The sequence below is a fragment of the Benincasa hispida genome, chromosome 12 (genome assembly GCF_009727055.1).
Source record: "Benincasa hispida cultivar B227 chromosome 12, ASM972705v1, whole genome shotgun sequence".
Classification (NCBI taxonomy): domain Eukaryota; kingdom Viridiplantae; phylum Streptophyta; class Magnoliopsida; order Cucurbitales; family Cucurbitaceae; genus Benincasa; species Benincasa hispida.
The window spans coordinates 28,027,699-28,171,877 of NC_052360.1; the positions used below are offsets into that span (position 1 = coordinate 28,027,699).

At 35.2% G+C, this 144,179-nt stretch overlaps 4 protein-coding genes, 1 long non-coding RNA gene and 2 other non-coding genes across 7 annotated transcripts in view; 2 read left to right on the top strand and 5 right to left on the bottom strand.

The window, feature by feature from the left end:
- The first annotated feature begins 19,570 nt into the window (after positions 1–19,570).
- On the top strand, positions 19,571–74,599 carry LOC120068006 (mediator of RNA polymerase II transcription subunit 23). The gene is made up of 21 exons (XM_039019666.1): positions 19,571–19,835; positions 19,969–20,012; positions 22,174–22,273; positions 22,399–23,382; positions 24,073–24,307; positions 26,331–26,548; positions 26,951–27,158; positions 35,090–35,370; positions 42,597–42,680; positions 47,613–47,707; positions 48,000–48,162; positions 48,262–48,507; positions 54,997–55,167; positions 55,514–55,627; positions 55,956–56,081; positions 66,735–66,883; positions 70,696–70,936; positions 71,037–71,814; positions 71,901–72,082; positions 73,924–74,027; positions 74,115–74,599. Exons 1-21 carry the CDS (start codon positions 19,725–19,727, stop codon positions 74,314–74,316), a joined length of 4,836 nt encoding a protein of 1,611 aa, XP_038875594.1. The 5' UTR covers positions 19,571–19,724; the 3' UTR covers positions 74,317–74,599.
- Positions 74,600–78,764: 4,165 nt separating this feature from the next.
- TRNAF-AAA lies at positions 78,765–78,847 on the bottom strand. Its single transcript has one exon. It is a non-coding gene; the product is annotated as a tRNA-Phe (tRNA).
- Positions 78,848–105,114: 26,267 nt separating this feature from the next.
- LOC120068513 (putative B3 domain-containing protein At3g24850) lies at positions 105,115–106,191 on the bottom strand. The gene has a single exon (XM_039020309.1). It carries the CDS (start codon positions 106,055–106,057, stop codon positions 105,314–105,316), a length of 744 nt encoding a protein of 247 aa, XP_038876237.1. The 5' UTR covers positions 106,058–106,191; the 3' UTR covers positions 105,115–105,313.
- Positions 106,192–111,473: 5,282 nt separating this feature from the next.
- Positions 111,474–113,045, bottom strand: LOC120068057 (B3 domain-containing protein At1g05920-like). The gene has a single exon (XM_039019725.1). It carries the CDS (start codon positions 112,585–112,587, stop codon positions 111,841–111,843), a length of 747 nt encoding a protein of 248 aa, XP_038875653.1. The 5' UTR covers positions 112,588–113,045; the 3' UTR covers positions 111,474–111,840.
- Positions 113,046–124,701: 11,656 nt separating this feature from the next.
- On the top strand, positions 124,702–126,487 carry LOC120068029. The gene is made up of 4 exons (XR_005479073.1): positions 124,702–125,146; positions 125,236–125,307; positions 125,387–125,461; positions 126,240–126,487. It is a non-coding gene; the product is annotated as an uncharacterized LOC120068029 (long non-coding RNA).
- Positions 126,488–131,279: 4,792 nt separating this feature from the next.
- Positions 131,280–131,361, bottom strand: TRNAS-AGA. Its single transcript has one exon. It is a non-coding gene; the product is annotated as a tRNA-Ser (tRNA).
- A 12,418-nt stretch (positions 131,362–143,779) lies between these two features.
- LOC120068229 (plant UBX domain-containing protein 2) overlaps positions 143,780–144,179 on the bottom strand; it is a 4,119-nt gene continuing 3,719 nt past the window's right edge. Inside the window, exon 3 of the mRNA XM_039019943.1 lies at positions 143,780–144,179. This exon is cut by the window's right edge and continues 88 nt beyond it. Coding sequence (XP_038875871.1) covers positions 144,001–144,179 — 179 coding nt within the window. The 3' untranslated portion in view covers positions 143,780–144,000.

The window sequence follows — 144,179 nt, forward strand, 5'->3', positions numbered from 1 at the left end:
GACTTCAAAGCATGGGTTGATAGTTTAAAATATAAAAGGGATTCAGTTAAAAAAGACATGCAATTTGTTGAATTGCTGAGTTTTTGAAAGTTGAAGAAGTTATTCTTCAACAAGCTGAAAAATCAGAAAACCTCTCCTCCAATTTTCCTAAGTTCAAGCTTGTTTTGAGTTCCACACCTTAATCTAAGGTTCCTATAGAATAGTATGGAAGCTTTAGTGGTGGTTCACGACCTGAATTGAAGAAGATTGCAGCTGTATTTTGTCGAAGAAGATGATCTTCAAAGGTATGTAATGAAACCCTTTTGATACCCCATAAAAATGCTTAATTTGATGTCAAAATTGAGGCATTAAAATGCTTAATGATCCTGTTTTCTTCCCGTGCATGTTTCTGTTAACTAACAACTTTATCTTCCTAGATTGGATATCTTTCATGAATTTAACATACGTTGGCATTTGCTCTAATGTCTCTGCAAAAGGTATGTTACTATGCAACTTTTTTAATATCTTTAAAAATTTAGAAACTTGAGCATCTACCTTCTTTTTCTGAAATCTTTGAGGAAAAGGCAAAGTCTTAAGGACAAAAGGTAAAGAGTTAGAAGTACTCCCTGTTTTTATCTCGGATTTTCCACCTTTTCTTGAGATGCAAGCTTCTCCTTTTCAAGTTCATAATTCATGATATATTCTATTTGCTCTTGTGTTAGCTCATCCCCATTAATCACTAGAGGCTTGTTCAACTCCTTGTCGCTCCTAAGTGTGATTTCTTTGCATTCTTCTCTAGGATTTTTCTTAGGGCAACTAGGAGATGTACCTTTTTGTATAGTATGCACCGTAGAGGCCACTTAACTCGTTTGCATCTCCAAGTTTTGAATGGACTTGTCATGGCTTTGTATGGTGCCCAATACGGTATGGACTGAGCTCTCCAAAGTAAATGTTTTCTCCTTGTTTACCTTGGTAACCATCGTTAACTTCTTTAAGAATGGTTTTTTTTCATCTTGGGAAAAACCTGGAGAAGCCATAACATTCTTGTTATTTACATAAGAAAAAATTTCATGATTTCTCAAACTTGGGTGATAATGTATTGGAATTTGTTATTGGCCTTTATATTGTCCTCTATCCACATATTTAGTAGTCTTAATATCTTGTGAGTCCCAAAGTTCTTGAGTTTCAGCTGCTTTAGCTGCTAGAGAGGCCATGGATAATGAATTATGTACTTGACCACATGCATTCAATTTATTCAAAGAATTAGTAATTGTGGTCAAAATTGAGCCTTGATAGCACTTACCTCATTAACTTCACATAGTCTTGCTATTTTATTGGTTGAGGCTCTCTCACTTGGCCAATTACAGCTTATAGTGGCCATGTCCTCTAGAATAGCATAGGCCTCTATAGCAATCTTCGAAAAAATAGACCCCCTAGAAGTAGCATCCAAGATTGCCTTAGTGTTGCCATTCAATCTATCATAGAAGAGTTGAGTTTGCAACCAACTAGGATATCCATGTTATGTACATTTTTTAAACAGATCTTTGTGAAGGAACTCTAATTATAGAGAACCTTTGAGCAGAAGTGGATCGTCCAAACCCATTGTGAATGACGCATAAATTTACAGTCATACAAAATAGATTATGTATTAAATCATAAATTACAGCATGTTTTGAAATAAAAACAAAGGATTAAGAGACTATACCTTTGAAGAACCATTCTTCAAGTATATCCCTCGATCAAACTTGCTCGCGAACGCAATGAACAACTCGATCTTCCTCGAACAAGTAGCAACTCAATCCTTGAACAAACTGGACACTACCACTAGATTGCATTGGTATTCTCGGTGTGAGAATCAAGGAGTGGTGGGCTCTGGCTTATTTCGATTTGAGGGAAGGTTTAGAGTTTAGGAGGAAGATGATCGAGTAAAGAAAAAACATGGTCGTGTAAAAGATGAAGTCTATCGCATAGACAATATACTTGACCGTGTAGGCTCTCAACTGATCGTATAGTAAGACTCTCTTACCCGATTGCTAAAAAATGCCAGTCGTTCACTTTTCAAGTGGAATAGTTAAAACCATTTCATTTATCCCACTTTTGCCATAAAACCGTATAACTACCCATTATGGAGAAAAAGAAATTTAATTATCAAATAACTAATAAATATAAATAAATATGATAACTAACTTATCATATTATATTTATAACCTATAGTTTTAATATTGCATCATATACAATATATAAATCATAGTTATTTTTCTTTATTTATGGCATTTAATATAAATCATATTTATATTAAATTTAATAACTATGAATATTATTCATAGAAAATATATTTGAATCATATTCAAATATTAGTTATTCCAATCAAACAATAATGTATAAAATACATTATATCAATTATATCATATATAATTTAATTAATTTAATTATATCATATATATTCAAATTCCCTCTTATTAATTTGAACATTTCAGATTAACCCAAAAATTGATTCTCAACTTAAATCCATTGAGCTACCAAGGGGACCTTATGGACCTGTAGCTTAAAGCTTCAATGGTACGTGAATAACTGATTAAACTCTTTAATCACATTATCCACCATCCATTAACTGTCGAACATTCTATTAAAGACCGACAGCTGCACTCTTCACAATATAGATAGCTTTCTGTGTCCATTGGATATAACCAATCAATAGTACGATGACCCTTCACAAATCGTTCGTAAGTACAGCTAGGCCAAATTACCGTTTTTCCCCTGTAGTCAGATCTAACTCCTTTAAGTACCACTGATCTCTATAATGAACAATAGATCATAGTTCCATTATGACTAAACCCCTCTCGGGCAAAAAGAGAGTATGGCGCCACATTGTTCAAGACTCGGAATCAGCCTTTAAGGGAGCAATTTATCTACTTACCCCTACTTCGGGGAAGGAGTGAATTCCATCTTGTATAGCTGAGTTCCCAACTCCCCAATAAGATGAATCCCCAAAATGGTAGGCTTGTTGAGTCGGTGATCTAACCACTCTTACCCATGCAAATCAAAGAACCGCTACCATAGGCAGGAGTTCACAACTCACTCAGGATTAATGTCATACTACCTATGGTTATCCTAGTGAAATGAAAGTCTCAATTATAAATGGCGTTATATAACGAGACTAAACATTTCGTGATCCGGTCTTATAAAACTCCTTTGTATAGAATATCCCCACTCACATGTCTAATACATGAATGATCAGGATCAAATCATTTATAGCACTTTACAACATTTGTAATATCTACAAAATGGGTCATACTCGTAGTGTCAACAGGATAAGGTACCTAGTCTTATCCATGTACTATAGATCATTTAGGTTATCACTTAAAGTACGATCCACTTGTATGTCTCTATATACATGTTTAAGTTACAACGATAACCATGGATCTTAGTCTATTGGTTTGTGGTTGATACAACTAAAATATCAAATATTTCATAGGCTGAAGTGAATAAAATATCATATGTTATAAATCACATAATGTTTATTCATACAAGTGTTTACAAACTACGGGGCCCTACGAGATTTAAGGCATCAACCCCAACACTTTGTACCTTTCCCAACATTCAAATAATTATTCATCCGATTGTTGAGAAAAATAAACCATTTCAAACCTCAATTTAGAAGACTTGTTAGGAGGGAAGTATTAATTCAAGAATAATTGAGCTAGCTCCTCTGAAGTGGTGGTACTCTTTGATGGTAAGGTTTCTAACCGATCCTTATCCTTGTTCTATAAAGAAAAAGGAAATATAATCTTAGTCTAATTGCATTATTTGTAACTCCACTAATCTTAACTGATCCACAAATCTCAAGGAAAGATCTAAAGTGCTTATGAGGATTTTCAGTAGAGTGTCCTCTAAAAGTAATCTCCCTCTCCATTTGAATCAACACTGGTTTTAGCTCAACGTTATTTGCACTAAGAGGTGCCTCCACAATTTCGGGTTGAGCAATAGGGAGAAATATTTGGAAATAATCCCTAATTTCCTTTTCCCGTATCTTCATTCCATCTCTTATTCTACTCTTTGCATATTCCTAAAATTTTTCCTCAAGGTAGTTTAATCTCAGGGTTAAGAGGCAAAAGATGGGTGTTTTTGTTACGGGGTATGCATAAGAGGAAACACCAAGCCATATTAGAACAAAAATAACTTTTAGTCTAGAATGTTTCCAATTCTTAAAATATTAAACAAAAACCATTATTATTGATCCCCCGACAATGACACAAAAAACTTGATGTGTGAATCACGTGCACGCAAGTGTACTTGGTCAAGTTATAGTAATTAAAAGGGCTTAAGAGGTCGAGTATCATCCTCGGGGATCAATTTAATAGTTATTATTTAGCTATCTCATAATTGTGTCAATTTTAGCTAAGGAATCGAAATCGAGTTTGAGTTTGTGATTAAAACAAGAAAGGAAAGATATAAAAGTGTTTTGAAAATTCAATAGCAAAAGTGTTCTAGGGTATTGAATACATTAATTACTTCATTAGGCTACTTTAGTCAATTTATGGAATCATGTATAAACATAATGCCTAAGTTTAGAAACTTAATTCAATATTACTTTCTCTAAAATATAACATATTCTCATGCAACTTGAATGAAAGTAATTTCTTGAAATCAAATTAAGAAGCAAGGCATTAAGAATTGTCATTAACAACTTTCACTATTAGCCTAACTATTTGTATGAAAGATTAATAATGATTTAGTGATATTGATTCGGTTAAATATTCAATCTCTCAATTAAACCTTCAACCTAAAATTCATTGAAGGCCAATCAACAAGAATAAAGCACGACATCATTAAAAAGCAAAGAGTTCAATAAGCATCCATGAGAAGACTAAACTTAACCTAAATTCATAACAACTTCATCAATACCCTAAAACTAGCAAGTTTAGCCATCCATAGCTTGCACAAATATACTTTCATACATAAATCCAAACATAAAATATTAATGAAAGAAAGGCAACCAAAGAAGAACTATTTTGAAGACTTATTTGATATTTTTTCTTGATCTCTTGAATCCTTCAAGTTTGTCTTGATCGTCACCTTGGGAACTCGAATGGTTTCTTAAATAAACCCTAAAATTCTCTATGTAGCATAAATCCTCTTTTAGGTCTGAATTTTCTCTTTTTTTCGTGCTTTGAGTGTTGAAGAGCATCCAAATATATAGAGGAAGAAAACTTGGAACCCAAGAACTTGCCACATTTAACATTTTTTAAAAAAATTTTTGGAAAGATTGGCGTCGCGACACTTTCTTGCTTTTGGCCCTCCCACAAAGGCCTTTGCTGCAGCGCAGTGACGCTAGCCTAGCACTACGACGCTCTGCTAAATGTCAAAATTTTTTGCTCTCGAGTCTATAGCAACGTTACGCTACGCGTTGCGCTATCCTGCCCTTTGATATTTTGGTCTTTTTCATCTCTTTTCTTCACTCTCTTTGATTTATTGCTCGATGTTTTATCTTGTTAGGCATATTAGATCATTTTTGGCTCATTTTGACTATGAATTCGATTCTCGAACATAAACCCCGAAAATCACTAACAAACACATCAATTCTCATAAAATCACAATAAAAACTATCCTGAATAAAAGGCAAATAATGCACATTTTGTGTGCATTTCACCTAACATGCTCTTTGACAACGCCTTTTTCTGGTGTCTTTTAATTTCTAAAAAGAGCCACACATAAAAGAATTGTATAATACCAAACTACTCTTATCACTTCAAAGAAGTAGCAATAGTGGTAAGTTTAAGGCAATCCCTAGGGAAGCACAATTTGTTACGTTAAGTTAATTCTTTAGTTATAGCTGTAGATAGGGAAAGGGGTTATGTGTGGAAAAGATAATTATGCAAGAAATTAAAGTAAAGTGGGTAAATGTATTCAAGGAATGAAGATTCTAGCTTTTGGGAGTAATTGGCTCCTACGTAATTTCTTATCATCGAACTATTTTTATTAACTCATATTAATTATGCTTTGCACAATGACATGTTCGACTCGACCTAACTAGCCTCTACAGAGGCAGACAACTAGCAAGGACCGAATCACGGAAGCGACCCAAGTATAATTAAAACCTCTACGACACTCAAATTAACTAAATGCCATCAATCCTATCGGACTTTTAGTGGTTATGAAGAATCAATTACATTTGCATTAAATCCTAAGTTTCTATTATGTGGTTACTTAACTGGAAAGCCCAATCTAATTAACCTAAGTTCTTCGGACCAAATCAAATCAAGCATTTTAAGATTTATGGTTAGACTATAAACCCTAGCATGTGAGATTTAAAATTTGCTGCTCGGTGACTTTGAAGGGATCGAATCCTGTAGCGGAAGCGTTGTGAACGTCTTGCATTCCACAATTTGATTTTTACATAAACAAATTTAATATACTAAACAGAATATAAACATGTAATATAGAATGCTTTAGGAAAAAAAATAGAGCCATTATTACCTTTGTAGATTCCCAAGTTTCATGAACAATCCTCTTTAAGTTCCAATGAACGACTCCTCCAACGATCTTGATCACAAATAATTTCTTGAACATTCTCAAACACTACCACGAGAGTAACCTCGTTCTTCTCTAGGATTCCAATAGAGGGATAGATGGTATCCAACTATTGGAAAAGGGAGAGGGAGGGGAGGAAAAGTTTTTGGAGAGTAGAGAGGATTCTCTTTGTGACTTAGGAAAAAATTTACACGGTAACACTTGTGTGTTGTGTATTGTCAGTATCTGTGACTCCCAAAAGGTCTATAGGGAGGTCTTTATATAAAGAAGGGTCAAACTTTTTTCCTAATCCTTTTCCTATTCCCCTTTTCCATAATTAATTAATTAAATAACACTTATTTAATTTATTAGCACAATTAAATGACACTTATTTAATTTAATTTTCACATTAATTAAATAACTATTTATCTATTAAATTAAATTTAATGTATATATATATATTTAATTATCATAAACAACGCATGTATATGTGTAATATTTCTCTATTAATTAATTATTTGTGAATCTAATTAACTTGAATTAATTTTCAAATACTACTTTCTAATTTAATTTGAATTATAGATTATATCCATAATCAATTATATATTAATCACATTAATATATGATTTCCTCGAATTAATTTGAACAATTCAAATCATCCTTCTTAAGTATCCTCTCATGAGCTAACAAAGGGACCTGGTGGACCTGTAGATTAAAAGCTCCAACGATATGAGATTAATTTGCTAAACTCATTAATTAAGTTAATCAATATTCGTTAATTGTGGGTACACTCCACTAAAGACCCACAATTGTACTCTTCTCACTACAGTTATATTTCTGTTTCTACAGATATAGACCAATAACAGCAAGTTAATTTTTCATGAATGTCCGTAACTCCAATTGGGTCAAATTATCATTTTACCCTTGGGTTACCTTTGAATCCTTAAGTACTCGTGCTCTTCTAATGAACAATATGTTTATGGTCCAACCAATAAACAGAAACCCTCTTCAGGCCAATGAGAGGGTAGGACCCTTTGTTCAAGTCATGAAGATACCACTTAACGGAACACTCATCTACTTATCCTTAAGGCAGGAATGAGTGAATTCCATCTTGTATTGTTATGTTTCCAACTCCCCACCCGGCCTTATCTCCAAAATGGCAAGCATATCGAGTCAATGAACTAGCCATCTTTACCTATACAAATCAAATGACGATCTCTCATGAACAGAAGTTCATAATATACTCAAACTTAAGACTAAGTTGCCTAGGTCATCCTATTGAAACGGGAACCCTAATAGTTAATGGTGTTACATCCAATGGTTACCATTTCGCTGTCCAATCTTATGAAAACTCATTACATATGATACCCCTACTTGCATGTTCATAACGGGTAGAAATGCACGTTATTACAGCGCAAATAAGTAAAACAATGAGGGAATATGACAGTAAAAATATACAATATCATGTCCAAAAGCGTTAAACTGAGAAAATTGCGATCACATGCGCCTATCGCATAAAAGCAGCTAATTTACTTATTTTGTGCAGGAAAAATGCATTGGCGCAAGTAAAATTGTGATTCAAAGAATTAGGCGTCCGCGCTCATTGAAAGATTGCTATCGCAAAGTCATGTGATCATATGCGATCGTGAGAAGTTGCTCAAAAAGGTGGCCGCATAAAGACCTGTCTCTTATACACATCTAGATGTGTATAAGAGACAGCTTCAAGGATGGCCGCATAAAGACTGCGCATCAAGGTGACAACATAATAAAACATGATGGGACGGAAAGTTGATGACGGTTGAATTCGAATTTAGTTGACAATCCGTTAAAGCCACACTGTAGCAAGTACACTAAACTTTTGGTGACCATTAATCGGCGTATCAGAGGAGGAGATTTATGACCGCCCATCAATGCAATCATTAGAGAGAAAATCTTCTTCACCTCGAGCTCTATAAATATCGAAGGTCACCATGGTTAACAAGTTAGATCATATACAAGATAGAGAGTCGTTAGCCTGTTCATAGTCATACTTATACTTAGAAGAAGAGACGAGCCAAGAGAAGAAGATGTCGAGATATCATTCTTGGACAGCCCGAAAGACTGCTGGGAAGCGCTACAAAAGGAAAAAGGGCCAACACTTGCGAAAGTAAGGATATTCATCTGGGCAGAGTTGGAGTGAAAAGACAGTGTAAAAGGCCATGGGAAGCAAGACATTGCTACCGAGCTTCTTATCTCTACATTCTATTGCTATTCTATATTTTACATCTAATTTATAGACAATGGAAATCTCATTTCAACTTATGTTCAATCTCTCTATACTTCGCATGAGTAGCTAAATTTCTGAATGGGTTGAGAAGTACTTAGCTAGCATGACTTAATATTTTCATTTTATGTGATCATCTTGTATTATATATGCGTCATTCACCCTTTAGAGATACTTGAAAGAGTAGTCTAAAGAAAGAATCTAGACTTGAGAGAGTCAGATTAGAATCTAGGCTTGAGAAATTTAGATTAGAATCTAGGCTTGAGAGAGTCAGATTAGAACCGCATAAGCAGGAGATAGAAACTTAGACATAAGTTCTATTTGCTATTACGCATCGCATGCACCCTAAGGATACGATAGTATGCGGTCACCTTGTATATTTGTGCATCATTCATCATCACATAGACAAGAATAGAGGCTCAGACATCAGTCCTACCGACATTTTCGTAGACATCGCATACATCCTAAAAATAAGAACTATGGCATTTGCATTGAGAGATGTCGTGTTGTGTTTGTGTGTAGCATGATCGCATAACTTGAACGCAATCTTAGAAAGTGTTAGCTAAACCCCTTCTCAACCTGTTCATCGCATACTCATTGTAATTCTCGATTTCATCAACTCTTTATTCGCACTCCGTCGCATAAGAAATATACTTAAACAAAACAACATCCAACTCATTTGCATTCACCACCGCAAAGGAATCAAATTTACTGTCGCATATTAACTCAGTAATCCCTATGTTCGACCCTAGACTTATCAAGAAACCTAGTGAGAGTTATACTTGGGTCTTATTAGGAAAACTTGCATGTGCAACGCATAACACGTCACCGCAACTTCACATCATAATTGCATCACATTTACAACGCATCAAGTTTTTGGCGCTGTTGCCGAGGATTACGGCAGTACATATTACGCTAACAGTAAATTCTTTTGATTTTCTTTGCAGCATTTGACCTATCTGTACTGCCATTCCTTACACGGGAAGAAAGCAGGTGTTGTATGAGTGAATGACACATTCCTAAGCCCAACTAAGACCTAGAGATCAAAAGAACGTTCTGAAGAAGACAAAGAGACAACCGCTGACAACAATAAGAGAGAGATCCCAGAATGGCGGAACAACCAAAAGAAAGAGCCGCTAACGAAAACAACATCATGGCAAACCCCATTCTCCTGGTGAACGACCGCAATAGGCCCATCTGGGACTATGCGTCACCTTACCTCTATGATTTCTCCCCATGAATCATGAGGCCAGCTTTGGACGGATCGAGGTTTGAGATGAAGCCGGTTATATTGCAGATGATTCAGATAGCCAGACAGTTTGGTGGAAGGCGTGGCGAGGACCCGCATGCCCATCTTCAGAGTTTCATCGAAATCTATAACACTTTTGTGTTCCCAAGCATCTCAACTGAAGAAATTCGACTAACGTTGTTCCCATTTTCGTTATACGATCAAGCAAGGAAATTGGCATATTCTCTTAAACCAGGGGAGATAACCTCGTGGGAACAAGTTGTAGAGAAGTTCATGAAGAAATACTTTCTTTCTACCAAGAATGCAAGAAGGAAGAAGTTGATCACGAATTTTGAACAAGAAATTGACCGATCGCTCGGCGACGCCTAGGCGAGGTTTAAAAGATTAGTGCGAGACTATTCGCACAACGGATTAACTGACAGTCTCCAGATGGAGATATTTTATCACGATTTGAACCCTGCATCGCAGAAGCTGCTAATACTGCAGCAGCTAGTGGTCTGCTTGATAAAACTTATGATGAGGCGAAGAATATCCTTGATTGCATTTCGAAGAATCACGAAGATTGGCGAGAAAACGATAAACGACTAAAAATTCGAGAAGGTGACGTAAACAATAGGGTCATCGCATCACTACAGAATCAAATGAATGCGATGGTTAATCTGTTATAGGGCATCGCAATCAACAGCCTTGGAACGCATAGAGGGCAAGTCAACGCAATTGAACAAACGAACACGAGTTGTGCTACTTGTGGAGAACCGCATTCGATTAAAGAATGCCCAAGGAACCCGCAGTCAGTCTATTTTGTAAAAGACAACCCTTTCTCTAATACATACAACTCCGGGTGGAGAAACCACCCCAATTTCGCTGTGAAAAATCAACAACAGAGTTATCAACCTATGGCGCAAAAAGAAGGACCGAAGGATTTTTCCAGCAAACGAACAGTCAACCGCAACATCAAGCCAGCAGCTCGCAAGCACCGCCATCATCCTCTTTGGAGAGCCTATTAAAGCAGTACATTGAAAAGAACGAAGATGGTCCTCTAGAGCCAGGCGACTTCCATCCGCAATCTCGAAATCCAATTAGGATGGATTGCGGGAGAGCTTCCTCGTTCAAGGTAAACATTGATCCTAATGTGGATTTCCTAGAATTCTCATTAGTTTGAAAATCAGAGTCGGCGTATCTTGTAAGGATCAAATCATTTGCTCCATACACCAGCTTATAGTCTCTCGTTCTCCTAAGATACCTGATGATATTCTTAATTGCGATCCAGTGGTCTAACCCTGGATTAGACTAGTACCTACTGACTATTCCCACTACATAATAAATGTATGGCCCAATGCAAAGCATAACATACATTAAGCTGCCAACAACTAAGACATAGGGAATATGTCTCATATCCTTATTTCCTTGAGGGTCATAGAACAGGCCACCTCTTGTTTCCTTAGGGTAACCAACAAATTGGCATAATCTTGAACGAGGTTTCAACTTCTTAAGATTTACTAACACATGTGCAAAAAAAAAAAAAAAAAACCCTAGATTCTGAAGTAACATATGAAGGATCTCTTACCAAAGAGTTCCATGAGCGCGTTCGGATCACTCCGATCTCACAGTGACCGAAATACAACAATATACATTCAAACGTATAGTTATGCAAACAAATAGTAATTATCAGCATGCTATGAACAAGAAATAAACGAGAGAGAGTTACTATACCAGTTGAAAACGTTCTTCAAACTTCGGAATTCAACGCAGCAGAAACCTCCACGCGATCTACCAATGCCCAACAGAATCGTCAACTACAGCAGCACAAACACAAACGCCCCGGGGATGACACCATTAGAAAATAGCCCCAGGTATTCTCGGAGTGAGAACCCAAAGCGTGGTCTTTGGTGAATTTGGTAGAGGAAGAAGAAAGCACGGATCGTGTAGGCGAAAAGCAAGTGGGAGGGAAAAATACGCTATCGCATAGCAAAATACTTATCGTTTAGGAGAAGTTACACGATCATGTAAGTTTTACTGAACGATCGTTTAGAAAATGGTATACGATCATTTAAGAAAGCTATCTGATCGTGTAGGAACTAACGTGCGATCATTTAGGCGTGAGGTGGACAATCGTTTACACGAAGAGTGACTATCACATAGGCTCTCGAAATTCTGAAGCGATCGTTTACAATTCACCAGCGCACGCTCTCTTTCTTTTTTTTAGACGGGCGATTCAAAATGAAAACTATTTTCATTTTAATTCATTGGTTACAATAACTGATGTTGCCCCACTAACCCACGTCCAGACGTGATTTTTGGGTTAATTATCATATAATTAACCAACTAAAATATTAATAAATATAATCATATTATATTTTTAACCTATAGTTTGATATCACATATCTATTATCTTATTTTCTCCTCTACTTGATATAAATCATATTTATATCTAATTTTCTAAAAAATAATGTATCTCATACATTTAGCCAATTATATTATATATAATTAACCAGTCTAGTTATACCATATATAATCGAATTTCCTCTTGTCAATTTGAACATTTCAAATTAACCCAAACACTGGTTCTCGACTTTATCCAAGCTACCTAGGGGACCTAATGGACCTGTGGCTCGATACTTCAATGGTCCGTGGATAGCTGACTAAACTTTTTAGCCACAAGATCCACTATTCGTTGACTGTCAGATATTCCACTAAAGACCAATAGTTGAACTCTTCTTACCACAGATATATTTTTGTGTCCATCGAATATAACCAATCATGAGTACGATGACCCTTCTCAGATGCTCGTAAGTACAGCTGGGCCAAAATAGCCTTTTACCCCTATACTTACATCTCACTCCTTAAGTACCATTGATTCCTCTAATGAACAATACAACATAGTCCAACTATGTGTGAACACCTCTCAGGCCAAGAGAAGGTATGTGTCGCCACATCGTTCAAACCTTGGAATCAACCCTTAAGGGAGCTATCTATCTACTTACCCCTGCCTCGAGGAAGGAGTGAATTCCATCTTGTGTAGCTGAGTTCCCAGCTCCTAAATCAGATGAATCCCCAAAATGGTAGGTTTGAATCGGTGAGCTGGCCACTCACACCCATATAAATCAAAGGATTGCCCTCAATGGCAAGAGTTCCCAACTCACTCAGGATTGAGGTCATGTTACCTATGGTCATCTTAGTGAACTGAAGTCTCTGTCATGAATGATGTTATATAATGAGACGTTAACACTTCGTGGTCAGGTCTTATACAAACTCTTTGTATAGGACGCCCCCCTCACATGTTCTTAACTTGAATGATTAGGATTAGACCATATGTGACAAGTCACAACACTTGTGACCATTTCACAAAGTAGGTCGCGTCCGTAACGTTACCAGGATAAGGTTTCCCTCCTATATCCATATACTACAGACCATTTTTGTTATCACTCAAAACATGATCCTTTTGTATGTCAACACATACATGCTTGAGTCACATACAGATAACCAGGGATTTTATGTTTATTGGTTTGTGGTAAAGCAAATAAAACAAGCAACTGAGCAAAATACAAGATATGAAGTAAATATTATATATTATACAACACAAGTGTTCGTACAAATTGTTTACAAACTACAAGACACGAGACTTTAGACATCAACCCCAACAACATAAACTTGGTTTATGCCTCCTCCATAACTCGAAAGGTATTTCAGAAACACTATTTGAAGGAACATTGTTCAAGATGTAAACTGTAGTCTATACTGCATACCCCCAAAACGAGTTAGACAATCGAACATAGCTCATCATAGAACAAATCATATCTAATATCTTCTTTCTGATACACCGTTCTGCTGAGGTGTACCAGGTGCTGAGAGTTGGGATTGAATTCCATATTCTATCATATAGTCTTGGAATTCTAAATCCATGTACTCTTCACCTCGATTAGATCGAAATTTTTTAATTGTTTTACCTAATAAGTTTTCAACTTCAACCTTATACTCTTTGAACTTTTCAAAGGCTTCAGACTTATGTTTCATTAGGTATAAGTAACCATACCTTGAATAATCATCTATGAAAAAAATGAAGTATTTGTACTCTTCTCTAGCATTTACATTCATTGGACCACAAAGATCCAAATGTATGAGCTTTAAGGGCTCTTTGGCTCTATAACCTTTTCCACTAAAAGATCTTTTAATAATTTTTCCTTCGAGACAAGATTCACATAAAGGTAATGAATCATCTTCTAACTTGCTTAGAAGTCCGTTCTTTACCAATCTCCCAATCCTATCATGATTTATATGGCCTAATCTCAAATGCCAAAGATACATATCATGTTACTTAGAGAAAATCTTCGCCTTTTTGTTTGAGTATTAGCAGTTTTAAACATCTCATGATTTAAAAGTGCTTTTGATTCAATTGATCTCAACACATATAAGTTGTCTTCTAGTTTAGCTGAACAAATAGTCACACCATTTTTCATAATGAACACTTCATTAGAATTAAAAGAAACAGAGTACAATTATTCAATTAAACAGGAAATAGAAACAAGGTTCCTCCTCATTTTTGGAAAAATGTATATTTTTTTAAAAAAATAAATCTACTTCCAAAACACAACTTAGCAACTCGCACTGCACGATCTAAAACGGCATCTCTCGTTCCAACCTTGAGCGTCATTTCACCATCTATGAGTTGCTGCAAGCAACTAAGTCCCTGTAAAGAAGAACAAACGTGATTAGTGACTCCTAAATCAAGTATCCAGGCATCATGATCATTTTCAACTAAACAAGTTTCCAGAACAAGTAAATCATATTTACCTTTTTTTCTCTTTCTTCTTCTCATCAAGGTACTTGGGGCAATTGCATTTCTAATGATCATCCACGTTACAGTGGAAGCATTTGTCCTTGTCAGCCTTAGCTTTGCCTTTGCCTTTTCCAGCAACGAGAGCCTTTTCCTTCACTCTTTTCTTTTTCTGGATCTTTTTAGACCTAGAGGTCGAAGAAATAGACTTAGTTCCAGAGGATAGAAGTGCAGATGTAGGCCTTACAACTGAACTATTGAAACCCTTATGGAACTTTTTGGAATGGTTAACATTTGAATCTTCTTCTACCGGTCACTTACCTTTCATAAGGGGCTTAAGAGTCTATAACTCGTTTAGAAGGATAGTCAGATTGTACTATATTTTGTTCATAATCGCATTTCTGCGAAATTGAAGAAAACTCTTTGGAAGAGATTCTAAAATAAATAACATTTGACTCCGCTCGTCGATGACCGCACCATTCATTTCAAAGGCATTGAACTAGACCACTAGGTCAAAAACATGTTCTCTCATTGATTGGATTTCTTTCACACATACATTGTAAATGTACTTGAGGGCCTCGTGCCGGATCTGAATGGACAACTATCCAAACATTTCCTGGAGGGACTCAATGATCTAACGTGCAGACATCATGGCCTTATCCTCCTTGGTAAGAATGTTAGACAGACTTCCCAAGATGTAGACTCGAGCCTTATCATTGGCCTTCGTCCAACGATCATAAGCATCCTTCAACGCTTGGGATGCATTTCGACTAGGGACTGGAGGACATTCCTTCATCAAGACAAACTTCAGATCATCAATAACCAGAATCCTATTTAGGTTAGATTTTTATGTCGCATAGTTTTCACCGATTAATTTCTCATTTTTAAGCAAAGATATGATTGTGGAAGACATGTTGAAACATACATCAATTAATTGACCATATTAGTTATATTTTTCATAACCCATTACTTAATAATTCAATCAATTTAGCAAAGACGTATGTAATTATAAAACCCTAATTAAATTACTAATTTTCGTTTTTGCAACGATACTTCAAACGTTTAGAGCAACAACCACCGAAAGGTGATCAACTCCTCCTCCCCTAAATTGAGACAATCTCAGTCAATCACTAACACCATAATAACTTTTATTCCTATAGTTTTTAGCTACCGTTGTTTCAGTCAATGATTCATTAACTAACTTAATTCATCCCGTAAGTATGACCATCCCATTTCCGAATCTCAGAGGTACACTTCAATAGTACTGAAAGGAAAGACAACTGTTAAAGATTAACCTAAGAAACCCTATCCATTGCTGGAGTTTGCGTTGATCCGGCCCTCCGAAAGAATGGTCACTCTAGGACGACATGCAAGCAGACCATAGGAATCTCACGGTGCAACCTAATGGAAGAGACCGTAGGATACTTTGACACGTGTCTCTATCCCACTTACTACAAATACTTTCCCTATTCACCTTGTTATTGTCCCATGCAAACATTTTTCGAAGGGAGGCCGCGCTCAGGACGACATGAAGCCGAGCATGAATCTCACGGTTTGAACTCTTAGAGACGTGAGAGCTAAAATTTGATACATCACACATATCAATATCCTCCCACTAAAGTATTCTAATATTTTAAAGATTTGATTATACTTAATTAAAACCTAGCTAATGAATTTATCTAAGTTTTTTTAAATTTACCCAATATAATATTTATATTGAATAAGTTAACAATACTTTATTTTATTTATCAAACTCTTTTAATAAAATCAATCATTTATTGCATGCTTATAAAATATTTATCCAACTCACCTTCCAAGTCGGTTCTAGGTGGAGGTGTTCCGTTTCCGTCAGCTTAAATACCCCCTCCTAGACAGAACATTCCTTAGACAAAGGTCCCTTATGGGCAATTATTTTATAATTTTAATCTTTTAATCAAATTCATTTTAATCCTATTAAAACAAATTAAAAAGATTAACCTATTCCTAATCCCATTAGAAAAAACGTAAGTCCAACTTGATTGATTTTAAACTATTTAAAATTAATTTGGATCTATATTTGCATGCAACTCTTGATTATAGATTTTAAATCATCTCATTAAAACTACAACACTTATATTTTAATGTTTTAATAAAACCTATAAATTTGCATCTAAAGACATCGATTAAATACAAAAATTATATTTATCGAAGTAATGTCATGCTCAATGCAAATTCCATTTTCATTTGATAAATATAACACTTATATAAATCATACATGAAAAACAAGCACTCACATACAGTATTCCACTATTTATTATAACAATTTTAATATATAGTATGATGCATGGACATACTTGGATTAATCATACATCACTAACATAACACTTATATCATGATGCATGAGCATGCTAATTTAATCATGCATCTATAAAATATAATGCTTTATATTTATTTATGATGCATGTACATGTGTTATCCTAATGTGAGTATTTTTTAATTTATATGACATACAATATGTAATATGAATTCAAAGATTAATTTAAACATCCATCCAATGCATAATTAAATTATTTTACACAACAAAAATTGGACTGATTTTGGCACCCTAATGCAAAATTAATCAGTTAAATCAATATAACTATTATATTAATTTAATTAAATAATACAAAGGGAATTAGGTTAAAATAGCTGCAGCCGAACTGTCCTCGTGCGCGCCTCTAGCACTCCGTCGAAACTTGGAGCGTTGCAATGCCGAGGGCAGCGTTGCAACACTATGACTACTTTGCGTTGCGTCTGCCTTTCAGCGTGGCAACGCTACAATAGTAGCATTGCGACGCTTAACGGAAAAATATTGATGTTCACATCGTTTTTGGCTCCAAACTTGCCCCGATCAATTTCATTTCTTCTCGATCTTTTCCGCAATCGTTACTCTTTTGATCGACACGGACTTACAGACTCGAAGCAAGAATTAAATTTCTCGAAAAAAATACAATGGACTCTTACAATTAATCAAATTAAAAGTAATCTAGTACCAAAATCGAAAATATCCAATTTTGCAAACCAACATTCAAACATTCCAAATACAAAATATTAAACCCACTTCTAAACTTATTTTGTTTCAAAAAATACAAAGAACATGGATGCAAAAAATTGGCTCTGATACTAATTGAAGGGATCAAATTCCAAAGTGGAAGCGTTGTGAACATCTTGCATCTCGCAATTCGATTTTTACATAAACAAATTTAGTATACTAAAACATAATATAAACATGTAATATAACATGCTTCAGGGAAAAAGATTAGACCATTCTTACCTTTGTAGATTCCTAAGCTTCACGAACAATCCTCTTTAAGTTCCAACGAACGACTTCGCCAACGATCTTGATCACGAATAATTTCTTGAACAATCTTGAACATTACGACGAGAGTAACCTCGTTGTTCTCTAGGATTCCAATAGAGTGATAGGTGGTATCAAACTATTGGGAGAGGGAGAGGAGAACAGAGTTTTGGAGAGTAAAGATGATTCTCTTTGTGGCTTAGGAAAAATTTTACACAGTAACACTTGCATGTTGTGTATTGTCAGTGTCTATGTGTCCCAAATGGTCCATAAGGAGGTCTTTATATAAAGAAGGGTTAAACCCTTTTCCTAATTATTTTTCTATTTCCCTTTTCCAAAATTAAGTAATTGATTAACACTTATTTAATTAATTAGCACAGTTAAATAATACTTATTTAATTTAATTTATACATTAATTAAGTGACTATTTATACATTAAATTTAATGTGTAAATATTTAATTATCATAAACATCGTATGTATATATGTAATATCTCTCTATTAATTAATTATTTATGAATCTAATTAACTTGAATTAATTAATTGGATCTTATTCAAATATTACTTTCCAATTTAATTTGAATAATAGATCATATCCATAATCAATTATATATTAATCACATTAATATATGATTTCCTCTAATTAATTTGAACAATTCAAATCATCTCTGAAGTATCCTCTAATGAGCTAACAAGGGGACTTGGTGGACTTGTAGATCAAAAGCTTTAATGATATGAGATTAATTTGCTAAACACGTTAACCAAATTAATCAATATTCGTTAATTGTGGGTACATTCACTAGAGACCCATAACTGCACTCTTCTTGCTACATATATATTTATGTGTCCACGGATATAGACCAATGCTAGTAAGTTAGTCATTCACAAGTGTTCGTAACTCCAATTGTATCATTTTACGGATTATCTCTTAAGTACCAATGCTCCTCTAATGAATAACTTGTTCATGGTCCAATCAATAAACAGAAACCCCTCTTGGCCAATAAGAGGGTAGGGCTCTTTGTTTAAGTCCTAGAGACACCACTTAAGAAACACTCATCTACTTACACTTAAGAGGGAATGAGTGAATTCCATCTTGTATTATTATATTTCCAACTCCCACTCGATCTTGTCCCCAAAATGGTAGACATATTGGGTCGGCGAATTGACCACCATCACCTATACAAATCGAAGGACAATCATTCGTGAGGAGGAGTTCATAATATACCAGGATTAAGCCTATTGAAATAAAAACCTAACTAGTTAACGGTGTTACATCTAGTGGTTACTATTTCGTGGTTCAAGTGCATGATACCCTCTTGCATGTCAACTATTTCAAGTTCCCTTAATTTTAGCCGTTCATCCTCCTCTTCCGTGGAACTATTTGTTGTGCCAGGCCCTATTTGACCAATAGAAACTGCTCGGCCCATTACTCTCTCATGAATACGATCCTCTTGAAATCCGAACCCGATTACCCGAAACAATTCAGAAAGTTGAAACGAAGTGTAAAGCCCACGTACGACTCAGAAACACAACACTGCAATCCGAGCTCTACAGTTCGTTGATTCTGGTTTCAGGTCCTTTTGATTTTTCCTGAAATTCCAAGGGCTTCAGCTGTTGAAACTGGAAATGAGAAGATGGATCAATCACAGCGATCCTCATCACTAACAGCAGTCTCGACTTCCCGCGCTTACCAGTTCCACCCAGCTCGAGCTGCCATTGTCAATCTCTTCGACCTCTACTTAGGAGTAATAACTTAATTGCCCTTCTCACCTCTTCTTTGCTTTCACCTTTTCTCTTTGATTTTAAGTTTCTATCTTCATTTTACAACGGAACAGCATCCACTGTGTTTATTTGTTTGCAATTTATTTTTTTGGGCAGAGGAGTAATCGTCTAAAGCCTGAAGATTCAGCTCGAGAACCTCCGTGAGTGTTTTTGTTTATTTTCTTGTTTATGTTCTTTGTTGTTTTATTGGTTTATGTTTGTTCAAAAAGCGTGTATATGTTATTGTTGGTGTCTTCTCTTGGTTAGTTTGCAATCTTTCTTATTATATGATTCAGACACTAACTAGTTCCTTCAACCTGCATCTGGATAGTTTAAAAACTAGGTGAATCACATTGTTCTGTTTGAGCAGGTAAACATTTTATTTTTATTTTTTATTTTTTATAAGTCAATGAAATATCCAAAGTGTTACAAAATGAGCCCACGATGGGATTACAAAAGATTCCTCCAAAAAAGATACAAGGAAATTTAAATTGTAACTTGGGAATGGTTGTATATTTTTGCATCAAAAGAGAGCATTGGATAAAGATGATTCCAGAACTTCCCCGGGGTTTCTCTCTTTTCCTTGGAAAATCCTTGAATTTCTTTCATCCCAAATTTTCCATAATATGGCTTTGATGATGCTAACTCATAAATGCTCTCTAGTATCCTTGAAAGGGTAATCCAGGAACTATAATCTGATCCATGGAATGTTTGAGCTGGTAAACATTTGTCTCGCAAAATTTCAATCGATGCCACATTCCTCTTTTGGTATGGTCCATGGTCTAACTACCTCTTTGAAGAATTTTTAGGGTATTATTTGGTGTTTCTGCAATTATGAATCAGAATTCATACCATAACATATCATAGTGGTCATCTATCTGGGATTTAATAGCATATGAGTTTTCTTGAAAATCAAATATAGTAGAGTGAGATGGTTGTCTTGTGAGAAATTTCAGGTGCATGCAAGTGGACCCTAACACTCACAAATATCCATTTCTTTTCTTTTCATCATAACATAACCTACCCTTTTTAAGAGCTTAGAAGCAGATACTATATAGCCTGTTTTCAAGACTAACCAGCTTAAACAAGGACTATGAAACGAGCTAGCTACATCTAGTTATTACATCACTAACCAATTTCCATTTTTGTTTCAATTTCATTCAATAAGACATGGATTTGTGCTGTAAGTTGTACAATTGTGTTTTTTAGCCAATGTACAGCTGTGTCCTTGAGTTCTAAAGTTATCTGGAGATCCTTTCTATTATTCATTTTTATGTACATGTCTCTTCCAAAGTAAATTATGGTACGGTACAACAATGTCTATTCCTGTTCTTCTGTGGCTAAATCTGTACAAAAATATGGTTCAGTGTGTTATTTGATAATGAAAAATGATTTACATACTCTATTCATTTTGCATGATTTAATCCTTAATCCATTGACTGGAAACTCAACAATGGCTTTACCTTTGCCTGCCGCCTACCATGGTCTCTCTCTCTTTAGGAATATATTTCTCTTGATTTCTTGTAAATAAAAGGCTTTACCTTTCTGTTTTTTGTTCAATATGAAAGAGGCTTCACCTTTTACCAGGAAAAACAAAGTGTTATTGGCATTTGAGTGATTTTATGTTCACGCTGAGCTGCAGGTTTCTCATCTTTGATTTCTTCAACATGTTTTATTTGTTTTATTTTATTCTTAATTGATGTCGTGCCTTCCAGCATTGAGTTTCTTGAATTGAGTTGTGATCGGTGATTTTATTTTCATTTTCCCGTTAGGTGGATTTCCAATCTAATTTTTCAATGCTCACCAAAGTCCCTGAAAGTGAATTTCTCGATAATTGTCTCGCCATTATTCTTCTATTAAATTTTCTTTTGAGAATGAGAGCCATATGCTTTTATAGGAGGATCATTAGATTTGCACAAGGTGTTCCAATAAGTTGTGTAATTGCTCCAATCGATAATTTGAGGATATGATGGTAACAACTCTTATACTTCATGGGCTTTTAAATTTTTCCTAAAGTGAATTGACTGATAGAAGATACAATACTGGGTGCTGTTAAGTTGCAGATGCAGGCTTAAAGTACAAAGTTATTGTGTGACTCTGGAGATTTGACTGTTACATTCATAAATTCTTTTGAATAACCTAATTTTTATGATAGTGAAATGACGTTTTATTTCTCCAGATAAACAATAATTGAAGTAAATACATAAAAATAAAATGCTAAATCAATTAGAAGAAAGAAACCAAATATTGTTTGGACAAATTTTCTGGATCAATCATTTATGTGTAACTTCTCTAATCTTAATTTTCATTACATGTTTTCAGGAACAAGGCCCAAAAGCGTGTACTAGCTATTAACAGAGAGCTTCCTCCTCGAAATGAGCAGTTCCTTTTAGATTTTGAGCAAATTCAGAATCAATTTGCAGTGAGTTGCAGAACCTAATTCAGAATTTCATATCATGATGCGTTTGAACAGTTTTATTTTCTTCTATTTTGCCCAACAATATTGAACACCATGTTTAACAAATGGGGAAACCTTTTGGCTTTCAGGACCATGATCAATTGCGTGCTGTGACTGAGTCAGTTCTCATCTCCCTAGTTGTGCAGTGCAGTGGGCATGTACCAAGAGCAGAATTTCTTCTATTTGCTTTGCGGAGTTTATGCAGTATAGGTTACATCAATTGGGACACTTTTCTGCCATCCCTTCTTTCTTCAGTCTCATCTGCAGAAGTTTCCGTGGGTCAGGGAAGTCAAGCTGCCTCTACTGTCTCAACAACCAATTTATCGCAGTCTGGGGTGCTTCCATCCTCAAACCCAGTGCCCAATAGTTCTACTTTTCAGTCTTCCAATCCTGCTTCTCCGTCACCATCAGTTCATGGAATCAGTTCACCTGCTCAATCTAGTATCGATCCATCTTCTTGCACAGCATTATCACCAATCAAATCCTCTGATCTTTCTGGGACTGGATTACCATCTGCAGTTAGGGTCAATTCATTTTTGAGAAATAATGCAATAAGCAGTCTACGTCAACTTTGTTGCAAGATTATCTTAAGTGGTCTTAAATTTGATTTGAAACCAGTGACACATGCTGATATTTTTTCCCACATGCTCAATTGGATGGTTAATTGGGACCAACGGCAACAAGGGATGGAGGAATCTGAGAATATGAAATCCTGGAGGCCTGACAAGGCTCTCATTGAATGGCTACATAGCTGTTTGGATGTGGTCTGGCTTTTAGTTGAGGAGAATAAATGTCGGGTGCCCTTCTATGAATTACTACGCAGTGGTTTGCAATTCATAGATAACATTCCTGATGACGAAGCCTTATTCACACTCATCTTGGAGATCCATAGGAGGCGAGATATGATGGCAATGCACATGCAGATGTTGGATCAACACCTTCACAGCCCTACATTTGGGACTCAACGGATTTTTTCTCAAACAATGCAGAACATATCTGGTGAAGCAGTAGCAAGCTTGCGCTATTCACCAATCACATATCCAAGTGTACTTGGTGAACCTCTTCATGGAGAGGTGAAAAACTTAATCTAGAGCTTAAAGAGGGTTTCTATTCAATGTTAGAGTCGATGAGTAAAATAGAGGAAAACCAAAAATGTATCTTGTCTAGCTATTTGAGAGACGTAGAAATAAAATAAAATGAAAGGAAAACATGCAATCATATCTCTCCAGGCCAACTGACTATTTCTTTCCCCGTAGATGAGGTTAAATTTAGAAACATTTTAGGTGTATGTTATAAGTTGCAAAGATATTGCAATTGTCTGTGTGTAATAGAGTCTGCTACTCTTTAGCTTCGTTATGGAAAAATGGAACCAATGGGGACCTATTATGAAGTCTCTTTTATGAATTGCCAAATATCTGCATGTTAAAACATTCATCAATTGTGATTTCAGATCTTTTATGATCTGTTATATAATCTCTAATACTCCCTGTCCCTATATCATTGTGTCTTTATATATTGCCATATGAGCACCTTTCTAATTCTATCAATTTGGTTGAGTTTTTATTTAGCATGTTATGTGATTTCAATTATAGAAATCCGACTTGAATTCTATACCAAGTTTTTCTCCTCTCAAATATACTGTAGACCTTCTAAATACTTGTTGTAGTCTTCATACAGTAACTGATACAATGCCCTTTTCTAATTTATTCATTTGATTGACATTCTGTAACTGTTGTTAAATTGGTTTTGTTTATCTGGTTTAGGATATTGCATCTGCTATTCAGAGAGGAACTCGAGATTGGGAAAGAGCTATGCGTTGTATAAGGCATGCTCTTCGCACAACTCCATCACCAGACTGGTGGAAGCGTGTGCTTCTAGTGGCTCCTGGATATAGGTCTCCTGCACAAGGACTCAGTCCTGGTGCTGTTTTTACATCTGAGATGATATGTGAGGCGACAATTGATAGAATATTTGAGCTATTGAAGTTGACAAATTCAGGCAACTACAGTTTCTTTGTTATTCTTCTTTTTATTCTGCCACTTAGGCATGATATTCTTTATGAAAGTTGGTTTCTTGTAAAGAAAAATGTTAATCATTATTAATCTTAAATCACTAATTGACCTAAAAGCTTAAGCTGATGGGTGAAGGTAAATTTAATCTTATATCATCTAACACTTTCCTTCACTCGTGGGCTTGAAATATGAAGAAAACCCAACAAGTGGAAATGAATATTAATTGGGGAGAAGACAACAATACTGGGGCTTGAACAATAGACTTCCCTAGAGCACCTACTTTGGTACCATCTTAAATCACCGATTGACCCAAAAACTTAAGTCGATGGATGAAGATAAATTTAATCTTGTATCATCTAACAATTAAATTTACCTTCACCCATAAGCTTGAACTTTTGGGTCGATCGGTGATTTAACATGGTATCAGAGTTGGTGCTTCAGAAGGTCCTGTGTGTTATTTCCTCAATTAATATTGATTTCTATTTGTTGGGTTTTCTACATATTTCAAGCCCACAAACGAGGGAGAGTGTGAGATGATATAATATTAAATTTACCTTTACTCGTAAGCTTAAGCTTTTGGTCAATAGTTGATTTAACGAAAAGGAAAGGAGTTAAACTTTTTCTTTTACTCTTCTCCTGAGAAATAGGTAAGATTATAGTTCTGTTCTGTCTACATATTCCTTTGTTGATGTGTGCGTTACTCATTCCAATAGTTCTGTTTGAGCCAACAACTAATAATGATAGGAAAGATACTTTATGAAATATGTCATAATACCAAGGCATCTGAAAGTGAGCACTAGTTTAAGTTACTAAACATTAGCATCATTGAAGCTTCAGAGCTTGGAATATGGTGCAACCTCAACTGTCTTTTTTAAATGAACATATTTTTAATTGATTATTATTATTACTTTTTTTGAAATATTACAACTAAAATCTATATATTCCCTATAGTAGTTTCCTAAAAATCACTCCAATTTGAGTTAATTATTGGACTAATAGTTGCAGGAGGAACTGGGAAGCATATACATAGAAGAGCCATGGTTCTTGGTCAAGTCCAAAGCGTCTTCCCTATACATGCACTTTTGTTGTAAGATCCCCATTTTTTCCCTAACTGTAGCCTCAAACAAATGCTTTCTCATCCTGATCCACATGGTCTTAGTGCTTCCTTTTCTGGCATCTATGACCTCACAACTAATCAGTCATATCATATCGAACTAGGTCAACAAGTACTCAAGATTGTTGGAACAACAAAAACATGACGTTTCATAGTTTCCTTATATATGGTGCTGGAAGAACAAATGTGCTTAGTTTTATTCTGCCGGACAAAGCAAACAGCTGGAGCCCGGGACTTAAGAGAGCCATTTTGGACATCTCCTTTGTAATCTATCTTTTGAGTCAACACACTTTGAAACGGGTCGAGTTTAGAAATCTAACCTTGTTTGGAAAGGAAGTGGCTCAACCTCACTTCCTTATTTCCTTCCCAAGGGTGTCCACCTTTGTCTCTTGAATCAAAGGCAACCTTTGTAGGAAGTAGGAATAGGAAAAAGAGGCAAAGCATGTGGGAGCAAGCTAGATAATACAGTTTAAATGGTGTTAGTTGGGGTACAAGTTGAAATTTCTTCACTTGCCCAATTTCCTTAAGATTCTTTCTCAGGTAGGATTTCTCAATTCTACCTGTTTAGGATCACTCTCGAGGAATATGCTGCAACTGATCTTTAATTTTCTAATTTCCACGTTAATTTATTTTTAAATTAATATTTGTCTGCATCATGAATTTCTGTTTATCTGTGATCTATATTTCTAATTGTATCTAGAGATATATAATTGACTCTTTCTAGAGTTTAATAGTGGATTTATTATCCTTTAACATGTGTCATATTGTAAGTATACAGTTTAAATAAAATGACTCAAAGTAGCATCGTTATGGTTGTTTTTTAGTTACCGACACTAGAAATCTTCAAATTTTTATTAGCATGTGATAACCAACTTATTGTAACTTTTGTTTGCAGAGATACATTGCTGGCAAGAGTGGCTTGTTTTCTCAGATATATTCTTTTTTCTTATGAAAAGTGGATGTATTGATTTTGCGGACTTTGTGGCTAAGCTGTTCTCTCGTGTAACAGAGGGAGGTCACCATGTTTTAAGGACAAATCATGTCACTTGGCTGTTTGCACAAATCATTCGGGTTGAACTTGTGATGAGTGCTTTGAATTCAGATGCAAGGAAGGTTGATTTTGAATGACGAATTCATTGCACTTGATAGTACCCATGTACTCTTGCATTTTCTCCTAATTGCTTCTGTCTAAGATGTACTAACTGAAGACTGAACGTAATTGACACTCCTAAATATGTTGAGAAATTTTACAGTTTATAACAAGACGTTGCAGCTGAAAACTTTGGCTTTATAAAATTATCTTAGTATTTGTCAATCCACTAGCATATTGTTAATCTGCATTAGCAATGTTGTGGAATCGAAGTCTGATTTTCTCAAAATTGGAAAAGTTAATTTTCATGTTAAATGTGCCGCATGAAAACGTTAATTATGTATGGAAATTTGATTAATTCATATGTAATACGGTTGTGGAGGATTCTTTTCATTGATGCACTAACGTTTCAAATATGTTTCCAGGTGGAGACGACAAGAAAAATAATATCATTTCATAGAGAAGATAAAAGTGCTGATCCAAATAATCCTCAAAGCATCTTGCTTGATTTTATTAGTAGTTGTCAGAACTTGCGTCTTTGGTCACTAAACACAACAACAAGAGAATATTTAAATAGTGAGCAGCTACAGAAAGGAAAACAAATTGATGAATGGTGGAGGCTAGCAAGTAAAGGTACATGTTGCATAATACATGTAAAATTGTTGAGTCATGCTACACATTGTAGGTCTTTTTTGTTTTATTTTGTTGAGTTCACACATCGTAGCACTAATATACGCTGAAAAACTAGAATAGTTCTTATTTATTTTCCATCTATTTAGAGAAGTCAACTGATGCGCCACATACATATTTTTGTCATCCCTTACTAACTTATAGGATAGGCTTACCCAGAAACAATTCTGCCTCTGTTGAATTCTATCATTCCCATAAATTCCAAATGAATACTTCATATCTTAGGATATTTTGACCTTTCAAATTAACTTGCTCAAATCAAGTGGGCTAGAAATCTTGGCAACAGAAATCGCTGAAGTATAAAATAAGTAGATTAAGAATTAGATATAGCCGGGGATTGAAACCTTAGTTTTCTGCAGGGAAAGGGAACCTTATCAACCCACAAATAATGAGTAAAAATTCACTCTTGGTTTTCCTCATCCTTGAGTTTTCTCCTGAAGTTAAAGATCCAACTCCCATTCATATTTGCAGCATTGATTAACAAAAAAAAAAAAGATGAATTTCTTTTCTCCTGGAAGAATGACTAAAGGAATCCGCAGATTTAATAATTTGATTGAAGTTGCAGGGCTTTCGGAAATTCTTTTATCTAATGGCATGTTCATTTGGTCTTGGGAAGTGGATGGGGCTGGATTTGTGATTAGCTCTAAACTATAGAAGGCCAAGGAAGTCCTTAATCTTGGTTCTCGGATTTTGAAGCTCGAAAGAAAAATCATGAGGCGAGTCCTCTTTTGGAACTTGCCCTATATTCAGCTCGCCTTTGTGCTTCTTCTTGGTGTTCTCTTTCTAAGACTTATTCTAATTATTCTATTCCGGATATTAGTTTAAATTGAAATGCTTTTATTCTCTCTATTTAATCCAACTTTATCCTTTGATGTATTTTCTTTCAATTATTATTTCTTGTATTTTTGAACATTAGACTCTTCTCATTATATCAATGATATGTCCTGTTTTCTTTTCAAAAAGCAAAAAAAAAAAAAAAAGAAAGAAAAAGATTGGACTTCACTCAACAACCCACTCACGGCTTATAGTTCCAGAATCTCACTTTGACGCAGTTGCCCCTCTTTGAATTGAGATGTCTCCTGGAAAGGCTTCAACAAGGGATTTTAGTACGTTTCACCCCCACAGGATTCCAAATCAAGAATCCTACAAACTATTCTTTTCATCTTTAGGAACTCGTGGCTTCAACCCCAGAATACTCAAAATTGTTTGCCAGTGGGACTTTTTGCTCCAAACATGGAAGCTAAAATAGTCGATTGGGTCAGCAGATCTTTCATGCCTCTTGGTAAAACCTGCAAACTTCTGTTATGCGGACCTGGTTTAGTGAAAGGGTACTTGAATATTCCGGAGGCAACAATTTCCACAATAGACTAAGAAACTTGGCTACATACTGGAGACTTAGTCTACTTCGATGAAGAAGGATACTTATATGTTGTTGATTGTTTGAAGGAGGTTATGAAGTATAAAGGCTTTCAGATTACTCCTACTGATTTAGACGCCATGCTGATCTAGAAATTCTTGATACTGGAGTAGCAATGGCTGGTGATGAAGAATGTTGGGAGATTCCAGTGGCATGTGTTGGTCAAGAAGCCAAGGAGTACACACTCACGAAAAATGTTATAGATTATGTTTTCAACAGATTACACCATATAAAAAGGTTCGGAAAGTGATTTTTACAGAATCGATTCTGAAGTCTGCTGCTGGAAGATCAATTATTTACTAAGCTGCCTGTTGTACTTACTACTAAGTATTGGGAAAAAAAAACTTAGTTGTTGATGAAAAAGAGATAAGAAAAGAACACAGAGTTTTACGTGGAAAACCTTAGAACAGGGAGAAAAAACTACGATAGAAGACTGATTTTTATTATTATTTTGATATACTGATTACAAGAAAACTGCTCAAATAAATAGACAAGTAGGAAACTCTAGGTGCATGATAAATTAGAAAAACACCCCTAGGTTAAATATTTATTTTGAATACCCCTCAAGTTGGTGCGTAGATGTCAATAAGACCCAACTTGCTAACACAATGATCAAAGCTGTGTTTGAGCAACCCTTTTGTAAAGACATTTGCGAATTGCTGATTTGAAGGAATATAAGGAATGTATATGCTTCCATTGTCCAATCTCTCTTTGTGAAATGTTTATCAATCTCCACATGTTTGGTCCTGTCATGCTAAACAGGATTATTTGCAATACTCATTGCTGCCTTATTATCACAAAAAAGTTTCATTGGGAGTTCACTGTCTTGATGGAGATCCGTCATAACTTTCTTCAACTAGATCTCTTCATATATCCCTAGGCTCATGGTCCTGTATTCAACTTCAATGCTACTTCTGGCTACAACCCCTTGTTTTTTACTCCCTCAAGTAACCAGATTCCCCCACACAAAGGTGCAATACCCAGACATTGACTTTTTGTCAACAACAGAACCTGCCCAGTCAAAATCGGTGTAAGCTTCAATGCAACGTTTATCAGACTTCCTGAACATCAAGCCCTTACCAGGAGTTGTCTTCAGATATCTTAAAATGCGCTCAACAACCGTCATATGTTCCTCGTAGGGAGCTTGCATGAATTGACTGATAACACTCACCACGTAAGATATATCAGGTCTAGTATGGGATAAGTAAATTACTTTCCCAATTGGTCGCTGATATCTATCTTTGTTGACGGGAACTCTGTTATCCATATTACTAAGCTTTGCATTATACTCCACAGGGGTGTCAACAGGTTTACACCCAGTCATACCTGTCTTTTTAAGTAAGTCAAGAGTGTACTTTCGTTGGGAGATTGAAATACCCTCTTTTGATCGAGCAACTTCCATCCCGAAAAAGTACCTCAACTTTCCAAGGTCTTTAATCTCGAACTCCTCGACCATTTTCTTTTTTAGTCTCATAATCTCAGTAGCATTGTCACTACATAAAACTATGTCATCAACATAAACAATGAGGACTGCAATCCTCCCGGAGACCAACTTCTTTGTAAACAACGTGTGGTCTGAGTACCCTTGATTATACCCTTGGGATTTTACAAAAGTAGTGAATCTGTCAAACCAACCCTCGGGGACTGTTTTAACTCATACAACGACTTTCTTAGTCTGCAGACCTGGTGCTTAAACTGACTCTTGAATCCTGAGGGAGGACTCATCTAGACTTCCTTTTCCAATTCCTCATTAAGAAACACATTTTTTACATCTAGTTGATGAAAAGGCCAATATTTGTTCACTGCTACCGATAACAACACTTGGATAGCATTAAGCTTGGCCACAGGAGAGAAGGTTTCAGAATAGTCTATTCCAAAGGTCTGAGTAAACCCTTTGGCAACTAGTCTAGCCTTGTATTTGTCAATCATCCCATCAGACTTGTATTTTATGATAAAGACCCATTTGTATCCAACCGTCTTGTGCCCCTCGGGGAGAACAACCTGATCCCACGTCTCGTTTTTCTCAAGAGCCCTCATTTCTTCCATAACTGCAGCCTTCCATTCAGGAGTCTCTATTGCTACATGTATGCTACTTGGTATCATCACTGTATCTAGACTGGTAGTAAGTGTCTTGAACTCAGGTGACAGGTTACTATATGTCATGTAACTGTGCATAGGATACTTTATAGAGGATCTAGTGCCTTTCCTCAGGGCAATGGGAAGATCGAGAGAAACGTCATGGATCTCCACCTTGTCTAGTTCTTCACCATATTTGGTTGTTTGCTCTAGGGGTTCATCTTCTGAAGGACCTTTCACAATTCATCTTTACTAGTACCACTTTCATTCTCTGGAGTCGTTTCCTCAACATGAGGTGTCATATGTGTTCCAGCAGTTCTACATCACTGTAGAAATGCAGTTCAACGCGAAAATCGCGATTCTGCGAATCGATAATGGGGAAGACCAACAACACCTATTTTTTAACTGCGTTTATGCACAAAGTTGCTGGTTCTCGCTCTTCAATATCTTCAATTTGAGTTGGTCCTTTGGAGCAGAATTTAGCCTAAATGTGCAGCAGATGTTGATAGGGCTAGCTGTCAAGAAATCACACCAGATTCTGTGGGTCAATGCTGTCAAGGCTGTTCTATCTGAATTATGGTTTGAACGGAACCAAAAGTCTTCCAAGACAAGGAAACCCCGTGGTTCTCAAGATTTGAAGCTGCCAAGTTGAAAGCATCACTATGGTGCTCCCTCTCAAAAGCCTATGCAGCATATTCTAGCCAGGAAATCAGTCAAAATTGGCACACCTTCCTTTCTCCAGCTTTCTGAAGTTATCATTGTTTTGTTTTTAGTCGTCTTTGGCTGTCTTTTGTAATGACTTTCCAGTTTTTCTTTTTATCAGTTCATGTATTGTTTCCCATTGTATTGCTTAATTTTAAGGCTTTCTAGAGTTAGGATGTGATGAGGGGTGCTAAGGGGGTGTCAACCTAGTTGGGATGCACGGGTGCACCTGCCGATCCTTATGAATTCCTTGTAAATTGAGCATTAGTCTCGCTTCATTTTCTTAATGAATAAAGAGACTTGTTTCCTTTTCAAAAAAAGATAATGGGCATGAGTTCTTTAACAATTCGTTCCGAGATTTCCTCGCATCTTAGGAAATTGTCCACCAAAGTTCGTGTGCCTACACTTAGGAAAATGGAGTGTCCGAACGAAAGAATCGTCATTTGGTGGAAGTCGCTTGTTCCCTCATGTTGTCCACTTCCTTTCCGTCCTATTTCTGGGAGGATGCTATACTTATTGCCGCCCACCTAATCAATCGCATGCCTTCTTGTGTATTAAACTTCCACAATCCTCTTGACTACTTCAAAGAGTCGTACTCAACCACCCGCCTTATCCCTGATGTATCCCTCCGGGTCTTCGGATGTGTTGTCTTTGTTCATGCCCATGGTCCTAATCGCACAAAGTTCACTCCTCGTACTCAGAAATGTGTGTGTTGGGTATCCTTTCCATCAACGTGGGTATAAATGTTATCACCCATCTTCTCGAAAATACTTCATTTTCATGGATGTAACCTTTCTCGAGGATCAACCATTTTTCTCTATTAGTCATCTTCAGGGTGAGAGTTCTAGTGAAGAGACTAATTGGTCCACATTTTCAATACCCTTAGAGTTGTCATCTGAACCTGAGCCTGTCATAAGAAGTCACAACACGGTCCTTCCTACCAATCAAGTCCCGTGGATAACATACTATAGGAAGAATCTCAGGAAGGAAATAGTGCCACCTGTTGCTACTCTGGCTCCGGTCCATAAGTCTGATCCAACATCAGCTCTAGGTATTTGTATTTCTGTCTCTAATAATATTGGTACTTGTGCTGAGAATGATGCTTGCAGTGTGGGTAAATATGAAGAGATTGCCGACGGTTCTGCCAAGAACACCATAGGCGATGTAGAAACAGTTGAAAACAACAATGCCGAGGAAACGATTCCAGAAGGTGAAAGTGTTACAAGGGAGGATGAATGTGTGAAAGACCCCTCAGAAGATAAAACTCTGGGGCAGGCTATCGAATGTGGTGAAAAGACAAACGAGGTGAAGAGTCATGATGTTTCTCTCGACCTTCCCATTGTCCTGAGGAAAGGCACTAGGTCTTGTACAAAGTATCCTATGCACAGTTACATGACCTACAGTAACCTGTCACCCGAGTTCAAGGCTCTCACTACAAGCCTAGATACAACAATGATACCGTGTAGCATACATGTGGCAATGGAGGTTCCTGAGTGGAAAGCTGCAATGATGGAGGAAATGAGAGCTCTTGAGAAGAACGGAACATGGAATTAGGTCGCCCTTCCCGAAGGACACAAGACGGTTGGATGCAAATGGGTTTTTACCATCAAATACAAGCTGATGGGATGATTGACATACAAGGCAAGACTGATTGCCATAGGTTTTACTCAGACCTTTGGAATAGACTGCTCAGAAACCTTCTCCCCATTGGCCAAGCTTAATATCGTCCGGGTGTTATTATCAGTAGCCGTGAACAAAGATTGGCCTCTTCATCAACTTGATGTAAAAAACGCGTTTCTTAGTGGCCAAGCTTAATACTTGTCTATTTATTTGAGCAGTCTTCTTGTATTCATTGTATCAAAAAAATAATAAAATCAGTCTACTATCGTGGTTTTTTCTCCCTGACGTAGGGCTTTCCAAGTAAAACTTTTGTGTTCTTTCTTCTTCCTTTTTCATCAAAGTGCTTGATTGAAATTTTCAAACCATGCTCTTGGACAGAAATGGAAAAACTTCTGATTCATATCTTTTACCAATAATCTTCTTGTCATACGATTATAAAATAAGCAATAGTCATGGGAAAAAAAAAAAAAAGAAGACAAAATAGTCAAGGTCATGAGTGAGTTTACATACAAAAAATCAAGTGTAAAGAAGGTTGAGGCAACTGTAAAACAGAACAAAGAAAGAGATAATGTGAGGTTAGTGGTGTTAGATCCTAGAATAGAAGATGTTGATCGTATGTTGAAGGGATAGATGGAGAAGGTGCAAGGGACAAAGATGTAGAAAATAAGTTAGAATCACCTATCATATGGGTTTATGGTGTCAGAGTTTATGACCCATTTGGTAGATGAGTTAAGAAGACATTGATTCGTATTATTTGGCTGAACAATAGTTTCAATAGGATTAGATTTGCAATGATTCCTAATACAACTAGAATTGAGCAAAATCGCCCACAGAAATGGTAATTGGAATTCAACCATATAGAAGGCTAAAGGCCGAAGAGAATAGACATTCTTTTATGAATTTTAATTAGTGGCAACCGTAATACATCAGATGTTTTGCAGAAGAAATTGCCATCTAAGTTATGCCATCGATTTGGTCTTCATGTCTAAAGAATGAGATACTCTTGATTATGTTTTCTTTGATTGCTCTTATGCCAATCTGATGTCAATTTTTTTCGCGGTCCAGTGGGTCTTCTCCAATATCTTCAGAAGCAATACTTTTCAACTTCTTAATGGCTCTCATTAATTCCAAAGCAAAGTTGTTTTGGATTCTCACCCTTGGGATGCTTGATTTGGTTCAATTCGTATATAGGCCTCTTCTTGGTGTTCTCGTTCTAAATGCTTTGTGAGATTCTCTATTCAGGATATTTTCATTATTTGGAATGTTTTTATGTTTCCCTTGTAATTCACTTATGTTAAGATGTTCTAGTTTAACATTTGGCTATTACTTTATTATTCTCGTTTCTCATATAGGGTTCTTGTATTTTTGAACATTAATCTCTTTTCATTTTATCAATGAAAAGTGTTTGTTCCTTTTAAAAAAAGTAATAATAGAGTTAAAAGCTATATAACCATAAATGTAGTTGGAAAGAAATTAGAGTATTTTTCATGGCAAGTTTTTTCCTTGATTGATCAATTTGAATTAGATCGTTGGAAGGCTTCATTATGGTGTTCTTTATCTAAATCGTTCAAGGGTTTTTCTCAACATGATATTTGTCTTAAGTGGAGAGTTTTCATTCATCCTTCATAGAGTTCTTATTTTCACCTATTATTGTATCGTCTTTTATTGTTTGTTTTGTTTTTTTATCGTTCTTGATCATCCATTGTGGATTTTGCATCTTTTTCAAGACTACTCTCTTTTCATTACATTAATGAGAAGTTTTGTTTTTTTTAAAAAAAAAAGTTGGATCCAACAATTACATATCATAAAGTCATTAGTTTGCACCAACACTTCCAACTTTTTAGAAATCTTTCTTTGCAATATTGGGGGATTTTGTCCTTATTTTTTGTTAGATGATATATAATTAAATTTACCTTCACCCATAAGTTTAAGTTTTTGGGTCAATTGGTGATTTAATTGTATATCATCTAACATTTTTGTATACTATATTCTTAATGTGCAATCTTGTTTATGTAACAAAATTTTCCATTTTCTGACACATTTTACGTTTTATCTCCAGGTGATGGAATGGTGGATTATATGAATATGGATGACAGATCAATTGGGATGTTTTGGGTTGTCTCATACACCATGGCGCAACCAGCATGTGAAACTGTGATGAATTGGTTAACTTCTGCAGGAGTTCCAGAACTATCATCAGCACAAAATTTACAGACAAATGAGAGGATAATGGTTATGCGAGAAGTGAGCCCATTACCAATGTCTTTGTTATCAGGTTTTTCAATGAACTTGTGCTCGAAGCTGGCATATCAAATGGAAGAATCTTTATTTTCTGGACAGGTATATATACTTTTTCTTGAAAAAGTTAGGGAAGAAAAGAAAACACCAGAGTTACGTAAAAAACCCTAGACTAGGGAGAAAAAACCACGATAAGAGTTTTCATTTTAATTCAGATACATAGTACACATTACAGGGACAGGTATAAATAACCAAACAGTAAGAAACCCTAGACTGATAAAAGACCAAAACGCCCTTAGGACTAAAATATAATTTCAGCACTCCCCCTCAAGTTGGGGCGTAGATATCAATAAGACCTAACTTGCTAATACAGGTGTCAAAAATTTATCTAGGTAACTCTTTGGTGAGAACATCCGCAACTTGTTGGTTGGACGGAACATAAGGAATGCAAATGCTACCGTTATCCAGTTTTTCTTTGATGGAGTGTCGGTCAATCTCAACGTGTTTGGTTTTGTCATGTTGAACCAGATTGTTTGCAATATTAATGGCAGCCTTGTTATCGCAGTAAAGTCTCATCGGGTAATGACTTTCTTGATGTAGATCTACTAGAACCTTCTTCAACCAAATCTCTTCACATATACTCAAGCTCATAGCCCTGTATTCGGCTTCGGCACTACTTCTAGCCACGACACCTTGCATCTTACTTCTCCAGGTAACTAAGTTTCCCCACACGAAAGTATAGTATCCTGAGGTGGATTTCCTATTTGTAACAGAACCGACCCAGTCTGAATTTGTGTAGGCCTCGATACACCTTTTATCATGCTTTTTGAAAACCAAGCCCTTTCCAGGAGAAGACTTCAGATACCTCAGGATCCATGTAACTGCTTCCATGTGTCTTTCATACGGAGCCTGCATAAACTGGCTGACCAAGCTAATTGCATATGATATATCAGGTTTGGTATGCGAAAGATATATCAGTTTCCCCACAAGCCGTTGATATCTCTCTTTGTTCACAGGAACATCATCTACTGACTCTATCAGATTGAGGTTGGCTTCTACAGGTGTATCTGCAGGTTTACGCCCTATCATTCCAGTCTCTCTCAACAAATTGAGAGTGTATTTCCTCTGAGACACTGTGATCCCTTCCGTTGATCTTACTACCTCCATTCCTAGGAAATATCTCAAGACACCGAGATCTTTTATCTCAAACTCATCTGCCATTCGTCGTTTCAACCTGTCAATTTCTGCTGAATCATCCCCTGACAGTATAATATCGTCAACATAGACAATCAAGATCGCTATTTTCCATGGTGCTGACTTTTTAGTGAACAAGGTGTGATCTGAATGCCCTTGAACAAATCTCTAGATTTAACAAAGGTGGTGAATCGATCGAACCAGGCTCTAGGGGACTGCTTCAGGCCATACAAGGATTTTTTTTAATTTGCAAACCTGATTGCTGAACTGTGCTTCAAAACCTAGAGGTGGGTTCATATATACCTCTTCTTCTAGCTCACCATTCAGAAAAGCATTTTTCACATCCAACTGATGGAGGGGCCAGTCTTGATTAACAACCACGGAGAGGAGAACACGAATAGTGTTAAGTTTTGCCACAGGTGAGAAGGTTTTTGAGCAATCCACTACATGTCTGAGTGAATCCTTTTGCAACCAATCTGGCCTTATATTTGTCGAGAGTTCCATCTGACTTGTATTTGACAGTAAAAACCCACTTACACCCTATTGTTTTGTGACCTCTTGGAAGACTAACCAGATCCCATGTTTTGTTAGTCTCAAGAGCCCGCATTTCCTCCATAATTGCAACTCGCCATTCAGGAATTTCCAGAGCTTTGTGCACATTGCCTGGAATTATCACAGTATCTAGGGTGGTGGTGAAAGCTCTAAATCTTGTAGATAGGTTACTGTAAGACAGGAAGCTTGTCATAGAGTGTTTGGTGCACTACCTAGTACCTTCTCGCCATAGCTATTGGCAAATCCAAGGTAGCATCAATCTCAATCTCACTGATCTTGTCAGCCTGTTGATCTGTACCCAACTATTTGTTCATTTTCAGTCCCCTGAGCACCACTTGGCGCTTCATACTGCCATCATCCCTGACTTCGCCCGAGTCCCCTATATCACCTTCAACATACTCATTGTCATTATGACTAGGGGTACCTTGAGCCTGAGCCGGTTCAGGTTCTGACTCTTGAATACCTTCCGGCAAAGCAACAGGGGAAACAATTTCGGGAACTATTTCCTTTCGGAGATGCTTCCTATAGTAGGTTATCCAAGACACTTGTTTTGTAGGGAGGACAGGCTCATTTGTTTCAGGGATAGGTTCAGGAAACAAGTCTAACGGAACAGAGTAGGTGGAAGTGTTTGCCTCTTCACTCGAAGTCTCCCCCTGAAGAGGACTAACGGGAAAGAAGGGCTTGTCCTCTAGAAATGTGGCATCCATGGTGACAAAATACTTACGAGAGGAAGGCTGAAAGCACTTGTAGCCCTGTTGATGGAGCGGATACCCAACAAAGACACATTTTTGGGCCCTAGGAGCAAATTTACTCTGGTGAGGACCGTGATTATGGATGAAAACGGTGCACCCAAAAACCCTAAGAGGAACATTAGGGAAAAGGCGAGTGGACGAGATGGATTCTTTAAAATGCTCTAAGGGGGTTTGGAATTGGAGCACACGGGAGGGCATTCGATTTATGAGATGAGCTGCAGTAAGAACAACATCCCCCCATAGATACGAGGGTAAGGATGCAAGTATCATGAGGGATCAGACTACTTCAATGAGGTGACAATTTTTCCGTTCGGCCACCCCATTCTGCTGAGGTGTATAGGCATAGGAATTTTGGTGGACGATACCTTTAGAGTTTTAAAACTCACGAAGGGACTGATTAACAAATTCACGCCCATTGTCACTTCGAAGAATGACGATTTTGGTATTGAACTGGGTTTCGACGGTGGTGTAAAACTGTTGAAAGACCGTCGACACTCCAAACGTGTCTGTAAGAAGAAACACCCATGTAAGACGGGTGTGATCATCTATGAAGGTAACAAACCACCATTTACCTGACACCATTGTGACATTCGAAGGGCCCCAAACGTCACTATGTATCAAGTGGAAGGGTCGGGAAGGTTTGTAGGGTTGTAAGGTAAAAGACGTCTTGGCTGTTTAGCACGAATACAAACATCACACGACAAAGATGACACATTCACATTTCGAAATAAATGGGGAAATAGATATTTCATATAATGAAAGTTTGGATGTCCAAGTCGAAAATGCCATAATAAGAAATCAGTTTCAGAAATAGTAAGAGAAGACAATAAACAAGTGCTAGATAAACTCCTAGAAGAAGCATCCTTGGAAAGGAAATAGAGTCCCCTATTGTGTCGGGCAGTGCCAATCATCTTCCCCGAGCTCAGGTCCTGAAATGAAACATTATCTGGTGAGAACACGACTTTGCAGTTCAAATCTCTGGTCAACTTACTGATTGATAGCAAATTATACGATATTTTTGGTACATGTAAGACATTATACAAAATCAGTCCTTGAAGTGGGGATAAGTGGCCCTTTCCTGCAACGGGGGCAAATGACCCATCTGCAATTCTTATTCTCTTATTTCTAGCACTTGGATAATAGGAGAGGAATTGGTCAGATGATCCAGTTAGATGGTCCGTTTCTCCGAAATCAAGGATCCAGGATTCATCTCCCTCAGCAAAGAAACTAAAGGAATGGGGAGTATCTGACTGTGCAATATTGCCGATTCCGACCGTACCTGGATCCACCTGGCTCGTCCCTGGAGGGGCACCATCAACAGCTTCACTAACGAAGGCGCGACCGGTCTTAGATTTGTCGTTCGAAGGACGCCGCTTGCCATTTGGAGGTCGGCCATGTAATTTCCAGCATTGATCTTTTGTATGCCATGGTTTCTTGCAATGCTCACAAATTGGAGGATTCTTTCCATTCTGTTTGTCATTCTCTGAACCCGATGACTTGACTCCAAACGCAGTAGAGTTCAGGGTATTAGGTGTTGTACCATTCATAGCGCTGGTTCGATCTTTTTCCAATCTGACCTCTGAGCAAACTTCCATCTGGGACGATATTGGTCTTTGTCCCAAAATTCGGCTCCGAACACCATCAAACTTCGAGTTTAAGCCAGCCAGAAAATCATATATGCGGTCAGCCTCCTTAATCTTCGAATACTGAACCCCGTCAACTGGGCAATTCCAAAATATTTCCCGACACAGATCCATCTCTTGCCACAATAGTGATAATTTATTGAAATAGGATGTTACGTCGAGTGTCCCCTGCTTGCACTCATTCACCTATTTTCTCAATGTATAAAGGCGTGAAGCATTCTGCCTCTTCGAATAAAGTTTCTGGATAGCTTCCCAGATATCCCGAGCCGAAGCTGAGTAAAGAAGAGGCTTCCCGATCTGGGGTTCCATATTGTTTATTAAAATTGAGCGAGGGAGAGAATCCTCCCCCCTNTTTCCAGCATTGATCTTTCGTATGCCATGGTTTCTTGCAATGTTCACAAATTGGAGGGGTCTTTCCATTATGTTTGTCATTCTCTGAACTCGTTCACCTGTTTTCTCAATGTATAAAGGCGTGAAGCATTCTGCCTCTTCGAATAAAGTTTCTGGACAGCTTCCCAGATATCCCGTGTCGAAGCTGAGTAAAGAAGAGGCTTCCTGATCTGAGGCTCCATACTGTTTATTAAAATTGAGCGGAGGAGGGAATCCTCCCTCTTCCATATACGTTACTGAGGATCCCTAGGATTTGGTCTGGGTATCTCCCCTGTTAGATACCCGAACTTGTGCCGTCCCTCGAGAACCATCCTCATAGATTGTGACCAAGAAAAGTAGTTCTGGCCATTAAGTTTTTCGCCAATAGAAATTCCTGCAGAATTGCCTATAGAACCAGACATAATGTTTGTGAAAGGTAGAGTAGGATAAGCAGTTACCGGAGTTTCTGACATAACGGAACCCCCGGGTATGTATTTGGTAGAAAATCTGTTGAGGATTGGCCGAAGATCTAACGGCTGCCCTAAGTGCAGAAATTTGCTGCTACAGATTTGCCAGTTGTTGAACGCTAACGGTCCCACTAAGAATCGTTGTAGGTTGTTTCTGCCCATAGACCCCTGAAGATATCGTTTCTGCCGGTGTGGGAAGACCAACTGGAGGAGCCGGTTGACCAGAGGGTAAATAGCGGGAGAAAACATTTGCTGTAAAGGGTTGGGCTGGACCAGGTCTAGTTGGACCGAGTGGTTCGAGTGGTTTGGTGGGTTCTGGTAGACCGACAGATCAGGCACGTTCAGAGGGCTCGGTAACGAGGACGGAAGGTAGGCGATTTGGTTCAGATTCATCGGGGAATGGAAGGTAGAGGAGCTGGGTAACGACAGAGGGGGAAAAACGAAGGATGAGAGGACGACTGACCTGAAAACGCTCCGCTGACGGGGTCTGGGTTGTGATTGATAACGATCGGCGGCTGGAATGATGGAATCGTCTACGGCAGGCGCTTGTGTCGGGCTGGACCAGTGGAGGATGTTCGAGTCTCGACGGCAGTGTGGTTGAAGTCGTCGACGGCAGCGGCGGAGGTCCTCCGATGGCAGTGACGGCTGGATCGATTAGGGCAGGTTGGATCTGAATCGGTCCAAGTAATGACCGTAGATATTGGTCGACGGTAGCCCTAATTTTAGCACTGTTAGAATTTTCCCTTGGAGTTCCATTCCCTACTAGAGTCGATGACTGAATCTCTTCTATTCCAGCGACATTCTCATCACCATGCTCTGATACCATCTTGAAAAAATTAGGGAAGAAAAGAAAACACTAGAGTTACGTGGAAAGCCCTAGACCAGGAAGAAAAAACCACGATAAGAGTTTTTATTTTAATTCAGATACACAGTACACATTACAGGGACATTCTCATCACCATGCTCCCATATATGATTTTGTTCCATTCTTAAATAACAATTTTAAGGCCCTTGAGTTTTTGTATAAATCCATTTCCCACGCCAACCCCTCCTTAAGGGAGTGTTGAGCCACCGATATTTAATCATAGGAACAAAGTTGGGATGTTGTAGCCAAGGAATCTGAATGGTACGGGACCTCATTTGTTCACTCCAATGCTGAGTTGGATGAGGTAATGATCAGAAGTTATGCATTCGGGGTGCTTGACTAGAGCATTTGGAAAATTTGTAAGGAAAGTCTTCCGTTGCTAGAAATCTATCAATGAGAGTGTGCATGGGAGAATCTCTGTAATCGGACCAAGTGTAGAGCCCATTGGACAAAGGCCTTTTCTTCTGTAATCCGTTTTTTCTTTAGTCTACTGAATGACATTGAAATCACCTCCTAAAAGCCATGCTACAGAACAAAGACGAGATAAGCCTCTGAGTTAATCTTGGGCCACTTCTTGATAGGTTGTTTCTCGTAGCATCATTTATAGAAGTTGATCCCACCAAGCCAATGCTCCAGTTTTAGCTTGAAGGCTACATGCCTAACTTTCTTATCTTTTGCGTTTTCCAAGAAAACTTTCTACATTTTTTACCCAATTCAAGAATGTTTCCATATCCAAATTTTGGAAATATATTCACTGTGCCTTTTCTTGCAAGAAATTTATTATTGTTATTTGACCAATTTTGATTAAAAAAAAAATCATTTTAAGATTCATTTTAAGTTAAGGAACTAAATTTCGACATTTGAAAGTACAAAGACTAAACTGGAATGAGAGTCAAAACATCGAGACTCAAAAAATATTTTTCTACGTATATATATATATCTGTGTGTATATATATATATATATATTTATTTTGAGGTCATCAAGAGAGTTGCTGGGTTTGGATTCGGCTGAAGAAGAAAAGGAAGGGAAAGGAAGGATGAAAGAGGAAAGAAAAAGCAAAAGAGAGAAAATGTATTGAAAATATTAAATAACTTTAAATTTAAAAGATATACAAATTATTAAAAAATAAAAGGTAACCTATGAGGCTGAACAGTGTTTGTTATTCAATCCATAGGTTTGGTTAACCAAAGCCAAGCCCGCCCATAACCCGACCAAGCCCAGAAAGTAGTAGAAACTGGGTCCATGATCCGTATGGCCTACATAATTCTCTTACTTTTTTGTTCAATATTTGAGAGTGATTTATTTTAATTTTGAGAAAATACTAATTATTTTAAGAAGCTCATGATGCTGTAAATATTATGCCTGCTACTTGAGTTTTTTTGCACCCCTGTCTCTAACGGGTGAAGTAATGCAATTAGGGTTCATTGTCTAGATGAATATTCAAACTTTATCTCTAACGTTTACTTCTATTATTTTTCTGTGAAGGCTGTTCCCAGTATTGCATTGGCTGAAACATATACTAGGTTGCTTCTCCTTGCACCACACTCATTGTTTCGTTCACATTTTAATGTAATTTTCTCGATCTATTACAACCTTATTACTTTATTCTTATCTTTCACTTTGAGCACTGATTAAGTGTTATTTATTTATTTATTTTTTAAATGATGAAAATAACGTCTTTCATTGAGAATAAAATGAAAGAATACATGAGTATTCAAAAAAACAAGTCCACTAAAAGGGGAGGCACTTTCTACCAAAAGGTGCTCCGACTATAAGAGATCATTCCTATAGAATAATTACAAAAGGTCTTCAAAATTGAAGTCCACAAAGAGACATGGATGCGGACGAGGGCCCAAATCTCCCTAGGGTCCCTATCCACCCCCTTAAATATCCTGTTGTTCCGCTCACCCCAGAAGACCCATAAAGTCACACACAGCCTTGCGATCCATAAAAAGCAACCCTTCTCCTCAAAAGGCGGATCGAGGAGGACCTCCTCGATTGTAACACTGGCATCTCTATGACGAACGTACGACATACCAAACGTTTGAAGGAATAAATCCCAAATAGTACTCGCAAAATGACATCGCCAGAGAATATGGTCTAGGTCTTCCTCCGCCTTCGACAAAGAATACAACTAAACAACCCAATAAGCGAAGGCATCTTCCTCGCAAGCCAATCCAACGCGTTAGCGCGACCATGAAGGACTTGTCAGGTAAAGAACCTCACATTTCTAGGAATCTTAATCCTTCGAAAAACTGACCGACCTAAGGGAGAAGGATCGACCAAACACTGAAAAAATGACTTGTAAGAAAACCCTTTGGAAGAATTAGGGCTCCAGACACGAACATTCTTTCTCCCTAATCTAAAGGAGTGACCTTCGAGTAAAGAAAGAAGAGCGGCCACCTCAATTGCCTCCCTATCGTAAAGAGCATGACGAGAAAGTGATTTTTGAGGGACGACAAATGAAACAAATGAGGGAATAGAGCAACGAGAGGTCTCTCCCCCACCTTGTGAGAAGTACATTTCCTCTTCCCTCCCCCACCACACAACGAACCAAAGGGACGAAAGAAGGGAGTTCTTTCGAGATATTTTTCCATGCGTTATGGTAAGTGCCCTTAACCCCTTTAGACAGCCACTCAAAAAGGGTGGGGACTGTGTTTACTAGCAATAATCCTATGCCATAAAGAGTTGGGCTCAGAGGAAAAACGCCACAACCATTTGGCTAGCAAGGCTTTTTTTCGCACCCTAAGATTCCCAATTCCAAGCCCCCCTGGGGAGACTGATCTCTCAACATCTCAATTGATTGAATTGGATCCCTTGCCTTTAGCTTCGTCAATCCCTTCCCAATGAAAATCATGCATAAGCCTCTCAAGTTTCTTACACACTTTGCACAACATCAATTAAGATTATTGTTGATATATAGAAAATTCAACAATACAGGAGAGGAAACGACTCTCAAGGATTGTTTGAGGTATGGGTAAACTCCTTAATCCAAAGGTGCAAAACCCAGCAGGTACGGATGATGAAAAGAAACAAAGCTTTTTGTTAATAAAAATGAAAAGAGACAAACACTCAAAGTACAAGGAAACCAAACTAAAATACAGAAAATACCAAAACAAATACAAAGAGAAAAAAGACCAAGCAGGAGAAATAAAATCAATCCAAATCAAACCTAAGGAAGCTTGAATCTGAGCTGAATCAAGGCATGCAATCCAAGGAAGAGACTTATCTTGCATAAACCGTTGAACTCTTTAAACAAAAGCTATAACAGAAGAACTTAAATGCCAACTAAGCTTAAGAACATGCACACAAAACAAAGATGCTGCAAGACTATGTAATCAACCTAAACAAGAGGGTAGGAAGCTGGAGAATGAAGAACCCAAAGCATACGACAACAACCTTCAACTATCTTCGAAAAGAGATTGATTTTCCTTGAAAATATAGCTTCAACCCAAAGGACTACAACTGAAACAATGAGCAAAGGAGCATTCTGAAAGACCATAATCCACTTTACACAATTGAAGACCACACGCTTGCAAAATTGAAGAAAATTTGGCATCTGAGAAGTAGATAAAAGAGAAGCACTTAAATTTATATCTTGAACACACTGCTTTTCCTCAACCCTTTGAGACAAAATATCAAAAGCTTCTTCGGTATGGTCTACTGAAATGGATCCTTAGGAATTATGTCCAAATGATGAAATCAGATTCATTACTCACACTAACAACTAAGTCCTCATCAGAATCATAGGGGCGAGAGATCATTGGAGGAAGGACATGCAACACCTCTAATAAATTGAATGATATCAAAACCCTAGCAATTTGAGGATTAGGAACCCCGTTGGTCATTTCAACCTCTCATTGACAAACACTAAAACCCCCAAATTAGTAAGTACAACTCTAGGGAGAGTCAGATAAGGTTATTGTTAGCTAATATAATATTAAATTTACCTTCACCTATCAGTTTAAGCTTTCGGGTTAATCGATGACTTAAGATGGTATCAGAGCAGGTGGTTCAAGAGTTCTTGTATTCAAACCCCTATAATGTTATTTCCTTCCCAATAAATATTAATTATTGTACATATTTCAAGCTCACAAGTGAGGGGGAGTGTTATCTAATATAATATTAAATTTATCTTTACCCATTAGCTTAAGATTTTGGGTCAGTCATTGATTTAAGAGTTACCTTGTAACTGAAAACCATGAGGCAAAGAGAACTAATTCTCTACCCAAGGTCTGAACACTCCACGAGCAAGTTGATCAATCTTACTGAATGCCCAAACATGCAACTCTAGATTAAGAAATACAAAGGATGGCGGTGAAGCTCCATCATCAAGACTGGAAAAATCCTCATTTCCAAAATTCAGAATCCAAAAAATGTTATGTACAACCTAGTGAGCAGGCTTTAGATTAGAGTTGTTGAAAAACCGATCCAAATCAAGGGATTGAACCGAACCGAAATAAATCAAACCGACTGGTTTGGTTCGGTTTCTATGAAGATTTTGGTTTTCTTGGTTTATCCTTTTTAAAAACTGAGGGGTTTAGTTCAGTTGCGGATTCAACATTTTATAATTCTAATATAACTGAACCAAACCAAACCTAGTAAGAAAATAGTTAAAGTACCTTACCCTCTCAGCCCAAGTCTTTTTAAATAGCCTAGCTACCAGCCCATAAAACCCATTTGTTTAAGGAAGTCTTAGCCCACATAGAATTTAAAAAAGAAAAAGAAGGAAAAAAGGAAGAAGAAAAGAATACTAAGAAGATAGAAAAGACATAAACCCTAGCTATCAATTATCTCTCATCTCTTTCACCTCAATCAATGTGCGTCGCCTACTTCCTCCCCTTTCCCCCATTTTTTTTTTCTTTTTCCCTCACATACAACTACATCACTCTTAATTCTCTCTCAATCATGTATGTTGTTGTCGATTTCTTTCTTTTTGAAGCACCATCTTACACCTTATTTTAAGATATTATCATCCATATAATGTTTCCAACAATTCACTTCTTTCTTCATCATTTATGCACTACCATCTTTGCTGCCGTCTGGCTGCTTTTTTTTGCTGTTTTGATACTTTTGCGACCACCATCTTCATCATTCTTTCTTCTTCGTCCCACCTCTGTCTCAAACAACAATTGGTGAAGTTCGGTTAAGACTGAAACCAAACCATTTTGAACTAAAGTTGTACTTGTTTGTTTGAATTGAAACCGATGGAGAGATCCATTTTCTTGGTTCAGCTGTAAGACAAACTGAAGGGTTCGGTTTGGTTGTCTTCGATTTTAGTCAAAATCAGACAACTTGAAGCGTCAACATCCCTACTTTAGCTGGCCTCCAAAACCATAATGGGCGCCACATCATATATCTTAGTAAAATGACAAAAATATCCTTATTTAACCTATTTTTGAAATTTTGTTTTCAAATATAGAAAATGAGCAAACTTTTTTACAAATATAGAAAAATGTCACTATCTAGTAGTGATATTCAATGACAGTCATTGATAGACATCTATCAGTGTCCATAAATATTTCCAACATTTTTGTCATTTAAAACCATTACCCTTTAGAAAGGATAAATTTGGAAACAACAAAACTACGTCTAAATTAGAAAATATAAATAATAACTTTCAACCTTTGGTGGTTCATATCACCGAATCTTCGAACTTGGAAGGGAAAGAGTCGAATGACTGAAAGCCTTTGAAGAACGAGGACTCCTTAAAGAGTTGTAAAGACATTTTCTTCAGACACTATAGGAACTTGAACTCGTACATACGTCTCCTCTAACGAGTCATAATTATCTACTAAAAACTTGAAAGAAGATTGATTAATAATTCTCCGGGTATAATGCAAAAGAAAAATCGGAACAAACCTCCCAGATGATCTAAAATCTGTTCATTTGCCTCGAGAGAGAGGTCCAAAGACTGTTGCGTTTCCATAGACTTGTATTTAGAATTCTCATTAGACTGAGGAGAGAGTATGATCTACCCTAGCTTCTTGAGCTTCTTCAAAATCAAAATGATTATTCACTTTAACTCCAACAACCAATGAAGAGTTATCATTATGCAACAAAAGATCGTTAGAGATTGGTCCTTGATTTTCAAACATATCATTTAAAGAGAAAAACCCTGTCGCATTTTCCTTGAAAATAAACCATGATAGAAAAGGTGATCATCACAGAGTAAAATGAATTATGTGAATATTTATTTGACAGATTTGTTGTTGAAAACTATTTTTGAATAATGTGATCTAAATAATATTCTCATCCAGGTTTGCATTCAAATCTTTACTGATGTATTTAAATGAATGAAGTTGCCAATTTATGAGCTGTCTGATTTTTATTGCTTTCTTATGTTTGATATTTGTTATTATTTGTTGCACATCTCTTGCTCATAATTTAAGAGCTCAGCACTATTTATGCTTCAATTAACTTTCTTTCTTTTACGCTCATGAAGTTCAGATCTCATTTTCTGTATGTTTTTACTTACAATGAACTCACTCTTTATTGCAGCATTTAGCACAAAGAAACCCATCCCTATTGAGCAAACCAGGAGTTACGCTTCTAGTGCTTGAAATTCTGAACTATCGGTTGCTTCCCCTTTACAGGTATAATTTCTCAACCCTTGCTTCACCACCACCACCCATCCCGCCCCACAAAAAAAAAAAAAAAAAAAAAAGAAAAAAAAAAGACGGAATTCCGTTGAAACAGCTCAAGTAAAAATATAATCAAGAGAAAGGGTGGTATGCCCCTAAATCACAATTTACACTGAATTACGTTGGTAGAGCCTTAAATATTATGATATATACAAGATATTTGATATCTTATATGCAACATGATAATGATGTGACTATTTTTTTTTTTTTTTTTAAAAAAACTTATATTCCTCATCTCTTCTAGGTACCAAGGCAAGAGTAAGGCTTTGATGTATGATGTGACAAAAATAATTTCTGCACTTAAAGGAAAGCGTGGAGACCATCGAGTATTTAGATTGGCTGAAAACTTGTGCATGAATCTCATTTTTTCATTGAGAGATTTTTTCTTTGTAAAAAGGGAAGGGAAGGTGGGTGAGCAAAATAATCCCAAAGCAGAATTATAAGTTATATATTGTGTGTTTCATTCACATTTTTTTGCTGAAATTGAACTATCTCTGTTTTGAAAGGGTCCGACTGAATTTACAGAGACACTAAATCGATTAGCTGTGGTCACTCTTGCTATCCTCATTAAAACACGGGGAATAGCTGATGCCGATCACTTGCTTTATCTTCAAACAATGCTAGAGCAGACAATGGCCACCAGCCAACATACTTGGTCAGAAAAAACTCTGCGATACTTCCCACCTGTTCTTCGTGAAGTGTTGATTGGAAGAATAGATAAAAGAGGTGTAGCTATTCAAGCATGGCAACAGGTTTGTTATCTCAATCAAAATTTTCAATAATTAAAAATTTGATTCCAAATTTTCTTACATTATTTGTTGTACCTTTTAATTTCCAATTTCACTCAAATTTGATATGGGACTAAACATAAATGTAACAAATCTTCTTAATGAGATCAACTCTAGATGATCTAGAATTTGGATTTTAATTTTTTTTTAAAAAAATATTTGAAATAAAGTTTGGAATATGTCCAAATTTAATCCTAGGTAAATATTAAGGTCTATCTAAAATCTGGTTTAGATTTGAAATGGAATTCTAAGATAGAATTTCTAGAATCCGAACAGTCAGCCTGAAAGTCCTGATAGTGATCTAACTCCTGCCAAAGACTTTGCAATAGAATTTCTTGAAAAGTTAGGGAAGAAAAGAAAACACTAGAGTTACGTGGAAAACCCTAGATCAGGGAGAAAAAACCACGATAAGAGTTTTTTATTCTTTTAATTCAGATACACAGTACATAATACAGGAACAGGTATAAATAACCAAACAATGAGAAACCCTAGACTGATAAAAGACAAAAACGCCCTTAGGGCTAAAACGTAATTTCAACACTCCCCCTCAAGTTGGGGCGTATATGTCAATGAGACCCAACTTGCTAACACAGGTGTCAAATGTCTGTCTGGATAACCCTTTGGTGAGAACATCCGCAACTTTGTTGGCTTGGACGGAACATAAGGAATGCAAATGCTACCATTATCCAGTTTTTCTTTGATGAAGTGTCGGTCAATCTCAACGTGTTTGGTTCTGTCATGTTGAACTGGATTGTGTGCAATATTAATGGCAGCCTTGTTATCGCAGTAAAGTCTCATCGGGTCATGACTTTCTTGATGTAGATCTACCTGAACCTTCTTTAACCAAATCTCTTTTGCATATATCTAAGCTCATAGCCCTGTATTTGGCTTCGGCACTGCTTCTAGCCACGACACCTTGCTTCTTACTTCTCCAGGTAACTAAGTTTCCCCACATAAAGGTACAGTATCCTGAGGTAGATTTCCTATCTGTAACAGAACCGGCCCAGTCAGAATCTGTGTAGGCCTCTCGATACACCTTTTATCATGCTTTCTTGAAAACCAAGCCCTTTCCAGGAGAAAACTTCAGATACCTCAGGATCCGTGTGACTGCCTCCATGTGTCTTTCACACGGAGCCTGCGTGAACTGACTGACCAAGCTAAACTGCATATGATATATCAGGTATGGTATGTGACAGATATATCAGTTTCCTCACAAGCTGTCGATATCTCTCTTTGTTTATAGGAACATTATCTGCTGACTCTATCAGTTTGAGGTTGGCTTCTACAGGTGTATCTGCAGGTTTACACCTCATCATTCCAGTCTCTTTCAACGAATCGAGTGCGTATTTCCTTTGAGACACTGAGATCCCTTCTACTGATCTTGCTACTTCCATTCCTAGAAAATATCTCAAGGTACCGAGATCTTTATCTCAAACTCATCAGCCATTCTTCGTTTCAACCTGTCAATTTCTGCTGAAGCATCTCCTGATAGTATAATATCATCAACATAGACAATTAATACTGCTATTTTCCTTGTGCTGACTTCTTAGTGAACAAGGTGTGATCTGAATGCCCTTGAACAAACCCCTGAGATTTAACAAAGGTGGTGAATCGATCGAACCAAGTTCTAGGGGACTACTTCAGTCCATACAACGATTTTTTTAATTTGCGCACCTGATTGCCAAACTGTGCTTCAAAACCTGGAGGTGGGTTCATATAAACCTCTTCTTTCAGTTCACCATTCAGGAACACATTTTTCACATCCAACTGATGGAGAGGCCAGTCTCGATTAACAACCACAGAAAGGAGGACACGAATAGTGTTAAGTTTTGCCACAGGTGAGAAGGTTTCTGAGTAATCCACTCCATACGTCTGAGTGAATCCTTTTGCAACCAATCTGGCTTTATATCTGTCAAGAGTTCTATCTGACTTGTGTTTGACAGTAAACGCCCAATTGCACCCTATGGTTTTGTGACCTCTCGGAAGACTAACCAGATTCCATGTTTTGTTAGTCTCAAGGGCCCACATTTCCTCCATAATTGCACCTCGCCATTCAGGAATTTCCAGAGCCTTGTGCACATTGCCGGAATTATCACATTATCCAGGCTGGTGGTGAAAGTTCTAAATCTCGTAGACAAGTTACTATAAGACAAGAAACTTGTCATAGAGTGTTTGGTGCACGACCTAGTACCTTTTCGTAGAGCTATCGGCAAATTCAAGGTAGCATCAACCTCATTCTCATTGGTCTTGTCAACCTGTTGGTCTGTACCCAACTGTTGTTCATTTTTAGTCCCCTGAGCACCACTGGGCGCTTCATTACTGCCATCATCCCTGACTTCACTGTCATCATCTCTGACTTCGCCTGAGTCCCCTATATCACCTTCAACATACTCATTGTCATTATGACTAGGGGTACCTTGAACCTGAGCCGATTTCGGTTCTGACTCTTGAACACCTTCCGACGGAGCAACAGGGGAAACAATTTCGGGAACTATTTCCTTTCGGAGATGCTTCCTATAGTACGTTATCCAAGGCACTTGTTTTGTAGGAAGGATAGGTTCATTTGTTTCTGTTTCAGGGATAGGTTCGGGAAACAAGTCTAAGGGAACAGAGTAGGTGGAAGTGTTAGCCTTTTCACTCGAAGTCTCCCCCTGAAGAGGACTTACGGGAAAGAAGGGCTTGTCCTCCAGAAATGTGACATCCATGGTGACAAAATACTTTCGAGAGGAAGGCTGAAAGCATTTGTAGCCCCGTTGATGGAGCGGATACCCAACAAAGACGCATTTTTGGGCCCTAGAAGCAAATTTACTTTGGTGAGGACCATGATTATGGACGAACACGGTGCACCCAAAAACTCTAAGAGGAACATCAGGGAAAAGGCGAGTGGATGAGATGGATTCTTTAAAATGTTCTAAAGGGGTTTGGAATTTGACCACACGAGAGGGCATCCGATTTATGAGATGAGCTGCAGTAAGAACAACATCCCCCATAATTATGAGGGTAAGGATGCAGGTATCATGAGGGATCGAGCTACTTCAATGAGGTGGCGATTTTTCTTTTCGGCCACCCTATTCTGCTGAGGTGTATAGGCACAGGAATTTTGGTGGACAATTCCCTTTGAGTTTAAGAACTCATGAAGGGTCTGATTAACAAATTCACGCCCATTGTCACTTCGAAGAATGGCGATTTGGTATTGAACTGGGTTTCAACAGTAGTGTAAAACTGTTGAAAGACCGTCTTCACTTCAGACTTTTCTGTAAGAAGAAACACCCATGTAAGACGAGTGTGATCATCGATGAAGGTAACGAACCACCGTTTACTTGATACATTTGTGACATTCGAAGGGCCCCAAAAGTTGAAAATGCCATAATAAGAAATTAGTTTTAGAAATAGTAAGAGAAGACAGTAAACAAGTGCTAGATAAACTCCTAAACGAAGCATCGTCAGAAAAAAAATAGAACCCCCTATTGTGCCGGGCAGTGCCAATCATCTTCCCGAGCTCAGGTCCTGAAACAAAACATTATCTGGTGAGAACACAATTTTGCAGTTCAAATCTCTGGTTAACTTACTGATTGATAGCAAATTATACGATATTTTTGGCACATGTAAGACATTATGCAAAATCAGTCCTTGAAGTGGGGATAAGTGGCCCTTTCCTGCAACGGGGGCAAATGACCCATCTGCAATTCTTATTCTCTCATTTCCAGCACTTGGATAATAGAGAGGAATTGGTCAGATGATCCAGTTAGATGGTCCGTTTCTCTGAAATCAAGGATCCAGGATTCATCTCCCTCAGCAAAGAACTAAAGGAACAAGGAGTACCTGACTGTGCAATATTGCCGATTCCGACCGTACCTGGATCCACCTGGCTCGCCCTTGAGGGGCACCATCAACAGCTTCACTAACGAAGGCGCGACCGGTCTTAGATTTGTCGTTTGGAGGACGCCGCTTGCCATTTGGAGGTCGGCCATGTATTTCCAGCATTGATCTTTCGTATGCCATGGTTTCTTGCAATGCTCACAAATTGGAGGGTTCTTTCCATTCTGTTTGTCATTCTCTGAACCCGATGACTTGACTCCAAACGCAGTAGAGTTCAGGGTATTAGGCGTTGTACCATTCATAGCGCTGGTTCGATCTTCTTCCAATCTGACCTCTGAGCAAACTTCCATCTGGGACGGCATTGGTCTTTGTCCCAAAATTCGGCTCCGAACACCATCAAACTTCGAGTTTAAGCCAGCCAGGAAGTCATAAACATGGTCAGCCTCCTCAATTTTCGAATACTGAACCCTGTCAACTGGACAATTCTAAACTATTTCTCGACATAGATCCATCTCTTGCCACAACAGTGATAGTTTATTGAAATAGGATGTTACGTCAAGTGTCCCCTGCTTGTATTCATGCACTTGTTTTCTCAAGGTATAAAGACGTGAAGCATTCTGCCTCTTCGAATAAAGTTTCTGGACAGCTTCCCAGATATCCCGAGCAAAAGCTGAGTAAAGAAGTGGCTTCTCGATCTGAGGCTCCATACTATATTAAAATTGAGCGAAGGAGAGAATCCTCCCCCTTCCATATCCGTTCCTGAGGATCCCCAGGGTTTGGTCTGGGTATTTCCCCTGTTAGGTACCCGAACCTGTGCCGCCCCTCGAGAACTATCCTCAAGAAAAGTAATTCTGTCCATTTAGTTTTTCACCAATAGAAATTCCTGTAGAATTGCCTACAGACCCAAACATAATGTTTGTGAAAGGTAGAGTAGGGTAAGTAGTTACCGGAGTTTCTGAACACAACGGAATCCCTGGGTATGTATCTGGTAAAAAATCTGTTGATGGATTGGCCGAAGATCTAATAGCTGCCCCAAGTGCAGAAATTTGCTGCTGAAGGTTGGCCAGTTGCTGTTGAACACTAACAGTCCCACCATGAATCGTTGTAGGTTGTTTCTGTCCATAGACCCCTGAAGATATCGTTTTTGTCGGTGTGGGAAAACCAATGGGAGGAGCTGGCTGACTAGAGGGCAAATAATGGGAGACAAGAACTTGCTGTAAGGGGTTCAGTTGGACTGGGTTCAACAGGACCGGGTTCGAGCGGTGTTGTGGGTTCTGGTAGACCGACAGATTGGGCGTAGTCTGAAGGTTTGGAAGACACGAAGGGTTCTGGTTCTGGACCGGGTGAAGACCACTGAGATCGGGAAGGTAGGAAGGGCTGGGTACCGTTGGAAGAGAAAAAATCAAAGGAAGGGAAGACGACTGACCTAGAAGGTTTACGCCGGCGGGATCTGAAGCGGAATTGGGGCAGCGATCTAGAAAAAACGGCGACTGGAACACAGAGGACGTCGAAGCCTCGGCGGATCTGAGCTGGACTTGTGGCGGAAGGTCGATTCTCGATAGCAGTGGCAGCAGTGTGGGCGAAGTCGTCGACGGCAGGGGCAGGGATCCTCCGACGGCAGTGACGGTAGTTTCGGCTGTATCTATTAGGGCTGGTTGGATCTGAATTGGTCAAAGTAACGACCGTAGATATTGATCGACGGTAGCCCTAATTTCAACACTGTTAGAATTTTCTCTTAGAGTTCCATCCCTTACTAGAGTCGATGACTGAATCTCTTCTATTCTAGTGACGTTCTCATCACCATGCTCTGATACCATCTTGAAAAGTTAGGGAAGAAAAGAAAACACCAGAGTTACGTGAAAACCCTAGATCAGGGAGAAAAAACCACGATAAGAGTTTTTTATTCTTTTAATTCAGATACACAGTGCACAATACAGGAACAGGTATAAATAACCAAACAGTGAGAAACCCTAGACTGATAAAAGACAAAAACACCCTTAGGGCTAAAACATAATTTCAACAGAATTTCTAGAATCTGATTCGGGATGAAAATTTGATTATATGCCCTGTTATAATTCTATAGTTAGGGTTTTCCATTCTTGTAAATATTTTGTGATATTTTCCTTTTCTATGCTTTGTACACTTGTATATATTCATATCTTTGGTGAATGAACAGTGTATTCTGATTCTTTCTCAAACCTAAGAGTTTTACATGCCCAAATTCAATTTGATTCATATTGAATCAAATTTGAAATTTATCTTATCTTTTGATTTAAATTCACTAATTTGTAGATTATAATTTGGATCAAAATCCCTAATTTGATAAGGATTTCAAATTCGTAAGTTTGTTTAGAATAATTTTTGCTATTTTTTATAAAAAAATCCTTTTTTAATAATAATAATAATAGTTCAATAATAAACACTGTTGAAGTTGGTGAAATGGTATTATTTAACATTGTGTTGTGAAATATGTGGGGCAAACAAGGAACCAACTCTACCTAACTCAAGTTGGTGGGCCAAACACCTCTATATGTTTTGGTTGGGTTACTTCTAATATGCTGGGACTTTATGTAATCATTGCCTAAGACAAAAAATGAAAAATAGTGAGTTGATATTTTTACCCATCATTTGCAGGCAGAAACCACTGTGATCAACCAATGCAACCAACTTCTTTCCACATCAGCTGATCCGACGTATGTGATGACCTACATCAGTCATAGTTTTCCGCAGCATAAACAATATCTATGTGCTGGTGCATGGATACTTATGCAAGGGCACCCTGAAAATATTAACTGCACAACCTTGGTATGAATTTCCTTCTCATTTTTAACCATCATGGGTTGGCCTAGTAGTAGTGGAAACAACAAAAGGCCAAGGGGCTAAGGGTCATGGGTTCAATCCGTGGTGGCCACCTACCTAGAATTTAAATATCCTACGGGTTTCCTTGACACCCAAATGTTGTAAAGTCAAGAAGGTTGTCATGTGAGATTAGTCGAGGTGCACATAAACTGGTCTTGAACACTCACGGATATTAAAAAAAAAAAAAATTCCCTTCTCATTCTTTATGTACATCAGTACCTTTGTCTATTAAGATGATTTTAATTTTTTGACAATGCAACCATGTTATGATTTTTTCCATCTTCCAATTTAGGCTCGGGTATTGAGAGAATTTTCACCGGAAGAAGTAACAGCTAATATTTACACAATGGTAGATGTGCTGCTTCATCACATTCAGATTGAACCTCAGCATGGACATTCCACACAGGTTTATACATACTAGCCTATAGCTTATATGCTCTTTCTACAAATTGGATGGAGGACTATCTCCTAACTCTTCAGTATTTACGGTTAGGAACTTCTGAGACTCTAATTGCATTAATAGATAGTCACTGGAACATACACCAATGACCTTAAAAGCATATCCAGTTCTATTTAATAGATGAGAGAAACTGGGAGGAAGTGGAGTTCTACATTATTCTGCCAAAAAATGTAAAGAAAAGAATAAAAAAAAGAATATAATAAATAATTAAGAAGGAAAAAGAATGACAAGACGCTACTTATGTCTTATAAAGGGCTTATCATTTCGTTTTCAGGATATTTTGCCTAAAGTTTGTGCCAATCTTTCATTTTTTGTATGGAATCAAGAATTACTTCCTCTTGATATTCTGCTCCTAGCTTTCATTGACCGTGATGATGATCCCAATGCTCTACGCATAGTGGTATGCCCTTCAAGCTCCTTTTTCTTTTTCCTCTTCTTCTTCCCTTTTTCATTCTACTTTTTTACCTTATAAAATGATGTGCTGCTATATTTGGGAAATATTGTTCTGTATGGTGCATCACTGATTTTGAGCCGGTTGTATCCTGATTTGGAAACTGGTCTTGAATATGTATGTTTCTGCTTAAACTCTAATAAATTTTATTCCCATTACCGATCTTAGGCCTAATGGACATGGACATGACGTCATTTTATAAAAGCAATGGAAACACATCAAAACACGTTTATTAAGTACATATTTAATTGAAGACTTGTTCATATTAGAATTACCTCTCACTTTATAGTTTTTTATATTATTATTTTGTTATTTTTGATATTTAGCTTTAACAGAAAATGGGATTGTTTTCCCATCTCTTTTGGAGGCAAGGAAGGCCAATGAGAAGTTGAAACCTTCTCATTTACCGAGGTGATGACTGATGCAATTCTTTTCGGCAGGAGACTCATTAATGCTTGTCATGAATGGGCAATTCATTACATAAAATATTCATTACTTCTAGAACGATCTAACTTTATAATATCATTAATATGATGGCGATTACATGCAGATGCATGAATAAACCTTAAAACAAACCTTTTCACGCATTTAACCAAAATCAAACCAATTTTATAAAATCAGTATTTTCAAAGTGCAAGGCGCAATTTAAGGCGACAAGCTTTTTAATCGCCTCAAGACGAGAGACGGTCAAAAAGCGTTGTCCGACTGAAGCAAGGTGTACTTAAAAAAAATAATAAGAAATAAATATTATTTTTATAATTATTGACAAAAGAAAATACATTGATCTTTAAAATGTTAAAATATTAAAATATTAACAAAATTATTAAGAATTAAAATAAAAATTAACCAAACAATATGAGAAAGAAATATATATTTGGAAAAAGAAAGAGAAATAGAAATGATTTTAAATAGGTAAAAATCAGTTCTTTGAGTAATGGGGTAGAAATTTTGCCATTGGGCAGTTTGGCTGGCATGCAGCCAACATTACTTTAATGCTGGCAGCCAACCCTTCATTTCTCTTCAAGGAAATGTAAAAAATAAAAGAACATTTCTCCTTCCCTTCTGATTTTCGACCCCTTATCTTCCTTTTCTTCATTTTTGAAAAGCAATCGATGGATGGCCTGATTGATGGGTAAATAAAAAGATGACTTTTTCAACTTTTTTCTACTACTTGTGCTATTCTTTTTCTTCATTTCTTCTTCCTTCCTTTGGTTTATCTTGACTTGTTTAAATCTTGATTCTTGATATTAAAGAAGAAAGTTTGAAAAGCAGAAAACTAGAAAATTTGAAGAATCATTAAAAAAAAAAAAAAAAAGAAAGGCGAGCGCTTGTGTCGCCTTGAACATATGATCAAGGCGACAGAAAGGCGCAAAAGGCAAGGGCCCCATTGAAGGTGCTCGCCTGAGGTACTTGCAAGGCGGTATGGCCTCCCATCACCTCGCCTCTCGCCTAAAGCAAGCACTTGGTTGTGCCTCAACAACACTGATAAAATAAATACTCGAATGACTTAAAACCTTTACTGGGCCCCGTAGCAATAATAGTTAAAGACAAGAAAATATTTAAAAATCAGAATGCAACACATGTTCAAGGCGACAGAAAGGCGCAAAAGGCGAGGGCCCCATTGAAGGTGCTCGCCCGAGGTACTTGCAAGGCGGTATGGCCTCCCATCGCCTCGCCTCTTGCCTAAAGTGAGCACCTGACGACGCCTCAAAAATACTGATAAAATAAATACTCTCCCTCCCCCCAAGCAATAATAGTTAAGACAAGAAAATATTTAAAAATCAGAATGCAACACTAAAGATTCTAAAATTCGAACATCAAAAGACTTCTAAAGAAAATGAAAACTGAGCAGATGCTTCTAACTGGTCCCATGGTACTAACATATATTCTTCTTGTCAAGCGTCGATACGCTCTTCCCTTACTTGAAAAACATCAAATATGAAAGAGTGTGTATAAAATACCCAATAAATAACCTCACTACTAGGGTCAGGCAATGCATATATACAATAAATACATTCATACTAGTGAGACATGCATATTTTAACTTATCATGGATGGTCATTTGAGTGAACAATTAAATCCATCCCATTGTAAGTGAGATTTACTCACAAAATCTGGTGAACCAGAAGGAACATGAAGGAATACGAACTTCTAGTGAGCCTGAAGGATCACACCCTCTAGTGAACTTGAAGGAACATAACCATCTGGTGAACCCAAAGGATCACAACCTTTAGTGAACCCAAAGGAACACAAACCACTAATGGTGTACATAGTTATGGTAGGAGGGTAATTGCCACTACGGAACTAACTTGCAACATACATGAGGGTCCCACAATCATAAAAATGTATTATACTTCATGAAAATAATATCATGCTCATACATCTTCTTTCATCATGTAAAACATATAAAGCTTTTCTAAATCTACTTGGAAAAGCCATAGCCAACAGTAACATTCTATGGTATGTCACCTGACACAAAAGGCATTCCTATAATAAGATTACGTACCTCGAATTTATGCTCAAACAATTAGCATTACTTACCTCGAATTTATGCTCAAACAATTAACAAATCAAACTCCTCTTTATCTTGATTGAAAATAATCTTGAAGCAACCGTAAACGTAAATTGAAATTAACTTAGATACTTAGGCTTAAACTAAACATATATTCCTAACAGCCTCTAATACTTACCCAAATAGTGGCTTGCTCTAGAACCACCTCACACTCCCTTCGAACAACACAATCCTAAGTCAACACCAATATTTGAGGATTAGACCATAAAATTACATCGTAAATGAGTCCAAAAAGGTTTGAAACCTTTAATTATCCCAAATTTAGCTCCAAATTCCAAAATAAAACCCTAACTCAAAATAAATAATTAAAAATTACCTGAAATTCGAGATGTCATAGCTTTAGATTTAACTTTCCAGCCACGAAGAGTCATTAGTATTCCTTTCTTCATGGACGATGAACTCTGAACCACTTCTCGTTTCGACATTAATGTTATTAACATTTACTTCATCTTTTATATCTAAGGGAGGTTCATAAAAGTAGTCTTTCCGTCTTCCAACACTTTAAGATCCCCCCGATACACCATGGACCTTACATAGGTTTTTAAACAAACCCTTCTTTGGATAATGGTAATTGGTAAGATTTCTTGAACCTCCAAACCACAATCATTAAGAAAGAAATCTAATTTCCTCGTACTTGAGGAGGGCGAAGGAGGATACTTCCTTAAATGTTGAATGAAGGGGATGAAAATACTTCCTTCTTCCACATATAGACGACAACAATGAAAAATAATGTTCATTTCACTCTATGGGAGGATTAGAGGAGGAGATTGAAGAAGTCGTAGGCTTTTTTAAAGAGCTTTACACAGACGATAGAGGCCCCCGATTTTTAATTGATGGGATTGATTGGGTCCCATTGATGGCCATATGAGTTCAAAGCTTGAGAGGCCTTTCAGGGATAAGGAAAATCACAAAGCTGTTCGAAGTGTAGGAAGCCTCAAATCCTCAGGTCTTATGGTATGACTGGGGAGTTATATAAAAACGACTATAACACTTTGAAGCTTGAACTAGTTTAGGTGTGCTAGGCGTTCTTTGAAAACGACATTGTTAAAACACCAAGTGACCCAAAAGTTTATGTAATGACCCAAGTTTAGGAGGGGTACACGAATTAATCGAGATCACATCCGAATAAGAGGGATCCAAAGGACATGAAAGTATGGTTAAGAAATGCTTAAAAGAATTGAAAGTTACTACTTATATCAACAAGGTGCACATTCCTTTTCAGTAGCTCAATCGTAGGAACTTCATAGTTAAGCGTGCTTAGCTTGGAGCAATTCTATGTTCAGTGATCTGAAAATTATTAACCCCAGTTTTAGTATTTTTATTACTGTTCGTGTCAGCCTCAATATTGATCCAGGTTGCGGGGGAATGCATGGGAATGCTGGGGCCATTAGATGCCGAATTTAGATTCCAAATCTTGGGCTTGGTGTGTTACAGAGTTTAAGCTAATGGATGAAAGTAAATTTAATATTAAATCAATATTCTGACATTCTCCACCACTTGTGGACTTGAAAGTGGTAGAAGACCCAATAAATAGAAATTAATATTAATTGGGGAGGACATGATATTCCAGAGGTATTTATGCAGGACCTCTTGGTACTCTTGTTCTGATGCCATCTTAAATTATCAATTATCCAAAAGTTTAAGCTGGTGAGTGAAGGTAAATTTAATATTATATTAATACTCTAACAAACATAGTCAACAAGCACACAAAGAAAACCTATATATGTTTGGTTCCACGAAAGAAGAAAACCTTCAAAGTGAAAGACTTTAGGCCTATTAGCTTGGTTTCCTTGCTGGACAAAATTATAGAAAAAGTACTTGGTGAATGATTGAAGGAAGTGCCTCCCCTTACTATGTGTCATTGCAGGTAGCCTTTGTCCAAGGAAGGCAGATTTTGGATGGCATTCTTATGGCCTTGAAAAAGGTGGAAGAGTGGAGAGCATCTAAGAAAGAAGGCCTCTTTGTGGTTTGCTGGGGTGTGCGCTTTATTGTGGGATATTTGGGAGGAGGAGAACAATAGAGCATTTAGCTCGAGCGAGGTTTGGAAGCTTTTTTGTAATTATTCCTTAGATAACATCTTGCTTAGTTGGAAGGTAGGCAGATTTTGGATGCCATTCTTATGGCCTTGAAGAAGGTGGAAGAATGAAGAGCATCTAAGAAAGAAGGCCTCTTTGTGGTTTGCTTGGGTGTGCGCTTTATTGTGGGATATTTGGGAGGAGGAGAACAATAGAGCATTTAGCTCGAGCGAGGTTTGGTCCCTGGTGAGGTTTCATGTTTCGCTTTGGGCTTCGGTTTGGAAGCTTTTTTGTAATTATTCCTTAGGTAACATCTTGCTTAGTTGGAAGCCCTTTCTTTAGAAGGGGTGCTTCTTAGGCTTTTTTTTTTTTTTATACCTTTGTATTCTTTCATTTTTTTTCTCAATGAAAGTTGTTTCCATAAAATTTCAAAAGAAAAAAAAGGCTTCTTGCTAAATGCAAGCTATACTATTTCAATTGAAGGCTTAATGCAAGCTGCTAAACATTATTTTTTCTCTTATTAATATTAGGAGGAAAGGGTTTCTTAAATAGAAGAAATACCCAATTACAAATAAAGAAAGAATAAAATAATTACAAATAAGGAAAGAATAAAATACAACAAATATAATACAATAAGTACAATATAAAATTTCACAATAAAGGAAATAATCAACACTCCCCCTCAAGCTGGTTTGAAGATATCATTCATAGCCAGCTTGTCAATCAACTTGTTGAATTGCCACTTTGGAAGACCTTTGGTTAACACATGTGCGATTTGCTCTGTTGTCGGGAGAAAGGGAATGCATATTATTCCTACATCAATATTTTCCTTTATGAAGTGTTTATCAACTTCAATATGTTTGGTCCTATCATGAAGGACTGGATTGTGGGCAATGGAAATTGCTGACTTGTTATCACAATAGATGCATATGGGCATTATCTGAGAGAAATTCAATTCTTCCAGTAGTCTTCTTATCTATATGCCCTCACAAATACCATGGGCTAATGCCCTAAATTTTGTTTCAGCACTACTTGCAACCACACTTTGTTTTTTACTTCACCAAGTAACTAGATTTCCTCCAACAAAAGAGCAATACCCTGAAGTAGATCTTCTATCAGTCGTGCTTCCTGCCCAATTAGCATCAGCGTAAACCTCAATGTTTAGGTGGTCATGCTTCATGAATAATATACCTTTTCCTGGAGTACCTTTCAAATATCTCAAAGTTCTATAAATTGCTTCAAAGTGAACTGACCCGGGAGCGTGCATGAACTGACTTACTACACTAACTGCGAAAGCAATGTTAGGATGTGTGTGAGAGAGGTATATGAGGCTCCCTACAAGCCTATGGTACTTTTCCTTTTCTTTTACTTCTTTTTCAGTTGCAGCAATCAATTTTAAATTTTGCTCAATAGGAGTTTCTGCTATCTTGCAACCAAGTAAACCTTTCTCATTCAGTAGGTTAAGAATATACTTCCTCTGGTTGACAAGAATGCCATTTTTAGATCTGGCAAACTCCATTCCTAGGAAATACTTTAAGGTTTCTAGGTCCTTGATTTGAAAATCATTAGCAAGGTTTTTCTTCAAGATATTCAGTCTTGTCTCATCATTACCTATAAGAATGATATCATCAACATACACTATCAAAACGACCAAGTTACCACTTCCAGTATGTTTATAGAACATAATATGATCAGCTTGACTTTGACTGAATCCATAGCTTGTGGTTGCCTTTCCAAACCGTTCAAACCATGCTCTGGGAGATTGTTTAAGCCCATATAATGATTTCTTTAACTTGCACACTTTGTTAATCCCGAGATCCCCTCAAAACCAGGTGGCAAGTCCATAAAAATCTCTTCTTCAAGATCCCCATTGAGAAAGGCATTCTTCACATCAAGTTGATAAAGAGGCTAATCAAAATTAACTGCCACAAACAACAAGATTCTAATAGAATCAATTTTAGCTACGGGAGCAAATGTTTCTTGATAATCAATGCCATAGGTCTGAGTGAACCCCTTGGCAACCAATCTGGCCTTGTACCTTTCAATACTACCATCAACATTACATTTTACAGTGAACACCCATTTGCATCCCACTGTCTTCTTATCTTTTGGTAGTTCGAATATGTCCCATGTGCAATTTTGTTTCAGTGCATTGAACTCTTCCATCACTGCTAATTTCCAATTCAAATCATATAGGGCTTCCTGTATATTCCTTGGAACAAATAGGTTGGTTATTTTGGATGTGAAAGCTTTATGACAGTCGGACAATCTATGATAAGAAAGATAGTTTTCAATGGGATATTTAGTGTATTTACGAGTACCTTTCCTATGAGCAATTGGAATATCAAGATCAGAGACATTAGGTAAAGGATTAAAAGGAGATGAAGAACTAGGAGAAATAGGAGTAGAGTGTCTAATACCTGGATCTTCAGGATCATTCATCAAAGTATTTGATTGGTCCTTTGATAAGTCAATTGTCTGATCTCGGACTCTTTGAGTCAAATTTCTTCTAGTATAAACCTAAAGTTCAGGATTTCGACTTGTAGAGTCATTTTGTAGTCTTTCTCCCCCTGAAGAAGAACTCTCTGTACTTGGTATCGAAGGACTAGAGCTCATAATTGCAGGACCACTGATGTTTGGGAGAGATAAAGTATCCCAAAAATTATCTTCAAGGTTAGATATCTCCCCTGAAGAAAATTTGGGCCAAAAAAAGGTTGATTTTCCAAAACAAACACATCCATACTCTCAAAATACTTGTGGGTCAAAGGATCAAAACATTTGTAAGCTTTCTTATGGGAAACATAGCCTACAAAAATGCATTTAGTGGCTCGAGGATCAAGCTTAGTTCGGGAAATATGAGAAGTATGGACATAAGTAGTACACCCAAACAATTTAATTGGTAAATCAGAAGACAGCCGATTATTAGGAAAAAAACTCATTGAATGAAGTGATTAAGAGGAGTTTTAAAATTCAAAACCTTAGACGGCATTCGATTGATCAGATATGCAGCTGTAAGAACACCATCACCCAACAAATATTTTGGAACATTTATAGAGAACATAAAGGCACGAGCAACTTCAAGTAAGTGTCTATTCTTTCGCTCAACAATGCCATTTTGCTGAGACGTGTCATGACACGTAGCTTGATGAAAAATGCCCTTTTCTTGCAAAACATTGGTTAATTGTTCATTGAAATATTCAGTGTCGTTATCAGAGTGAAGAATTTGAATTTTTGTTTGAAATTGAGTCTCTATCATATTATAAAACCGAACAAAAACCTCTTTTACCTTTGACTTTTTTGTTAACAAATAAAGCCAAGTTAAACGAGTGTGGTCATCTATAAAGGTAACAAACCAACACTTACCACTATGAGTTAAGACTTTAGACGGACCCCAAACATCAGTATGAATTAAGGAAAAAGGTGATGAAGCCTTGTACGGTTTAGGCAAATAGGTGGATCAATGATGTTTGGCAAAAATACAACTTTCACATTGAAAAACTGAACAATCAAATCCTTTAAATAAATCGGGAAACAGATACTTCAAATAAAAGAAATTTGGATGCCCTAATCTACAATGCCAAAGCCTGATAGTTTCTTTAATAGAAGGAGAACAAACACTACTCAAGCCGTGAACTTTTTTATGACTAGCAGAAACTTCATCAAAGTAATAGAGACCATCAATCATCTTAGCATGTCCAATCGTCCCCCTCGATTCTTGATCCTGAAAGATACAATGAGTTTCACAAAAGATAACACGACAGTTAGCATCCTTAGAGAGTTTACTAATAGACAAAAAGTTACAAGCTAATTTTGGAACATGAAGGACAAAACGTAATATAAGTTTTGTAGTCAAAGGAATAGTTCCTTTTCCTGCAATAGAGGTGAAGCTGCCATTGGCAATGCGAATTTTTTCATTGCAATACACAGGAGAATATGGTTCAAATAAACAAGAGAAACTGGTCATATGATCAGAAGCTCCAAAGTCTATAATCCATGGAGATGAATTAAGGCAAGAGAGAGCTTGAGGACAAGTAACTGATTGTGCCAAGGAAACACTAGGATTACCAGATGATGAATTGGTCTGTAGCAGCTTTAGAATTTGATCAATTTGCTCTTTATTAAATGGGTTGGAGTCAACAACATTAGCATTAGAGGTATGTTGCTTAGAACTTTTCCAATTCGCAAGTTTTCCATGAAGTTTCCAACAAGTTTCACGTGTATGTCGAGGTTTATGGCAATGGTCACACTAGACACGAGGCTTTTCATGTGGCTTATTGGATTGATTAGAAGCCTTCATTGTAGTATTTTCAGTCACCAACACAGAGCATTCAACTGAGTCAATAGGTTTTTTGCAAATCATAACATTCCTGCGGCTTTCTTCCCAGCAACTAGAAAAATTATAGCTGTTGGACAGTGGCAACCGGTCGGCAGTGGACACAGTTGGATGGCAAACTGCGAAATCGCAATAATAGAAGACTGGGTTTTTTTTCTAGGGTTTCAAAAAGAAAAAAAAATAGGGTTTTTTTATTTTTTTATTTTTAGGGTTTCAAAAGTTTTGTTGCTCTGATACCATGCTAAAAAAAACATTATTTTTTCTCTTATTAATCTTAGGAGGAAAGGGTCTCTTAAATAGAAGAAATACCCAATTACAAATAAGGAAAGAATAAAATACAGCAAATATAATACAATAAGTACAATATAAAATTTCACAATAAAGGAAATAATCAACACAAGCTCAAGATATAATAAACATTATTGCAATCTAACTTCCAGTACTTCATGAAGGTAGTTGTTGCTAAACTATTTGGCTTTTAAACAAGAAACAAAACTTTTTATTGATGTAATGAAAAGAGGCTAATTTTCAAAGGATATAAATTCCACGAGGGAGTGAACAAAAACAATGAAAGCAAAAGGACAAAACTAAAATAAAGATATAAAGCACTATAAAGGAAATATAAAGGCATTCCAATTGAAACAAATATCCTGTTGTGAAAACCTCAAAAAACGACTTTGATAGGGAACACCAAATAAAGCCATTGATCCAAGGAAGTTGCTTGTCTTGAAAATTCTTTGATTTCTTTCTAGCTACAACTGAAATAGTATAGCTTTCACTGCATCATCTAAAGCATATTTGCCTCAAGACTCAGAATAGGACCAATGAGTAATCGAGATACATTGCTTCTGAAAATGTTGGAAATGTCCCAATGAAGGTTGAAAACCTCAAATGATTTTGACCAAAACAGACTGGTTGAGAGAATTCAAAAAAGACGTGTTTGTGAGAATCTACGGACGAAAGACATATATACCAAACTGATGGCATGATGCACTTATAAGGAAGTTTCTTTTGAAAAACTTCTCATGCCAATGATGATCTACAAAAGAATATATATTATCTTGGGACTTTTAGACTTCCATATTGCTGAAAAACCCCATCTCCTAAGGCGATGAAGGCACCAAATATCGAGTTAATGATTGAAGTTTTTTGAAAAATGAAGTTCTGATTTTACAGAAAAACACCTGCATTTGTTAAGGTTAATTTCAACCAGTCATTCTTTCGAAAAAAATAAAGAATCTTTTATTGTGTCGAACAATCTTATTCCCATTTTAACAGGAAGGAAAAGAAAAAAAGAAAGAGATTGACGACTTCTCCCTAAAATTAACTACAGATGTGCTATATGGGTATGGCTTCTCCCTAAAATTAACCTGCAATGATAGTTAGCATTCATTGCCCAAGTAGGGACTGGAACAAAATTGGGGACTTCACTCTACATCATTTTTTGTATATTTGTTGTAACTTGACGACTTCACTGTATAGCTCAAATTTTCTTATTGCTTGTCTTTCCTTGTACATTTTGTTCAAAATGACATTCACAAAATTGATCACTGTATATCACTATTTGAAGAAACAATTACTTCAAGGTTTTATCATTAGACATCAGATTCGTACCTTCATGCACGGCCAACAGAACTGCAATTTGATTAGCTGATAGTCTTCTCGCATGTTATGCATTGCAGATTAGTCTACTTGATAGGCAAGAGCTTCAACAACGAGTCAAACTATATTGTATCAGCCGGGGTTCTCCTGAGCACTGGCTTCACTCTGTAGTGTTCAAAAGAAATGATTTACAAAAGGCTCTTGGGAATCATCTTTCATGGAAGGACAGGTGACTAAGCTCGCTGGGACTTTCATAATTGACCTTTTTTCAAAATTTCTTTTTCTATAGAAATTTTAATGAAGAGAATTTATATATCTATGAAATCTTAATCAAGATATGATCCTGAGCATCCAGTGTAATAAAGTCATAATTAAACTAGTAAGATGGTAGTCTTTTTGCACTAAATTAGTTAAGACAGCCTTTCTTTCGATGTCTGGTAGTAGGGGGTGTTGAGAGAGATTCTAGGGTGTTACGGTTTCTTGTCCGCTTTCAAAGTTTCCTAGTGGGCTTCGATTTCAAAGGCCTTTTGTAATTATTATGTAGGCATGATTTTCTGTAGTTGGAGTCCTTTCTTGTAAAGGGACTCTCCCCTTCTTTTTGTGGGTTTGGTTTTTGGGATGCCGTATATTCTTTCGTTTTTCCTCAACGAAAGTGGTTGTTTTTCATTTAAAAAAATCAAAATTCTCTGATTGATGATTTAAGTCTTTTGGAGCAACCCTTGTCTAATGGTAAATTCATGTGATCATATCGTGTGACGGTTCTTTTCTATCTTAGATTCTTTCTGCCCAACAAAGGATAACACCTCGTTAATTGTGAAGAAGTGTTTCAACCTATAAATGAAGGCTAAGAAGCACAAACATCGACATGCGATACATCAATTTCCAATAAAATAGGACATGACACGTTGGAGACACGTTATTATTATTACTATTATTATTATTTACAAAAATAAATATATCTGTGTATACTTTCACATATTGTGAAATTTACCTTTAAACGTCAAAATAACAACCATACAATTCATGAAAAAGGCAATAGATAAGATGACCAACGTGATAACAATATTCAGGTCCCAATAAGTTAGTAATTAGTTTAACACAACAAAACTAGAAAGTAGAATCAAACAAGCCTTCTACATATTTCCTCATGCTGTGAGTAAGAATCGTTTAGCTGCTGATCGTGGGTTTGGTAGTTAGTGTACTGTGCAATTATGTGAAGATGTGGTCATAACCCTAGAATTTTTAAAAATATTAGCTGAACCGTGAACCTTAATGGGCTTAAATGGGGGCTTGAATGGGCCGCCAATTGTAGGTCAAGGTAGTGTGTTGTGCATTTTTTTTTTAATAATTTAGCAGATCACATGACCTTCGTCTGTCTTAATGTGTTGGAAAATAAATAATAATAATAAAATAATGGACACGCCAACTGGCATATCGTGTTGGAGTGTGTCAATGTTCGACATGTGTCCGACACCGACACTTGGCCATTTTAGAAGTGTGGGTGCTTTATAGGATAGCGGTCTCGACTTGACCTTTTTTCCTCCTAAAAAAAGCCATTCTTCTCTCCTGCTCGATGGAAAACCCCTAGATCTAACATCCTTCAATGTTGTTGTTGCTGTCCGATGCCGAGGTCGTTATTGTTAATTGTCTTTTAGTTGTCAGCCGTAGTCATGGTCGTCATTGCTTTCAAGTGTCATTATTATCCTTCATGGGTTCTTGTTTCGTTTTGTTCGTGCATTTTTGTTAGAGTTCTAGCTTTCAAAACTAGTTTCTTGTCGGCCTTCATTCTCTGTCGTCATCGCTCTTCTTTTTTTTGAAAGGTTACATTTTTTTTTGAAAGGTAATGGGTAGGAACGATGCCGAATGTTGCAACCTAGCAAGAGACAAAGGAATTTGATTGTTGGCAAAAGAAAATAGAACTGCTCCAACGGAACCATGGCTGGAGGTTGAAAATGATCTTCCAATTATGAATGTTGACACTCAAAATTCTTTAGTTGAGAAAGATGTCAATGAATTAGAGGTTAGAATGTTTAACACAAATATGCACCACTAGAACCATTAAAAAAAAAAAAAAAAAAGACCGTGTCCCGTTGTATTTTCAGGATCCAATGCCTCCCTACTTAATGATGATATCATTGAAGAGCTTGTACAACTTTGTTGATTCATGCAGTCAACCCAAAGAAAGTTCTTCCTAAAGATTTTTCACATAACTTGAGTGGGAAATTTTGTAATTTTGGCTCAATGCTATTCTTGGCTTTTGTAAGGTTTTGATATCTTCTAAAACAAACTCACTCACCACACAACAATTACTTTCTCCCCATATTGAGGTCTCAGATTGTAAATCTGATGTTAGTGTAAGTAGTGTGGAGATTGACTTTCAGCATCGTGGTCGCCTTTGTGATGAAGATATAGCCGAAGATTTTGTTTTAGATTACTTAAAAACTCTTTTCCAGATACCATCAAGTCTGATTGCACTTTTATGATTTTGGATAGAATTTTATCATCAAGCGGTTTTATTTTGATATACCGAAAAAGTTTGCCTTTAATAAAGGCCTGTGGTTTGTAGTTTAAAGAGATTCCCTCTTTTGTTTCTAAGGGGAATAGAGAGAAAGGTTTAGGTCCCGTTTGGTCACTATTTGGTTTGGTTTTTAGTTTTTGAGAATCAAGGCTATGAACACTCATTCCACCTCTAAATTTCTTGCTTTGTTATCTGTTTTTTACCAATGTTTTCAAAAAAACCTCGTCAAATTTTAAAAATGGAAAAAAAAAATTAAAAACTTGTTTTTGTTTTTAGAATTTGGCTACGAATATAACTCTTGTACTTAAGAAAGATGCAAATAATTGTAAGAAAATGAGAGGAAATAAGCTTAATTTTCAAAATCCAAACAACCAAACAGGCCCTTAATTATTATTATTATTTTTTTGTTGGTTTTTATATTTCAATGTAGAAAATGTCTTGGCATACGATACAAGAAGATTGGGCTGATTCATGAGTCCAAGTTTTGTTGATTGAGTTCTATTTTGTTTAGGTTGATTTTGGTGATAGGTTGGTTTTGGTGATTTTCTCTGGCTTCTTCTGTCAGCATTACCTGTTTGACATTTGTGGCATTCTTGATTGATGCTTAAGGAGATTTAGATGTTCCTAGCTTGGTTTTGTTCCGCCTCTTACTTTGAGCTTGATTAAAGTTATCCTTTTGGTTTAGCTTTTGATATGAAGTTCATGGAGGATTCTTCTCAATATGGCTTGCATGGTGAGTGTTATGATTTTTTTTAGCTTCTGCAAAGGCTTGCGTCAGTGGGGTTTGTTTTCAATTCTTCATTTGTTGATGGTTTATGTTGGTCACACAGCTTTTCAAGCCAAGGATTTTGATTCCTAACCTTGAATTGGATGTGTATGTGTATCTAGAGGATGTGAATGCATTATTTTACGGACAACTTCTCCCCCGTTCTCTGGAAGATAATCACAAGATTTCAAACAATATTGGTATCTCTCAAGTAGATGAGAGATACCAATATTGGTACCTACATTGGGACTTTATTCCAATCTTAGAGAACCCTCTCCCTCCTCCATCCTCAATACCTGCCAATTCTCAGCTTTTATAAATTATAGATGCATGTTATTTGCAGTTTCATGAAATTCTCAATTCCAGAGAAAAATTGTGCATGAATAGGGTTGTCATTCTTGGAAGACTTGTGATCTTATTATGTGATCTTGGCATTTGGAGTTCTTGGATTAGCGCTGATGCTGTAGTTGGTCCACTTGGCTTGTGTTACAAGAAAGTTGTCTTTATGTTATTTGCAGCAGTTCTCATCTTTAGTTAAGAAGAATTCAGTTGGTCAAGTTGGGTTGGTCAGTGTATCTAATTTCATTTTTTGAGTTGCTTTATTCGTTAGTTTTGTTATTGTTAGAGAAGGTTGCTTATGAGAAATTTGATAATTTGATTTTGCGTACATTGTTTTATATCTATCAGAAAATTCTCCACCTATTCTTCCACAAGCACTATTAGGATTTTAATCAGAAAAGTTATCTTGATGTCACAGGTACCCGGTATTTTTTGATGATATTGCAGCTCGATTACTTCCAGTCATTCCATTGATTGTTTATAGGCTCATTGAAAATGATATTGTAGATCAAGCTGATAGAATGCTGGCCTTGTATTCTCCATTTTTGGCCTACCACCCTCTTAGATTTACATTTGTTCGTGATATACTCGCATACTTCTATAGTCATCTACCTAACAAGCTCATTGTTCGGATTTTGAATGTACTTGATATCAGCAAGGTAACTTTCTTTTGGTTTCTTTTTCACTTTTGATGTGCTTTTGCACGTGTATTTGTTTATATGTTATTTCTGTTACTTACGGACACCAAATTTGTTTCAGATTCCATTTTCTGAGTCATTCCCACAACACATTAGTTCTGTTGGTTCTGTCGGTTCTGTCATGTGCCCACCAATGGATTACTTTGCTACCCTCTTGTTGGGGCTAGTCAATAATGTTATACCTTCCTTACAGACATCAAAATCTGGAACGGCAAGTGATACTTCGAATAATTCAATGCGTCCATCGCATAACAAAGCCCCTGGGACAACCCCACCGGGGGCAACCAGTGCTCCCGAGAGCCAAAAAGCATTTTATCAAATTCAGGACCCTGGCACATATACTCAACTCGTTCTTGAAACAGCAGTCATAGAATTACTCTCTCTCCCTGTCTCAGCTGGTCAGATTGTGTCATCGCTGGTTCAAATTGTTGTCAACATACAACCTACTCTAATTCAATCGAGCAACAATTTGCATGGAACTCCGAGCAGTATGGGTCAGGGATCAGCATTACCGACATCTCCATCTGGAGGAAGCACAGACTCCTTGAATGGAAGATCAAATACCTCAGTATCTGGAATAAATACTCCAAACTTTGTTTCACGAAGTGGGTATACGTGCCAACAACTTTCTAGCCTAATGATCCAAGCATGTGGCCTACTACTAGCGCAGCTTCCTCAAGAATTTCATGGACAACTGTATCTAGAGGCATCACGCATTATAAAAGAAACTTGGTGGTTGTCTGATGCAACGAGATCCTTAGGAGAACTAAATTCTGCTGTTGGTTATTCATTGATGGATCCAACATGGGCAGCACAAGACAATACCTCAATGGCTATTGGTATGCTATATGTTATTTACTAATTTACCTTATTCCCTTTGACAACATAAACCTTCAGTTCTGCTCACAAGTTATGCATTTTTTAGGTAACACGGTTGCACTTCTTCACTCTTTATTCAGTAACCTCCCACAGGAATGGCTAGAAGGGGCCCATGTGATTATCAAACATCTCAGACCCGTCACGTCAGTAGCAATGCTGAGAATAGTTTTCCGTATTATGGGTCCACTGCTCCCCAAACTTGCCAATGCTCATAGCTTATTTTGTAAGGTAGGTTAATAATCATTGGTTTTCAGAAAAAGGAAATTATCGTTTTAGTTCATCATAAAGTTATTTCTGAGTTATTTTACTAAACTTTCTTTGTGCACATGCTGAAAAGAACATATTCTATATGATGCAAGTTTTCAAACTGCAAGTCATTATTAGATGAAAGTTGTGAGACTCGATTCTCAAATACAAACTATTTATAGGCTGTTGTAAACTGTTAAGTACTGTAACTTGTTATAGTATGTATGTAACTATAGGAGCTTATTAGTCTTTTATCCTTCATTGTAATTTTACTATTCTTACTTTAGGGATTCTATGTATACCTATATATGTTGAACTCTAATATTTAGAATGAGTAAGGAGTTCTCTCATATTCTAGTATAACATTATCATAATTAACCAAAAACCAAACGGAACCAATCTAAACCAACTAATATAGGTTATTAATTAACTAACAAGGACCTGTCCAATTGGTTTGGAAAAAACGTTGTCTATTACTATTCTAACTAACAACCTATCCAAATGGATAAAGGAAAATACAAATAACTAGCTTTTAAATGCCCAGTAGTACCAGAATAGGATAAGACTAATAAGCCTCTATATTAGATGTCTCCCACTCCAAAAATAACTCTACCTCAAGTATTCAAATATATCACCACAATCAAGGAGCACTAATCAGAAGGGATGCTGGGAGATCCATTTGATATGCATTATCTCCGATCTTGTCAAGGATCTTAAAAGGGCTCATCTTCTTGTTGGTGAGTTGGTCATGAGTGCCCAATGCTTAGAAGCTCTTTGAGCAATGGCGTGTATCAACCAAGGTTTGCTTTCATTGCCCTTCTCCAAGTGATCCTTTGACTTCTTGATGAAGTTGGAAACGGTCAGCCATTCCTTGTCTTCAAGCTTGAATCAACATTAGAAGACAAAGTTATTAGAAAAGGAGACTTTCCTGTGGATTGGGTTTCAATATGGTTGTACGTGAATTCTCCAGTTGTGCAAGGGATAAGTCCCAGTGTTTAGAACATATCCACTTATACACCGAATGATGTTGCCTAAAGTTCGATTTGTCACCTCTATCCACCCATCAGTTTGAGGATGGCTAGTTCTACTAACGCATAGGCTTGTTCTGAATCTCTTCCACAGGCTTTTCCAAAGAGTAGCTCATGAATTTGACATCTCGGTTGAATGCACTTGGCCTTATTTCTTTGTAAATGAAAGTTATGATACTTAAGTCTCCAATACAAGCTATTTATGGTCTGTCAAGTATTGTAACTAACCCATAACCAACCCAAACTAGCTTGACTAACCAACTGAATAGGTTAGTAACTAACTAACAACCTCTCCAATCGATTGGGATAAAAGAAAGTACAAAAAACTAGCTTCTAAACAGCTAGTAGTACTAGAATAGGAAAATACTAACATAAGCCCTTGCATGAATATATAAATTAATTTTTTTGTCGAGCTTACGAGATTTCAGTGGTAAAAGTTTGATGTGAGATTGGAAGCACCCTCGTTAATTTTTGAAAAAATATATAAAAATATCTATATGCACACAGTTCAATGTATACATAGATGTATATAGATATATAGATGCACAAATATATCATATGTAATCTTCATTTTTTTAGTATTACAGGTTATCCAGTTGAATTGTCCATATGAGATTGGATAAAACTTGTCACAGTTATTATTTTTTTATGAACCTTTTTATCTTCCACGTTGGTAGTTGGGGTAGAAGTTATTTGAGGTATAACACATCATTTACCATAACACAAAATTCTTGGTTTATATATTGAGTAGAAGTTGAGTTCTTATATAGCTAATTATGGTCAATTTTTCTCCAGACTCTCTCCTCACTTTTGAGTGTAATGGTGGATGTATTTGGGAAGAACTCACAAACATCAATACTAGTAGAAGCTGCAGAAATAGCAGACCTCATTGACTTTCTGTAAGTGACAACGAAAATAATTTACTCAAATGTTTTAATCTATATGCTCGAAGATACTCATATACATATGGTCATTTTGCTTTTCAGCCATCATGTTGTTCATTATGAAGGGCAGGGAGGGCCTGTGGTAGCTAACAGCAAGCCTCGACAAGAAGTTTTGGCCATTATAGGAAGAGCTTTGGAAAATCTGCGTCCAGACGTGCAACACCTCCTTTCCCACTTGAAGCCTGACACTAGTTCTTCTATCTATGCAGCAACACATCCGAAGTTGGTTCAAAATCCAGCTTGACCATAGGGCTAAAGAAAAGTTAAAAATAAAATAAAAAGCTTGTTATTATACCCTTCTGTTTAGCATCTGATAACTTGGTGGAAGTAGCCCCTTCTGTTAAGCTTGTTATTAATTGTAAATTAAGAGGTTGTTTTACAAGCCGAACGTAGGTAAAAATAGATTGAGATGTAAATTATTCTGGAATTAGTGGAAATAGCACACATTTATGAAAGTTTTCGTGGCATTAGAGCCTAGTGACAAGGTTTGTATACTGAGTTGTCTCACATTTTCCTTTTCTTCTTTATACACTTCAATGCATCTTCTTCAATTGATAGCAATCGAAAACAACCAGAGAGTCCTTTTCCTCACCCTTTGGTCAAGACACTTAGTCTTTTGACATTTCTTCCGAGTTTTGTTTAATTACTACCTTTGATGAAGGTGTCAAATTTCAATGATCTTGTAAGCCCTTCACTTTTTTGTTTCATTGATGAACTAATCATCTTTTTTTTTTTTTTCAAGTTTTACTTGCTGCAGAAGAAACTAGCGGAAGGCCTCAAGTCTATCCAAAATTGAACCGATGGATTTTGCAAGACCAGGTATTTCTGATCTTGATTTACTAAACTCTATTAGAAGGCATTCTTAGTTATGTAATTGGAGTGACATTTCGTAACCGATTTGGGGAACACTGATAATGAAGAATATTGTTAGCCTCAAATTCAAGGGAATCACCAAAACAATTTTGGAGATTGTGGAGTGTTAAAAGTATTTAGGTAGAACTTAAATATATCTTAAAATTAGTTGTAGTGGTAAAGAGATCCATGGTTAAACTCTTAATATGTCATTTTCTTCTAGATTATTATTGATGGTTTGTCATACCATGTCGTATATCTTCTAACAATATTGATTACTAGTTGGATCTCATTGAGATGACTGATTTAGTTCATTTACGAAGCAATAAAATTGATCGTTCTGTTAGACAAAATATACCAAGGATCATTTTGCCTTAGTTTGGTGTTGGGAAATGCACAACTAAGCTAAACTTATGTTGTTAATGGCATACCCTTCATAACTGAGAATGCATGGTGTGGTAATTTTAGACGCAAGCAATTGACCAAATTTCATTTGATTTTAAATTGAGTCACTTTTCATTTGGGTTTCTAAAGAATGGGTCATCCTTACAAAAATTTCATTGATCGTAATACACCAAACTAATAATTTTACTAATAATTTTACTAACTTTAATACATATATCAATTTAATTTGTGAGATTATCCTAAGTTTTGGTTAGTTTTATTTACTCGTTTTTGTTAGATTGATCGTAATGGAAATTACGTGATGTATTAATAGAAATGACAACATGTCTATGAAGGTAAAATTTAATTTGATAAAAAAAAATTGAAATATAAATACAAATAATCAAATACAGATAAAGAAATAGACAATCGTTTATTAAATAATTTTAAACAGTAAATAAAGCAAATCTACTTGAATTTTTCTTTAAAAAAGTGAGTGAATTTTGATATGACACAAGAAAAAAGGAATGGTTTAGAAAAAATATAATTAAATAAAATTATTAATTGTGTCTTCATTTTCGTCAATCTTAGTTATTTTAATTTAATAAAATTCTCATGTTCGAATGTCCACTGCGTTTCAAACTTTATCGTTGTTTGCAATATAAGTGTCTTTTCATTTTTCAAAACTTTGATATTCGCTTTTTCTTCCTTCTCCCCTTTTGTTCACAGCCCTTTGGTTTTTTTTTTTTTTTTCTTTCCCTTTTATTATTCTTTACTTTCAATTTTACTCAAAACGTAGGAGGAATTTCGATCCAGAATTTCATTTCAAATATGGCTTCAATTCAAAGTTTTTGTTACATGGAAAATTAGCTACAAAATTAGCAAGTTGCTAATCAGTTCAACTTAACCATGGCAACGCAAAGACGAGAAGCCTCAAATTCATCATCTTTTCTAAAACACCAAATTTGAATATGTTCACCACTTTTCAATCCTGTTCCTTCCACAAACGCATTTCACTGTGTCATCAAACAGTAGACATACCCACTTCCAATCTTCCACATCTTCAAACAAATTCTTCTTTCTTCTAAAACATCATCCATCATCAATAAAGCATTCATCCCTTTCTTCTTTTTGTTTTCTCGTTGCAGCAATATCTTCTCCTCCTCTGTTGTAAAATCGAACAACAGTTCCTCTGCTGGGAGGGAAAAAGGCCCTTGATTCTTGTTTAAATCCGTATCTTGGAGTTGTTTCTGAATCACCAGATTAATTCCGTAGCCACCCATTTCAACAATCCGATCTCTCATCGCCACCGGCATCTCAGTAATCCACGGATACCTGCTCTGTTTTGCCTTCTTCTTCCTCTGTTTCTTAGTCATAGTCGCCGGCGTCAGCGTCGGAGGCTTCTTTCTTTTGTGGGTGTTAATTTTTGTCGGTTCAACATCAGAAACAGAGTTGTCATCTCTATTAGAACAGTCGCACCCTCCAACACAGGGAAAGGGAGTTAAGGTGTAATTGCAACTACTCAATTCATGGTTGATTTCTGCAATTTATCCTATATTTTTCTTCTTTCCAAATATCTCTTTTGGGATCCTTCTCTGTAATTTTATTCATTACTGTTGTTATTTTATTTTTGATAACTACCTTTCTATTTAAAAACGAATATTTTATAAATTAAAAGATCCTAAATTTGAGGAATGCGAAAAATCATTTGCTTGCAATGAAAGGTAGACCAAGATATGTTTATGAATTTGGAAGATTTAATTCTAAAAGATAAAATTTAAGTTTTTGGAAATAAAGGAAGGTAAAGAAAATGAAAAGATAAAATTAATTCAAATTGGATATCGCAAAATTAAAGATTAAAAATTTAGAAGATATAGAAAGATATTTGGATACACTTTCTATCACGTGGGCAAAGGGTTTGTTTGAAATGTTATTAGTAATATGTTGGAAAATAGTTAGAAATAAGACTATCAAGTTTTTACTTTACAAAACTAGTACGTTTTTTATAAACCTTTTTCTTCGTCTATTTCGAACAAGATCGTCCAAATATATAGAATCCCGGTGTTAATTTTGCCCAAGATATATTATGGTTTTCTCTCAAATCATAACTTTTTTGGGGTAAAATTTGGAAAGATTTGAAAAATTAGGTAAGATTTGATATAAAATTTGAAAGATTATATAATATTTAAAAAATTGATAGAATCTTGTTGTTAACCGCGCAAAGGATTTCACCCAGAAAGTCTAAAACAATTGATAATTAGAAAAAGTTAAATTTGTATGTGAATGTCGATGGTAGGATTATTTCTAACCATTGATTCAATAATTAATAAATAATGGTTACAGGAATGCTACATCCTGAATGCATAATGTAATAACCTAGAATTTAAATTTGTTAATTTTTCTTTTGCCTTTTAGGGTTGGATATTTACAACAAATATGTTATTTTAATTTGTTAAATTTTGGAAAAGATCCACAACAACTTAGAACTTAACTTGTGTTAATTTGATGTAGCGAGTTGAGATATTTGAATCAAATCCATGGCCAAACAGGAAAAATCCATCCTTAAAACATATCGAAAGCTTCTAATTACAACCCTAAATGGGTTATTTATAGCCTAACAATAAAATAACATAATTAACTAATCAACCCAAATTAATAACTAAAAAATATTAAACTTAAATATACTAATTATTTTATAATTCTCCTCATCATTCATTCTGACTTAAAAAAACGGAACTTGTCCTTGAGTTCGAAGTGATAAAGGGATGCTTTTTCTTTCGGGTTTTTGTGTGGGAGACTTTGATACATGCAGTGGGAAAAGGTAATCAGATTAAATTCATGGCCAGACAAAGAAATTCGGGAAGAGAGATCTCCCTCAAAGAACCAAATATTCTATATTTAAGTGGATAATCAAAAGTTTCTAATTAAAATCCTAAATTGACTATTTATAGTCTAACAACCAAATAACAAAACAATAAAATAACATATTTAACTAATTAATCTAAATTAACAATTAAACAATATTAAACCTAAATATACTGGTTATCCTATAATTCTCCTTATCAATATTTTAATAATTTTTAATTTCATTAAATTACAGGATAAATATTATAATTTTACCTTAAACTTTAAAAATATACTGTAGATTCTCACTTTTTGGTAGACTTTCGGTTAAAAAAACATTGAAAAATTATTCTCAAAGCATCTTATGAATTATAGAACATATATTTGGTATAAAATTGACATCATCCCAACAACGGCGGTGGAGCCAAATTTTTATTGAAAATTACATTTTTTTTACAGTGTTATTAATAGTCAAATTTGTCCACTAATTAAATTTGTAGCACCCAAAAAGTTAAAATCAGTTGAAAGCATAAAAAAAAAAACCCCCAAATTTATAAATGAGACACTATATAATTTCTTAAAAAAGAAATGATAAATAAAATAAAACAAAAGCGTGAGCGGCAGGATTCGAACCTGCGCGGCAGAGCCCACATGATTTCTTTAGTTATGCCCGATAACCACTCCGGCACGCCCACTTGATGGTCTTCACTTAACTTTCTTAATACATTATAATTATACATTTAAATAATACTTTTTAAAAAATTTTTTAATTATTATATAAGGAATATTATATTGATGTAACAAACTAAATTTACCAAGATTAATAGCAGTGTTAACTTTGATGACTTACACCCATTCTTCTTGACTCTCTTTTTCTTCTTTCTTCTTTACCTTTTCTTCTATTTAGTTTTTATCTTTTTTCTCAAATTTATTTTCACAACTTAATTCAGAATGTTTTTTGCTTAACTTTTCAAATGTTTAATTTTAAAAATAAGTCATTTTAAAAAAAAAATTAACGTATTTTACAATTACTCAAAATAGCTTTTGAAATACTTTCGACATGTATTTTAAACCATTTTTATCAAATGAATTTAAACAAAATGACTTTTTTAAAAAATATTTTTTTCTTTAATTAATTTAAATCACTCTAGATTTCTCTCCGATCCCATAACTGAAATGACATAATAAAAGTCAATGAAGATGAGATCGTTTCACACACTGCATTTTTTTTATTAAACTAATTTTTTCTGGAAAATATTTTAGTCTGGTTTGTCTCTTAAGAAAAACTTGTCTTTATTAATAGATTAAGTGCTTAATTAGAGCACTCTAAATTTAGAAAAAAATTGAGTACCTTTGAAATTATCTGCAAAAGTATGGGTTTTTTTGTCCAGTCGTGTCTTGCAGTTTTACTATAAGGCTATGTTTGTTCCGCAGATACTGGAATTTCACAGTTTCAACGGATATTTAATATATTTGTTTGTTTAACTACAAGGAATTATATTTTTACCACCGAAAAAAGAAAAGTTTTTTGGGAAAAGTAAAAAAAAAAAAAAAGGGTGAGAAAGCCTTTCCCGACGTTTTTTTAACTGTCAACAAGGTTGCCAGGAAACCCTATCCCGATGCAAATAAGTTTCTTTGTCGGAAAAAATTGATCTCACAATGGTTGGAAATGAGAGGAGGTATACCAACGTGAAAAAGATAGTGTCGACAAAAGTCACCTTTCATGATGTCAAAAATTGGTTTATGACGTCAAGAGAAATACTTTATGTTGATGCCACTTTTTTGGCATCGGCAAAGGGTTGGGTATGTGAGGGCAGGGAAGGGAATCTTTCTTGATGCCAAATTCGAAAAATTAGCATTATGAGAAGTTACCTTTCCTGACACCAATTTAGTTTGGTGTTGGGAAAAGTTTCAAAATTTTACATTTCTTTTGTTGTTTTTCTCGAGATCTTAAGATTTTGGTTTGAGATTGGTCTTTTTTCATATACAATTTTTCTAATTTACTGAAAATTTAACTTGTTAATTCTTTCTAAACCAATAATTGAAACCTACTTGAATCTTATAAATTTAAGTAAATAAACAAAAATCAACAACTTTTACGTTTAATTGGTTTCCTTACCTAACATACAACTTAGTTTCACAAACTTAATTACAAACAAATAGCCTTTTCCAGATGCATAAAAAGTTTAGTTGGAAAAGACAAATATTTTTGTAGTGTCAGAATATTCATATGATATGGTTGTTTAATACCCTCCATACTTGTAGAATTTTTATACTTGGAAAATGAATAGAGTCCCATTAATTAATAAATTAATATCAATTAATTACTACTATTAATTTTAATTCATTATTAAATAAATAATTTATTAGACTTATCATTGATATTTTATGTTATCTTAACTATTTAATATAAAATTTTATCATAAATTATTAATATTCTAATAAATTTTTATTTATTTAATTTTTTATTAATTAAATAAATAAATTTAAGTAATGTTTAATTAAAAATATCCATTTATTGATATTTTAAGTGATTAAATACTTAATCAATGTAACAATATATTAAATAATTAAATTAATTATGACTGCATTACATGTTATCTTACATTTGATTAAATAATTATTTAGTTCTAGTTTCTATATACAAAATTGGTAAATCAAACTTCCAATATTAATTATCCTGCAAATCTAAACACAGACATTTAAATTGCATATATTTAATATTCATACACATAAAACAATCTTCACGATCCAAACGACCATAGTTTTCACTAAGAGTCTACTTTTATTAATTTTTTACAAATTAATTATAATTAAATTAGCTTAAATATTTGTTATTTAAATTGAAAAATCCACTTCATATTTATTTGAAGTTAATCAATTGAAAATTAATATCAATGACTACAAGTAAGTGTTAATTATTCAAGATCTGAAAGTATAAAATTAATAACTCTCGCAACCAAATAGAGTAAGTGTTAAGTTATTTAAGATTAAAAGTGTAAAATTGATAAGTGTAAACTCAAATAAAAACTAAACTCATTTAACTCACGGAAGAAAATGTAACATTTTCCATCCAGGATGAAATTCTGCTCCACTTTCAGCTTTAATTGGTGGCTCCGAGAATAAAGTTTGATTACTTTTGCAATAAAACTCTGTTATGATGGTTTCTTAAAAATAAATAAATAAATAAATCTTTTCTGAAAAGGGTGAGAGAGGAAGAAGCCAGAAGAAGCCAAAGTTGGTTATGTTGGAGAAGAAAAGTACAAAATAAATGTAAGATCGGTATGACAGCTCTGAAGGATGACGAGATTTAAAATAATGAAAAAAATTTCACCAAGTGGGCCTAATCAAATAAATTAATAAAATTTGCTGAATATATAAAGTTATGAAGAAAATAATAATAATACATTAAATTACCCTATTTGATTTTGATAGCAAGATTGGTAACGAATATATAAAGTTAAGAGTTATTAATCAAAATGATCAATTAATTTCAAGAACGAAAATTACAATAAATTTCAAGCAATAAAATATAATAACAAATTAATTTTAAAATTAAAGATCGATGATGATACAATGAAGTAGGTAAGAGATCAAAATTCTTAAATTTTAAAAAGTGGGACAAAAATCATTTTGGGTCCTGACATTCGTCTTTTAATCAATTATCTTCATGCTAGCCATTAAGTATCCACTATTGTCCGAGTTGCGTTGTCATTTGCCATCAATGAAGAAATGGATGGTCGAAGGTCTGCATGAAGAAACCACTATTTGCCCGGTCGAACGTTAGTGAAAAAAACCTTTGACATTCTTGTAAATAATGAAAAAGTTGAACATAAATGTAATTCAAGACCTTTATTAGGGTTTTTATGTTATTATCCCATTATATATTCCCATTCCAGTTACCTTTTTACATGGAAATTTCTTTTGTAGCCTAAGTTTGGTTCTTTACTTGCTCCACACTCTTCCTATCTTAAATTACCAAATTATAAACCTAATAAACATATTTCTCAATCACCAATTTGGAACTTTTAAACTCGGTCTACTTTTTCAAGATTAGGTCATACATCTATTTGGATTGATCAAGAAAAAAAAATGTTTTTTTAGAAAGTCGTTTTTATTTAAATTGTTTTTATAAAAAAAATACTTAAAATAAAACAGTTATATGCTTTAATTTGTTACACTTTATAGAAAATAAATATTTAAAAAATTGAAAAATCTAAACAATATTTACATTTTACGGCCAAAAGTTCTAAAAGTGTTTTGTATTTTAAAATTTTTTGCTATAAAGTTTAAATATTTTTAAATATTTTTTTTATATTTAAAAAGACCCCAAAAAAGTTTAATCAAACACACTTTTAATCTTTACTTATAAGGAGGGTTATGCCCCTGAAATTTCAAATCCGTATAAATAATTAAAATTTTCAAGATATTCTTATAGTGTTGTTTCCTTGGGCCATGTTTGATCCTTTAACAAGTGCAATAATTTTGTCATGATTTGAAGAAAGTTAGAGTTCAGTCTTTATGATTTTTAAGTTAGAATTTAGTTCATATAGTTCGGATAAAATTAGATTGAGTCCATAGGTTTGATAAAATTCTAAAATATAGTCCATACTGTAGGGGACTATTTATGAAGGTTTTACCAAATCGTAGTGACTAAATTCTATTTATAAACCACATAGACTTATTCTAACTTTCTCCAAACGAAATTAAATTATGTTGGTCATATTTTTAAAAAATAGAATTTTATGTCTTGTAAGCAATTGTAGGTCATATTTTTAATAATAAAATTTAAATTTAATCACAAGGTTAGTTAATATAAATTTATTGAAAAAATTGCACAAACCACCCTTAAACTACAAGGTTGGTTATAGTCACATTCATTAATTTTCAATTTGCTCAACTTATATCCTTGTAGTCTTTAAATGGTTGCAATCAACCCCATTTTGAATTAACCATTATTTATACTCATCGAGCTTCGGGACATCAAGTCGAGCTGAAGGAATTATAACTCATCGAGAAATATTGAGTCGGGCTTAGTATTGGGGCTCTACAACCTAGTAATTCAAAATAACTTCAGAATATATATCTAAACAAGAATCATGCGTATTTGTCCCTCCCAATAAAGAAATTGCTATTTGATTATGCAACAAAGTAGGAGAGGAAGTTGTTGAGCGGACAAGAAATAAGAACAACAAAGGGATGAATGTAGTGATAGTGGATGATGTTCTTGAATAAAGAAAATTAACACCAGTTGATTAAAAGTAAGTGTTGGTTACTCAAGATGAAAAGTGTAAAATTAATATTTTTAGTGACCAAATAGATATTAAGCTTAGAGTTCAAAGGTATAAAAGTAACATTTTGGACCCTATGAATCCTATGGAAACTAAACTCATAATTCACAAGTAAAAATATAACATTTTAAAATTTATGGATCATATATCATTTCACTCTCAATTTAATTAGTGAGCTCTTGAATTGAGAATAAATTTTGATCACTTTTGCAAATAAAACTCTTTTATGCTCTTTCTTTTTAATTTTTTTTCAACCTTTGGTACTTGAAGAGAGGCCTAAACTACCAAAATTTTATATCCCCCATACCAATTGCCTTCTTATTTGGGAACTTGTGGCCTAAGTTTGGTTCTTTACTTGGTCCACACTCTTCCTCTCTTAAATTACCAAATTATAAACCTAAGAAAACATATTTGCCAATCGCCAATTTGGAACTTTTAAATTTGGGTTACTTTTTCATGGTTATGTAATACCTCATTAACTAAGAAAAAAATATTTTTAAAAAACTCATTTTCATTTAGATATTAAAAAAAAACAATTTAAAATAAGAACACTTATATATTTGGTTCTCCTTTCTAAAAAATTAAAATTAAATAAACATTCAAAAAGTTAAACAAAACATAATTTTTTAAGGAAGATTGTGCTCCTTGAAGTTTCAAATCCAAATAAGAGCATGTTTGGGTTGACTTCGAAAAAAAGTTTTTCAAAAATTCATTTTCATTTAATCACTTTTAATAAAAATGGTTTAAAATAAAACCACTTACATGTTTGGCAATTTTGTTTTCAAAGGTAGTTTTATATATAAGATTGTTTAGTTTGTTATAGATTAAAAGTATTTTTATTACTATCAAATTACTATAAAGGATGACTATAAAATTTGTGAACTTAAAATTTAAAATAATGGTTGTCAGAAATGGTCGTTTTGGGTGGTCGCTTTTGGAATTGGTGGTGGTTGGTTATCAAGGTGGTAGGGGCTCGAGTTGGCCGTTGATAGTGATCAGAGGTGGTGCCGATGGTTATAGTTGGTTGGCGATGGTGGTCGTGGTGGTGACAAGAGTTAGCCGACAAAGAACAGTGATAGGTACAACAATATAGTGAAAGTGAGATAGATGACTTTTAAAATTATTTTAATAATTTTAAAAATGACACAAATGATAGAGGAGATTAATCATTAAACACTCAAAGTTCATTACTTTAAAAGTGAATTTCAAGCATTAATTTCAAAATAACTTATTTCATAAATTCATTAATGTTAAAATAAATGGATGAAATTGATTTATTAGAAGAAAAATGGTTATCCAACTCATGAAAGTCTTATTATCAATTTATCATACTTACTAAATAATGTCATTTTATATTTAATTTACATCTTTTTTTTTTGTTCATTTTATATTAATAAGATGCATTGCATATCATATTTAAAAGTTTACTAAGTTTGAATTATATACGATCATTTTGATACATGAAGTGCAGGAATATTTGGCCAATTACATGGTAAAAGAACTCCACCAATGTCATCACTAATACCCAAATTTGGCAGGTTGAAGTTTATACTAACTTTTGGAGGTCTAGTTATGTTTTGTATTCTGATCTTCTCTATATTTTTAGCATGTGAAATAAATATGTTTATGTAACACACTTAGGTTTTAAATTATTTGGTCTTGTAATTTTATGAACTTTTTTTATTAATAGGTTTTTGATGAAAAAGGAAGAAGAAAGCAACACACAGTTTTACGTGGAAAACCCTAGAACAGGGAGATAAAACCACGATCGAAGACCGATATTTTATTATTTTTGATACACTGAATACAAAAAAACTGCTCAAATAAATAGTCACACAGGAAACTTTAGGGGCATGGTAAATTACAAAAACGCACCTAGGTCAAACCATTATTTTCGACACTCCCCCTCAAGTTGGGACGTAGATATGAATAAGACCCAACTTCCTGACACAATAATCAAAGCTTTGTCTGAGCAACCCTTTCGTGAGAACATCTGCGACTTGCTGATTTAAAGGGATATAGGAGATACATATGCTTCCATTGTCTAGTCTTTCCTTGATGAAATGTCTATCGATCTCCAAATGTTTTGTTCTATCATGCTGAACTGGATTATTCGCAATACTTATTACCACTTTATTGTCACAAAACAGTTTCATCGAAAGTTCATTGTCTTGATGGAGATCTCATAAAACTTTCTTCAACCAAATCTCTTTACATATCCCTAAGCTCATGGCCTTGTACTCAGCTTCAGTGCTACTTCTGGCTACAACTCTTTGTTTTTTACTTCTCCAAAGTAACCAGATTTCCCCAGAAAAAGGTGCAATATCCAAATGTTAACTTTCTATCAACAATAGAACCTGCCCAGTTAGAATCGGTGTAAGCTTCAATGTAGCATTTATCGCACTTTCTGAACATTAAGCCCTTAGCAGGAGTTGCCTTCAAATATTCTAAAATTCGCTCAACGACCGTCATATGTTCCTCATAGGGGGCTTGCATGAACTGACTGATCACACTCACTACATAGGATATATCAGGTCTAGTGTGGGACAAGTAGATTAATTTTCCAACTAATTGTTGATATCTTTCTTTGTTGACGGGAACTCTGCATTATACTCCACTGGGGTGTCAATAGGTTTACACCCAGTCATACCTGTCTCTTTGAGAAAGTCAAGAGTGTACTTCCGTTGAGAAACTAAAATACCCTCTTTTGATTGAGCCACTTCCATCCCGAGGAAATATCTCAACTTTCCCAGAACTTTAATTTCGAACTCCTAGGCCATTTTCGTTTTAAGTCTCATAATCTCAACAGTACCATCACCAGATAAAATAATGTCATCGACATAAACTATGAGGACTACAGTCTTCCCTGAACCTGACTTCTTTGTAAACGTGTGATTTGAGTGCCCTTGGTTATACCCTTCGACCTTAACAAAGGTGGTGAATCTATCAAACCACGCCCTTGGAGACTATTTCAACCCATATAGTGACTTCCTTAGTCTGCAAACCCAATGTTTAAACTGACTCTCGAAACCAGGAGAAGGACTCATGTAGACTTCTTCTTCTAGTTCCCCATTAAAAAACGCATTTTTTTACATTCAATTGATGAAGAGGCCAATCTTTGTTCACTGCAACTAACAACAACACCCAGATAGTATTAAGCTTAGCCAAGGGAGAGAAGGTCTTAGAGTATTCTATTCCAAAGGTCTGAGTAAAGCCTTTCGCAACCAGTCTAGCCTTGTATCTGTCAATCGTCCCATCAGACTTGTATTTTATGGTGAAGAACCATTTTCATCCAACTGTCTTGTGTCCTTCTGAGAGAACAACCTGATCCCACATCTCGTTTTTCTCAAAAGCTCTCATTTCCTCCATAATTGCAGCTTTCCATTTACGAGTCTCTATTGTTACATGTATGCTACTTGGTATCATCACTGTATCTAGGCTGGTAGTAAGAACCTTGAACTCGAGTGAAAGGTTACTGTACGTCATGTAACCATGCATAGGATACTTTATACAAAATCTAGAATCTTTCCTTAGGGCAATGGTAAGAGCAAGAAAAATATCATGGCTCTTCATCTTGTCTAGTTTTTCACCATATTCGGTTTTCTGCTCCAGGGGTTCATCTTCTGAAGAACCTTTCACACATTTATCTTTACTAGTATCACTTCCATTCTTTGGATTTGTTTCCTCAGCATTGTTATTTTTAGCTATCTCTACACCTCTCGTGGTGTCCTTGGCAGCACCGTCAACACCTACCTCATCTTTATCCACTATGCAAGTATCAGTCTCATTACAAGTACCAATCTCATTAGTGGTAGGAATACAGATACTTGGAGCTGATGCTGGGTTAGACTCATGGACCAGAATTAGAGAAATGATAGGTGGCACTGACACTATTTCCTTCCTGAGATTCTTCCTATACTATGTTATCCACGGAACTTGATTGGTGGGAAGGACAGACCTGACAGGTTCAGGCTCAGAAGACAATTCTAAAGGTACTGAATAAGTAGACCAATTAGTCTATTCACTAGAATTCTCCCCTTGAAGATGACGAATAGGGAAGAAAGGTTGATCCTTGAGAAAGGTAACATCCATGAAAACAAAATATTTTCGAGAAGGTGGGTGGTAACATTTGTATCCATGTTGGTGGAGAGGATACCCAACAAACACACATTTCTGAGCACGAGGGGCAAACTTCGTGTGATTTGGACCGTGGGTATGAACAAAGACAACATAACCAAACACCCGAAGTGGCACATCAGGGATAAGGCGGGTGGTAAGATATGGCTCTTTAAAATAATCAAGAGGATTTTGGAAGTTTAGAACACGAGAAGCATGCAATTAATTAGGTGGGCGCAGTGAGATTAGAATCCCCCCATAAGTAGGACGAAAAGGTGGTGGACAACATGAGAGAACGAACGACTTCCATAAGATAGCGATTCTTTCGTTCGGCCACTCCGTTCTGCTGAGGAGTGTAGGCACAAGAGATCTTATGGACAATTCCCTTAGAAGAAAGGAAATCTCGAAAAGAGTTGTTAAAAAACTCACGCCCATTCACTTCGCAGGATTGCGATTTTCGTGTTAAACTGGGTTTCTACAATGTCATAGAATTGTTAGTTGGAACACAGTTGACACCTCAGACTTATTAGTAAGAAGGAAAACCTAAGTAAGTCGAGTGTGGTCATCGATAAAGGTGATGAACCAGTATTTATCTGTAGAGGTGGTGATTGGTGAGGGACCCCAAACATCATTGTGGACAAGACTGAAGGGTCTGGATGGTTTGTAAGGTCGAAAGTAAAAGGAGACACGACTCTGTTTGGCCTGGATACACACATCATAATTTAAGGATGAGATATTAATATTGCGAAACAAATGCGGGAACAAATATTTCATGTATTGAAAACTGGGGTGCCCAAGGCGAAAATGGCATAACATAAAATCACTCAGAAGTAGAAAAATTCAAAGAAATGAAACTATACCTATAACCATCCCTAGGGGAAGTATCATCAGTCAGGAAGTATAGTCCCTTATTGTGCTGGGCAGTGCTAATCGTCATCCCTAAGCTTAGATCCTTAAATAAAACAGAGTCGGGTGAAAAAATAGTTGGACAACTCAGATCTCTTATAATTTTACTGACAGACAATAAATTATATGAAATCATGGGAACATGTAACACGTCACGCAACACTAAACCTTCAAACGAAGATAGATGACCTTTTCCTACAACAGAACCAAATGACCCATCTGCGATTCTAATCCTTTCATTACCAGTGCTCGGACAGTATGAAATAAATTGGTAAGATGAGCCAGTTAAATGATCTGTCACTACTGAGTCAATAATCCAAGATTTTTTACCATTAACACTAAGGAAGCCGAAGGACTAAACCGTACTTGACTGTGCAATAGCACTAACTCCAACATTACTTGAATTACTTTGACCATCTATTGGAGATTGAGTCTGAGAGTTTCCACTTGTTGAGTCATTCACAAGGGCAAGTCTAAGGTTTGACTTGTCATGTGACTGACGTCGTCTGCTATTAGGAGGTCTCCCATGTAGCTTCCAATACCGATCTTTCGTATGCCATGGCTTCTTGCAGTGCTCACAGACAGAAAGAGGTTTATTATTCTACTTATCACCGTCAGACCTGGAAGACTTTGTAGCAAAAGTAGCAGCATCTGTTGATGTGATTACTGGGTTGTTCATGGCAGTTAAGTTGTCCTCTTCAAAATGTATATCCGAACAAACCTCCATGAGGAAAGGTACAGGACATTGGCCTAATATCCGACTTCAAGCAACATCAAACTTTGAGTTTAACCCACCTAGGAAGTTTACACTCTATTAGTTTCTTCAATTTTGTAGTGTTGAACTCCCCCACAAGAACAATCCCAAAACATTTCTTGACAAAGGTCCATTTCTTGCCACGATAGGGATAATTTGTTAAAGTAGGATGTCACATCCATTGATCCCTGTTTACATTCATGGGCCTGCTTGCGTAATGTGTACAACCGAGAGATATTTTGTCTTTTCGAATATAACTTCTACACAACATCCCAAATGTCTTTGGCGGTTGCAACATAAAGTAACGGCTTGCCAATCTGAGGTTCCATGCTATTCACCAGAACCGATCGCAACAGAGAATCTTCTCCTTTCCAGACGCGTTCCTAAGGATCACCAAGCCTCGGTTTTGGTATCTCACCCGTTAGGTTCCCAAATTTATGGCGCCCCTCGAGGGCCACTGATTGGGCCCATGAAAAATAGTTTTGGCCATTTAGCTTTTCTCCAATGATGAACCCTGCAAAATTTACCATCGATCCAGAAAAAAAAAAAAATTGAAGTGGGTAAAGTAGGGAAAGAATTTATCGGGTTCTCAAAATGCATAAGGAGATTTGTAGAAAGATCTGATAAGCTGGTTGAGGGTTTGTACCAAGGACTGCTCCAAAACCTGCAACGTGCTATTGAAGATGGGTAAACTGGCATTGGATCTCATTTACAGGACCTATATTATCCTGAAACATAGAAGAAGATTCTCCATGCTCAAAGCCTATCGACTGATCTATGCTAGTGTTTCTGCTTGAGGTTATCGGGATCAGACCACGTGGCGCATCGTTGCCGCTTGGCGCGACTGTGAGGTTATGGGAACCGTGGAAGCCTTGCTGATTAGAATGAACTGCAGTTGTGCCACAAGGAGCCACTGCCGAACTGATCGAAGGAGTGAAGCCCGCACTGGTTAAATCGAAGGAACAGTAGGATTCCAAGCAGCTGGTCAAAGGAAATCAGCTGTGAGGTTGGCTCGATCGGCATCATCAGCGACTGTACCTGTCGGGCGAGTCGACGACTGACGTGAGCTAGATGGTCGGTGACGACTAGGTCGAGGTCAACGACTATGAGGTGGTCTGATTTCAACGAATCTAGCTGCATTTGGAGCGTCTCGGTTGTCCGACTGGAGCCCATTTGAGCGCGCATCTTGATGTGTTATTTTATGATGTGGAACTATGGATGAAATGGGTGATAGAATTGTGCTAAACAATCAAGTTTGTTCAGTGGAATCCAAGTGTAAACCCCACTGAGTTTCCTAGTAAGTCTAGGGTCGAACTCAGGGACTTGGAAAATAGTATGCGACGGTAATTTCTCGGAAGACTTTGTAGTAAAGGGTAACTCAAATAGTTGTTTGGTGTTGTTGGTTGCGGTAATGAAATAATAAATGCGGCGGATTCGAGAAAAGTTGAATATGCGATAGATGCACTGAGTATGCAAAGGAATGGGTTGAGAAAGTCTTTAACTAGCGTGACCTGGGGATGCATCAGACTATGCGATCATGCTACACCCATGTACAGTAAGTCATTTTCCAATGCAAATGCGGTGCTCTTAAGTCTAGGACACATGTATTGAATGCAAAAGTGTCCATAGAGCTTATCCCTAAGTCTCTACTCTTTTCCTATGCGATGATGCAAGATGCACGCGACAAGGTGACCGCATACAATCATACCCTATCTCTAGGATGCATGTGATGCGGTAATAACAAACAGTGCTTATTCTTAAGCTCCTATCTCTTGATTATGTGTTCTAATCTAACTCTCCCAAGTCTAGATTCTAACCTGACTTTTTCTGGCCTAGATCCTATCCTTAGACTACCCTTCCGAGTATCTCTAATGGACGAATGAATCATACATCATATAAGATAAATGCATAGAATGAAGATCCCCAGTTATACTAGCTAAGTGCTTCTTAATCCATTCAATAGATTTAGCTACTCATGCATAATAATGAGAGAGTGAATAGATATAGAGAAGTGAATTCCATTTCTATAAATAAGTTGAGTACAAAATAACAATGGAAGATAAAAGTAGAGAGCTTGGTAGCAATCCCTTGCTGCCCAAGGCCTTTACATTGGCAACCCTATTCGGTTCAAAAGATATTCCTGCTTCTGCAGAAGCTAGCCCTCTCTCTGATCTTGATGCTTCCGGAACTCTCCCGAGCTCATCGGAACAATCTATCGACACAACCTTCTTCTCTTACTTCTGCCTTAAAATAAAAGAAAAACTAAGAAGAAGGCTAAGCTAAAGGAAAATTCTCTAAGTGTTCGAACTCCTTTTATGAAGGTTGTCTTTGGTATTTATAAAGCTTTTGGGGTGAAAGGCAACTTCCCTCTTATGATTGCATAGATGGGATGACTTTAATTCTCTGACTGATGCACCAAATATTTGTCACCGAAAAGCTGAGTGTACTTGTTATTAGCGGCTGTCAACTTAATTCGGATTCGACCGTCATCAGCTTTCTGTCTCATCGTGTTTAATTATACCTTTCACCCAAATGTGCCCACCAAGTTGTGCTGGCCAAGTTGCGCCGACTCTATGCGGCAATCCTTCTTAAGCAGATGTTTGCGAACACAAATCACCGCAAAGCCTTTCGGTAATGCTTCGCTCGTCCATTGATTTCTTGTGATCACTTTTTCCGCCTTGCGTCAACGCATATTCTGCATAAAAATACAAAAATTGTTTCTATGCGATAAACGCATGCGACCGCAATGTTATAAACTTAATGCTTTTTGGATGCAATCTAACATATTTCATCAACGCAAACACTCATTGTTTAATAACTTAGTAATGTAATAACGTGCATTTCTGCCCGTTATCACATATCCACTGGCCGACTAGAGCCGTCTAGGCTGGTCTCTATTGCTCCGGTGAACGGTTGAAGAAGGTTGGGTAAAGCTATCTTAAGGTACCGTTCCACAGCTACTTGTATTGCGGCGTTGATGTTGATATCGGTGGCTCCATTTACCCCTTCAAATACGACTGATGAAGACTGTGGTTGATTCTCGTCAATAACGTATAGGGTTTCAAATCCATGCTTTAATATCATGATGAAAAAGGAAGAAGAATGCAACACACAGTTTTACGTGGAAAACAGTAAAACAGGGAGAAAAAACCGAAGATTGAACAATTTCTTTAGCCCGAAGTTTTCTGTAAAAACTCTTTAGTTGCATGCCTTAATTCCACTCCAATCTTCTTTATTATTGTAGGAATTTCATGTCAAAAAGATGGTTGCATGAGATACAGCTCATGCTTGGAGTTACTGAAACCAAAATAAGTGGGTTTGGTGTGAGCTAGTTGAAGGTTTAATGGAAAAAACCAAATTTCCATTTTGTATTGTTTTTCTAATTTTTCAATTTTTACCAAATGATTTCAAAAATCAATTTGATTTTAAAAATTTAAAATATTATTAATTTTGTAAAATTAATTTCATAAATTAATTTTCTAATAAAATTAATAAATAATTCAATTAATTCTAATTATTTTAATATCAAATATTAAATTAATTATTACATAAATCAACCTTCATATAATTTAAATCATATTTAAATATAAATTCTCCTATTCCGTTTAATTCTAATTTGAACATTTCAAATTAACTTATCATGCTACTCTAAAGCTAATCCATTTTACAAGCTAGTAGGGGGACCCTCGCGGATCTATAGATCATAGGCTCCAACGATCCGAGATTAATTGGCTAAACTCATTTAACTAAATTAACCCTCATTCGTTAACTAACTGGTCACTCCACTAAAGCCCATAGTTGAACTCCCTTCACATATAGATATATCTATCCACTTATATAACAATACCAGTAAGTCGATCCTTCACAAGTCATTCGTAATCACAACCGGGTCAAGATCACCGTTTGTCCCCTGTAAATACATCTCAGTTCTCTTAAAGTTCCCACTGACCCTCTAATGAACAATTTGATTCATAATACTTATGAATCAAGTTCTTTCTCTATCATGAGAAGGCGAGGCCTTGATTGTTCAAGACCTGGAATCAGTACTTAAGAGAACAACCTATCTGCTAACCCTAAATCGAGTATGAGTGAATTCCATCTTGCAGGGCTATGTCCCCAGCTATTCATTCGGTATTATCCCCAAAATGGAAGGCTTATTGAGCAGTGCTATTGGACTACTCTCACCCATGCAGATCAAAGGATAGTCCCGAACAAATAGAAGTTCATAGTTAGCTCAGGATTAAGATCATCCTAGGTTACTTAAAATGAAATAGTCAGTTTTAACAGTAAGCGGTCGTTATAAAGAAAAGTGATAATTCTGTGGTCCAGTCTATATGCAAACTTATTGCATAGGATGCCCCCACTCACATATCTCTACATGAATGATCTGTGGATCACATCATTTCTATTACCTACAAAATGGGCCGCATCCAATAGTATTACCAGGATGAGATACCCAATTTCATCCATATACTTATTAGATCATTTAGGCTATATACTATTAACTTGATCCTATTTATGTTAACACATAAAGTAAAGTATTCACACTATTGCCATGGATATGTTTATTGGATTTTCATAATAGAATGCAAAATCAACAACTTTATTTAATAAATTACTGAATGATATTTTATTAATAAATAGAATGTTTAACACGAACTGCGAGTTCTAGGACATTCCCAACAATCTCCCACTTGGACTAAAACTCTAGTGAAATCTAATATATACAATACAATGTTGAGAAAAAAAAAAAAAAAAAAAAAAAAAAAAAAAAAAAACTAGGGCATCTTTAATACCATAGATATACGAGAATGACATAAACTAGTTTTGCGTCCTTTCCATAACTCATATGGTGTTTCTAAAACACTTTTTAAATGAACAACGTTTAGAATAAATACTGCAGTCTGTAATGCATACCCCCAAAAGGATTGAGGTAACTAAGCATAACTCATCATTGATCGGACCATGTTTAACAAGGTTCGATTTCTCCTTTCTGCAACACCACTTTGTTGTGGTGTTCCAGGTGCTGTGAGCTAGGATTGAATTCCATGATCTACTAGATAGTTCTGGAATTGTAAATTCATATACTCACCATCTAGATTATATCAAAATGTTTTAATTCTTTTACTTAACAAAATTTCTGTCCCAGTCTTAAATTCTTTGAATTTTTCAAGAGTTTCAGACTTATAATTGATTAAGTAAATGTAGTCATATCTAGAGTAATCATCAATAAAACTGACGAAATACTGATAGCCTTTCGTGCTTTTATATTCATCGGACCACATAGGTCTGAATGTATAAGTTCGAGAGGCTCTTTGGCACGAAGATCTTTTTCAGAAAAAAATCTTTTAGTCCTTTTTCCCTTAAGACACGATTCACATGGAGGTAAAGAACTATCTTCTAACTGATTTAAATTACCCTTTTTTTACTATCTCTCAATCCTGTTGAGATTAATGTGACCAATTCTGAGGTGCCAAAGATAGGCGTTAGGAGAAATTTTTCGTTTCTTATTTTGAGTCTCAGTCGTTTTAAACATCTCTATATTTAGAATGACCTTCACTTCAGTTGGTGTTAATATGTACAAGTTATTTTCGAGTCTTTCAGAACAAATATGAATACCTCTTGAAAAAACAAACATTTCATTAGATTCAAAAGATATCTCCCACTACATGAGCTGAAATGACTTCACCAGTTCCTACCTTGAAAGTCATTTCATGTTCAGGAAGTTCTCTCCAAGAACTAGTTTCTTGTAGAAAAGTGTAAACATGATTAGCGGCGCCTGAATCCAATATCCAGATAAGGTGAATATTTTCCACTAGACATGTTTCAACTACTAGTAAATCTGATTTACCTTGTTTCGCCTTTTTCGCTTTTTTTTTTCAACCAAATACTTTGGGCAGTTATGCTTCCCGTGCTCATCTTCTCTGCAATGGAACCATTTTCCTTTGAGAGTTTTGTTTTTGTTTTTCTTAGCAGTGGTTTTCTTATTCCCTTTACATTTCTTCTTCATTTGTATGGTTTTATCTTTTGAAGAAGAAGGAACAGACTTTTTGTTATCAATGGGTCTTGTTCCAGACGTTGACCCCTTAAGAAACTTCGTAGGCCTAGAAATAACATTTACGTCTTTTTATTTAAGTTTCATCATAGACTGATATGTTTGTAACTCGTTCAACAACGTGGTCAAACTATAAGTAATTTTGTAAAAACAACATTGGTTCTGAATGGTAGATATCTCTCCGGGGGAGATTCCAATATCATATTTACTTGACTTGTTTCATCTATCATTGCCCCATGAGCCTTAACAACATTAAAATGGACCATCATATCAAGAACATGTTCTCTAACGTTGGTTCCACCTTTCATGTGAGTAATGTAGACATACTTAATGACTTCATGTCGAGCAGACGATGACAGTTGCCCGAACATCTTCTAAATCGGCGCCATTATCTCATGGGCGGTGGGCATTACCTCATGTTTCTTATTAAGTACATCAGATATACTTGCTAAGATGTAGGCCCAAGCTTTCTCATTAGCTCTTATCCACCGATCATAGATATCCCAAACATTTCAGTTCGATGTTGTATTGGGAACCGGAGTACCTTCCTCCGTCAACAAAAACCTCAAATCATCCACAACTAATATTGTTTTGATGTTGGATTTCTAGTTTGAATATCTTTCACCTTTAAATTTATCGGATGCTAGCAACTGTATGATTGAATTCGACATTACTAAAAAAATTTAAACAAATTCTATTAAAAATTTATGCATCTAAATCCAATATTAGCAAAATAATAAAGTACCCAATAAATCTTTTTCTATTTGTGACGATACTTTAGTGATTTAGAACAATTACTACCAAGGGGCAATCAAGAATTCCTTCACTGAAGCAAGACAATTCTTGGCCAAATACTATATCAAAATAACTTTTTACTCCTATAATTCTTTTGGTTATCGTTTTTGGTCAAGATCTTTACTAACAATTAGTAATTCTTGTAAGTGTGACCTACTATTTTCAGATCTTATAGAACGGTATGAATATGCCCCCGAAATAGAAGACAGTACCCAAGATTGAACTATAAGACCTTATTCATTTACTAAATCCTAGGTTGTTCCGAATCCTATGTTAAACCCTCCAAGGAGATCGGCGTGGTTAACGACTAACTAGTACCGCCTACAAATGACAGCAGATGCAACATAGGAATCTCACGGTTCAAACTAATGAAGGAGATTGTAGGAAAATGTTAACACATTTCCTTCACTCACTTACTATGAACTACTTCCCTCATTCACCTTGTTATTGACCCATTCAAACAATTTCCGAATGGAGTAGTCGCGGTAAAAGCGATACAAAGCCAAGCATGGAACTCACGGTGTGAACTCTTGAGGATGTGAGAACTAATAACTATATATCAAATATATTGTTAATCTCCCATTGAAGTATTCTACATGTTTGGGTATCTATTTACTTAGGTACAAAACGACTAAATTTAAACAACCTAAGTCTATATCATTTTTTATCCAAGTATAACATTTATATTTGGATATAACCCTACAATGTCTAAGTGTTTAAACTAGTTTTAAACCTCACATCGCTCATGCAAGCTCATAAAATAAGTTAACAACTCTCGATCTTTCGGTCATAATCCCCAAATAGAAGGTGTTATAAACCGTCAACTTATATACCCCCAGACTATGAACCGATTTGAGTTTGTAACCAAATTTTATAAGCTAACAATCTATTTTAACTGTTAAAACTAGTTGTTAACCTAAGTGAGCATGTTGTGTATCTTTGTTATGGATTTTAAAGTCTAATTTATTTTTATAACAACTTATAAAACTTTAGACATGTTAAACATCCACAACGTACAACAAAGGCATTCAATATTTAATATAACAATTATATTAAATAAAAGAAACCCTAACATGCATACTATATATTATAACATTTTATAACATATTTTAAATGCATGTAACATGCTTCCTACGGTGGGATTTTAAATCTACATGGCATACTATATACATATACAAGATTTATTTAATTATTACATACATCACATGCATAAACAATTAAACATAAACTGATATGGTTTTAGTTTTGGCATAAATAAGCAAACAAAAGCCTAATTATTACAAAATAGCAAGAAACAACTTCAAAACCGCTTTTGGGCTGCTCGAACCGCTCCAAACCGAACCCAAACAACTTGAACCAAACTGAAAAGTCTGAACAGAACGAGCCAAAAACGTTTTGAGGTTGAACCAGACAGGACCTCAAGAAAACTGATTGAATCGGCTGCTCTCGCTCCATGCTCGAAATCTTACTGAGGCTCATCGTGTAACACTGATGATTATCGTCTAACGCGATCATCTAATGTCTGTCTGATCATGTAACGCAATCGTCTAGCGCCGGACAAAGCTACACAATCGCCTTGCGTCTTCCAACTATCGTGTATTGCCATCGTCTAGCGTCGGACAAAGCTACACGATCATGTAGTGTCTTCTAACTATCGTGTATCGCCATCGTCTAGCGCCAGAAAAAGCTACATGATCGCCTAGCGTCTTCCAACTATTGTGTATCACCATCGTCTAGCACCGGACAAAGCTACACGATCGTGTAGTGCTAACGTATAGCACCTCTTCACATCGTTGAGCGCCTGCACAAAGCTACACGATCATGTAGTGTTATTATATAGCATTTCTTCACATCGTTCAGCACCCACTCAAAGCTGCACGATCGTGTAGTGCTATCATGTAGCGCCTCTTCACATCGTTTAGCACCCGTAACTACACGATCGTCTAGCGTTTATACCTCAACGATGATATTTGAGTAGAGATTGAAAAACTGGAATCTGCAGGTCGACCTTCTTCACTTGTTTCTTCAATTACATCTTAATTTCAACTCTAATGACTCCAAATAAATTGCAGACTCTTGAGAACACATATAAGCTCATGAATCAAGAGCCAATTACAAATTTAATCAAGAAATTAAAGAAAATTTAAATGTCAAAACTCAGAAAACTATATTAGTGCACCATGTAAATATAACTCATAAAAAACACCCACCACACAAAAATTAAACCAAATTGAGTGCTTAAATGATTCTCTGATACCAATTGTTAGAGCATATCAGCATGCAGCAGAAGCAACAAGGATCAATAAGCATTCTAATTCATTAATTTTGGCAGTAACTAAAGCATGCTCATCAATCATAAGAAGGTTTGAAGTCATACATTTCTAGAACTCCTTGAAATCTTGATTGTCAGCTGTAATCTTCTGCGAAACTTGTTGTGGACCACCTCAAGATCTTCCCTACTATTCTCTTGGAGCTTTAGACTGTGGGACTCAAAATCAGCTTGAATGAAAGGAAACTTGAAGGAGAACACACTGCTACAACCCACTTGAAGAACAATTTCTTTAGCCCGAATTTTTCTGTAAAAACTCTTTAGATGCATGCCTCAATTTCACTCCAATCAATCTTCTTTATTTATTGCAGGACTTTCATTTAAAGAAGATGGCTGCATGAGATATAGCTCATGCTTGGAGTTATTAAAGCCAAAATAAGTGGGTTTGGTGTGAACTAGTTGAAGGTTTAATGGAAAAAACCAATTTTCCATTTTGTGTTATTTTTCCAAGTTTTCAATTTTTACCAAATAATCTCAAAAATCAATTTGATTTTAAAAAATGAAAATATTATTAATTTGTAAAATTAATTTCATAAATTAGTTATCTAATAAAATTAATAAATAATTATTTAAATAATTCAATTAATTCTAATTAAATTAATATCAAGTATTAAATTAATTTTACACAAATCCACCTTCATATATTTAAATCATATTTAAATATAAATTCTCCTATTTTGTTTAATTCTAATTTGAACGTTTCAAATTAACTTATCATGCTACTCTAAAGCTAATCCATTTGCGAGCTAGTAGGGGGACCTCGCGGATCTATAGATCATAGACTCCAACGATCCGAGATTAATTGGTTAAACTCATTACACCAAATTAACCTCCATTCGTTAACTAATGGGTCAATCCACTAAAGCCTATAGTTGAAATCCCCTCACTATAGATTATGTTCACTTGATATAACTATGATCAGTAAGTCGATCATTCACAGATCTTTCATAATCACAGTTGGGTCAAGATCACCATTTGCCCCCTGTGAATACATCTTGTTCCTTAAGTTCCCACTGACCCTCTAATGAACAATTTGATTCATAATACTTATGAATCAAATTCTTTCTCTATCATGAGAAGGCGGGGCCCCGATTGTTCAAGACCTGAATCAGTACTTAAAGAACAACCTATCTGCTAACCCTAAATCGGGTAGGAATGAATTTCATCTTGCAGGGCTATGTCCCCAGCTATTCATCTGGTCTTATCCCCAAAATGGAAGGCTTATTAAGTAGTGTTGTTGGACTACTCTCACCCATGCAGATCAAAGGATAATCCCGAACAAACAGGAGTTCATAGCTAGCTCAGGATTAAGATCGAGTTATCCTAGGTTACTTAAAATGAAATAGTCAGTTTTAAAAAAGTGACTATTTTGTGGTCCAGTCTATATGCAAACTCATTGCATTGGATGCCCCCACTCACATGTCTCTACATGAATGATCTGTGGATCAAATCATTTGTATTACCTACAAAATGGGCCGCATCCAATATATTACCAGGATGAGATACCCAATTTCATCCATATACTTATTAGACCATTTAGGCTATATACTATTAACTTGATCATGTTTATGTCACCACATAAAGTTAAAGTATTCACACTATAGCCATGGATATGTTTATTGGATTTTCATAATAGAATGCAAAATCAATAACTTTATTGAATAAATTACTCAATAATATTGTATTGATAAATAGAATGTTTAACACGAACTGCGAATTCTAGGACATTCTCAAAACATGGTAAATTACAAAAATGCCCCTACGTCAAACCATTATTTTCGACAGTTTTATATGCTTTAAGAGATTGTATGAGATACTTAGAAGGTTCGACATCTGTATCTGTGAGTTCTAAGATAATAGTGAGAAGATTGTAATTTATTTTGTTAGTTCTCGTTTAAAGTGACGAATTTGAGAGCTTTTTGTTTGAACTTTTATGCTTCATTAGATGATAACAATGAATTCAGCAATCAGTCCAAAAGCAAGTTTCAGTTGTAGAAATGTGGTTTATTTGTATCTTACATATTATTTTGTATGATGCTATTTGTCAAAATCTAATCATGTGGACTTTGAAACAAATGTCTAAATCTTAATTTTGGTTATTATAGAACTGGCCGATATGGGGTTTTTAAACAAATGTCGAAATATTAATAAGCAAACAATTGTACAAAGAGAAAGATTTGATCACTCACTACTAATTGAAACTGTCTTATATTCTTTATCTTATATATTAGATACTTTAGAATAATACAAGTGGATGTTATTGTTGGAATCGAATGTCGATTGTTGTACCGTGGATAAATCCACTACCTTGAAAGTAAGATCGGTGCGGTCTCGATACTAAATTGCCAAAGCTGGTTGCTCCCCAAGGTTGACAAAACTCCTGATCTTTGATGTGCACTCGTCAGAGACTGGGTTGGAGTGAATGAAAAATTGCTAAGAAAATAGTAGAGGAAAGAAGTAAAGGTTAGCAATCTTGAAAACAAAGAATTTCTACTTGATCTTGCAAAACTTTCTTCTTTATAAAGAATATGAGGAAGAAGAAAATGACAAGAAAACGGCTATAAACGACTAGTTTCCAATGGCTATAAACGGCTAGGTTCTAATTATCATATATGACTAGTTTTTCCACTTTTATGTTTGCTATGGGCCTTGGCCTAAAGTGCAATCCCCACAAATGACTAGTATAGCAAAGCAATGAGAGAAAAAAACTAAGAAACTTGAGAACTTTAAAACTTTAAAAATGTTTATGAGCAAAGATAGGAGAATAAACTTAAACATCAATATCTTACAATTTGAATTGGTGCATAGTGAAGTTTAACAATAATTTTACTAGAGAAAGTAAGTTACCACAGACTTTTCTAAAGAGTAACTCATGAATTTGACATCTCAATTGAATGCACGTAGCCTTATTTCTTTGTAAATGAAAATTATGATACTAAAGTCTTCAATACAAGCTATTTATAGTTTGTCAAGTATTGTAACTAACCCATAACCAATCCAAACTAGCTTGACTAACCAAGTGAATAGGTTAGTAACTAAATAACATCTCCAATCGATTGGGATAAAAGAAAATACAAAAAACTATCTTCTAAACAGCTAGTAGTACTAGAATAGGAAAATACTAACATAAGCCCTTGCATCAATATTTAAATCTTAGTTTTTTTGTCACCTTATGAGCTTACGAGATTTCAGTGGTAAAAGTTTGATGTGAGATTGGAAGCACCCTCATTAATTTTTGAAAAAATATATAAAAATATCTATACGCACACAGTTCAATATATACATAGATGTATATAGATATATAGATGCATAGATATATCATATATAATCTTCGTTTTTTTTAGTATTACAAGTCATACAGTTGAATTGTTCATATGAGATATTGGATAAAACTTGTTATAGTTATTATTTTTTTATGAACTTTTTTATCTTCCACGTTGGTAGTTGGGGTAGAAGTTATTTGAGACTATAGCACATCATTTACCATAACACAAAATTCTTGGTTAATGATATATTGAGTAGAAGTTGAGTTCTTATATAGCTAATTATAGTCAATTTTTCTCCAAACTCTCTCCTCACTTTTTAGTGTAATGATGGATGTATTTGGGAAGAACTCACAAATATCAATACTAGTGGAAGCCGTAGAAATAGCAAACCTCATTGACTTTCTATAAGTATAAGTGACAACGAGAATAATTTACTCAAATGTTTTGATCTATATGCTCGAAGATACTCATATACATATGGTCATTTTGCTTTTCAGCCATCATGTTGTTCATTATAAAGGGCAGGGAGGGCCTGTTGTAGCTAACCGTAAGCCTCAACAAGAAGTTTTGGCCATTATAGGAAGAGCTTTGGAAAATCTGCGTCCAGACGTGTAACACCTTCTTTCCCACTTGAATCCTGACACTAGTTCTTCTATCTATGTAGCAACACATCACAAGCTGGTTCAAAATCCAGCTTAACCATAAGGCTAAAGAAAAGTTAAAAATAAAATAAAAAGCTTGTTATTATACTCTTCTGTTTAGCGTCTGATAACTTGGTGTAAGTAGCTCCTTTTGTTAAGCTTGTTATTAATTGTAAATTAAGAGGTTATTTTACCAGCCGAGTGTAGGTAAAAATAGATTGAGATGTAAATTATTCTGGAATCAATGGAAATAGCACACATTTATGAAAGTTTTCGTGCATTAGAGCCTAGTGACAAGGTTTGTATACTGAGTTGTCTCACATTTTCTTTTCTTCTTTATACACTTCAATGCATCTTCTTCAATGGATAGCAATCGAAAACAACCAAAGAGTCCTTTTCCTCACCCTTTGGTCAAGACACTTAGTCTTTTGACATTTCTTTTGGGTTTTGTTTAATTACTACGTTTGATGAAAGTGCCAAATTTCAATGATCTTGTAAGCCCTTCACTTTTTTGTTTCATTGATGAACTAATCATCCTTTTTCTTTTTCAAGTTTTATCTACTGTAGAAGAAAATGGCGGAAGGCCTCAAGTCTATCCAAAATTGAACTGATGGATTTTGCAAGACCAGATACTTCTGATCCTGATTTACTAAACTCTATTAGATGGCACTCTCAGTTATGTTATTGGAGTGACATTTCATAATCGGTTTTGGGAACACTGAAAATGGAGAATATTGTTAGCCTCAACTTCAAGGAAACAACCAAAACAATTTTGGAGATTGTGGAATGTTAAAAGTATTTAGGTAAAACTTAAATATATCTTCAAATTAGTTGCAGTGGTAAAGAGATCCGTGGTTAAACTCTTAATATGTCATTTTCTTCTAGATTATTATTGATGGTTTGTCATACCATGTCGTATATCTTCTAACGATATTGATGATTACTAGTTGGATCTCATTGAGATGACTGATTTAGTTCATTTACCAAGCAATAAAATTGATCGTTCTGTTAGACAAAATATACCAAGGATCATTTTGCCTCAGTTTGGTGTTGGGAAATGCACAACTGAAGCTAAACTTATGTTGTTAATGGCATACCCTTCATAATTGAGAATGCATGGTGTGGTAATTTCAGACGCAAGCAATTGACCAAATTTCATTTGATTTTAAATTGAGTCACTTTTCATTTGGGTTTCTAAAGAATGGGTCATCCTTACAAAAATTTCGTTGTCTTACTTCTGCAAAATGAATTTTCCAACGTTGCATACGAGGTAGTCCGATTTTTCCATTGGTGGAGTGTTGATGCAAGAAGGCCATCCTGAGAGTCGCAAGCTGAATGATACCAAGCGCTGCTATACAGTTCAAGAGAAGGAGATGTTTGTGGCCTTTCCGCCGGTTGTCTTAAACTTGTCCTATTGTTGCTTTGTCTTAATGCTTTACTTGCCTTCAACATTGTCTCTTAATAACAAAAAAGGAAAGAAGTTACTACTAGTATCAGCAATTCCCGATCTCTTTTCCAAATGAATCGAACCTCAATACCACATTCAGAAAAGAGATACAACCATCTCTCTAGGTTGCACACCCGTTTTATCGTGCTTGAAAAGCGTCAGGTTCAAATTGAATTAATAAAAGGGTGAGAACGAAAATGTGATGGCTAGGGCAACAATATCATACAAGATACTAATTTTATGGGCTTATGAACGGAAAGACTTATCAACGAAAGAGGCTTGCAAAGGAAAGAATTCTTGCTAATAACATGGAGCCACTCTATCAAAGCTTTATCCATGAGGGCCATATACAAGTCCATATAAAAGCCTTTTCAGAAAACGGCTGGCCCGTCAAAAATCCAGTTCCTTTGCAAACAAAATTCAGAATCAATAAGGGTTCGTAGAACGAAGGAAGTGTACAACCAAATCGTTTAAATGGTAGCCAAACATAAATATTTGAGGTAGGAACTATTTGTTACCCTTTGAAATACACATTTACCAGTAAAAACACTCAAATATGTCCATATTATTATGGGTTGTAATTATGTTTGGTCCCATGGAATTTGGAATCTCAATACACATGTTTTGACTCGCCATTGATTTTATGTAGCATAGTTTTATCGGTTTTTCAATCGAATTCTTTTTATTTTTTTAATCTGAATGCTCTAAAATACTAATCTAATTGGCCGTCAAACTTAGATTTACTATGAATACAAATTATTTAATTTTCCTAACCGTAAATATTAATTTATATTTCTAAGATTCGGAAGTTATATCAATTTAAAATCTAAACTAATAATTATATCAATTGAACTTGGGACGTTGAATCAGTTTAAATCCCAAATTAATAATTTTACTAATTTAAACCTTGAACTTTAATAAATATATCAATTTAATTTGTGATATTATCCTAAGTTTTTGTTAGTTTTATTTAGTAGCTTTTGTTAGATTGATCGTAATAAATTACGGAATGTATTAATAGAAATGTCAACATGTCTATAGAAGTAAAATTTAATTTGATAAAAAAATTGAAATATAAATATAAATAATCAAATACAGATAGAGAAATAGACAATCGTTTATTAAATAAAATAAATCTACTTGATTTTTTTTAATAAAAAAAGTGAGTAAATTTTGATATGACACAAGGAAAAAGGAATGGTTTAGAAAAAATATGATTAAATAAAATTGTTAATTGTGTCTTCGTTTTCGTCAATCTTAGTTATTTTAATTTAATAAAATTCTCATATTTGAATGTCCACTGCGTTTGAGCCTTTATCATTATTTGCAGTACAAGTGTCTTTTCATTTTCCAGAGCTTTGATATTCGCTTTTTCTTCCTTCTCCCCATTCTTTTATTCACAGCCCTTTGGTTCTTTTTTTGTTTCCCTTTTATTATTCTTTATTTTCAATTTTACTCAAAACGTAGGAGGAATTTCGATCCAAAATTTCATTCCAAATATGGCTTCAATTCAAAGTCTTTGTTACATCGAAAATTAGCTACAAAATTAGCAAGTTGCTAATTAGTTCAACTTAACCATGGCAAAGCAAAGACGAGAAGCCTCAAATTCATCATCTTTTCTAAAACACCAAATTTGAATATGTTCGCCACTTTTCAATCCCGTTTCTTCCACAAACGAATTCCACTGTGTCATCAAACAGTAGACATCCCCACTTCCAATCTTCCACATCTTCAAACAAATCCTTCTTTCTTCTAAAACATCATCCATTATCAATACATTCATCCCTTTTTTCTTTTTGTTTTCTCGTTGGCTCAGCAATATCTTCTCATCCTCTGTTGTAAAATCAAACAACAGTTTCTCTGCTGGGAGGGATAAACGCCCTTGATTCTTGTTTAAATCCGTATCTTGGAGTTGTTTCTGAATCACCAGATTAATTCCGTAGCCACCCATTTCAACAATCCGATCTCTCATCGCCACCGGCATCTCAGTAATCCACGGATACTTGCTCTGTTTTGCCTTCTTCTTCCTCTGTTTCTTAGTCATAGTCGTCGGCGTTGGCGTCGGAGGCTTCTTTCTTTTGTGGGTGTTAATATTTTGCGGTTCAACATCAGAAACAAAGTTTGCCATCTCTATTAGAATAGCTGCAGCCTCCAACACAGTCAAGGGGAGTTCGGTCTCAGTCTTGGGTTGTTCTTTCTTTCCGGCGCCGGAAGATCCCCTCCTTCTCCGAGGTATGTAAATTTCGTTTAGATCAGGAAGATCGAGACCCATTCTGAAGCTTTCAACCGTTTTCCACATTCCCATTGTTATTTCTTAAACACAGAATGCGTGAAATCGAAAGAGAATAGAAGAAATTGAACAGAAAGATGATTGAAAGTGTACAATAACCTAGTGGTCGGAGTTCAGTCACCAGATTATCTCCTGTAATTACAAACTAATATAGCAATTTAATTCCTAATTTGATTTTAATTCCTTTTTCTGACTCACTTTGTTACCGTTAAGGACAGAATTAGTTTAGGAAAATATTAGGAGCGGAATATTATGTTCTTCGAGTTTGTTTTATAAATGCTCTCTTTCAACTTTAAAGAAACATAGCCCAATTCCGGTCCATCAAAATCTTCTGTATAAGATTTTTTTATTTAGTTGCATTCAATGTTTAACCAAATTACATTTTAATCTCAATATTTCTCAATATTATTATCTCTAACCCCACAAATTTGGAATTTTTATATTTTTGGGTAAATTGTAAAAACTAAAATATGATGGCAGTTGTAATCCCCCTACAATTTTCAATTTAAAAAATTAAGTTCTATAACTTAATATGACTGTTAAAATTGGGTCAAATTGGATATTCAAAATTACATAATTTTATAACTTATAACATTTATATAAGTCTAAAAGCTTAAATTTTTTAGTTGTGGATTCAATTTCTACAATTATTATAAGTTTGAAGTTCCAATTCTAATACTTTAGAAATTATCGGTCCAATTTTTACCATTGAAAATTTAAGGTGTAATTGCAACTAGTACGATATCTCAACTCAAAGTTGATTTCTGCAATTTATTCTATATCTTTCTTCTTTCCAAATATATCTTTTGGATCCTTGTCTTTAATTTTCTTCATTATTGTTGTTATTTTATTTTTGATAACTACCTTTCTATTTAAAAACGAATATTTTATAAATTAAAAGATCCTAAATTTTAGGAATGCGAAAAATCATTTGCTTGCAATGAAAGGTAGACCAAGATATGTTTATGAATTTGGAAGATAAAATTCTAAAAGATAAAATTTTAGTTTTTGGAAATAAAGGAAGGTAAAGAAAATGAAAAGATAAAATTAATTCAAATTGGATATCGCAAAATTAGAGATTAAAAATTTAGAAGATATAGAAAGATATTTGGATACACTTTCTTATCACGTTGGCAAAGGGTTTGTTTGAAATGTTATTAGTAATATGTTGGAAAATAGTTAGAAATAAGACTATCAAGTTTTTACTTTACAAAACTAGTACGTTTTTTATAAACCTTTTTCTTCGTCTATTTCGAACAAGATCGTCCAAATATATAGAATCCCGGTGTTAATTTTGCCCAAGATATATTATGGTTTTCTCTCAAATCATAACTTTTTTGGGGTAAAATTTGGAAAAATTTGATATAAAATTTGAAAGATTACATAATATTTAAAAAATTGATAGAATCTTGTTGTTAACTACTCAAAGGATTTCACCCAAAAAGTCTAAAATAAATGATAATTAGAAAAAGTTAAATTTTTATGTGAATGTCGATGGTAGATCTCAGGCGAGATGGACTGAAAAAGACTATTATAACAAGTTTTCAGAAAAATGTGTTAATTATGAAAGATGAAAAAGTTGATAGGATTATTTCTGACCATTGATTCAATAATTAATAAATAATGGTTACAAGAAGGCTACATCCTGAATGTTTAATGTAATAACCTAGGATTTAAATTTGTTAATTTTTCTTTTGCCTTTTTAGGGTTAGATATTTAAACAACAAATGTGTTATTTAAATTTGTTAAATTTTTGGAAAAGATACACCACAATTTAGAAATTAGTTTAACTTGTGTTAATTTGATGTAGTGGATTGAGATATTTGAATCAAATTTATGGCTAAGCAAGGAAAATCCATCCTTAAAAGAAGAACTCTCCAAGAAAACAATATTCTATGAAATAGATAATCAAAAGCTTCTAATTACAACCCTAAATGGATTATTTATAACCTAACAACAAAATAACATAATTAATTAATCAACCTAAATTAACAACTAAAAAATATTAAACTTAAATATATTAACTATCTTATAATTCTCTTCATCATACTTAAAAAAATGGAACTTGTCCTTGAGTTTGAAATGATAAAGGGATGCTTTTTCTTTTGACTCTTTGAGTGTGGTAGGCTTTGATACATGCAGTAGAAAAAGATAATCAAGTTAAATCCATAGTCAAACAAAGAAATCCTCGAAGAGAGAGCTCTCTCAAAGAATCAAATATTCTATATTTAAGTGGATAATCAAAAGTTTCTAACTAAAATCCTAAATTCGCTATTTATATCCTTACAACAAAATAACATAATTAACTAATTAATCTAAATTAACAACTAAACAAATATTAAACCTAAATATACGGATTATCCTATAATCCTCTTCATCAATATTTTAATAATTTTAATTTCATTAAATTACACTTTAAACTTAGATAAATATTATAATTTTACTTTAAACTTTAAAAAATAAATATTACAATTTTACCTTAAACTTTAAAAAATATACTGCAGATTCTTACTTTATGGTAGACTTTCGTTTAAAAAAAACATTGAAAAATTATTCTCAAAAGCATCTTATGAATTATAGAACATACATTTGGTATAAAATTGACATCATCCCAACAACGGGAATTTTTTTTTAAATAATGTTTTTTAATAAATAATGACAAAATAGGGTTGGAGGGAAACAATTTCTAAGAATAGGTATTTTGGAAAAATATTGACAAAACTAGAGTAGTGAAATCTTGTACCGGGTACATGATTTCCATGTGGCATAATTGTGTACCCGGTACATGAGTACCGTTTAATCTAGTTAGCACCAAGTCGGCTGATTGGTTGACTGGTCAAGCAAACTTATGGACCCGGTCCACAATTTGCTTATAATTTTTTTTTAAGTTTGTTGACTATTTTTTTTTAATGGTAGATGTACAACAATATTAAAACTTTTGGTCCACAAATTTCTTCATTATTAAACTTAATTATATATTTAATCTACCATGAAAACATCTTGCACTCATACTAAAAAATATACCATGATATTAAAAAAAATATTTACAATTAGTTCTTTAATTTACAATTTGAAAATGATACAATGTGGGATTTAAAAACGACTCCCTGGCCCTTACCCCTCATGGAGTTGTCTTCGTGTCCCTCTAAATTAGGTTCACCTTGTTGTCGTTGTCATCTATGACGAATACGTCTTTGATCGGTGTCAACAATATTGAGTCGTCTTGTTTGTTGAATAATACCTTCTATGTTGACCAATGTTTGCGGACACATGGAACCCAATTCTAATAAGTTGTTCTACACTAAATATTGTTGAACATCGCCGACAAAATTATTCTGTACAATAAAAAAAATAAATATTAAACAATATTCATATCATATATATGGAAAATGTCTGATTTTAAATCTCTTACCATGCAGTAATAGTAAGCGCCGTCAGGTGTGATAAATCGCCTCGTGATCGAATTGTACCAGGGAATGTAGTTATCTGATACAGCTAGCCCATTTGTTGGTTCTCCTTGTGCACAACGATCATGTCGTTCATGCCTAGGATAAATATTCCGCATGGATTCGACGCCAGTCTTGGTCGTGCTTACCTCTCAAATCGATCTGGTGTAGTGCTGAGAGTGTATGCTGGCCACTCTACTATATGGAAGCATTAATCAGGTAAGGATGACCAAATCTGTGTGTATGGCGTCCAAATAACCTGACAAAAAAAATAATATATATACATATAAAATGTTTTAAATATTCATTTATATACATATTTACTACCTGATTGTGCATATGCATGTCGAATATTTTTTTGTACACGAGCAACATATTTGCTGATTGTTCAAAGGCAACTAATACACTACTCTATCTAAAATTATAAAAAAATACAATTAATTTATATTCTTACATAAAATGGTAACGAAATAAATATATAAATGAAATAATACTTGACATTAGGTGGACGATGATCTGGGGCCTGTAGTTGGACTTGTGGTGCTATAATTGGAAACCAAAGCTCATACTTGTAATAGTATCAGTGGCCTCGCTATTTCCAACGCTTGTGCATTAGAAGCCCGAAAAAGTTCTCTATACAACCATGCAAGACATGCACCATCCCATGAGTACATACCAGCGTGTTCGAAATCAGACAATAGTGGGAGAAACATGAGATGCACCAGATCTGCCCAACAAATTCATATATTTCTAAGTTACATAAAATATATTGAAAAACATACATATAGATCTAAGATTTACCACCGAAATATAAGATTAGCCCAAACATACATATATTTCTAAGTTTAAAATATACTGAAAAAAATTAGAGAAAGAATTTTACCACAGAAGCGTTCGGACGATTTTGGACGGACGAACAAATGGAGGACTAGGTGAGGAAAATCGAGCAAAATCGGAATTTTGGAAGATTTCGGTGAGGAAAATCAAGGACTCGGTGAGGAAAATCAGCAAGATTTTGGAAGACAGAAAGCAAAATGGAGGAAAATCGGTTGAAGTTATCGGTGAGGAAGAAGGAAGGCAGAAGGTCTCGGTGAGGAAGAAGAAGGGGCGGGCGGTGATTTAATGGCGAGGAAGTCGTATACAGGGTACACGACTTAAGGTAATCGTGTACCAGGTACACGATTTCCTTAGTCAACCCTGCATGACTGCCACGACAGATTGTGCGTGCCAGATGGCTAGGACTCGTGTATCCGGTACACGATTTAAAAACCTATTTTTAGAATACTTTCTCTCCAACAATATTTTTATCATTATTTATTAAAAAAAATTATTTAAAAAAAAAAATTCCACCAACTGGAGCCAAATTTTTATTGAAAATTACATTTTTTTTTACAGTGCTATTAATAGTCAAATTTGTCCACTATTTAAATTTGTAGCACCCAAATAGTTAAAATGAGTGAGATTTTAACTTGAAAGCATGAAAAAAACCCAAATTTAGAAATGAGACACTATATAATTTCTTCAAAAAGATGATAAATAAATAAATAAAGTCGTGAGCGGCAGGATTCGAACCTGTGCGGGCAGAGCCCACATGATTTCTAGTCACCACTCGTTGACCCTCAATTCAATTTTTTGCTTAGATTATATTTTACATATTTAAATAATTACTTTTATTAATTTACTTTTCTATGAGACTCTCGTGTCCTATATTTATATTTATAAGGAAAAAGAATTAATGAGAAAAGAAATGTAGATAGTTGACGGTTAATCAAAGAAAACAAAAATCTCCAAGTAAATTTTTTGTACGTAATTTGTATCATAACCGTGGGCTCACATGGTTTTGAAAAAAAAAAAAAAAAAACCCTTTATTTTTAAATATTAAAATAATAATTAGCTTTTGATTTCTATCTCTTCAATTCACTTCCTCATTCTCATAGTTCTCCCCTCCTTCTTCCCTCCTCCACCGGCCACCATCTATCACCGCCGTTGGCCGCTGTTTATGTTTTTTCTTCTTTCTTATTAATATCTTTTTCCTTTCTTTTTATTTCTTTGTATTTCTCTCTATTACTTGATCTTCTCCATGTTTTGTTTCTTTTCGGTTTTTTTTCAGTTGAATTGCATGAACGGTCGCCGGCACCAACGACCTCCCAAAAATAATTTTTAATTCATTAAGAAAATTGCTAATTTTAAGATTGCTGTGTGAAACTGAAAATTTTGAAAGAAGAGGATCAAGACGAAAGGTTTTGTAGAAAAAAACTCAAAAGTCAAAGAAGAAAAAAAGTCTTAGTGAAATAATATTCCTTACATAATCAAAACACTACAAAATCAGCGAGTTGCTAAGAGCTTCAATTCTTAATCACAACCATGAATTAGCTTCACCATTGCAAAACAGAGACGAAAACCACCCTCGTTTTCATCATCTTTTCTGAAGCTCCATAGTTGAATATGGTCTCCACTTTTTAATCCTCTTTCTTTCACAAATGCATTCCACTGTGTCATCAAACAGTAAACATCTCCACTCCCGATCTTCCACTTCTTCAAACAAATGTTTCTTTCTTCAAGAACATGATCCATTATCACTACATTCAACCCTTTCTTGTTCTTATTTTCTTGTTGGCTCAGCAACCTCCTCTCCTCCTCTGTTGCGAAATCGAACAACAGTTTCTTTTGTGGGAGGGACAAACGTCCAAGATTCTTGTTTAAATCCGTATCTTGAAGTTGTTTCTGAATCACCAGATTAATTTCGTAGCCACCCATCTCCACGATTCGGTCTCTCATCGCCGCCGGCATCTCAGGAATCGACGGGAATTTGCTCTGCCTTGCCCTCTTCTTCCTCGGTGGTTTCTTAGTAGCAGCCGTCGTAGGAGGGTTCTTCCTTTTGTGGGTGTTTTCATATTTTTTGAGTTCACAATTGCAGAAGCTTTCGACATCGGAAACAGAGTTTGCAATGGCCATAAGAACAACCGCAGCCTCCAACATGGAGATTGGGGGTTTGGAGCTTTCAGCTAAGTGTTGTTCTTTCTTTCCGGCAGCGGAAGAGCTCCTTCTCCGAGGTATGCAAAGTTTGTTCAAATCAGGAAGACCAAGCTCCATTCCCATTATTTCGTAATACAAAGATTAGTTTCAGAGTTTCGTAATACAGAGATTAGTTTCAGAGTATAGAAGAAATTGAAGATGGATGGGTTTTCATTTTATCAGGATTTAATTTCCTAATTTGACTTCAATCTTCATATGGTCTCTAATTCCTTTTCCGACTTCACTTTGTTACCGTTGGATTGAAATTTAGTTTAGGAAAATATTTAGAAAATCTGAAGCGGAAGATGTTGTTCGAGTTTGTTTCCATAAATACTCTGTTTCTAACGGTAAGAAGCAGAGCGAATGAACTCCGGCGAAAATCCGATCAGAATCTACACCCCAATATTCCCACTATCGTTCATTTAATTATTGTAACTAATTTCTCCCTCTGCCTTTCACCATTTGAAATTAGCCTCTATTTTTCTTTTTCTTTTTTCCTTTTTTTCCCCCTTTTTTGGGTTGTAAGCTTGTAATTATTAACTAATACATAATGTGTTATTTTATTTGTTGTTGCAAATTTTTATATTATATATTTTGGGTAGCAAATATAATTTAAATTTAGTTTTACCACTTTCTTCTTTGAGAGACTAATTAGGTTGATTGGGGTCAAAGGTTGGATCTCATTTCTATAGTTGGACTAAAAAAGTTTGTATTCTGCTCAATTTTTTTTTCCTTTCTAAATTTTGGCAATAAAACTAGAAGTAGAAAAATAAATAAGCTTTAAGGATATATATATATTTTTTAAGGGTATTAATAAAATTTCTGAAAACTCATGTATATTTTTTAGACAAAATACTCCCGGTTTCCATCTAAAGTTAACTATTAAAAAAATTTTGATTTTTTTTTTTTTAAGTTTAAAGTATTATTAAAACTTGTGAAAATTCAGAGGTATTTATTTTAAAATGATACAAATTCAAGCCATTTTTCTATAATTCAACCTTTTTATATATAATAACTTATTTCTGAGAACAAAATATTAGCTTTTTTTCCCTTTAAAAAAGGTACAAAGTTAACTGTTCATAGGTATATTTGGCACATGTTCATTAACTTATTTGTTTTGGTATTTTATTCCTTTGATTATTAACTTCCTTTGTCCTTGACTATTCACACGAATTATGAATAAAGCTGGCAAACTTGGTCCGAAAGAATGATATTTAAAGATAAAACTTTCAGCAGAGCAATCCGTATAACTCATTAACTTTGAGGAAATCCATGTCCATAATACCATCCACTTAAGCCAACTCTATTTACTATTTCAAGTGAAATTGAGATCAATCAATGACAATGATGTCTTCTTCTTGGATCTATAAAAATTTATCAAATAAAATTTAAGAACTACTTATAGTTATTGTACACAATGACATAAGAAATGAATGGAGAAACCTTTAGAAAAAATGAATGGGAGAAAAAAAAAAACAACAATTGTGCATTGTCGATCGTAGGCTAGCAACTAAACTGGTGCTTTAACAACTTGCTTGTTCTAACCTATTTTCCAAGCTGAAAGGTATTACAAAAATGAATAGGGAATTAGTTTGTCCATAATGAGATTGAGGTCCATCTTGGTGAAGTTTTGTGTGATAAACAAAATGCGAGCAGCTCAAATCTATGATCCTCATTTCCATGCAACTGAGTCGATTTTGTCTCGAGCTGACTTATAAAGCTCGAGTCTTTTAGCTATGGTTGTTCTTCTCTCCATCAGTGTTGGATCCTCATCTACCATAGCACCAAAACATTCCTTCTGCAATGATGCAATGGCAAGATATATTAGATTTTTCAATACAATAACAAGTTTACTTTAATTCTTTTTAACAGGTGAATGTTATAGCTTCAATATATCAAGAGTTTCAAACTAAGGGACGAGAAAGGATGATTATATTCTTTTCAGGGTAAATTAGGCAAGGAAAACCAAGTGCATAGAATTTGCTTCAAATTTCATACCTCCCTTTTTCCAACTTGAACATAAAATGGTTTAGTAATGATCTCTTGGCCTCTCGAACTTGACAGTAGACGATAGCCTTCGGAATTGAATTTTTCAATGTATCACAAACCATCCCAATATAAGAACTCACATTTGAACCTAAAACAATCAACAAACTCAACATTCACATGGTTTGGTGCTACTTAGTATACTTAAACAATCATGAGCTCTTGTGTAGACTGAATGAATTTGAAATTAACTAATAAAGAAATACATGTATTCAAGTATGTATGTGCGTGTGAGTATAGCACAAAAATATGGGTTGCTGCCAAATAATGTATATGCATATATAAACAAGACATGACCGTACCAATCCTTCTGAAATGGTTATCTATATAGCGGTTTGCATTTGGTCCCGCTGGGGCAGGATTAGGATTTTTGTCTGGTTCCATATGCAGCTTTCGGAAAAAATCTACGGTGAGGTAGCTAGACTCCATATCAACCAACCATAGAACTGTTTTTTTACTTTCTTCACGAAATCTCTCTAATGCCTCTGTTGCAGCTGTTGCAATGTCCGATTGAAGTGTTGGAAATCTTTTCAGTTCTTGAAATTTGTGTTAATCCAAGGAAATCTTATAAATTAGAACATGTTTCCATTAATGAATGTGAAGTTTCAAAAATAGTCAAACATTTGAATTTATAATGCCAATTACCATATAGATATAGAAATGTCATGGGAAAAACTATTTGACTAAGCATCAATCAATAAGAGCTCTTACCCACTGTTAGATGTCTCATCTTTAATCATCCAAAAATATTCTTTGGACTAGAATATTTATTTATTTATTTAATTTTAGTACAATAAGAGGTGAGAAGATTTGAATCACAAACCTCTTGATCGCTGACATACTAACACATATAATATACTAGTTGAACTATGCTCACTTTGGCGACTAGAATATTTATTTGACATAACTTAACTATATGTCCAAATAAAAATGAACACTTAATAATGAGTTTTCAATCTCTAACGATCACAAAATGTTGTTAGAAAGAGAAAAACATTACTCTAATAATCCCTCCAACAAAAGAAATGTTGAAAACTCATAATTCTTTTGTTCCATCTTTTTATTTTGGTTTTATGGAGGAAGTTCAAACTATCTCCAACTATCAGTATCCAGCCTCTAGATGTTCAAAGAATTTCTTCATAGTCTAACTAACTACATTTTTTAGGATGTGAATAATGGCTTCCATGTTCTCACTTAGAGACACTGATAGGACTTTAATAACCAAGGTATATGAAAGAAGAAAGAAAATGAGTAAGTTAGGGAAATTTTAGAAAATGTAGGGGCCAAGGAATATTGTTAGTTAGAAGAGGAAAAACAGAAAGGAGAGAGAGGGGGCCCACGGGAAGAAGTGGTATTTGTAAGGTCCATTGAGGCCATGAGAGTTTGTGAAGATTTTGTATCAATTCTCATATTTTGAGACTGATGGGAGAGAGAAGGAGCTCTCAAACTCTTCCCCATTGTTAATAAAATAAGGAAAAGTGTTCCAAACCTATCAACTGGTATTAGAGCACTTACCTAGGTATGGTGGGAAAGATGGAAGTACGATTGATTGCCATGGAGGAAAAACAGATGGAGATGGAGGAGAAGATGAGTATGCAGTCGAAGGAGGTTAAGGATTGGATGGGAAGCATGTCTGCCCAGATGGCCTTAATACTGTCAAGGTTAGACACAATGAGTAATTCTGAGAAACATTCCCATCATCAGAAAGAACTCCAACGGAAAAAGGGAAGTAAGTAACAGAAGGTTCATCATCAAAAGCAGAAAATCAGGAGGGAATTCACGCACTTGGGAGCAAAGAGATCCCGTTGTTTGATATGCGACTGAGGAAGCTCGAGGTACCAATTTTCAAAGGGGAAGAAGACGAAAATCCAGACAGATGGTTACATAGGGTAGAATGGTATTTTGTGGTGAATAAATTATCGGAGAAGATAAATTGGACGCAGTGGTGTTGTGCTTGGAGGGGGAAGCGCTTGCCTGGTATCAATGGGAGGATGATTGGTCACCAGTGGGGAGTTGGTTGCAGTTCAGAGAGCTGTTTTTGATGAGGTTTCGACCGACGTGTGAAGTGGACCGTTATGCCAGGAGCGGCTACAGCAGGAGACGACGGTGAAGGATTATCGAAGGAAGTTTGAACGCTACTCTGCTAGGCTGAAGAAGCTGGGCGACAAAGCCTTGGAGAGAAAATTTTTTTGTGGGCTTAAAGAGGAAATTCAAAGCGAGATGCGGAAGTTGAAGCCCGAAGGTCTGAAGGCCAAAATGCAGATGGCCCAATTGATCGAGGAAGATCAATTACTTCAACGGCGTATGTTTCACATATCAGTACTACCACAACCTGTGTTTCACATATCAGTACTACGAAGGGAAATCGGCTGCAATTTGCCAAACATACCGATTCCTCCTAATGTGATCGACGAGTTGAGCTTCATAACACAACCTGTTGAGTTGTTAGGCATCAGAACATCACCTTTCGAAGGTCAAAAAACAGGGGTATTAATTCACTGGGAGAATGGAGACAAAGCTGATGCAACATGGGAGCTTCCTTTCATAATCAATGACTAATTTTTTTATTTTCACCTTGAGGACAAGGTGGCTTTTTGGGGGACGGGTATTGATAGGCCTTTAATAACCAAGGTATATGAAAGAAGAAAGAAAATGAAAGAAAATGAGTAAGTTAGGGAAAGTTGAGAGAATGTAGGGGCCAAGGAATATTGTTAGTTAGAAGAGGAAAAACAGAAAGGAGAGAGAGAGGGGGGCCTATGAGAAGAAGAGGTATTTGTAAGGTCCATTGAGGCCATGAGAGTTTACCTCTGTTTCAACTCTATTCAAGAACACATGTTTGATTAAGAAGGTTTACCTCTGTTTCAGCTATAGATTTACGAATAAGTTCTTTCAATACAAAATACACCTGCACAAAAGCACAAGACAATTAGTTGCTTTGATCTTGAAACCACCATGGACAATTGGAAAAACATTATCTTTAAAGACTGAGCAAATTCTCTAAATTCATATAACATATAACACATTTTCATAGTTTGTCTCAAGAATGCATAGATATTTCCAAAATCAACCACCGTTGGATTGCAAGATAATCCCAAAAAAAAAATCATAATGTACTAAAACATAAAGTACTAAATTTCATAAGTTCATAAGATGATAGTATTAAAAGGTTTGTGTAGATGCTCCAATTCATATTAGAAATGCTAAACGAAAGTCAAAACATTACCATATGTTCCTTGAACACACGGTCAAAGGCACGATACATTTCGAAAATAGTGTACAGTTGTGGGTGCATAAAACATGAATGCAGATTTGTGATGGATGCAGGGTGGAGATAATTTTATTTGCTAACTTGAGTATGGTATTCACAGGGGCTAATGCATTACCCCCGAGTCTACTACATTCAGTTCGTCAATTGTCTTATTTATCAAGGCAATGATACTCGGAATCCGTTGCCTGATAACCCTCTTCATGTAACACCCCGCACATTTTTATTTATGTAATTTCAGTAACGTTATTATTTGGAAATTCAATAATTGCTTAGTCGGAGGGTATTTTTGGAATTTTGGATATCAAGTATAAATGCGGGAATTTAAGTTTTGGCGGAAAATTATTCAATTTTGAATTTCAATGTAAAAGTTATGGCAGGAATTAATTTCCTTTCGAAACGGAAAGAAATTAATTATAATTATATCTTCCTTTTTTAGTTAAGATATTTATTATTATTATTTTAAAAACCCACCAACCCTTCTCCTTCTTCTTCCTCGCACGACAACACCACCTCCCCCCCTGATTTTCTTTCTTCTTTCCTCCCAGCCGCACGTCGCCTCCCCTCACTGTCCAAACCCACGAACGCTGCGTCTCCCCTCACTGCCTCATCAGACCGCTGCCACGCCTTCTTCGTTGCTCAGATCCGAAGTCGCCGCCGCTCGTCCGACTGATTTCTCCTCCATTCGCGGTCACTCCCTCGCACCTCGCCGGCCTAGACCCAATCATCTGCTGCCTCTTCACGCTTTGCCAGACCCAGATCCATCGTCAATCGTTTCCCTTGTCATCGTCGGATCTGTTCTAGCTAAGGTTGAGGTAGTTCGGTTTGATCTCTTAGCCATTAACATTGGGTTTCGTCATCTTGATTCATAGTTGTTGGGTTTTTATTTGAAGGTCAGTTTTAGCGAAGCTTGGCCTTAGAGGGAGCGTCGTCAAGGGAGGTTGGAAATGATCTTCATCCTTTGGGTAAGTTTTTGGATATTTTGGACTTAGGTCCGAAGTTTCGCTATTATGGTTGAACTGAAATTATTTGAGTTGTTTTCAGAATTGGGACAGCTACTTCGGGTTGCCGCCATAGTTTGGCTGTCTGCTTTTGTTATCCGTAGAGTTTCGTTTGGGGTAAGTAATCTTACCACTAGAACTGCCCATGGGCCAGGCTTTAGTTGTATGCTAGCATGATGAGTGTATGTAGTAAATGTTAGCATGTTGATTGATAGTATGACCTGAATCAAAGTATGTTCTGGCACGAGTTCTGATTTGTTTAAATATACACCTAGGCACTTGATTGTTAGTATGAGGTGGTATGTGTTTCCATATGTTGGTATCTGATCTACTGATGTTGAGGCATACTTGTATGATGTGGATCTATGATGTTAAGGTATACATAAATGTTGTAGAATATGTTCTTGAGGATTATGTGTATGTGGTAGAGCCATGGTATCGAGGATTACATGTATGTCATAGATTCGTACGGTGTTGATTTTTTAATGTTGAGACTGTGTGAATGTCCTCACTGATTAGTTAGATGCTCACCAGTTTGTGTTTTCTTTGGGATTCACCAGTTTTTTATTTCCTTCGGGATTCACCAGTTTTGTGTTTCTTTCGGGATTCAACAGTTTTGTGTTTCCTTTGGGATTCACCAGTTTGTATTTCCTTCGGGATTCACCAGTTTGTGTCTCCTTCGGAATTCACCAGTTTGTGTTTCCTACAGGATTCACCTGACGTAGTGGGCATACTTAACTACAGTAGGATAGGACTCAGTCTCTTACCTGTTTCATGTATGTATATGTGCCATAGGTGGGTATCTAGAGGACATAGATGCCTAGTTTGACCCTAGTGGTGGGGTTACTTATTGAGTATTTCATACTCATTCTTTCTTATGTTGATGTTTCAGGTAAGGGTAGAGATGCACCGATGATGGCACAGCGGAATTTGTGATCATGCCACTGGGACTAGTTTTTACGCTTCCATATCATGAAATTTAGAGTCCTTATTTTTTCCTTAATGTTTAGTTTTACTGTTTGAAACTTATTATAAAGGATTGTTTTTTATATACTTTTAATAGTCTTTACGAATTATGGGTACCCTATTATTGTTTTAATAATTGAATTTAATAAATGGCTTTTGAACTTCTCTTGTCTATTTAGCATTTATTTTAACATAACTAAGCGTCGTTTCAAATCCTATGCATGCATTTATTTTAGTAACGGCCTAACTTAAGTCCTAGGGGGTCGGGTCGTTACAGTTGGTATTAGAGCCCATATTTTGGGTTCTGTAGACTGAATTACTACGTAAGTCTAGATAGTCCCTGTGGCCAATAACGGATTTCTCGTCATCGCCAGGTACGTTCTACTAATGAAAGTTTCAATGCATATATGAGAACAGTGATGTAGTATTTTAAATGCATGATGTCTGAGAAAGGCCCAAAAGTAGTTAGTTAACGTATGAATTTATGACAGGACATGGCACCTAAACGTAGAACAAGAAAAACAGTTAAAGAAGAAATGCAAGTAGAGAGAGCGGAGAGTAGCCAAACTGCTCTGGCAGCGCCAATTTCGCCTGTGACCCAAATGGATGAAAATGCAATGGAAGTCTGAATTAGTGAAGTTGTTGCAACCGCTCTAATAGGGAAACTACAGAAACTGATCCGTAGCACGATGGCAAGACAACTTACCCAGACCTAGGCTCAGAAGGAACCAGTGCCACCTGAGCCGTTACGATAGACTCGACCGTAGGACAAAGACACGCAGGGCCTGTCTCTTGAGGCCAAACATCTGAGGGATTTTCGGAAGTATGACCCTCACCCCTTTGATGGATCGTTGGGGGACCCCACTAAGGTAGAAATGTGGTTGTCATCTATCGAGACAATATTTTGTTTTATGAGGTGCCCAGAAGAGCACAAACTACAATGAGCAGTCTTCATGTTGACTGGTAACGCGGAAATTTGGTGGCGTTCGGCATAAAAGATGATCGATATTGGAGGTGAACTTGCAACCTGGTAACAGTTCAAGGAACGCTTTTTATGAGAAGTACTTTTCGGCCAACACTCGATACAATAAACAGGCAGAATTCTTGAACTTGAAGCAGGGCGTTATGTTAGTGGAGGAATACGAGCAAGAGTTTGATAGGCTGTCTCACTTTGCTCCTGAACTAGTGGCCATCGAGGCAGCGAGGACCGAGAGATTTATCCAGGGCTTGAGGAGCAGACTGCGAGGGATAGTGCATGCCTTGGGTCTCAAGACGTATGTTATGGCGCTGCAAGCCGCTGTTAGGATTGATGCGGATTCCCAGTGGGAGAGGAATACAGGAGGTTGCTCGGGATTGGGACCTCTGTAGGTCAGAAAAGGAAGGCTGAGCACAGAACTCCTAAGCATCAGTAGAGGAGTCAGAACACAGTACATGCTCCACGTTAGTGGGGACAACAGAGTACCCAGGCTAGGATTGGCAGGGAAGATAAACTGATATGTACCACTTGCGGTAAGCAACATTGGGGACGTTGTCTAGCCGGCTCTGGGATTTGTTTCCGATGCGGCCAGAAGGGGCATATGGCAGATAGATGCCCAAAGAGGAATGCGTCTGAACACAAGAGCCAGCCTGTAAGCTCATTCTAGGGAGGCCCGAGCCGCCAGCAACAGTAGGGAGGGTATTCTCTACCACTTCGCATGAGGCCGAGAAGTCAGGCACCATGGTGACAGGTACACTTCCCATTTTGGGACACCATGCTCTTGTTTTATTTGACTCTGGCTCTTCGCACTCGTTTATATCTGCTGTATTTGTGAGGCATGCCATGTTAGACTCAAAACCTTTGCCATTTGCATTGTCCATTTCCACTTCATCAAGAGAGATCATGTTGGCTACAGAAAAGATAAAAGCATGTCAGGTAGAGGTAGCTAATTGTGCATTAGATGTAATCTTGATAATTTTAGATATGCGCGATTTTGATGTTATATTGTGCATGGATTGGTTAGCTGCTAATCATGCCAGCATAGATTGCTCTTGTAAAGAGGTCACCTTTAACCTTCCTACAGGGGCTAGTTTTAAGTTTAAAGGGGTTGGGACCGTAGTCCTACCCAAAGTGATATCCGCATTGAAGGCCAGTAAACTATTCAACCAAGGAGCCTGGGGCTTTATGGCTAGTGTGGTGGACACCAAAGAGAATGAAGTCACCTTGACTTTGGAGCCAGTAGTAAGGGATTTTTCGGATGTATTTCCACCTGGACTGCCCCCACAGTGGGAGATAAATTTTGCCATTGAATTGGAGCCAGGCACAACCTCTATTTCGAGGGCTTCATACAGGATGACTCCGACAGAGTTGAAGGAACTGAAGGTTCAATTGCAGAAGTTATTGGACAAGGGTTTCATACGCCCTAGCGTGTCACCATAGGGTACACCTTTTTGTTTGTGAAAAAGAAGGATGGATCATTACGTCTGTGCATTGATTACATAGAGCTGAATAAGGTAACCATCAATAACAAGTATCCCTTCCCAAGATCGATGATTTGTTTGACCAGTTGCAGGGAGCTACGGTATTCTCTAAGATTGATCTTCGGTCAGGATACCACCAGCTGAAAATAAAGAACAGTGACATACCCAAGACAACTTTTCATTCAAGGTATAGACATTATGAGTTCATAGTGATGTTATTCGGTCTAACGAATGCACCAGCAATATTCATGGATCTGATGAATAGGGTGTTCAAGGAATTCCTCGAAACTTTTGTGATTGTTTTTGTAGATGACATCTTGATTTATTCCATGACAGAGGCTGAGCATGAGGATCATTTGCGGAAAGTTTTGGAAACGTTGAGGGCCAATAAGTTGTATGCTAAGTTTTCAAAATGTGAATTTTGGTTGAAGCGGGTGTCCTTCCTAGGACATGTAGTATCGAAGGAAGGTGTCTCTGTGGATCCTACAAAGGTTGAGGAAGTTATGAGTTGGGCTCATCCAACCACAGTCAGTGAGGTGCGCAGTTTCCTGGGGTTAGCAAGCTACTATAGATGATTTGTAAAGGACTTCTCTCGCATAGCCACCCCATTAACTCAGTTGACCCGGAAGGGAGCAGTATTTGTTTGGAGTGAGGCTTGTGAAAACAGCATCCAGGACCTCAAGCAGAGGCTGGTTTTAGCCCCAGTTCTTACAGTATCGGATGGATCAGACGGCTTTTTCATTTGTGATGCGTCCAAGAAGGGGATAGGATGCATACTGATGCAACAGGGCAAAGTAGTCGCTTACGCTTCACGACAGCTAAAGAAGCATGAACAAAATTATCCCACGCATGACTTGGAGTTAACAACAGTGGTTTTTGCTCTCAAAATCTGGAGACAGTACTTGTATGGAGAAAAGATACAGATCTTCACAGACCACAAGAGTTTGAAGTACTTTTTCACTCAGAAAGAGTTAAACATGAGGCAAAGAAGGTGGTTGGAGCTGGTGAAGGATTATGACTGTGAAATCTTGTACCACCCGGGAAAAGCAAATGTACTGGCAGATGCTTTAAATAGAAAGGTGGCCCATTCAGCAGCCCTCATTATCAGACAGACTCACTTGTACAGGGAACTAGAGAGGGCAGAGATTGCAGTGGCTGTGGGAAAGGTCGTGGCACAGTTGGCACAGTTGTCGGTACGACTGAGTCTGAAGCAAAGGATTATTGATGCGCAGCGAGAAGACCCTTATCTGGAAGAGAGAGTTCGTAGGGTAGAGTCGGGCCAGGATGGTGAATTCTCAGTTTCAGCGGAAGGTGGCCTTCTTTATCAAGGGCGCCTGTGCATGTCAGCAGTCAGTGATATTAAAGACATGTTGCGGGTCTGTGCCATAGAGTTTTCAGGAAGCTGGGATGATCACTTGCATTTAATGGAGTTTGCTTATAATAACAACTACCAGTCCACTATTGGGATGTCACCCTTTGAGGCTCTATATGGGAAGAGTTGCAGATCCCCTGTGTATTAGGATGAGGTAGAAGAGAGAAAATTGTTAGGACCTGAATTGGTACAGACCACGAATGAGGCAATACAGAAGATCAGGGCTCGTATGCAAACAGCTCAGAGCAAATAGAAGAGTTATGCCAATGTCAGACGTAAGGATCTAGAATTTGAAGCAGGTGTGAAAGTGTTTTTAAAAGTGGCACCCATGAAAGGTATTCTGAGGTTTGGCAGGAAGGGAAAGTTGAGTCCGAGATTCATTAGACCTTTCGAGGTCCTGGAACGAGTTGGCCTCGTAGCTTACCGTTTGGCATTGTCCCCTGCACTGTCTTCAGTTCATAATGTCTTCCATGTCTCAATGCTAAGGAAGTATGTGACAGACCCATCCTATGTAATCGACTTCGAGCCATTGTAGTTGAATGAAAACTTGAGCTACGAAGAGAAACTTGTCGAGATCCTCGCCAGAGAAGTAAAGACATTGCATCGCCGGGAAATTTTTTTTGTGAAAGTTGTGTGGCAGAATCACCAGTTCAAGGAGACTATCTAAGAGCGAGAAGATGAGATGAAAGCCCAGTACCCAGAGCTTTTTCAAAAATGAACTTTCGAGGGTGAAAGTTCCTTGAGGAGGGAAGAATGTAACACCCGGAGTGTTTTAACTTTCGAGGACGAAAGTTCTTTTAGTGGGGAAGAATGTAACACCTCGCACATTTTTATTTAGTAATGTAATTTCAGTAACATTATTATTTGGAAATTCAATAATTGCTTAGTCGAAGGGCATTTTTGAAATTTTGGATCTCAAGTATAAATTCGAGAATTTAAGTTTTGGTGGAAAATTATTCAATTTTGAATTTCAATGTGAATGTTATGGCAGGAATTAATTTCCTTTCGAAACGAAAAGAAATTAATTATAATTATACCTTCCTTTTTTAGTTATTATATTTATTATTATTATTTTTTTTTTAAAAAAACCCACCAACCTTTCTTCTTCTTCTTCCTCGCACGACAACACCACCCCCCTCCCTTCGATTTTCTTTCTTCTTTCCTCCCAGGCGCACGCCGCCTCCGTTCACTGTCCAATCCCGCGAACGCCGCGACTCCCTTCACTGCCTCATCAGATCGCCGCCGTGCCTTATTCGTTGCTCAGATTCGAAGTCATCGCCGCTCGTCCAACCGATTTCTCCTCCATTCGCGACCGCGTTGCCCAGCTGAGGGCGTCGTTTTTGTTCGTCTACTGCCGCTTTGCCGGAAACCCATCGTTTCAAGCCTTCAGCCTAGCTCGTCGTTTGTTCGATCCGTCCAGCCGCCGCTCCCTCGCGCCTCATAGGCCCAGACCCGATCAACTACCGCCTCTTCACGTTTCGCCAGACCCAGATCCGTCGTCGGTCGTTTACCTTGTCGCCATCGGATCTGTTCTAGGTAAGGTTGAGGTAGTTCAGTTCGATCTCCTAGCCATTAATGTTGGGTTTCGTCATCTTGATTCATAGTTGTTGGGTTTTTATTTGAAGGTGAGTTTTAGCAAAGCTTGGACTTAGAGGGAGCGTCGTCAAGGGAGGTTGGAAGTGATCTTCATCCTTTGGGTAAGTTTTTGGATATTTTGGACTTGGGTCCGAAGTTTCACTGTTATGGTTGAACTGAAATTATTTGAGTTGTTTTCAGAATTAGGATCGCTACTTCGAGTTGTTGCCATAGTTTGGCCGTCTGATTTTTGTTATCCGTAGAGTTTCGTTTGAGGTAAGTAATCTTACCACTGGAACTGTCCACGGGCCAAGCTTTAGTTTTATGCTAGCATGATGAGTGTATGTTATGGTAAATGTTAGCATGTTGATTGATAGTACGACCTGAATCAAAGTATGTTCTAGCACGAGTTCTGATTTGTTTAAATATACACCTAGGCACTTGATTATTAGTATGAGGTGGTATGTGTTTCCATATATTGGTATTTGATCTGCTAATATTGAGGCATACTTGTATGATGTGGATCTATGATGTTAAGGTATACATGAATGTTGTAGAATATGTTGTTGAGGATTATGTGTATGTGGTAGAGTCATGGTATCGAGGATTACATGTATGTCATAGATTCGTAAGGTGTTTATTTTGGAATGTTGAGACTGTGTGAATGTCCTCTTTGATTAGTTAGATGCTCACCAGTTTGTGTTTCCTTCGAGATTTACCAGTTTTGTGTTTCCTTCGGAATTCACCAATTTTGTGTTTCCTTTGGGATTCACCAGTTTTGTGTTTCCTTCAGGATTCATCAGTTTGTGTTTCCTTCGGGATTCATCAGTTTGTGTTTCCTTCGGGATTCACCAGTTTGTGTTTTCTACGGGATTCACCTGACGTAGTGGGCATACTTAACTACAGTAGGATAGGACTCAGTCTCTTACCTGTTTCATGTGTGTATATGTGCCATAGGTAGGTATCTAGAGGACATAGATGCCTAGTCTGACCCCAGTGATAGGGTTACTTACAGAGTATTTCATACTCATTCTTTCTTATATTGATGTTTCAGGTAAGGTTAGAGATGCACTGGCGATCGCACAACGGAGTTCGTGATCGTGCCACTGGGACTAGTTTTTACGCTTCCGCATCATGAAATTTAGAGTCCTTATTTTTCCCTTAATGTTTAGTTTTACTGTTTGAATCTTCTTATTAAGGATTGTTTTTTTTATATATTTTTAATAGTCTTTACGAATTATGGGTACCTTATTATTGTTTTAATAATTGTATTTAATAAATGGCTTTTAAACTTCTCTTGTCTATTTAGCATCTATTTCAACATAATTGAGCGTCGTTTCAAATCCTATGCATGCATTTATTTTAGTAATGACCTAACCTAAGTCCTAAGGGGTCGGGTCGTTACACTCCAAGTGCTAAAAACCAAGAACATAACATACGAAAACACAAATCAACCATGCCAAACTGCTAGAATGCTCCTGATCGTGACAACTAAATATCAAGAGGGCTAACAAGAAGAATATGGATATACAAAATTAAAATAACAAAAAAAAAAAAAGAATTAAATGTATCAGTGAATAAGAATTTAATTAGTAACATGATTAGGCTTGAAATGATACATAAGTTATCCACGAATGATTTTGATAAATGCGAGTATTGTAGTTAGGCTAAAATTACTAAAACTCCGCAAAAATCTGTACTTAGAAGTTATGAGCCTCTAGATTTGATTCATTCTGATGTTTGTGAATTTGATGGCATCTTAACTAGGAACAGTAAAAGATATTTCATTACTTTTATTGACGACTGCTTTGGTTTTACTTTTGTATACTTGCTGAAAAATAAAAGTGATGCTTTTTCAAACTTTTTGTTTCTGAAATAGAGAATCAGTTTAATAGAAAGGTTAAAAGACTTCGTAGTGATAGGGAAATCGAGTACGACTTGGACAGTTTTAATGAGTTCTTTAACTCACATGGAATAATACACGAAAAGACTACACCTTATTCTCCTGAAATGAACGGAAAAGCTGAAAGGAAAACTAGAACTTTAGTTGAGCTAGTAGTTGCTATTTTACTTAGTTCAAGAGTCGCGTCTTATTGGTGGGGTGAAATCATCCTTACCGTGTGTTATGTCCTAAATAGAATCCCAAAATCTAAAAACAAAACTTCACCTTACGAAATTCTCAAGAATAAGAAATCAAACTTGTCCTACTTTAGAACTTGGTGTTGTCTAGCCTTTGTAAGGATTCCAGACCCAAAAAGGAGAAAGTTGGCTAGTAGAGCTTACGAATATATCTTTATAGGTTATGCCTTAAATAGTAAAACCTACAGGTTCTATGATCTAGGGAACCAAATGATCATTGAGTCAAATGATGCCGACTTCTTTGAAGATAGATTTCCTTTTAAATCAAGGAATAGTAGGGATCTGGATCAAGTGGTATAACCCTAGTTAGAAATCTTAAGGAAATTGACCCAGAACCTAGAAGAAGCAAAAGAGCTAGAATCACCAAAGATTTTGAAAATGGCTTCCTGACCTACAATGTAAAAGAAGACCTTAAAGATCTGAAAGCTTCCCTGTCCTCTGTAGATGCCAACCTATGGCAAGAAGCCATAAATGATGAGATGGACTCACTTATTGGAACTCTCTTTCGGTTGATTCAAAGGTTACAAGTGGCTATATCTTTAATATAGCTAGCGGAGTTGTCTTTTGGAAGTCCAAAAAACATATTATTTTAGTCCAATCTACAATGGAGTAAAAAATGATAGCATTAGCGACAGCTAGTGAAGAAGCAGGCTGGCTTAGAAGTCTGCTATAAGAGATTCCTTTATAGAAAAAGCTGGTACCAACCATATTGATCCATTACGATAGTACTACAGTATTCGCAAAAGTTCAGAACCGTTACTACAATGGAAAGAGACGTCAAATACGTCATAAGCACAGTGCCATTAGAGAGTTTCTCACTACTGGTGCAGTTAGAGTGGATCACATACAGACTGATGAAATGGTAGATCATTTGACGAAAGGACTAGCCAGAGAAAAGGTTTTCAGAACCTCAGAAAGGATGTGACTCATGCCTATAAAAAGATGAATCACAGTGAGGAAAACCCAACCTGTAGACTGGAGATCCTAAGAAATAGGTTCAATGGATAATAATTGATCACGAGTGATGTATAGTAAGTCATGCTAAACCAAACACAAAGTTTCATTCCTATGACTTAAAGTCTGAGCATGATATCCTGAAGCATAAGAAAGGTTGAACTTAGTTTTTAATGAGATCTATACTTGATGACAAGTGGGGTACCTAGCTACAAGAGTACTCTTAATAGACTCACCTGTGTGAATGCAGAATGAGGGCCGCTTCCTATGGAGTTTTTAGGAAAACTCTCTAAAGCATTCACTAAACCGGGATACACGTGCTAGGCCTTAAAGCACGAGCTTTCATACGACACCCTAATAACACTCTGTGTGAGATGCTGTTAGAGATAAAGTTCAAAACCAAGGGTTACTCTAGTAAATTCTGAAGCATCTACACTATGTAAAGGTTCAAGTCGTAAGACACCTTTGCTTATACATAGTGTTGTATAGACTAAAATTACTCGATGAAATCTTTTTCTCTCTTTCTCTTTTTGATTAAATTTCCAACTGGGAATTGTTGGGTGAAAATTTAACTTTCAAAACAAGAGGGAATGAACATTTTAGTTAGAGAATCCCACATTGAAAAATTTGGTGTCGGAAGCCTCTTTTATGTACTTCAATCTTGAGTTTTGGGTTTGGGCCCCAAGGGAGTGTGAAAAATCATTTGCTTGCAATGAAAGGTAGATCAAGATATGTTTATGAATTCGGAAGATAAAATTCTAAAAAATAAAATTTTAGTTTTTGGAAATAAAGGAAGGTAAAGAAAACGAAAAGATAAAATTAATTCAAATTGGATATCGCAAAATTAGAGATTAAAAATTTAGAAGATATAGAAAGATATTTAGTTACACTTTCTATCATGTGGGCAAAGTGTTCGTTTGAAATGTTATTACTATTAGTAATATGTTGGGAAATAGTTAAAAATAAGGCTATCAAGTTTTTACTTTTCAAAACTAGCACGTTTTTAGAAACTTTTTTCTCAGTTTATTTCGAGCAAGATCAATCAGATTTAGTTAAAAAAAAATAACTTTTAATATCTTATTGATTGTTTTGGTGAAATGTTGGGCAATATTAACCTTGGGATTCTATTAATTTTTTCAAATATTATATAATTTTTCAAATTTTATATCAAATTTTGCATCTTTTCGATTTTTCTCCAACGGATTATTTTTTGTAAATCTTATATCAAATTTTTACATAAATTTTCAAATATTTTTCTTAATTTATGTTTCAACAATTATATGAATTTCTAAATTTTCAAATGAATTTACCAAATATGAATTTTCATATAGATCTCAAGTACACTGTGATTTCTAAATTTTGTAAAAGATCAAAATTTGCAAATAAAAAAAATTAAAATTTGGAAAAATATAAAGAATGCCAGTGTTAATTGGTCGAGATTTTACTAAGAAAATCCAAATATATATAATCTGTTAATTTTCCAAGATATACCGAGGTTATCTCTCAAATCTTATTTTTTGGGCAAAACTTGGAAAGATTTGAAAAATTAGGTAAGATTTGATATAAAATTTGAAAAAATTACCTAATATTTTAAAACATTGATAGAATCTCAGTGTTAATTGCCCAAGATTTCAACGAGAAAGTCCAAAACAATTGATAATTAGAAAAAGTTAAATTGTTATGTAAATGTTGGTGGATGGATTGAAAAAGATTATTGAAAAAGACTATTGTAACTAGTTCTAAAAAAAGTGTTAATTATGAAAGATGAAAAAGTTGAGAAGACTATTTCTGATGATTGATTCAATAAATAATAAATAATGGTTACAAGAAGGCTACATCTGGAATGTTTAATGTAATAACCTAGGATTTAAATTTGTTAATTTTTCTTTGGCCTTTTAGGGTTAGATATATAAACAACAAATCTGTTATTTGAATTTGTTAAATTTTTGGAAAAGATCCACCACAACTTAGAAGTTAACTTGTGTTAATTTAGTGTAGCAGGTTGAGATATTTAAATCAAATCCATGGCCAAACAGGTAAAATCCATCCTTAAAGAGAGGAACTCTTCAAGAAAACAATATTCTATGAAATAGATAATCTAAAGCTTCTAATTACAACCCTAAATGGGTTATTTATAGCCTAACAACAAAATAACATAATTAACTAATCAACCTAAATTAACAACTAAAATATATTAAACTTAAATATATTAATTATCTTATAATTCTCCTCATCATATTTAAAAAATGAAACTGGTCCTGGAGTTCGAAGTGATACAAGGACGCTTTTTCTTTCGACTCTTTGAGTTGGTAGGCTTTGATACAAGCACTGGAAAAAGGTAATCAGGTTAAATCCATAGCCAAACAAAGAAATCCTAGAAGAGAGAGCTCCCTCAAAGAACCAAATATTCCATATTTAAGTGGGTAATCAAAAGTTTCTAATTAAAATCTTAAATTGGCTATTTATAGCCTAACAACAAAATAACATAATTAACTAATTAATCTAAATTAACAACTAAACAAATACCTAAATATACTGATTATCCTATAATTCTCCTCATCAATATTTTAATAATTTTTAATTTCATTAAATTATATTTAAACTTAGATAAATATTACAAATTTACTTTAAACTTTAAACTTTAAAAAATAAATATTACTATTTTACCTTAAACTTTAAAAAATATACCGTAGATTCTTACTTTACGGTAGACTTTCGTTTAAAAAAACATTGAAAAATTATTCTCAAAAACATCTTATGAATTATAGAACATATATTTGGTATAAAATTGACATCATCCCAACAACGGCGGTGGAGCCAATTTTTTATTGAAAATTACATTTTTTTTACAGTGTTATTAATAGTCAAATTTGTCCACTAATTAAATTTGTAGCACCCAAAAAGTTAAAATCAGTTGAAAGCATAAAAAAAAAAAACCCCAAATTTATAAACGAGACACTATATAATTTCTTAAAAAAGATGATAAATAAATAAATAAAAGCGTGAGCGGCAGGATTCGAACCTGCGCGGGCAGAGCCCACATGATTTCTAGTCATGCCCGATAACCACTCCGGCACGCCCACTTGATGATGCTTAAATTAAATTTTTAATTATTATAATTATATATTTAAATAATACTTTATTTTTATTCATTTAACAAACTAACAAATTTACCAAGATTAATAGCAGTGTTGATTTTGACGACTAACGCCCGTTCTTCTTGACTCTCTTTTTCTTCTTTCTTCTTTATCTATTCTTCTATTGAGTTTTTTTTTTCAAATTTATTTTGACAACTTAATTCGGGATGTATTTGCTTTAACTTTTCAAGTATTTAATTTTAAAAATAAGTCATTTTTTTAAAAAAAAAGTGTTTTACAATTACTCAAAATAGCTTTTGAAATGCTTTCAAGATGTATTATTGAGACCGTTTTTATCTAATGGATTTAAATAAAATGATTTTTCAAAAAATATTTTTTTTCTTAGTTAATTTAAACAACTCTAGATTTTTCTCCGATCCCATATCTGAAATGACAGAATAAAAGTCAATGAAGATGAGGTCGTTTCACACACTGCATTGTTGTTTGATTAAACTAACTTTTTCTGGAAAATATTTTAATCTGATTTGTGTTTCTTAAGAAAAGATTGAGTCTTTATTAATAGATTAAGTGCTGAATTAGAGCACTCTAACAAGTTAGAAAAAAATTGGGTACTTTTGAAATTATCTGCAAAAGTGTGGGGTTATTTTTGTTCACGTGTGTCTTGTAGTTTACTATAAGGGCATGTTCGTTTCACAGATATTGTCAGGGAATCTCACAATTTCAACGGATATTTAATATATTTGTTTGTTTCACTGCAAGGGATTATATTTTTACCATTGAAAAAAGAAAAAAAATTGTTAGAAAAAGAAAAAAAAAAGTGTGAGAAAGCCTTTCTCGACTTTTTTTAACTGTCGACAAGGTTGCCGGGAAACCCCATCCCGATGCAAATAAGTTTCCTTATCGGAAAAAATTGATCTCACAACAGTTGGAATTGAGAGGAGATATACCAACGTGAAAATGGTAGTGTCGACAAAAGTCACCTTTCACGATGTCAAAATTGGTTTATGGCATCAAGAGAAATACTTTATGTTGACGCCACTTTTCTACATACAAAGGGTTGGATATGTGGGGACAAGGAGGGAAAATCTTTCTTGACGCCAAATTCGAACAATTTAACGTCGTGAGAGGACCTTTCCTAACGTCAATTTGGTTTGGTGTCAAGAAAAGTTTCAAAATTTTACAATTTTTTTTTTGCTGTTGTTCTCGAGGTCTTAAGATTTTGGTTTGGGAATGGTCTTTTTTCATATAAAACTTTTCTGATTTACTGAAAATTAAACTGTTAATTCTTTCTAAACCAACCGTTGAAACCTACTTGAATCTTGCAAATTTAAGTAAATAAACAAAAATCAAAACTTTTAAGTTTAATTGGTTTTCTTACATAACATGCAACTTAGTTTCACAAAGTTAATTACGAACATATAATTTTTTAAGAAAATATTATTGTAGTTAATTGAAATGACCTTTTCCAGACACTTTTAAAAGCATCGGAAAAAGTTTCATTGGACAAGACAAATATTCTTGTAGTGTCAGAATACCCATCTGATATGGTTTTTTAATACCCTCCATACTTGTAGAATTTATTAATTAATCAATTAATAATTACTATTAATTTTAATTCATTGTTAAAATAAATATATTATTAGACTTATCATTGATATTTTATGTTATCTTAACCATTTAATATAAAATTTTATTAAATTATTAATATTCTAATAAATTTATTTATTTAATTTTTTTTTTATTAATTAAATAAATTAATTTAAGTAATGTTTAATTAAAAATATTCATTTATTAATATTTTAAGTGATTAAATACTTAATCAATATAACAATATATTAAATAATTAAATTAATTATGACTACATTACATGTTATCTTACATTTAATTAAATAATTATTTAATTCTAGTTTCTATATACAAAATTGGTAAGTCAAACACAATCATTTACTTCCAACATTAATTATTCTGTAAATCCAAACACAGACATTTAAATTGCAGATATTTAATATTCATACACATGGAACAATAATTGTGATCCAAACGTTTTCACTAAAAGTCTACTTTTATTAATTTCTACAAATTAATTATAATTAAATTAGCTTAAACATTTTTTAATTGAAAAATCCACTTCATAATTGTTTGAAGTTAATCAATTGAAAATTAATACCAATGACTATAAGTAAGTGTTAATTATTCAAGATCAAAAGTATAAAATTAATAACTCTTGCAATAAAACTCAAATAAATAAAGTGTTAAGTTATTCCAGATTAAAAGTGTAAAATTAATAAACGTAAACTCAAATAAAAACTAAACTCATTTAACTCACAAACACATTTTCAATCTAGGATGAAATTCTCCACTTTCAACTTTAATTGGTAGGCTCCTCAATTGAAAATAAAGTTTGATTACTTTTGCAATAAAACTCTGTTCTGATGGTACAAAAAAAAATCAAAATAAATAATTAATTTCAAGAATGAAAATTGTAATCAATTTTGAGTAATAAAATATAATAATAAATTAATTTCAAAATTAAAGATTGATGATGATGCGATCAAGTAAGTAAGAGGTCAAAATTCTTAAATTTTAAAAAGTGGGACAAAAATCATTTTGGACCTTCAATCTTTTAATCAATTATCTTCGCGCTAACCATCAAGTGTCGACCATTGTCCGAGTTGTGTTACCGTTTGCCGTCAATGAAGAAACGGACGGTTGAAGGTCTGCATGAAGAAACCACTGTTTGGTCGATCGAGTCGGCTCTTACTGTCTCTCTTCATGAAGAAACCACCTTCCAGCTTGTTCGTCGATCCCCGGCCACCGCTACTCGCGCACCATCTACTGCTCACAAATGTGGTCGCCGGTGAGGATTTGTGTTGTAGGTTTTCTTTTTGCAATATATTTGGGAATCAGAGGTTGTGGATGAGATATGAGAAGTCGGAGAAAATGGAGAAGAAAGATGGAGAAAATTGAAGACTTTGGTTTAATTGAAATATTTGAAAAAAATACTTTAATTTAATTAAAGATTGCGCTTGAATCAAGGGACATTTTAATTGAAATAAAAAAAAAAACGTGTAATTGATAGTAGGTTGAGGACAAAAAAAATAATTGGGTGATGAAATTTGTATAATTAAGAAATCACTTTGACATTCTTATAAATAATGAAAAAGCTGAATATAAATGTAATATAGGACCTTTATTAGGGATAGTTATATATTCCCATTCCAATTACCTTCTTACATGGAATTTTTTTTTGTAGCCTAAGTTTGGTTCTTTACTTGGTCCACACTCTTGCTATCTTAAATTATCAAATAAAAAACCTAATAAACATATTTCTCAATCACCCATTTGGAACTTTTAAACTCGGTCTACTTTTTCAAGATTAGGTCATACATCTATTTGGATTGATCAAGAAAAAAATATTTTTTTTGAGAAAGTCATTTTATTTAAATTGTTTTTATAAAAAATGCTTAAAATAAAATAATTATATACTTTAATTTGTTACATTTTATAGATAATAAATACTTAAAAAGTTTAACCAAACATACTTTTAATATTTACTTATGATCGTTTAAGGAGGGTTGTGCCTCGAAATTTCAAATCCGTATAAATAATTGATAATTTTTTCAAGACATTCTTATAGTGTAGTTTCCTTGGGCGCATGTCTGATCCTTTAACAAGTGCAATAATTTTGTCATTTTTATGATTTATGTTTCTTTTTGGTTAAATTATAAATTTGGTTTCTATGATTTGAAGAAAGTTAGAGTTCCGTCTTTATGATTTTAAAAGTTAGAATTTAGTTCATATAATTCGGATAAAATTAGATTGAGTCCATTGGTTTGATAAAATTCTAAAATATAGTCCCTGATATAGGAACTATTTATAAAGGTTTTACCAAATTATAGTGACTAAATTCTATTTATAAACCATAGAGACTTATTCTAACTTTCTCCTAACCATAGAAATTAAATTATGTTGGTCATATTTAAAAAAAATAGAATTTTATGTCTTGTAAGCAATTGTAGGTCATATTTTTAATAATAAAATTTAAATTTAATTACAAGGTTTGATAAATATAAATTTATTGAAAAAATTGCACAAACCACCCTTAAACTACAAGGTTGGTTAAAGTCACATTCATTAATTTTCAACTTGCTCAACTTATATCCTTGTAGTCTTTAAATGGTTGCAATCCCCCATTTTGAATTAACCATTATTTATTATCATCGAGCTTCGGGACATCAATTCGAGCGGAAGGAATTATACGCATTGAGAAATACTGAGTCGGGCTTGGTATTGGAGCTCTACAACCTAGTGATTCAAAAGTAACTCTAAAATACATATCTAAACAAGAATCATGTGTGTTTGTCCCTCCAATAAAGAAATTACTATTTGATTATGCGACAGAGTAGGAGAGGAATTTGTTGAGCGAACAAGAAATAAGAACAACAAAGATCAGATGAATGTAGTGATAGTGGATGATGTTTTTGAAGAAAAAAATTAACACCAATTGACTAAAAATAAGTGTTGGTTACTCTAAGAGCAAAAGTGTAAAATTAATAATTCTAGTGACCAAATAGATATTAAAATTAGAGTTCAAAGGTATAAATGTAATATTTTGAACTCTATGAATCCTATGGAAACTAATTCATAATTCATGAGTAAAAATATAATATTTTAAAATTTAGGGTTCATATATCGTTCCACTTTTAATTTAATGGATGGACTCTTGGATTGAGAATAAATTTTGATCGCTTTTGCAAATAAAACTATTTTCTTCTCTTTCTTTTCAATTTTTTTCAACCTTTTTGGTACTTGAAGAGAGGCCTAAACTACCAAAATTCTATATCCCCCATACCAATTGCCTTCTTATTTGGAAACTTGTGGCCTAAGTTTGGTTCTTTACTTGGTCCACACTCTTCCTATCTTAAATTACCAAATTATAAACCTAAACATACATATTTCTCAATCGCCAATTTGGAACTTTTTCATGGTTAAGTCATACCTCATTAACTAAGAAAATATATTTTTTAAAAACTCATTTTCATTCAGATACTTAAAAAAAAATAAAATAAATAAATAAGAACACTTATATTTTAAAAACTCATTTTCATTTAGATACTTAAAAAAAAAAAAAAAATTCAAAATAAGAACACTTATATATTTGGTTATCCTTTCTAAAAATATATATATAAACATTCAAAAAAATTAAACAAAACACAATTTTGGCATTCTACTTGTGATGGTTTAAGGAAGATTGTGCTCCTTGAAGTTTCAAATCTTGATAAGGACATATTTGGATTGACTTCGAAAAAAAAATATTTTTCAAAAATTCATTTGCATCTAATTACTTTTAGTAAAAACTGTTTAAAATAATACCATTTATATGTTTGGCAATTTTGTTTTCAAAAATATTTTTATATATAAGTTTGTTTAGTTTATTATATATTAAAAGTATTTTTATTACTATCAAATTACTATAAAGAATGATTATAAAATTTATGAAATAAAAATTAAAATAATGGTTGTCAGAATTGGTCATTTTGGGTGGTCGCTGTTGGAATTAGTGATGGTGGTTATCGGAGGTGATCGGTGGTGGTAGTGGCCCGAGTTAGTCGTCGACAGTGATCAAAGGTGGTGCCGGTGGTTCTAGTTGGTTGGCAACGGTGGTGGTGGTGGTGGTGGTTGGAGTTAGCCGACAGAGGGTGGTGGTAGGCACGACAACATAGTGGAAGTGAGGTAGATGACTTTCAAAGTTGTTTAGGTAATTTTAAAAATGATACAAATGATAGAGAGATTAATCATAAAACACTCAAAATTCATTACTTTGAAAGCATTAATCGAGAAACAACTTATTTCATAAATTCATTAATGTTAAAATAAATGGATGAAATTGATTTATGAGAAGAAAACATGGTTATCCAACTCATGAAAGTCTTATTATCAATTTATCATACTTACTAAATAATGTCATTTTATATTTAATTTACATCTTTTTTTTTTGTTCATTTTATATAAATAAGATGCATTGCATATCATATTTAAAAGTTTACAACAAACTCTACAATTAAGTTTGAATTATATACGGTCATTTTGGTACAGGAAGTGCAGGAATATTTGGCCAATTACATGGTAAAAGAACTCCACCAGTGTCATCACTAATACCCAAATTTGGCAGGTTGAAGTTTATCCCAACTTTTGGAGGTCTAGTTATGTTTTGTATTATGATCTTCTCTATATTTTTAGCACGTGATATAATATGTTTATGTAACACACCTAGGTTTTAAATTTCTTGGTCTTGTAATTTTATAAACTTTTTTTTTTCTTAAAAGATTTTATATGCTTTAAGAGATTGTATGAGATGCTCAGAAGGTTCGACATCTGTATCTGTAAGTTCTAAGATAATAGTGAGAAGATTGTAATTTATTTTGTTAGTTCTCGTTTAAAGTGACGAATTTGAGAGCTTTTTGTTTGAACTTTTATTTTTCATTAGATGATAACAACGAATTCAGCAACCAGTCCAAAAGCAAGTTTCAGTTGTAGAAATGTGGTTTATTTGTATCTTACATATTATTTTGTATGATGCTATTTGTCAAAATCTAATCATGTGAACTTTGAAACAAATGTCTAAATCTTAATTTGGGTTATTATAGAACTGGCCAATATGAGGTTTTTAATTGGTTGAGATCATACTCTCTTAGTCTTAGAATAGAAAATATGATACAACATGAGCATGGTTAAAAAAACAAAACAAGCAAACAATTGTATGAACAGAAAGATTTGGTCACTCACAACTAAAACAAAACAAAATTTAAAAAAAAAAAAAACAAAAACAAAATAAGCAAACAATTGTACGAAGAGAAAGATTTGATCACTCACTAATTGAGACTGTCTTATATACTTGATCTTATATATTACATACTTTAGAAGAGTTTTATATGTTATCTATACCACAACAAGTGGATGTTATTGTTGAAATCAAATGTCGATCATTGTGCTACGGATAAATCCACTGTCTTGAAAGCAAGATCAGCGCAATCTTGGTGCTAAATCGCCAAAGCTGATTGCTCCCCAAGGTTGACACAACTCTCGATCTTTGACGTGCACTCATCAGAGATCGGGTTGGAGTTGATGAAAAATGGCTTAGAAAATAGTAGAGAGAAGAAGTAAAGGTTAGCAATCTTGAAAACAAAGAATTTCTACCTTGATCTTGCAAAACTTTCTTCTTTATAAAGAAGATGAGGAAGAAGAAAAGGACAAGAAAACGTAACGGCTAGTTCTCAACGGCTATAAATGGCTAGTTTCCAATGACTATAAACGACTAGTTTTCAATGATCATAAATGACTAGTTTTTCCACTTTTGTGTTTGCTATAGGTCCTGGCCCAAAGTCATTTCTAACAATCCCCCACAAATGACTAGTATAGCAAAGCAACAAGAGAAAAAAGTTTAAGAAACTTGAAAACTTGAAAACTTTAAAAATGTTTATGAGCAAAGATTGGAGAACAAACTTAAACATCAATATCTTACGATTTGAATTGGTACATAATGAAGTATGGCAATAATTTTACTAGAGAAAGTGAGTTACCTCTTGAACACGTTTTACTCCTTAAATTTCCATCGATTTCGTGATAAAGCATGCTATTTAAGGCTATACACATAGAACCTCAAGTCAACGTGAAACTCTACTAAAAGACCCTTAAACTTTTCCATAAAAGTCGGTCACACATTCACAATCACGTTAATTGCTTCATCAAGTCTACCACAATAGACCACTAAAAAGTTGAGCTATGAAAACTTCACATCTAGTCCATACTAGGACCAACTTAATCAAGTTTGTCAAAGACAAACCACTAAAAAACTTAGCTATGAAAATTTTACAATTATCCATCAAGTCCATACCGGGACCACCCAAAGGAAGGGCTATGGAATTTTTAAAAGTTTTAGTTCTGTCCATCAAGTTTGTACTAGGACCACCTAAATGAAGGGTTATGGACCATCAAGTCTATCAGAATAGTGTTAGGATCTACTAGCATGCAATGGAAGTAAACATAATCAATAAGCACTCTAATTACATTTAATTCGAGTTCTAAAAGCATGCTTAAACAGAAACTTAAGAAGACGGTTTCTTAGCAACATACCTTTGATGAATTCTCCTAATTCCAAGCTGCTCTTCATGTGAATCCAGCTCCAATTCAACAGTGAACCACCAAGAGATCTTCTCTACTATTCTTAGCCTTGAATTTGAGTGGTGGAACTCAGATTGGAGTGAATTTGTAAAAGAAAAAATGGGTGAGTTTTCAAGTGAAGATGAAAGTTGCAGCAGAAACCATTTTGATACCTTAACTTCTCTTCAGCAAAAATGGAGAGCTATTTAATCTTCTTCTACCTGCAGGTATGTAGATCCAGCTAAAAGCCACCTCAAGTTTCACTCAAAATAGTGCTAGGTGTGTATATTAGAATAAAACCATCTCATGCTTTCAAAAAATGTGGATAAATCCACTATTAAGGTTTTTGAATTTCAATTAATTTATCTTTAATTAATTAAAAACTAAATTTAATTAATTCGCAATTAATTAAATCCAAAATTAAAATCCAATTTCTCAAATTGATTTGAAATTAAAATTAATTTGATTTTTAATTAATTAAACATATTTAATTAATAAAATAAAAATTTAATATCAAATATTAAATTAATCACATACCTAAGTTAAAAACATGAATCCTATTCATGTAATTAATGTTTTAATCAATATTTAAATGTTAAACTCTCCAATTTCATTTAATTTTGATAAATTAAACGTTAATTAATTATATCAAATATAATTTACAAACCTTAATTTGAATTTGAAATTCAATTTGAACCATTCAAATTGATATCATTCCAAATTCACTCAATTTATTAATTTAAGGTGTTCATGTTTTACGAGCTAGTAGAGGGACCTTATGGATCTACAGATCATGAGCTCCAACGCTTTAATATTAATTGGCTAAAACTCTTTAAATCACATTAACCAGTATTCGTTAACTATCAAGTCACACCACTATAGCTCAATAGCTGCACTCTTCTCACTGTAGATATATTTGTGTCCACTTGATTTAACCATAATCAGTAAGTTGACCCTTCACAAGTTGTTCATAATAACGACTGGTTCAATATGTTGTTTTACCCTCGATATTACATCTTGCTTCTTAAGTTCCACTGATCCTCTAATGAACAATTGGTTTGTGATCTAATCACTAAACGGGATCCCTTTCGGGCCAATGAGAGGGTATGGTCCCTTGTTCAAGACCTGGATTCAGTACTTAAGAGTACGACCTTTCTTCTATCCCTAAATCGGGTAAGCGTGAATTTCTTACTACACCCTATATCCCCAGCTATCAACTATCTACCCGGTCTTACCCCTGAAATGGGAGGCTTATTGAGCCGGCGCTATTGAGCTAACCCTTACCTATGCAAACCTATGCAAATCTAAGAATAATCCAGAATAAATAGAAGTTCATAGTTAGCTCAGGATTAAGATCGAGTTACCTAGGTCATCTAGGCGAAAATAGTCAGTCTTTAAATAATATAAAATAAGAGGGACTTATTTCTTGGTCCGATCTTATGGAAACTCATTGCATTGGATGCTCCCACTCATCATGTCAATACATGAACGAATCGGGATTACTTTGTTCATAGCACTTTACAAAAAATTGTAATAACTACAGAGTGGGCCACATCCAATAGTGTTATCAGAATAAGGCATCCAACCTTATTCGTATACTATAGATCATTTTGACTATTTACTCGAACATGATCCACTTTTATGTCTCCACATAAAGTTCAAGTATTCATATAATAGCCATGGATATTAGTTTATTGGATTTAGACTTTATAAGTGCAATTTATGGATTTTAATAACAACTTTATTGAAGTAATGTCGAATAACATCTTTGATAATAGAATATGTTTAACTTTACAAAGTGCGAGTTTTAGGACATACAACCCAACAAATAGACACTCAAATAAAGGGTTGTGGGCCACTATAATGATTTGAGTGTCTTACTTATTGAAAATTCTAAAACTACTTTCCTTGTTAGGCCTTTAGTGAGAGGATCTGCAAATTTTCTCTCAAACCTTACAATGAATAATCCTCCTTTTAGCAATTGTTTCACAAATCCATGCCTAAGGCGTATGCCTCCTTTTGCCATCATACACATTCTTCTTGGCAATTCCTGTGGTAGCCTATGAATCACAGTGCAAATAGATCAATACTAATGTCCCCCCTCCTCCAATGGTACATCTCCTTATAGACTTCTAAGTCACTCATCCTGATGTCTCTCACAATGGTGCATCTCCCAGTAGACATTTAAGCCACTCAGCCTCTTGTTTTGCTAATTCTAGAGCAATAAATTCATACTCCAAGGGGGACCTTGCTATACAAGTTTGTTTTTCAGACTTCCATGAAATAACTCCTCTACCTAATAAGGACACATCCACTAATAAAATTTACTTCGTCATTCTAAGTTACCCAGTTTGCATACACTACCCTTCTAGTATGGTAGAAAAATATTAAAATGCAAATAGTAACCTATTGTGCCATTAAGATACCTTAATAAACAACGAAGAGCAATCAAATGATCTTTAATCATAGGTGTATTATAGTTCATAAAAACATAACACTTCCTATAATCTTTTCATATTCGTATCGAGAAACACTATCTTCCTTATTTTTCGTAAGATTCATACAAACATCATAAGGTGTTCTTACAAGAGCATCATCAAAACAACCAAATCTCATTTTTCAATGTGTGATTGATATAAAGAAAATTCATTTTCAATTTTCCTTCTCTTAACACCAAGTGTCAGATCATCATCACCTAAATCTTCCATTTTAAATTGTGAGGATATAAAAATAACTTAGTATTATTACTCATGTTTGTATCAAAGATCAATATACCATCAATATACAAACAAATAATCACACAATCAACTCAAATAAATTTGAGTAGACACATGGATCAAAGGATATTAACAAATATTCACATAATCAACTCAAACAACTTGAGTAAATACTTCTTTACATTCATGCGATGTATTATACAAATGCTATCAAGGGTTTATAATGGCTATTTCAAATATTTTATTATTCATATAAAAATATGTATCAAAATATTTGAAGATTCATTTAAACCAAACTTGTTTGTTTCCCTTTAGAAATTGATGATCCCTGTTTAATTCATAATGTATCTTCAAAGGTTGCTAGGAGTGTTCGAATAACCCAACAACCCGAAATACCCAACCCATATATTTTGGGTTGGGTTAGTTTTGTTCTTGGGTTGGGTTGAACTTTTTCTGTTTTGTTGGATTAGGGAGTGTTCGAATAACCCAACAACCCGAACTACCCAACCCATATATTTTGGGTTGGGTTAGTTTTGTTCTTGGGTTGGGTTGAACTTTTTCTGTTTTGTTGGTTTAGGTTGGGTCGTGGGTTGGCTAAAAAAAATTTGGGTTGATCCAACCCAACCCAACCCAAATTTTATATACATATTAAAAATATATATACATCTTCATTTAAAGTTTGGTTACTTTGTATTGATTAATTTTTTTATTTTTTAATATTTTTTCTTTAAAATTGTTATAATATTTGTCTTTGTTTAAATTTTGCAATAAATATCATAGATATTTGGTATTTAATATTTGAATTTTATGAGATTTTAGTTATTAGTCCTGTGTTGTAAATAAATTTACATATTTTTAATTAAAAAGAAAAAATAAGTTATAACCCGACAACCCAACCCAACCCTTAAGATAGTTTATTATGATTGTTTTTTAAGATAGTCTATACATAAATTCTTATACTTGTGTAGACTTCTTCAAATGTCAATTTAACAAAATTGACAATTATAATTTAAATGAAATTTTTTTAAATAAATTCTAATTGAGAGTCTGAATTGATTTGCTTTTTGTAAGTTTAAAAGATTTAATTAATAAAATTACAAGTCTCATACAATATTTATCCAAATAAAATATATATAATAGATGATTTAAATTGATATACTTATGAAAGTTCAAATTTAAATTGATTCAATTATTATTTTGATGTTTAAATTGATACAACTCAATATAAATTGATATTTATCTTTGTTTAATTGGAAATTTTTGTTTTTAAACACAATAATTTACGATATACATCGCTAGGCCATTTTCCCGATCGCAGTTTTATGTTGAGTAATTGCGAAGAGTCCCCCAATATTCCTTTGAATATAATGAACAACATCAACAAGAATTCATCTAATCTTCACTGATTATAAAATGGTTTTCAAACCTTTTTTTTAAAAAAATAAATAAATAAATAAAGATATAATATTTAAAGCTACACCTCCGGCTTCAACTTTCTTTATAGAGATCTAAATATAGATAGAGAGTATTAGCAAGATAATTCAATAGTAAAATGCTTTGTCCACTACCCATAAAAAGGTATAGAAGTGTTAAAACTCGAAATAATGCAATGACTTTTCACATCTAAGAAGAAAAATAGATTACAAAGAAGAGCAACAAGAGTGTAAATGGGAACTTAGTGAAACAACTACATCAACCCAGAACGGCCAAACATCAAAATGTACATTCACCATTGTTCCAAATAAATTTAAACTTGTGCAGGAGGAGCCACGGCTGAACCGTTAATGAGTGGTTCGATTATCTCAAGGAGTTCGTTACGCAAACCTGTGAAGACAACTGAATCTGTTTCAATTGGTCTAAACTTGACCAGAGCTGAGGGGACTAACTCCTCATCATCTAGTGTTTTAGATCTCTCTCCTTCTGCAG

Coding starts and splice junctions, on each gene's coding strand:
- LOC120068006 (XM_039019666.1), top strand. CDS start 19,725: ATGGATCAATCACAGCGATCCTCATCACTAACAGCAGTCTCGACTTCC. Junction 55,628..55,955: donor AGCATGGACATTCCACACAG/GTTTATACATAC, acceptor TTTCGTTTTCAG/GATATTTTGCCTAAAGTTTG. Junction 70,937..71,036: donor ATGTACTTGATATCAGCAAG/GTAACTTTCTTT, acceptor AATTTGTTTCAG/ATTCCATTTTCTGAGTCATT.
- LOC120068513 (XM_039020309.1), bottom strand. CDS start 106,057: ATGGGAATGTGGAAAACGGTTGAAAGCTTCAGAATGGGTCTCGATCTT.
- LOC120068057 (XM_039019725.1), bottom strand. CDS start 112,587: ATGGGAATGGAGCTTGGTCTTCCTGATTTGAACAAACTTTGCATACCT.